This window comes from Trachypithecus francoisi, unplaced genomic scaffold (assembly GCF_009764315.1).
Source record: "Trachypithecus francoisi isolate TF-2019V2 unplaced genomic scaffold, Tfra_2.0 Lachesis_group4, whole genome shotgun sequence".
In the NCBI taxonomy this organism is placed as follows: Eukaryota; Metazoa; Chordata; class Mammalia; order Primates; family Cercopithecidae; genus Trachypithecus; species Trachypithecus francoisi.
Window position 1 is genome coordinate 98251636 of NW_022681469.1, and position 144179 is coordinate 98395814.

A 144179-nucleotide genomic window follows, 5' to 3' on the forward strand; every position below is an offset into this window, starting at 1 on the left:
TACAAAGGAAGTGCATGGAAACTCCCAAGAGAAAGCTGTTTAAAACCCCCTGCTGAGAGGAACCCGTCATCCCATTTTATTGTCTACCTGTCACCACAGCCCTTGCATGATTCTGACAGTCTGCTCTTTTCTCTTGTAGCCAGTGCTGCTTAATGTCATTTTCTTGGTTGAACATCTTTATTTCTGACTTGTTACGAACCATTAACTAGTTTCCAGGTTTCAATGTCCTGGCTACTTTTGACTAGTAAGTCATTTGGCATAACAAGGTTTCCCTTTATCTTCTTGCTAAAGAAAATCTCTACAAGAAATGATCAGTGTTCCAATTTTTATGAATCCTAGCAGATAGGAAGTGCCTGTCATCGGATGTGAGGTATCTTTTCTGAAAGCATATTCTAGTTCATATAATAGAACTTGACAGACACACTGGGTAACCATTATACTTTTTGTAGAAGGCTTGAAACAATTTAGGTGAAAAGAAGAGAATTTTACAAATATACTTGCCTGGGATAGTTTGAGATAAACATAACAGCATTGTTTATAATTAGATTTCTTACATGAAATGTTTTCACACATAAAATTTTTTGAATATATTTTGAAAAGCATTCAGTAGTTTAACAGTTGTCAAGCTCTATAAACACACTTTCCAAGTGCTAGTTATTTGTAGTATTGCTATAATGAAGACTGACTGCTTTGGACAATGATTTAAAAATAAATATATAGATGTGTGGCTTGATGACATATTGCTAAAGCCTTAAAAAAACTTAGACTTTAGTTTGCTTTGTATAAAGCTACTCACACATGAAATTAATATAACTAATTTTTTAAATCACTCAGTTTTATTAAAGTTTAAAAATGTACTTTTTTTTTTTTTTTATAAACAGATGGGGTCTCACTCTCTTCCCCAGACTGGAGTGTAATGGTGCTATCTTAGCTCACTGCAGCCTCAGACTCCTGAGCTTAAGCAGTCCTCCCACCTCAGCCTCCCAAGTAGCTGGAACCACAGGCGAATGTCACCACGCCTGGCTAATTTTTGTATTTTTAAGATAGAGACAGGTCTTGCTATGTTGTCCAGGTTGATCCTTGGCCCAAGTGATCCTTTCACCTCAACCTCCCAAAATGCTGGGATTATAGGCGTGAGCTGCCGAGCCCAGCCAACTTTTTTAAAGGAATGAACTTAAATATTATGAGCATATATGTTAGTGTAATGTTACATTATTTAAATCCTAAGTAAGAATATTTATCTTTCCCTAATTAGTGGATTAAGGATATTTAACAATCAGTTACTGACCTAGCAACTCTGCTTCTAGGACCCTATCTTAGAGAAATAGTTGAGCAAGAGTATAAGTATGTATGTTCAGTATATGGGCATTGTAAATCATGAAACATTTGAGACAGCTTACCAATCTATTAATAAGGGAATGGATAAATGAGTCAAAGGACATCTTTAAAATGGAACACTACATTGTTGTTTAAAAGTTGCGCTACAAATGTATGTGCTGATGTGGGCGGTGTCTTTGATATGTTGTTGAGTGGAAAAAGCAGCCTGCAGCACTGTGTGTAGAGTGTGAGACCATTTCTGAGAATAGTGGGAACTCTCTTTCCCCACCTCCTCTGTCTTTGTAGGAACACAGAAAACAGTCTGGAAGGATACACACTGGACAACCTTTCAGTGTGAAGGCAGGGGGGAAATAAGACGAAAGACCTGATCTTTTGCTTTATATACCTCCATATTATTTGAATTTAGCTTCTCCAGTGTTTATGGACACTATGAGTTAACTTGACAACCTGATTAAATAATTTAAAAAGGAAATTTCATGTCACAGAAAGGATTGGATGAAAAGAGATAAATGTAGCTACTTGAAATTTCTAACAAAGAAGCGTGGCTTCCTTCCATTCGGTTAACTCTAGCACTCAAAGAATTTGTGTCTCTCTATGAATTTTAACAAATAGAACCTCAATATCTGGGCACACATGCTGTCAACCCAGAGTCTATGTCATCCTGGGAGCGGCTGTGGTCCTCAGTTGATTTCTTGGTGCCGTATTTCAAATCAGCTCATAAATTATTAATAGTACATGTGTAGGTCAGAGACACACTAACCCTGACAATCATTTCATAATATTCTGTCTTTAGCATTAGAAGAGAAGAGAAGGGAGTAATCAATATGCAACATCAGAGGTACATTTCACATAGATATGGTATATGCACTTAGAAAAAAAAGAGTCAGATCTTTACAAAAACCTGTCAGCCTGGCATTAATCTTGCATTATGAATAATGTGGCTATCTATGAATCTTTAATATTTTTTAAATGATGAAATTGTATTGTATCCTCTACCAAAGCAAATTTGATAAAATGTGAGAATAGTTTGATCAATGAAGATGTTGATATACGTGAATAAAAAAATTTAAAGCTAGCTCATTAAAGTGCAAGAAGCAACAGCTATACTTTGACCTCAGTGTAAATTTTCAGCCCAAATTGAGTTTTACCATTGTCCATAATGTCGTGGAATTATTCTTTAAACAAGTTATAAAATAATTGTCTGGTTAAAACCATTATCCCACAAGACATCTCTGGTAATATACCACTAGCAACCAATTTGATACTGGCTTCTGGTTTATAATAAGACCATCTTCGAGAATTCCTAACAAACACTTAGATTAATGTTTCATGTATAAGATACAGCAGTGCTCATGGAAGATTACAAATCCAATGGCTTGCTAGAAATACTGTTACATTTATTTTTTTCCATGAAGTAATCCCGGAATAATTTGTTCCAGGTTTAATTTTCAGTGAAAGTAAGAAAAGTAGATCAAGAACTTTGCTTATGAAATTTGCCTAATGAAGAAATTTTAATCAGTGCTTGTTGAACTGAAGATAAAAATATAGTTTGTTTCTACAGATTTGAGGAGAATTAACATGTATCTGATTGTTAATATTTGATTCTTGTTTAATTATTTATTATATCAAGGAATGAATCTGTCAAGTAAATAATGAAATGCGTACATGCAGCATATGTAATTAGGTTAGGTGCATAAATCCAAAGTGTTCACTTTATAGTTGTCAGCGCAGAATTTATTAATAACGAGAAATGTTAAGTGAAGAAAATTCTTAACACAGTCTACCTCATTAGTGCGGATTATAGCAATTGTTGGGTGAAGAAAAAGAAGGGTACAAATAGTCGTGGTTAGGTTTCATTTTCTTGGTTGTCTTTTAATCGTTTAAAAGTATTAGTGAATTGGAGCACATTGGTTTCTCTTTTTAGAAATGTATGATTTGAAACATGAGTTGTGGATTTGAATGCATGCTGCCAATGGAATAATTCCACACTGAAAAAATACAGGCCTCAGGGTTTCTAAATCCAAACAATTGTTTAAGGGGGAAAATTCAATTAACATTTGAGAAGCAAAAACCTTTTATGATTAAGCTGTCAGATGTGAATCTGAAGATTCAGCCTTAAATTCACTGTGAAGGTGCATAGACAGGAGGCAATGCATCACCAGCTGTCCCCTCTGTTTCCCCTGACTGCCCCAGCTCAATGGGGATGGTAAGAAGCACCTTGTCAAGTACCTTCCTGGAACCCCAGGTTTGCCTGGGCTGCTGGCACAGGTGATGAAACAGGGATTTGAGGAGACCTCAGGTACCTGGGAATAAGACTTGATGGGATCTCTGGGTATGCTGGGGTGGAGATTTCAGGGACCTGGTTGAGTGAGTGCCACCAACTCCATATTATAGAATCTGACTCATAACCTGGTTAGAGTTAGGTCTGTACTTCATGTTAATCATTAATACCAATGTATGGTCTAAGAGGCAACCAACCAGAAAACAAGATAATGAGATCCCACTGTGTCACTATCTAGTCTGGTAACTTCCAGAAAATTCTCTAAATTCTAGGGCCTTAGTTTCTTTGCCTGTCAAATTAGAGGACTGTCATTCTGGCTTTAAAGGTCTATGATTCACAGAGATGGTATTGGAATACATCAGATTTTGTGCAAGCAGTTCCATGAGTGTCTTGAAAAGAAAGGGAGAGTATGATGGTATGAACATTCATCATCCGACCAGGTATTGTCCTAGAGACACTTATACATTTATTAGAAGATGGAAGATATGATGACAAAAGGAAGCCCATGTGGTATTTTAGTAAATGACAGGACTAAAAATGTCTTGCTAAGGGAGTGTGGGCTGCCTTACCTCAGCAGTGGGGACCAGAGACATTCTGATTAGTTACCGTATATTGACTCCAGACAAATGACATGACTTAGCCACTACTTAAGAACTTTCTTACCTTATATATAGATAGAAATTAAAAGAGAACTAGAAGGCCTATTTAGGATAACGAAGTGACATTACAAAATAAAGACTACATGTTACAATTTTCCTATCTGCCTTTGAGAGGGGACTGACTAATAGTTTTATCTTCAAACATTTCTGTGATTTACATGTTTTCAAAGAGAAATATTCTGATGGTGAATAATCCAGTTATCAAATTATTTGCTAAATCAAAATAATTATTTGCTATTCTCCTGACTTAATTCTCAGATGTCTACAAACTAAAGAACTTAGGGCAAAAATGGCTTAATTCAGTCAAGCATTTATATTGTTAAAGGCAAAATCCTATGTGGGGTCCATAACATGGCTATTTAGTGGGGAGAAAGCAAAGCAAAAGACCAAATATTTTACGGCACCTTAAGAAAATTAATAATTGGATTCAGCCAATCAGTTTGCTATCGACTAATTCAATATACACCATTTTTTCAAACACTTTTTTTTGGTAGAAAGAACCAACATAAGAATAATCAAAGGGTGATTGGTTTTGATCTTCAAATAAAAAGCCATCATAAGTCGCTGATACTGGCCAGGCGCAGTGGCTCAGGCCTGTAATCCCAGCACTTTGGGAGGCCAATGTGGGAGGATCACCTGAGGTTGGGTGTTTGAGACAGCCTGGCCAACATGGTGAAACCCCGTCTCTACTAAAAATACAAAAATTAGCCAGGTGTAGTGGTGTGTGCCTTTAATCCCAGCTATTGGAGAGGCTGAGGCAGGAGAATTCCTTGAACCAGGCAAGCGGAGGTTGCAGTGAGCTGAGATCGCGCCACTGCACTCCAGCTTGGCTTGGCCAACAGAATAAGACTCCATCTCAAAAAAAAAAAAAAAAGTTCCTGATACTTTTAGTGCCTGCTCAATAGCCAGCCTCCCTTATTCCTTATCCTTAGGAGCCCTGTCCAGATTCTAGAGAAAAAATAAAAAATTTTCTAAGCCACTAAGCTTTGGGATGGTTTGGTTGCAGAAATTGATGACTGGGAAACTGGCTAAAATTCAGCTTTTGTTTTGGCATTGCCTGTCCTGTCAATTCCCTGCTCTCCTGCATGGCTCCCCTTACCCTCAATGTAATTCAAGGCTAAATCCTGATTAGTCATCAATTCTGATACTCTTGCCTCCCTTGCCAGTGGTCGTTTAGAGATAGTCGCGTGCCCTGGTTCTGGCCAATGAGAAAAGATCTGAGGGATCTTTGGTATAATTTCTCCACTCTTAAAAAATTTAAGAGAACAGTCAACTTTTTTGTCTGGCTTTTCCATGTCTTAAAGTGATGCCTGGAACTATGGCAGCCATTTTGAGACCTTGAGGAGAACTAGCTAAGAACAAGGTCAGCAAGCTGAGGATGGCAGTTTCGGAAAGACGAGAAAAACTTGGCAACATTAAACATTTTTGACCCACTAAATTAACCAAACTTAGCATCTGCTACCTTGGGACTTCCTACATGAGATACCACATTTTTTTCATTTTTAAAGCTACTACAGACAGGTTTTCTATTACTGAAATCAATGTTATTCTAAGAAAAACAAGCAGCATATGAAGCTTTATTTTATCACATCTGAGAGAACAGCTCAGCCTTAAGTTGGGAGTTTAATTCTGCTGATAATATTTACTACTCATTTTAATTGTTTGCATGGTTATATTTAAGCCCCCCAACTGTTAGGAAATGTGCATTATTTTAACAATACTGGGTATCAGTAAATATGCTAAATATTGCTGAAAATAAACACTAAGTAACTCAATTTGTGTCATTATATGTGAGGAATGGGAAAAGCTTCTTGGAAGAGGTGATATTTAATCTGGACTTGGAAGGATCAGTGGTATTTGAACACTTGGACATGAAGTTCAAGGGCATTCTAGAGAATGTCATGGGAGAGGAAATGCAATAGCATGATTTGGGGGTGTACTGCAATAGACAAATAAGGCTGGAGCTGGGTTAGGTGCAGATTGTGGAGCGTCTTAAATGTCTTGCTAAGGGAGTGTGGGGTGCCTTTCCTCAGCAGTGGGGAACAGAGATATTTGAGTTAGTTACTGTGTATTGATTCCAGATAAATAAATAAAACATATAGTACATATATATTTTTATAGTTTTTTCTGTATATTTTCATGAAAAGTGTGTATGATTTCAGTGAAACTATAAAAATCCATTTTCATTCCAATTCAGATTCCGTTTTAAAGCAGTTGCCAAGGAAACTAGTAAGTGACTGGTTATGCCTGATTTTCCCTAAGTTCAAAATTAGATGCAAATTCTTCAGAGACTACTTGAAGGCCAGTAAACGTTTCAAAGGCAGTCAAGCTCAGACGCCTGGGTGTGTGGGTGCAGGATGGTTAGAAGGGGGGTTCTGATGTTCCTGGAGGGAACAGATGCCTTGGCTGTGTAGGCAAAGAGCTATTTTGAGGGAAAAGGGAGTTGGGGGAAAAAGCTGAATGAGTTAAGAGGTGAGTGCCCAGGAAGAGAAGCTGGAAGTGACAGGTTCCACTGAAGTGCCTAGAAACACACTCTTTAATGGAGACAAGACGAAATTTCTGGAGTTTTCCTTTGTTTACATCTTCATATCTTGTCTTGTTTCAAAAAGGAGATAAGTTTAAATATGTCCCTGAATAAACACGATGACTACATCGCAGGTAGAGATAGGACTAAAACATGATTCTTCTAAACTTTAACACCGGAGTTAGCTCACTTAACCCTGTAAATCTCTGCAAAGACTAACTTTGTTCCCTGGCTCCTCCGTGGTTGCCAGGTGGTGGAGATACACATTATACAACAGAAGAAACTAGAATCGCTTCTACGGGTGTCTTTTCTTTGAAGAAGGATGCATTTCCCAGAAAACCCCAGCAGATGTCCCCGGCTTGGCCTTGGCCAGGACTGGTCACATACTCTTTTCTAAGCCAATGCCTGGGCAAGGGAAGGGGTTGGTCATAACCGATTTAGACTACTTAGGATTTACTTCTGGGCCAAGGAGAGGGAGGGGGTGGGGGGATGGGGGTGGTGGGGGGTGGGCTTGCCTGGCCTAAAATGGCTGGGGGTGATGCGGTCGCGGGAGGAAGGAGTGCTGGACAGTTGTGTGAGCTGTAAAAAGGACCAGGAAAATACTGCAGAGTGATGGAGAGTGCAGAGGAGCCTGGGTTCTCATCTGTGCTCCCTCCCACCCTAGCTGGCTTATCCTGGGCACCTTGCAAGGCTTTGCTAAGCCTGGTTTCCAGGAGGGCAGTAAGATCGCTGTGATAAACATAATGTAGGTAAAGCAGTTGGCATAGTGCCTTGCATAGAATAGTCCTCAGTAGATGTTTACTACTGCCGTTGTTGCTATTATTAATAAAAGTGACCTAGCTTCTCCCCTTGAGAAGTTCACAAGGGGCCCAAATGTGACAGGGGGAGCTATCAGAAGGCAGGAGATGACTTCTTGCCAGGGAGCAAGCCAGGGCAAGAAGAGAAGCACCGTGAAGCCTGCGTTCCCTCCCGCACGCCGTTGGCCTCGGTGGCCACCCGGGGAGCCCAGCAAGGGAGGCCCAGGGTTCGGGAGGCGGGTCCTGCACTGCGACGCAGCCTCCTCCAGGTGGCCGCGGGGGCCGCAGACCTGGGGAGCAGGGTGCAGCACACCCGCCGCCGGCTTGCAGTAGAGGCGAGAGCGGGGCACTGGGATGCTGGCGTCCAATTTAACCACGAGGGCGCACGGGACGGAGGCCGGGGGTCCTGCTTTTCCGTCAGAGTTCGCGGTCACGAGTGGAACCCACCGAGCACTCTATTTTCCTGGCATTTTCACGGCATTAATTGGATGACAGAGTGAAGAGGCAGGACATTTGCCGACACAGACTAGCAACGCGCGGCCTCTGAGCCGCCCCCGGCCGCCTACCCCTTCCTCCTCCCGCACCCGGCCGGCTCCCTCTCCCGGCCCGGCTCGGCGGCGCGGGCGCGGGCGGGGGCGTGGGCGGAGCCGCGGCCGGGCAGTTCATTATGTTGGACAGGGCGCGTCTGTGCCTCGGGCCGCCGTGGCTCCCGGGGCCTCCGCCTGCAGCAGGCGGCGGAACGGGGGCAGGCGGCTGAGACTGGCGAGCTATTTGCATTCCCCGGCAGTCATTTTTATATGCGGAGGTAATGAAGTTGTCAGCGGCGCCCCAAGTGTGGCTGAGCCTGATAGTCAAATCGCCCTGCCCGCTCCGCCAGCTCCCGCCCGCCAGTCCCGGGAGCCCGGGGCTGCGCGTGCCCGCCCCGCATCCCGCTTCGCCCCGCGACCACGCGCGCCTCCTCGTCCTCCCCCGCGCCTTTGTCTCGGTTTCTTCCTTTCCCTCCTCTTTTGTGTCCGGCCAGACTCAGCCCCAGAAACCAGCCACCCTGCAGCGTCCGACTGCCAGAGACCCCGCACGCCGCGAGGTGAGCTGGCGGCAGGTTTGGGGAAGTTCGCGGGTGCAGCTAGGCCGCCGCCCCCGCACTCGACGCAACGCCCGCCCCTTCTTTTCTTCCCCAGGGGCCCCTTGCCCTCCTTTCACCTCAGTCTCCAAGAAAGATGACCTAGTACTGCCATTACAATTTGGGCCTAGAGAAGTTTTTGTCCCTCTTTCCGAATGCATATTTGTGGTCATTTTTATGATTACAGAAACCCAACACACAGCTATTCTGTCAGGCTGCCGAGAAAAGGCTGCTGTTCCGCAGTTGCAGCCCTGCTGAGGAAATGAGGCGGAAAGGTGGACACACCTGCCTGGAGTGGTTGAAGGAAAGCAGTGAACATCCACGCTCCTGGGGTTGGTTTTCCTGGGCCTCTGCCCCTGTGCTGCTCACTGGGGCAGCCACTGACCACAAGAGGCTGCTGAGTGCTTGCAGTGTGGCCAGGCCAGACCAGGATGTTCTTCAAGTGGGAAATACATACTCCATTATAAAGAAGACTGTATGAAAAAAAGAATGGGAACTGGCTCATTCATCCTTTAAAAACATTGGTTGCATATTGAAATGATAATATTTTGAGTATATGGGGTGAAATAAAGTATCATGAATTAAATGTTTTTGTTTCTAATGTGGCTACAAAGAACATTTAAATTTACACACGTGGTTCACACTATATTTCTGTGGGACTGCATTTAAGACCCAACCCCACCTATCCTGTAACTCTGCCCTCTCACCTTGCTCTCCGGGTACTTTGGAACAAGGCAGGGATGGAGGGAAGGTCCTTGTATCTTAGGGATCAAATGCCCAGGAAAAAATTAGGAGGTGTTTGGGATTATGCTGAAAACCCTGACAACACTGCATAGGAGATGTCTCTTCCTTTTCCCTTTTTTACTGTAAAGAAAAACTTACACTCCCCCACAGCCATGCCACAATTCCATTGACTAACCGTTCATGTGTGAAGGTGGGCCTCTAGGAGTGTTTTGTGCCTTTTAGGAGTTATTTGTGGCACACTGAACTTGCTGACATGCCATTTAGAAAAGTGAATACTGTGTACGCACTGTAACAACTATTTCATAAGTATTTTTGGTGTACACTGTTCCTCAGCACTCACAGGCTTCAGAGTAAGGGCTCCCGGAGTATGCGTTGACACGATGCGCTGCAAATGATCCGAGCATGGGGGAGTCCCCGAGTGTGCATTGATTCCGCACACAGTCACGGCTCCTACAGGGCTTTTATGGCACAGCTTGCCAATGATCCGTGTGTTAAAGACTCCCCAAATACCCATTGACACGATAGACTGGAGTTGTTTGGGTCTATCGTGGCAATGATCCGGGGATAACGGCAGTGTCTTATACAATTTCATTGAGATTGGAGTGCTCATGGTCCTAATGGCAGAACCGGAACTGCCCCAGTTAAGTCCCACCATGGCGCCCAGTGAAGGGTGTATAAGTCTTTGACCTTCCGCTTCATGACACTGTGTCATCGCTAATGTTTACTGATATTTTAACTAACACAACTGAGTTAGCATTTTTCCCCCTGAAAATTCATTTTTGTAATTCAACACCTGAATTAGGGGGTCTGTCTATGATGGTGTCATTTATTTAATCATAAGCTAAAGACCTAGGAAAAGTCATTCTTAAACCTAAAGTGGTTTGGGAAGAATAATCTTGGGAGATGCATATGAGCTTGAGACAGAGTTAATATGGAATAAATAACCTCAGTCCTGAGAAAAACTAGTTGGCTAGGCTGAAGTAGACAAGACAAGAAGGTGGGAAGAAGACGTTTTTAAAAATAATGAAAGTAATATATTCAATAAAAATAATTCAAACACTGAAGAAGTGTATGAAATAAAAAATAGAATCCTCCTACTCCTTCCTTCTTCCTATACCATTCACTGTTACAAGCACTATTCATATTTTGTATATTCTTCCAGTAACTTAAAAACACATACAAATATATACAGTCATGCATCTCTTAATGATGGGAATATGTTCTGAGAAATGCATCGTTTGGCGATTTCATCATTGCACAAATATCATAGAGTGTAGTTATACAAACCTAGATGGTGTACCCTACTATTGCTCCTAGGCTACAAATCTGTACACTATGGTACTGTAACAGAACACTGAAAGCAATTGGCCAGGCATGGTGGCTCACACCTGTAAATCCCCGCACTTTGGGAGGCTGAGACCGGCCTTCAAGACCAGCCTGGCCAACATGGTGAAAACCCATTTTTACTAAAAACCCCAAAATTAGCTGGGCTTGATGGCACACACCTGTAGTTCCAGCTACTCGGGGGGCTGAGGTAGGGGAATCACTTGAATCTGGGAGATGAGGTTTGCAATGAGCAGAGATTGTGCCACTGCACTCCAGCCTGGGTGACACAGCAAGACTCCATCTCAAAAAAAAAAAAAAAAGAACACTGTAGGCAATTGTAACACAGTGGTGAGTATTTGTGTATCTAAACATAGAAAAGGTACAGTAAAAATACAGTATAAATGATAAAAAAAAATACACCTGTATAGGGCACTTACCATGCATGGAGTTTGCAGGTCTAGAAGTTGCTCGGGTGAGTGGAGTGAATGGTGAGTAATGTGAGGGTCTAGGACGTTCTGTATACTACTGTAGGCTTTATAAACACTGTACACTTAGGCTACACTAAATTTATTTTTAAAAAGGTAATTGCTCTACAACATTATGATGGCTATGTTGCCACTAGGCTATAGGAATTTTTCAGCTCCAGGTTAATCTTATGGGTCCACTGTTGTATATTCCGTCCATTGTTGACCGAAATGTCATGATGTGGTGCATGACTGTATATCTACTCTTTGTTTACATGAATGGGTTAATGCTGAACGTTACTCTTCAGCGTCTTTTATTTTCAATTAATAATACAGTCATGTGCCCCACAATGATGTTTTCATCAGCAATGGACTGCATATACGACAGCGGCCCTGTAAGATTACCATGGAGCTGAAAAATTGTAACATCTTAATGCAACACATTAGTTGCGTGCTTGTGGTGATGTCAGTGTAAAGAAACCTACTGAATTGCCAGTCATTTAAAAGTGTACCACATAACACAGTATGCCACATTATCAAGTACATAATACTTGATAACAATAAACAACTGTTACTAGTTTGTGCATTTACTATACTATTTATTATTTTAGACTGTACTTTCTACACATGCATACACACATATTTATACACACACACACATATATATACACACACACATATATATACACACACACACACATATATATGTATAAAAGTTAACTATAAAACAGCCACAGGCAGGTTCTTCAGAAGGATTCTAGAAGAAGGAATTTTAATAGAGGAGACGAGGCTGGGCGCAGTGGCTCATGCCTGTAATCCCAGCACTTTGGGATGCTGAGGCAGGTGAATCACCTAAGGTCAGGAGTTTGAGACCAGCCTGGCCAACATGGTGAAACTCTATCTCTACTAAAAATACAAAAATTAGCTGGGCGTGGTGGCAGGCACCCGTAATCCCAGCTGCTCAGGTGGCTGAGGCAGGAAAATCACTTGAACCCAGAAGGCAGAGGTTGCAGTGAGAGATCATGCCATTGCACTCCAGCCTGGGTGACAAGAGTGAAACTCCGTCTCAAAAAAAAAAAAAAAAAAATGTATGTGTGTGTGTGTGTGTGTGTATATATATATATATATATATATATATGAATGAGATGGCAGTTCCATGCACTGACGACCTTACAATGGGACAAAATGTGGGGGCGGAAGTCAGTGATATTGATGATCCCGATCCTGTGTAGGCCTAGGCTAATGTACCTGTTTGTGTCTTAGTTTTTAACAAAAAACTTAAAAAGTAAAAACAATAAAAATAAAAATTTTAAACAGAAAACAGCTACTATAAATAGGGATATAAAGAAATTAAATAATTTTGTACAGCTATACAATCTGTGTTTTAAGGTAAGTATTATTACAAAATAATCAGAAGGTTAAAAAAATTAAAAAGTTTTTAAAGTAAAAAGTTATAGTAAGCTAAGTTTAATTCATTATTGAAGAAAGAAAAAAATTAATAAATTTAGTGTGGCCTAAGTATACAGAGTTTATTTATTATTTTCACTTTTTATTTTTTTGAGATGGGATCTTGCTATGTTACGCAGGCTGGATTAGAACTCCTGGGCTCAAGTGATCCTCCTGCCTCAGCCTCTTGAGTAGCTGGGATTATAGATGTGCATCACCATGCCTAGCTAGAATATAGGGCTTATAAAATCTGTAGTAATGTACAGTAATGTCCTAGGTCTTCACATTCACTCTCTACTCATCCACTGACTCACTCAGAGCAACTTTCAGTCATGCAAGTTCCATTCATGGTAAGTGCCCTACACAGACGTATCTTTTTTTTTTTTTTTTTTTTTTTGAGACAGAGTCTTGCTCTGTCACCCAGGCTGGAGTACAGTGGCGCGATCTCAGCTCAGTGCAACCTCTGCCTCCCAAGGTCAAACAATTCTCCTGCCTCAGACTCCCGAGTAGCTGGGACTACAGGCGCGTGCAATCACGCCCAGCTGATTTTTTGGATTTTTAGTAGAAATGGGGTTTTACCATGTTAGCCAGGATGGTCTCTATCTCCTGACTTCGTGATCCGCCGGCCTCGGCCTCCCAAAGTACATTTTTTATCTTTTACACTGTATTTTTACTGTACGTTTCCTATGCTTAGATATACAAATACTCACCATTGTATTACAATTGCTACAGTATTCAGTATAGTACCATGCTGTACAGGTCTGTAGCCTAGGAGCAATAGGCTACACCATCTAGCCTAGGTGTGTAGTAAGCTCTATGATCTAGGTTTGTGTAAGTACACTCTATGATGTTTGCACAATGATGAAATCACCTAACAACACCTCTCTCAGAAGGTATCCCCATCATTAAGTGATGTGTGACTATTGAACTTCACTCCTTCTTAGCACATTTATATCTGTGGCATCCTTTTAAATACCTGCATGGAATTCCAGGGTATGGATATAACAATGTTTAGATGTATGCTATTTCAACTATTACTTCAATGAATACCCTTATAATTCGCATTTGAAAATTTGTGCAAGTATGTTCATAAAATAAATTTTTACCAGTGGAAATGCAGCTAAAAAGACATACATTAAAAATGTTGATATATATTGCCAAGCTGATCATCTTACACACCGACTAACAGTATGTGTGCTTAGTTTCCCACTCCAGGCTAACATGACGTTTTATCATGGAGGACACTTCTAATGTGTGACAGTGAATTTCCCGCCAATTTCTCTGCATAGCTTTATGGTGAGAGTCCAGTACTGGGGGCAGTGATAAATGCAGTGTAGTGCAGAAGCCAGACTACAGAGTAGTAAGTCCTATTAGCCAAGATAAAAAAAAAGTGGTTGAGCCACAAATCACACTGAGAGCAGATGGGTTTTGGTAATAACCTATCAACCTGGGAGAATCAGAATTAGAGCACATTAATTCATGATTCGGCAAATATTTATTGTGAGGTAATAAGCAACTCCTCCACTGAATAAGCCCCTTGAAAGCAGGAGCTTTGGCCTTCACAGAATTGTAGATTGAGAGTTGTTTTTATTGTTGGTGTTGTTTGTTTGCTTAATTGGTCACTTCCTGTGTACCATGTGCTTGGCTCTGTGCAAAGCCAGGGAATCAAGATGGCTGACATGTTATTCTTGGTCTCAGGAGCTCCAGGCAGGAGAGACAGTGGGATGTAAACCAGTCTGAAAAGTCACATAGTACAGGCAAAGTAAACATTGAGCAAGTGACTTGCATGGGGTACATAAATTTCCCCAAAGTTCAATATTTGAGCTGGGTCTTGGAAGATGAGTAGGAAATGATTTCCAGATTAAGGAAGGCCTTTTAGACAGAGGAAACCACGATGAAAGGGGTGGAGCTTTGTGAGAATGCCCATATGAATGGCACAGGGTTTGTGTGTCAGGGAGAAAGGAGAGCAGAAGGGCACGCGCTTCCTACTTACAAGGTGCCAGGAGTGTAAGGGAGAGATATAGGGAAGGGGTGGGTGTTCCCATTCAGGCTCTATATCTGAATTGTAGTGGGGCACTGGTAAGCCATGAACATCCCATAACTTTAATGTGCCTCATTTGTAAAATGGCTAGATCATTTCCAATGTTTTTATCAGCTCAAAAATCTTATGGCTTTTGAGCCACAGGACTTGAACTTGCCTAAAGGATTTTATCTTCCAGTCTGCATACTGGGGAGCATTGTGTGATACCTAAGAGTGTTCCTTTACTATGGTAGTAAGGGGCTGCTTATAATTTGCTGGAACTAACAACCAGGGGCACTTACTGTGACCTCAAATACTTTATACACCTTTTGGCAAAACAGAAAAAGAAAGAAATAAAAGAAAATAAAGGAAAAGAAGAGGATACTAGTAAAAATGAAGAAAAGTGAAAAGCAGGACATAGGAATCTTCCAGCAACTACTCTTTATATGCAGCTGAATCCTATCTCCACTCTGGAAGTTGAACAGATGTTGCTTAAATGGTTTCTCTGAAGTACATTGCAGAGTTGGATGTCAAGTGTCCTCTTTCTTGGGATTCACACACTGAATGAATTTTACTGGACTTGATAAGCTTGCCATCATGTCCTCCTCTGTGGCAAAGAGAAACATTCTGACTGAGGCAGTGTCTGGAGAGAGAGAGAACCCTGGGACCTATTGATTACAGACCTCCCTTCAAGCTGACACCAGTACTCTTTGAGAATTATTACCAAGCCCACCTTGCCCAAAAGAATGAAGGACTTGTGTAAAGTTTGTGCTGACTTTCAGATGAACTATACATAGTTCCCCCAATTTTTAGACTCAGCCTTTTCCAAGTGGTATTTGAGGCTATCTAGAAGCAAACAAAATAAACACAAGCAGATAGCCCATAAGACCAAACATATGCCATCATAACATCTTTTGTGACCAGTGACTCACCTAAGATGAGGGATTTTGCTGAGTTTATTGAATTATTGAAGAAGGATGCCTTGCCAACCCTGTCAGTCACTAGAGTCTTGGATTTTACAAAGGAAAGCGAGAGGTCTAAGAGGCTCTGCTAAAACCTCACAGAGTCAAGCCATCTGTCCCACATTGATATTGGGGATTTCCAAAATAGCTTCATATGAGATCACCTCGCACATGGAAGCCATGGCAGACATCTCCAGGGGGACTCCTGATGGAACCAAATTTGATATTTTCATTGGCATGGAGCAAGGACTGGCTGGTGAAAACAAATTTCTGATTTCCTCAGAAATTCAAGGGCAGCACAGGGTTACTGATAGTATGACAAGAGAGGGCTCTTACTGTGTGGGTGAGCAGGTGCCAGTCACAAATTACTGTCAAGATTTTAGGGACCTGCAGTCTTTGTTCAGACAGCAGAATTCTTCATCCATGATTCACTCCCAGATTACTCCTAGAGTAAAGATTGTTTTGGAAGAATGGTCATTGTGAAAGAGCATGTCCCTCTACCAGTATCAAGAGAGCTACTGGCAGAGTATGTCATACATGTCATTGGGTGTCAGGAAACTTAAGTATTTCTATGTCAGTAAAGACCAGGAGACCCAAAAGTACCCATGTGGAGCCATGAGCACCAGATTAAAGTAATGATGGTTGATAGTCCCCAGTTGGTGAGACATTTTCCTGGCCATTTACGAAGATTATTGAAACTAATATCACAGTAATTGTTCAGTTGATATTTCTGGAGCTATGCTGCAGTTGTGGAGTTTGGTTCCTTCTTGGAAAAACTTAGGAAAATATTGAATCAATCAGAATTAGAGTTCCAAAAGTGTTTCTAGGCTTACGATCTTGCAAAGTAACTGGACCATATCCAGATGCTCAATGAGGACTGATCAAATGAATGAGTGAAGAAGGAAGAAAGGAATGACCTAATATTATATAAACAATAAAATGGCTCCAGAATTATTTTTATCTAGTTTGATGGTACCTGTAAACAAGGAGAGAAATGATTGTAAGCCTAAACATGTAGGTGATAGGATTTAACTACTTGTCACCAGAAGTTGTAAAAAGAGAGAAAACAAAGAAAAAAATGATTAATTTCTAATTCTTTCATGTCCTTTGAAAAACACAGTCATAGGAAGATGTCTCAAAGTAAACTGCATTTAATTCTGGAGATGTCATCAATTAACTTGAAATCATAGGTTTTGAATCTAATGAGATAGCTTTGAATAAGTCACATATATACATAATGAACTATAGTAGTGTCTCAATATTTAAAACCTGTAAAGCTCGTAACATGGAGGTGGACATAGAGGGAGAAGAAGAGCCCAATAGACACTTGCAAAGGTCATTCCAAGTTTATGAAAAAATCAGACTGTTGAAGTGAAGCAGGAAGTTTCCAAGAAAGAATCAGATTTTCTTTCTACCTTAGAAAACACAGCATCTTCAGCAAATGAAATTAAAACTGCACACAGAAGATTGAGTTCCTGTAAAAGTCACTTAACCAGGGAAGACACAACCACATATTTTATATCGTGGAACTGCAGAGAGTTCAGGGTCATATCAAATAATTGTTTTCCCAACACAAAATGTAAGACATCTTGAGGACGAAATTTCAAGACAATGAGTTTCATTTGGCATCAACATTTTAGCATCGGATCTTAAGGGACCCCCAAAACTATAAGACAGAGAAAGCAATTCTTCAATGGCCAATGTAGCTGCTTTAAGAAGCACGGGGCATTTCTTTCTTTCTTATTTTTAAAATTTAGATTCAGGGAATACATGTGTAGGTTTGCTACATGGGTATATTGCAGAAGCACTGGGTATTTCTGTATCTGGTAAATTCAGAGATAGTCTCCCAGTGTACTTTTTTTTTTGCAGGTTTAAATGTCCCATGATTGAATATACTAACTACAATAATTTTCAAAGTGAGGTTAGCAGACTTGATACATCAAGATGCTTGTTCAATTTTAAAGGCAAAGTTTTCTACCCTTGAAATCAGCAGTAAAACCTCCCTGGGCGATTTTTTTTTTTTTTTTTTGAGACAAAGTCTCGCTCTGTCGCCCAGGCGGGAGTGCAGTGGTATCAGCAGTAAAACCTCCCTGGGCGATTTTTTTTTTTTTTTTTTTTTTTTGAGACGGAGTCTCGCTCTGTCGCCCAGGCTGGAGTGCAATGGGGCTGTCTCACCTCACTGCAAACTCTGCCTTCCCGATTCACGCCATTCTCCTGCCTCAGTCTCGCAAGTAGCTGGGACTACAGGCGCCTGCCACCACGCCGGGCTAATTTTTTGTATTTTTAGTAGAGACGGGGTTTCACCATGTTAGCCAGGATGGTCTCTATCTCCAGACCTCGTGATTAGCCCGCCTTGGCCTCCCAAAGTGCTGGGATTACAGGCATGAGCCACTGCTCCTGGCACCCTGGGCGATTCTTAAGCACATCCAACTTCAAGAACTTTTAGAACTTTGATTAGGGGTTGTGATTGTATGATCTAAAGTTGTTGGTTAGTTCCTTTAAATATTGGGAGTTATATGCTGGAGGAAGTAGGCATGGTTAAACAAATATTCCTTTTTAAAAATGAAAACAGCCTTTTTATTTTTCTCTATAGAAAAATGGTACATGCTCATTGTAAAAAAATAAAAAATGTTAGCATATAGAGAAGAGGCCGGGTGCGGTGGCTCATGCCTGTAATTCCAGTACTTTGGGAGGCTGAGGTGGTAGATCACGAGGTCAGGAGTTTGAGACCAGCCTGGCCAACATAGTGAAATCCCATCTCTACTAGAAATACAAAAATTAGCTGGGCATGGTGATGCATGCCTGTAAGTCCAGCTGCTTGGGAGGCTGAGACAGAAGAATTGCTTGAACCCGGGAGGCGAAGGTTGCAGTGGGCTGAGATCATGCCATTGCACTCCAGCCTCAGTGACAGAGCAAGACTCCATCTTGAAAAAAAAGAAAAAAAAATATATATACGAGAATGTATTTTATATACTGTCTTTTTAAGATTAGTGATATTAATCCTTTAAAATTATATTTGTTGCTAATATTTTTCTCAGATTGTCATTTGCTTATTTTTTTAACTATAGGAGTTTTTTTTTTTGAGACGGAGTCTCGCTGTGTCTCCCAGACTGGAGTGCAGTGGCACGATCTCCGCTTACTGCAAGCTCCGCCTCCCAGCTTCACGCCATTCTCCTGCCTCAGCCTCCTGAGTAGCTGGGACTACAGGAGCCCGCCACCATGCCTGGCTAATTTTTTGTATTTTTAGTAGAGATGGGGTTTCACCGTGTTAGCCAGGATGGTCTCGATCTCCTGACCTCGTGATCCACCCGCCTCGGCCTCCCAAAGTGCTGGGATTAAAAGCGTGAGCCACCATGCCCAGCCAGGAGTTTTTTATGAAATAAATTTTTTTGTGAAATAAAATTTTATGAAATTAAATTTATCAATTTACATTTTTATGAAATAAAATTTCTATTTCTCTTTTCATTTCTGGCCTTTGACTTAAGATAAAAAGGACTGTCACTTCCCTGGATAATAAAAATCTTCTTGTGTTTTTCTCCTATACTTTTCCATTTTTCCAATTTTTACATTTAAAGTGTTGATCCCACTGGAATTTAACGCAGTATAAAGAATAAAGCTGGGATCCAGCTCTGTTTATTTTGTCCAAATGGTTAGCTAGTTTTTTCCAGATCTTTTCTTTTTGTTGTGTATGAAGACCATTTCCCATTTCTTGAATAATTTATCTTAGTCCCACTGATGTAAAATGCTGCTTTGATTATGTACTAAATGTCTACACATACTTTCTGGCCCTACCATAGTGATTTGGTCAGTCTGTGTATTTCTGTGCCAGCACCACGCATTTTAATATCTCATTACTCTTATGTTTAGAATTTTCTTGGCTATTCTTGAATGTTTATCCTTCCAGATAAGCTTTAGAATTATTTTTCAAAGTTTCAAGAAAGATCTTGTTGGTACTTTCATTAGAATTATGTAACTTATACAATATATGTTTACATAAATTTATACATTAACTTGGGGAAGAATTGGTTTCTTTACAATTCTGAGTTTCCTTATGTGATAATATAAGAAGAGACATGATTTCTCAAATTGCTCACAACTTTGTTGAAACCTTCTTCTGTGTGTGTGTGTGTGCGTGTGTGTGTTCACAAATAGATTTTGCCTGTTTCTTGTAAAGTTTATTTCTGGGAATTGCTCAGTGTTTTGTTAGCTTATGATTAACCGTGTGGTTCTAAGGTATGTGCGTAGACCTATGTGTGGCCTAACATGTAAGCTAGATTGCTGTGGTTTTAGGGAATTGGTATGTGATAGAAGCCTGTGTTTTAGAGATAAACCCAAATGGATCTTTAACATAGTTTACAAGTTGCCATCAGGCTTTGGATAGATTCTTCTTTCTGCTTTTTTTTTTTTTATTATTTTTTATTTTTTTGAGACGGAGTCTCGCTCTGTCGCCCAGGCTGGAGTGCAGTGGCTGGATCTCAGCTCACTGCAAGCTCCGCTTCCCGGGTTTACGCCATTCTCCTGCCTCAGCCTCCCGAGTAGCTGGGACTACAGGCACCCGCCACCTCGCCCGGCTAATTTTTTGTATTTTTTAGTAGAGACGGGGTTTCACCATGTTAGCCAGGATGGTCTCGATCTCCTGACCTCGTGATCTGCCCGTCTCGGCCTCCCAAAGTGCTGGGATTACAGGCTTGAGCCACCGCGCCCGGCCTAGATTCTTCTTTCTAAGCTTCTTTTCCCACGTGTACAGTAAGAAATCTTGAAGGGATTTGTAAGCGTTGAATTGTCTAACATAGCGCTTAGCACATAGTGGGTCATCAGATATGGGAGCAGTTTGAAGGCCAAGTCAGTCTCAAAATTCCTTGCAATGTTGAGATTCCTTGAAGCTTTTGAAAAAGTATTTATACTTGGCAGAGTTTAAAAAAAATGCTTGTAATAAAAGCACTGTTCTAATAGTCCCCTCTCCCCTCCTTTGATGGCATATTTGATGTGAGGAAGAGAGCTCATCCAATGACTGCCTGATTCTGAGCACCATCACTGCTGAAACGTTTCATCTCAGCCACATCGCAATGGGGGGCCTGATTCTTTCTTCTTACACTGTTAATTAATGGTCGACTGGGGAATTAAGGGAGGAACTTCAATGTGTTAATGGCTTAGTAAAGTACATCTGAGGCACACAGACCATTTGGAGTACCCAGTTAAGAATGATTTGCCACGTACAGGATAGCTGAAAGAAGACTTTCACGAACATGGGCATTCAGCTAAACCAATAGTTAGCCCCACACTCTTAACGGCATAATCACCAACATAACCATTTCAGCATAATGGCCTTTTAATCCAGAAACAATTACTTTGGATAATAAAATAACACTTCAATTCGCTTGACACAAAATTTGACCTATGTGGATCATATAATGGTGAGGTGAGGGGAAGGGGAGTCTGTCGAGTTCTAAATATATTGTAAAGTGACAACACATAATATACTTCAGGCCTGGGGTACTGTAAATGGCTTAGCAGAAAAATAAAATGATGAGGATCAGCTATTGCTTTGGAATTTATAAAATACTTCATTATTTGGGTATTGGTTTCCTTAGGAAGAGACAGCTAAACCTTGAAGTTGATGCATGTTGATTAAATTTGTTCATTTTGAACACCTACCGTGGGAAGTACTATGGGAGATACGATCAGTCAGCCCACTTTACTGAGTAAAAGATAATGCTCTCCCTCAGAGGGAGATATAAATTACATGTATTGCTTCACTATAGCAATACATATGTACATTTTGAGGCAGGGTCTTACTCTGTCACCCAGGCTAGAGTATAGTAGTGCTATCTTGGCTCACTGCAACCTCTGATTCCCAGGCTTAAACGATCCTCCTACCTCAGCCTTCTGAATAGTTGGGACCACAGCTGCACGCCACCATGCCTGGTTAATTTTTGTATTTTTTGTAGAGAGGAGGTTTCACCTTGTTGTCCAGGGTGGCCTCGAACTCCTGATCTCAAGTGATCCTCCTGCCCTGGCCTCCCAAAGTGCTGGGATTAGAGGTATGAGCCACTGTGCCTGGCTGCATATCTTTGTATCTACCTTTTGGCCATTGTTAGCTGCTTCTGTTCTGTTTTTAATTGAATTGTTTTAATTTTCTTAAACGTTTTCAAATTATTTTGGAAAGTAGGTGAGTTTTAAATCCTAAATAATTAAAAGCTTCCACATATACACTTACTAAGTAGGGGAGTGAAATGGCTAATCTATATTCTTGGTGTAGGCAAGGACTCTAGTTTTTTCATTTGGAAGAAGAGCTGGGACAAGGCTTGAGAGACTTGTGCTATATAATATCAGGGATTCCAAACAGTCTCATCTTATGCCTGATTCAATGTACTGTTCCTACTGTATAGCAGATAGTTAATTCCTATCAGCTAACTACGTCTCCCATTACATTGCAACTGTTTCCTGGGAAGTAGTAAAGGTTACTGGCCATTTATACCTTAGTAAGAATGAATTTATAACAGCTTTCTTAAAATAAGTAAAGGAGATATTATTAAGTGTACCAAAAAAAAAATGCAGGCTGCTAGCTAAAATGATCCACCAATTTATGATTAAGGATAAGATGGTTTATAAAGTCTTTGATACTATCCCTCTGCTAGGGACTGAATTGCGTTCCCTCCAAAATCCGTATGTTGAAGCTCTAAGCCCAAATATGACTGTATTTGGAGACAGTGCCTTTATGGAAGTGATTAAGGTTAAAGGAGGTGATACAGATGGGGCCCTGATTTGATAGGATTTGTATCTTTCTAGGAAGAGACACTAGAGAGACACTCAGCCTGGGTGAGGAAACACAGTCATCTTCAAGGTAGGAAGAGATTCTTCACCAGAAACTTCTCCTGCGGGGCTCAGATCTGGGACTTCCAGAATCGTCAGAAAGTACATTTCTGTTTACAAATACCAGTCTATGGTACCTTGTTATGGTAGCCTGAGCCGACCAATATACCCTCCAGTGGCTGCATACTATTCTAATGAATGACCTGACCGGAATTATTTTTCTGTTCTCCCACTGTTGGACAGTTATTGGTTTATAACATGGAAGATACTGTTAGGTCTGTTAACTACCCTTTTATAGATGGCTCTGCTTCCTTTTTTCCTTTGGATTTTCAAATGTTGGGCTTTCCTTCTCTGAGATATGCCTGTATATAAAAGCAGTCATCATTATTAAGGGGGCTTCTTGCCTTTTCAGGATGAGGGGTCTGTAGGTTTAAGTGTCCTAGATCAGGGCTGTGCAGACTGTGGTCTATGATCTGTGAGCCAGTGCCCGTCTGTGAACGACTTGCTACTGGTCCACAATGAGACAAATACAGAAACCATGAAGAAATACTTAGAAACCTTCATAGCAATTTGACATTGCTATAGCATCCAAGAAGTGGTCAGGGGATGGTCTTGTAGCGTATAGAACAGATCAGGTCATGAGTTTTACATAGTGGGACTCTGTGGGCATTTTAGGATTCTGATTCAGCCCATGTAAATTGTAGAAAACAAACAAACAACTGGTTCTACACCTGAGATATACTGAGAAGAGTGAAGGATGCACGAAACCCCTAAAACCTTCAGAGCAAAGAGTGCAGATAGTAGTTAAGGGACAGACATGGTGAAACTCCAGTGTTGCCTCTTATTTGCTTTGAGACCTTTGCCAGATTACTAAAGCTCTCTGTGTATTGCTTTCCTCAACTGTAAAAACAAGAATAACAATAGAATTAACTTCATAATATGATCCTACAGAGAAAGGACTTGGCAAATTGCCTGGTATGTATCAAGTGCTCAGTAAATAGAAGCTACCATTACTATGTCACTAAACATCACGCAAACAGCAGTTTGTGGAAAGGTTCCTTTACTTGTTATTATTGCAAAACCCAAAGCTCTTGAGTGAAGCAGCATTCCCCTCTTTTTATCAGCCTATTTGTGATCCAGGAGCCTGTGTTTATCTTCTGCAGAGGTTGGGACCACATCCCTTGCAAGGCAGCCTGGATTAGAGGTGACAGGCCAGGAAATCACAGACCCTTTAGAGTACCAACTTCACTCTTTCCTGCACTATCACCAGCTCATCGAAAGCTCTGTTTATCTCACAGTTGCCAGATGTCTATCTTTTTGAGGTTGTCCTGAATTTTATTGCCCTGTCCTGTTTACAGTCCTCATGGGCACACAATGGCCTGAGCCCAGGGAGAAGCTGGATATCCATGACGTGTCCTGTCCACATCCTGGCACACTGGGACCCCCATTCTGCTACTCCTGTTGACCCACTCCCTACCTTGCAGGCTTGTTGGAGGGGGAGAGCAGAAAGAGGGTCAGAGCTGGTATTTGAACATCTGAATTCTTATCCTCTGCTGCTTATGGTCCCTGAGCCCCAGTGTCCTCATCTGTAAAATGGGGACCATAACATCAACCTCGCTGTGAGTATGGTGACTAAATGAGAGCCGCTGAAAAGTGTTCCAGTGCATAACACACGTGGCTTTCTTCCCATCCTGCCAGCACTGATCTTCTCTCTGCCTCTTAGTGCTGTACTAAGTGTACAGTAGTCCCCCTTATCAGAGCTTTCCATGGTTTCAGTTACCCATGGTCAACCTTGGTCCAAATTCCAGAAATAAATAATTCATAAGTTTTAAATCATGCTTTATTCTGAGTAGCATGATGAAACCTCAAGTTGTCACACTCTGTCCCACCCACGATGGGAATCATCCTTTTGTCCAGCAGAGATGACTGGGGGACCGTAAAATAAGGGCTCCTTGAACCTCATTTTGCCTTATTTCAAGGAACTCTTATTTTACTTACTAATGTCCCCAGAGTGCAGAGCAGTGATGCTGGCATATTGTTGTAGTTGTTCTATTTTATTTTACTTGTTGTTGTTAATTTACTACCTTTAATTTGTAAATTACTGTGCCTAATTTATAAATTAAACTTTATCATATATATGTATAGAGAGAGAGAGAGAAAAAAAAAACATAGTATATATAGGGTTGGCTACAATCCCAGGTTTCAGGCATCCACTGGAGGGTCTTGGAACATTTCACCTGAGAATAAGGGGGATTACTCTACAAGCCATTGTACAAAGTGAATTCCCCACTAGAATATATGTTCCATAAAGGCAGGGATTTGTCCATTTTATTTATTGCTCTAACCCAAGTTCTAGAACAATGCCTGGTGACAGTAGATACTTAATTAATATATGTTGAGCAAATTAATTAAAACGAGTTATACACTCACATTTCTTGGTGTCTCCTTTAGGATATTTTTAGCTCTAAGCAACCGAAAACCCTGACTCCAAAGAGGACATCAATTATTTCATAAGCCAGAGAAGTCTGGAAGTAGAGAGGTTCTGTGGGTGGTTAGTTTGATGGCCCACAAGCATCATCTCTGGCCCAGGTCCTTCCCACCTTTCCATTCTGTCCTTCTCAGGCTGGCTGCCCTCAGAGTCATAAACAGCTGATGCAGTTCCAGAAATCACATATAGATAGTGACATCAAGTTGAAGCAGAGAGAGACTCTCTCTTCCTTCTGTATCTTTTCAAGAATGTAGAAATCTGTTCCCCAAATCCTCTACTTGACTTTTCTTCGCTTGCCTATGCTTGGTTTAGGCAATCACAAGCTTGGCCTAGCAAGGATTAACCCTGAGTTACGTGTGGGAAGGGTTAATACCTAAAAAGATTCTGGCCTTTGTCGAAAAGGAAGAGGAGAGGGCAACCAAGAATGTCAGATCCACTTATTCTTTGGAGTCTTAGAAAAAAAAACAGCCAGGAACGGTGGCTCACGCCTGTAATCCCAGCATTTTGGGAGGCCAAGGTGGAAGGATTCCTTGAGTCCGGAAGTTTTAGACCAGCCTGGGCAACATAGCAATACCTCATCTCTACAAAAAAATAAAAAAATTAGCCATGTGTGGTGGTATGAACCTGTGGTCCCAGCTACTTGGGAGACTGAGATGGGAGGACTGCTTGAGCCCAGAAGGTCAAGGCTGCAATGTGCCATGGTCTTGCCACTGCACTGCAGCCTGGGCAAGAGAGCAAGACTCTGTTTCAAAAAAAAAAAAAAAAAGATTAAGCAAAAATTAAACTTGTTTAATTAAGCATGTGTGTGGATAAGTAAATGTTTACGTTATATGCAAATAAAGAACTGGGAATAATAAGTGTAGACAGAATTGCATTTCGGGAGTTGGGGAAGAAAATACACCCTTCCCAGCTGCCTGATTCAAGCCCAAATGTATTTAGGGTTGACAACTGGCTATGTAAAAGGGGGTGCTTAAATGCAAGATGATGTAGCATAAGTTATATTTTGCAGTGCTATAATAGCTTATGGATTAAGTTAGGGACTCAGACCCACCATTACAGTTGCAGAATAATCTCATTAATGCATCTCCTAATTCATTGCATGTACTAGTTCACTTGACCAGGCTAGTCGTTTACTCTGGTATTTTCCAGGGAGAAATGGTTTGCAAAGGAAACACATAGTCCAAGTAGGAGTACAGGGAATGAGTTAAATGATTTTTAATACTCTGGTTTATCAAACTTCATGTGCAAAGCATATCTATTTATTTAAGCTAGCCCCTGGAACCTATCCATGGCACACTTAATGGCCTGTGGTTGAAGGCACTACATGCATTTGGAATTAACCACACCAGTATAGTCTAAAATACTTTGAAATGCAAATTTCCTTAATTTGGCCATTACCCTTCCTGCAGTTAGTTTGAATTTCTGAGGTTTTCTTGAATCCCCAACCTCAGGATACTTAGTAATCAGACCGCAGAAAGCCTGTCCTTGTTTCTGGTGCTGCTACTATGACACTTTGAGGTTCAGCTGAGGGCCCACATTTAGTGGAAACAGCATATGATACATCAGATGCCAAGCGTGAAGCCTGGGTAGCCAGACTGCCTGTGTTCACACCCCAGCTTGGCCAGTGGTTATTTGTGTGACCTTTGAGTGAGATACTCTCTCTCCATGCCTCAGTTTCCCATCTGTAAGTGGGAATAATAGTAGTACCTACCTTATAGTGTTTTGTGATAAGTACTTAAATTAGTATACATTAAGTCCCTGAAACAGTGGACAGTACAGTAATATAACATGGTTGGTATTTATTATATTATAAAAATGTTTACTATTTTGATAACAAATATATAAATTTGATATAAATAAATTGAATCATACATATTATGATTCAAAGGACATTGTTCAGTCAGTTATGATTAAGTGTGTGGCAAGTCGGCCAGGCGCAGTGGCTCACGTCTGTAATCCCAGCACTTTGGAGGCCAAGGTGGGCGGATCACAAGGTCAGGAGATGGAGACCATCCTGGCTAACATGGTGAAACCCGTCTCTACTAAAAATACAAAAAAATTAGCCAGGTGTGGTAGCGGGCGCCTGTAGTCCCAGCTACTCAGGAGGCTGAGGCAGGAGAATGACCTGAACCCAGGAGGCAGAGCTTGCAGTGAGCTGAGATCACGCCACTGCACTCCAAAAAAACTCACAAAAAAGTCTGTGGCGAGTCACTTTCTTTCCAGGTCCCTAGAAATGCAACATTTTCTTCAATGCCCAGGGAAGTTTTGCCCAGCTTGCCTCTAATACAACAGCCGTATTGTAGGAGAAGAATTGTTTTATGGGTTGCAACATATAAATAAAAGCTATTATTAATTAACTACTCAACTCCTTCTGAAGCAGTTTGCAATGGTTTTATTTCAATGTATACTGAAGGACATTCTCACTTCTGCCTCCCACTGTGTTAAACATAACAGATATTAAATATACACTTACAGCATTGAACTAAGATAAAAATATTTGTTTAGGCTTGAACCTAGTTGACCTAACTTATATCATTTGTTTAGAAATTGTCATTTCTTTGCTTTAAGAGCCATAAAAAATTGCACTAAATAGCAACCTATTTAGACATTTTAAAATAAAATTCTTCTGCATGAATTATCCCCATAGAGGTTCAGATATGTCTGAATTTGCCAATGAATCGAGTCACACTCTATTTGTGTTGATGGATCCCGGGCTTTAACACTCTAAGGCTGTTCCTCTAATGTAAATGTGTGTCACATGTTGTGTTATTATCCATATAGTTCTGAGCAGGGTGAATCGTATGGATATTGGAGAGGTGATTTTTATCTCCTATATTCAAGCTGGGAGTGAAGGGAAAGAAACTTACTTCCTGTAAGTTCCTGGAATTTTTTCTACCCATGCATGCAGCAGGACATTGTCTCATCTTAGGTTCTGGCTCAGTCTGCGATGGGAAATCATTCAGTTGCACATAGACACTATCGATGGAGCTCCCACACTGAACTTTCTGGGAAAAGCCAGGAGCTTACTCCTAGTAAGACATCAGTATGAAGGCTCATGACCAGCTTAACATGGCTTTCTGGCATTTCTATGAATCAATCCTTTTATTGACCCCAACCAGGGCGAATTTGAAAGCAGGATCCTCTCAAAGCCCTGACCCCAAGTTACACTGCACCCAATTTCTGACTTTATATTCCTATCTGTTGTAGACTTTCCATGCTTTCCTATGGTGCTTATCACAAAATTAGTTGTCCTTTGTGTTTCTTTTCCTGAGTATTTGCAGGAATGAGGCAGATCTTGCTTGTAATATATGGGGAGCCTGGAGGAAAATGGTGTTACTTTACGAGCCAGCCAACAATTCCTTTCAGGGAGGAGACTGCCTGCCACCTTAACGGAAGCATTTGGCTATGAAGATAAGGCCCTCAGGAGATAGCCTGGACAGTCTGGAGCTAGCCTGAGAGATAGAACACTACTCTGTGAAAGATGTTTACAGGAATTTGTGGGTGGGTGGAGAGCAGAGGAGAAATAAGAGAGGAGAGGGTTGAAGTGAGTAAGAAGGCAAGATGGCGGCAGGCCAAAGGACCTAAGGAGAGCCTTAAGCAGATGGAAAGACTGCGCTTCACAAAAACTGAGGGGTTTTCTGGGGGTGGAGGGAGAAATCAAGTAAAAGGGGTTCCATTCAAAATCTAGGTTGGCATGGGGCAGCCATGGGAGATGACAGACAAGTGAGGTCAAGAATCCAGCCAAAAGAAGCCACTGGAGATAGGGAAGTGACCATGAGAATATAAGCTGTCAGGAATTCTCAGACATCTAGGGGAAGACACTGGCCTTTCACAGGATGTGGGAAGGAGGCTTCTGCCAGTTTTTGTTTAAACCTCAAAGCAGAGAGTGATCTCAGCTGATAGCTGTATTATACATCTGTAGCAGGAAAAAAAGTGTTTTTGAATTAACACATTTTTGGAATACTGTTATAGAGATGAATGAAACCTTAAAGTAAATTTTATGACTTACGTGTCTCATAAAAAGAAAAGCATATCAGCAGCGTTTAAAAAAGTTATTTTATAGGTTTTTTTATTCTAATGGATAGAGATTGTCTTTGGAGAATATAAATATTCTAAAGATTTAATGAAGTTATCTGAAGCCACATAGACATTAATTAGAGTCCTGTAATTAGAATTATAGTTATGGAAGCTTCTTGCTGCAAAATAGAGGGTAATATTTCAATATTTCAGGTTTACTGTGCTGTTGGAGCACAGTACCTGATGCATTTTCATATACCATGGCTTCAATAATTCTTTCTAAATAAGCATTTTGATAGATATTTAATAGTTTTAAAATTAATGTTGGGGTAAAACCCATTTTTATTTGTGCTCATCCCAGCCCTCCTTCTCTCACAAGCAGCCCGTCTGCTTTCTGTGCACAGAGCCACCCAAACCGATGATGACACCGAATCCAATCAGAAAAGCAGCATAAAGATGAAAGGTCTTACCAATGAGAAGTGAACTTGCTAAAGTACACCTTTCAATGAATTTGGACAAAACTGAAAAATGTTGTTGATATCAGATCCTTAGGCTGATTACTGAAGCGTTCGATTTTTCAGTATGTCAATTCATCACTGTCTACCTGGTTATATTTAACACTTTCTCCTGTTTCCAGCATGTCTGCTGAGACAGGCAATTGCTGTCACATGATACCTGCCTCTCAAGAAGGTCAGCAGACCATTGGGAGGCCGTGGTTTCTGTTCTCCTGCTGCCTGGATTCTTTCTCAGGTATTACTGACAGCCAATGGAGCCTCAATGTCTTGCAGGATCTAAAATATTAATAAGATTAGGGCTTTTATCCTTCAAACAGTTTAGCCTTTCCTTTTAGAGGCTCTGCACAATGTCTCATCTGTTAATTTATAATACTGGCTCTCCAGGAAGACCTGACACCACTTACGGATACCAAAATACCACTTTGCCCAGAGTCCCTCTTTTTCATGTCGCCAGTGTGCTGGTTCATGTTTTAAATCACGCTCATCTTTCAGAGACATTTGGAGGAGTTTAATTCCAGTTTGAGATGAGAGGTCTTGGGGTGCGTTTTAATAAATATTTGATGGGAATGCTAGCCTTGGGGGGTCATTCTTATTTACAAAATTAGACATGGCATCTCTGAGGAAAGCTTAACTTTGTGGAAGAGGAGGTGTTTATAAATGCGCACAGCACTCTCATGCATGGGGTGGCCGCCACTTTTCAGAACACAGTAGTTATCCACGGTTCCATTTTTAGAAGCAGTGATTAAATTGCAGAGCACTGCTGTGTGATACCAATTACAATAACCATTGTCGATTCAATTGTCTTTTTTTTTAATGGAAAGCAAAATTCACTTTTCTGCATATATCCTACAAAAATACATATATCATATGGTATGCAATTTAGATCATTTTAAAGGGCTGTAATGGCATTAGTTTAGATATCCCATTCCAGTCGGGCAATGAGCATCAATTTTGTTAATTAAGAATTTTAGGTTCTGTAAATTTATAGTACAATTACAATTTACTTCATATTGAAGAGGGTCTTTACCCCATGCCACCATTAGAAAAATGTCCACTTATATTATTTGCTGACAATTTCACAGGCAGATAAATTTCACAGGAAGCATTACCATTTCTTTTTTCGCATTGAAATTTCTTATTGAATGCCAATTGTCAGCAGAATGCAGCCATGAAGACTTTTGACTTAAATTTCTCTCTTTTCTTTTCTTTCTTTCTTTCTTTCTTTTTTTTGCTAAAGAAAAAGCCAATTCATCAGGTAGGAAAGGACCTGCCTTTCGCAGTCCCAGGTCCTGCCAGAGACAAATGACTGTAAAAATTTAAAATCAATCATTAACAGATTAGCTGTTGGTCCAAAGTAAATAGCAATCAGCTTATTAAGCATCAGGCAGAGTGAGATAAAGGGGAAGAGTTATTGAAAATGAGGATGTTGTCTGGGGCTCAGCTTGTGGGGTAGCACAGGAGGAGGCTATTGCTTTGTGACTCTAATTACAAATGGAAAACAAGGTAGCTGGAAAAGTTGAATCCCTGGTTGTGTTAAACAGAGTCCTGTGGTTTTCTATTCTACGTCATGGCTTTATTCACCTTGATTAGCATGGGAGTTGGTTGTGCTCCCTGGCTGTTCTCCTCTTTGCCTTCTAAGCAAAATCTGTCGACTGCTGTTCACTCAACCCTGCAAAGCAGCCCAGAAACTGTGGCTAAGACTCCTTAGTTTCAGGAACTGGACCTTTCTTACCCCTTTGCACTAGTTCACATCTCATTATTGGTTAGGTTGAGGTTGTGAAGCAAAGGGATGGTTCATTAGTTGCTTCCCTCTAGGTTCAGATGTGTGGACTACTCATAGACAGATACCACAGTAATAATTATTGCAGGCAAATTCCACCAATGGATGCTAAAATCAGTGGTGAAGGTTTGAGGAGAAATAGGATATTTGCATAGCTTCAAAGTATCTTTCCCAAGATATGTATTAATTACAAAAGAAAAACACTAACATTACAATGGTGAAACCCACCAGATAGCCCCTTAACTGAGTGATCAAGGTTAACTTCACTAGTAACAAGATGGCATCCCCCAGACCCCCAGCCCCTTCCCCAGACTCGATGCACTGAGAAGGACATCATTTTTGTGGTGTTCTTACTAAAAATGTATAATCTCTCTCTAGTCATGAAAAACCAGCAGACCAACCTGTTCTACACACTAACTGGCCAGTACTCTTCCAAAGTGTCAAGGTCACAAATGTCAAGGAAGGCTAAAGACCTGGTACAGCCTGGAAGAGACTGAAGAGACAAAATAGTGTGGGATTCTGGATTGAATCCTACAACAGATAAAGGAAGTTAGTAGGAAGCTGGATGAAAGAAGTTACAAGAAAAACTGGTGAAATGCAAATGAAGTCTGAAACTTAGTCAGTAGTACTGTACCAATTAAAGTCCTGGCTTTGGTAATGATACTCATATGGTCAGGATGCTTTGGCCCCTCCAAATCTCATGTTGAAGTGTGATTCCCAGTGTTGGAGGTGGGTGGGAGGCAATTGACTCACGGGAGTGGATCCCTCATGAATGGTTTAGCACCATCCCCTGGATGAAGAGTGGGTTTTTGTTCAGTTAATTCATGAGGGATCTGGTTGTTTAAAAGACTCTAGGACCTTCCTCTTCTTTTTTTCATGCCCCCACTCTCGCCATGTGACACGCTGGCTCCCTGCCGCACTCTGCCATGATTTTAAACTTCCTGAGGCCTCACCAGAAGCAGATGCCAGCACCATGCTTCCAGCAAAACCTGCAGAACTGTGAACCAATTAAACCTCTTTTCTTTATAAATTACCCAGTCTCAAGTTTTTTTTTTTGAGATGGAGTTTCACTTTTGTTGCCCAGGCTGGAGTGCAATGGCCCAATCTCAGCTCACTGCAACTTCTGCCTCCCGGGTTCAAGTGATTCTCCTGCCTCAGCCTCCCGAGTAATTGGGACTACAGGCATGTGCCACCATGCCTGGCTAATTTTTGTATTTTTAGTAGAGATGTGGTTTCACCATGTTGACCAGGCCGGTCTTGAATTCCTGACCTCAGGTGATTCACCTGCCTCAGCCTCCCAAAGTGGTGGGATTACAGGTGTGAGCCACCACTTCCACCCTTGAGTATTTTTTAATAGCAATGCAAAAATGGCCTAATATAGAAACTATGATTATGTAAGATATGAGCTTTGGGAGAAGCTGGACAAAGGAATACAGAATTGTCTGTACTATTTTTGCAACTTTCCTAAAGTTATGTCAAGATAAAATGTTAAAAAAAAAAAAAAAAGGGAAAGATGCACTGAAAGAAAAAATATTGCCTAAGCTCCAGAAGCTTCTACTCCTGAACCAAGCCTACAGTCTGGGTTAATTTGAGCTTTTTATCTTACACAGTTATGCTTGATTTTGGCCAAAGCTTGAGTAAACCATAGCTTTTGATGGAAAAAAAAAACAAGACAACTTTTCTTTGTATGGGGTCCTTCTTCACAGTTTCTTATTGTGAACAACTTCTTTATTGATAAGTGCATTCTCTAAGGCAGGCGGAGACAATCCCAGTTTGTGGAATGTAGGATTCCACAGTTTGTGTGACTTGGATTCCCAGTTCGTGTGAATTATACTATGTTAGTTATTCTCACGCATCTGCAGGCTGGGCGGGGTTGGCTCTGCTTCATCCTGCAGGGCTGGGACTGCTCTTTCTCAGACCAAGGAGCTAACTGGGACACAGTCTTCTCAAGGTGAGAACAGAAACTCAAGAGGGCAGGCACCACCACACAAGCACATTGTAGCCTAAGCTTGCGTCCTGCCTGCTAATATCCTGTTAGTCCAAGCGATTCACTTGACCAAGCCCAAAAGTCAGGGCGGTGGGGATGCAGTACATCTGTCTGATGATATATCTAATCTAGCATAATACTTCTGGCCTGTGTTGCCTCTGTCTGGTCTGCTTTCTAGGCCCTCTTTCCTTGCTTAAGTGCAGATATTGAAAGATTGGCTTGCCTTCACTGATCTGATTCATTTGCATGAGGGCTATGACTGCTTGGTGGTCTCCCAAAGTGAGAATCCTCCTTCCACAGTAAGAGTGGGGTCTCAGAACATTATTTTGTGCACTGAGGTGTTGTCAAATTGTTTTGAGATCCCCCTCTCAGTTCCTACACAGGTATGTAGACACCATCAGCTTAGCTGAGGCAGGTGCTCCAGGCACCAGGCCTGCCAGTTTTCCAAGATCACCACTCGTGTCTGGCTCTCAGGCCCTCTGCAAAGAGTGGCTTGTCCTGCCAGACCTTATGCCACATGGCAAACACTCTCCTGCCATCTCTCATCTTTCTCACAACCTGGCTTCTGGCGCCTTGAGACATGTATGCAATTGTCTGACCAACAGTTATGAAAACAAAGTTCAAGTTGGTTGACTTGTTTGTTTGGTTTTCCCCAGGAAGTTCCTCCGCTCAATTCCTATTTACACTGGTGGCTGTAAATAGTTAATTCTCAGGAGACTTAGTCCTCTGTCCCAGACAACTAGTGTCTTGAAGTAGAGACAGTATCTTACTTATGGTCTATTCATTACAGGGAGTGGCCCCAAATAGTATAAATTGTCAAAAGGCATTTATTGAACGAGATAAATTTCTGAGTCCTTCATAATCTGACCCAGTCTAATTTCCCTGGACTCTCCAACATTTCTCTCCACTAGACATTGTCACTTTTCTCATTGTCCCTCAAGTCACGTACCATTTCTAATCATTGCCACAACTTCTCAGTGCCCTGGTTGCCCTCCACTCAACCCTGGTCAGCTGTCAGGGCTCACCTGGAGCTCACCTGCTGCAGGAATATGTGCACCGTGTGCAGGTTTCTTACATATGTATACATGTACCATGTTGGTGTGCTGCCCCCTGTAACTCACCATTTACATTAGGTATATCTTGTAATGCTATGCCTTCCCCCTCCCCCCATCCCACAACAGGCCCCGGTGTGTGATGTTCCCCTTCCTGTGTCCAAGTGTTCTCATTGTTCAGTTTCCACCTATGAATGAGAACATGTGGTGTTTGGTTTTCTGCCCTGCGATAGTTTGCTCAGAATGATGGTTTCCAGCTTCACCCATGTCCCTACAAAGGACATGAACTCATCCTTTTTTATGGTTGCATAGTATTACATGGTGTATATGTGCCACATTTTTTTAACCCAGTCTATCATTGATGGACTTTTGGGTTGGTTCCAAGTCTTTGCTATTGTGAATAGTGCCACAATAAACATATGTGTGCATGTGTCTTTATAGCAGCATGATTTATAATCCTTTGGAGATATACCCAGTAATGGGATGGCTGGGTCAAATGGTGTTTCTAGTTCTAGATCCTTGAGGAATTGCCACACTGTCTTCCACAATGGTTGAACTAGTTTACAGTCCCACCAACAGTGTAAAAGCGTTCCTATTTCTCCACATTCTCTCCAGCACCTGTTGTTTCCTGACTTTTTAATGATAGCCATTCTAACTGGTGTGAGATGGTATCTCATTGTGGTTTTGATTTGCATTTCTCTGATGGCAAGTGATGATGAGCATTTTTTCATGTGTCTATTGGCTGCATAAATGTCTTCTTTTGAGAAGTGTCTGTTCATATCCCTCGCCCACTTTTTGATGGGGTTGTTTGATTTTTCTTATAAATTTGTTTAAGTTCTTTGTAGATTCTGGATATTAGCCCTTTGTCAGATGGGTGGATTGTAAAAATTTTCTCCCATTCTGTAGGGTGCCTGGATGAACTCTCTCTTTTCCTATACTCCCAAGCATACATAGTCTCAACTACTATTGGACTTATAGTTATTCTTTTGTTTTGGTTTTCTAACTCCATACATAATGCAACAACATAAATTACCTTAAGGAATTTATTAGATTATAATGTCTTTGTGGTTAGGGCCCATGTCCAACATTGCTTCTGTATACTGCCTGGCCAGGGATAAGATTTTAAACACACAGTAAGTAGGTACTCAAGAAATTCATAATCAGTTTCAAAATTTAAATCACAAAATAAATCCTTTGCTACTTCCCAAATTAAATAATAAGTAAACTAGGAAGGAAAGAATCAGAAAAAAGCAGAAGATATAATATCTATGTGCATATAAACTATTCTTAAATATATAGTAGTTTTAAAATATGTGCAACTATTACGTATTCATAATTATTTTTTTAAAGCTAACCAAAAAAATAGTAGCTTTATATATGAAAGAATATTGGGACTTTGAAGAAGAAGAGTACATTATTCACAAAGAAAAAGTAATCCTAGATTTATTTTAGTCAGATGATGAATCAATGCTAACTATTCTCAACTCTTATCTAAGCATGATAATAGTTTCTATTTTCCCAGTGTTTTGTAGTGTAGTGAGGGCAGACATCATTATCTCCCTCCATTTTATAGAAAGATAAGAAGCTGCTGTTCAGAGCACGCATATACTTTGCCCAGCGTCCCCAGCTGCTAAATGACAGAGCCAGGCCCAAGTTGTCTTCCGGCTTCAAATCCATGATTCTTTCCACCACTCATGCTCCAAGTCTCTGCTCATTGAGGATGAATCCTTTGTTTCACTTTCCTGGGGTAATTGTGTGGCTTTTGTAAAAGATCCATCACTCTGAAGATGAATTGAACCATCAGGTAAACATTTAAGGAAAGTAGGGGAGCTAAGTTGGAATGTAAGTAGATGCCTGGCATTATAACTGATGGCATAATTACTTCCCATAACGTGGAGCACCAATCACAGAGTAGGTTTAATAGACAGAGGCTCTTAAGTATTTATAAGTATGGATAAAGTGACTGCCCTTCATCAGTACAAGCAGGCGCTGGAGTCCACCTTCCACTGTTAACTGGGACAGTATCAGTGTGAGTATTTCTGGCCCCACCTGGCATTCAGATCCTCTGCCACCCCTATGCCCGCCTTTATAGCCTTTTCCCCTACCACTTCCCTTTCCTCAGCTTGACATCCACTAAATGGGGGTACTCAGTTTGTGTTCCCCAAACATAGCACCCATTTTCCTGTCTCTCTGACTTGGCACACCTCCAGTGACATTCCTTTCCAGGGTCTAGCTCAAATGCCACCCCTGCCGTGAGGCTGTCCTGTTTTCCCAGCTGGACCTGGCTCCCCTGCTTCTTAATCCAAAAGCACTTTCTCTCTCTGTGCTTCTCTTATGGCCCTCACCATGCACTGCCTTTACGATAATAATCATGCTTTTTTTCTGTTTCCTTTGAGACTGCAGAACCTTAAAAGAAAGTTTATCAGACCCTAGCCTAGTGCTGGCACATGGCAATCCTCAGTGTCAGCACTGGCTGGGAAAGTGACTGATGAACGCAGGAAGGAGCATCTCACCTACTCGGCTAGCGGGGGTGATTTCAGATGGATCTTTGTGTCCACCACAGCATGACCCTTAGTGCCCTACGTATAGCTGGTGCTCACTGTGGCTTTGCTGAAAAGAAAAAAAAGCTTGTGTGGATGAACAAAGGAATAAAGAGTGGACAAACAGAAATGATTGAACAAATATCTGGGATACTGAGGTGGAAAATCAAGGTAAACACAAGTCATGCCAGATACCAGAGTCTCTTTAAAAACGGACTCTGGTTTGGGCGTGGTGGCTCATGCCTGTAATCCTAGCACCTTGGGAGGCTGAGGTGGGTGGATCACCTGAGGTCAGGAGTTCGAGACCAGCCTGACCAACATGGTGAAACTCCGTCTCTACTAAAAATATAAAAGTTAGCTGGGCATGGTGGCACATGCCTGTAATCCCAACTACTCAGGAAGTTGAGGCAGGAGAATTGCTTTAACCCAGGAGGCGGAGATTGCAGTGAGTCAAGATCAGAGTTGCAGTGGTGCAGTCTCAGCTTACTGCAACCTCCACTTCCTGGGTTCAAGTGATTCTCCTGCCTCAGCCTCCCCAGTAGTTGGGATTACAGGAACCCACCACCACACCTGGGTATTTTTTTATTATTATTATTTTTAGTAGAGATGGGGTTTCACCATATTGGCCTAGTTGATCTCAAGCTCCTGACCTCAGGTGATCCACCCACCTTGGCCTCCCAAAGTGCTGGGATTACAGGTGTGAGCCACCATGCCTGGCCCAGGAATTGTTTATATCTCGAAACATATCCAGTGAGTTACACATGGCATTAAGAGTTCACCTGGGCTCGCACCCTCCCTGCTGAAAGCCCTTCCAGTGCCTCCAGTGGTTTTCTTCCCACTTGTGGGGTTAATTGTGAGACTGGCATTTTCTGTCTGGGTCATTTGTACCCCTAGATTCTGGCCCCTGATGGGGTCACCTTAGAATCAGAGGTGAAGGTGGGGAACAGAAAACCTCAGGCCTGGCCCTGATCCTCTTGCTGGTGGAACAATCATAGAAACCGTATCTTGGCTTTTCATAAAATGTTGATATTTTGGAATTTATTCCACATACTCTATTTTGCAATATTTTAACATAATTTTAAGAATATTTTCATTGCAATTACTACTCTGTGTTTAGAATATTAAAAAATTTCACCCAGAATATGGTCTTTTTTCTCTCTCCAAAAACTTCCTTATGTTAGCAATTAAAAACAATAAATAGAAGGGGAAAATTAACCAAACTGAGAGACATATTTACTAAACACTTGAAAATGTCCTGCTGTTACATCTTAAGGCTTATTAAGGGGTAGAGGCAGGATTTTTTAAACCCTGGATGTTGCACCCATTTCCCATGTGTATTTACTTATTTTAGCAGTCAAATGAATTCCACTTCCAAATGTGGAGGTGACTTAGGGTTGGGTTTCTTTCCTGTCCTTCTGATATAGTTAGGTATTGTGCCTCACCCAAATCTCATCTTGAATTGTAATCCCCATAATCCCCACATGTCAAGGAAGAGACCAAGTGGAGGTAATTGGATCATGAGGGCATCCTCCATTCTGTTCTCATGGTAGTGAGTGAGTTCCCACGAGATCTGACGGTTTTATAAGGGGCTCTTCCCACTTTGCTCGGCACTTCTCCTTCCTGCTGCCTTGTGAAGAAGAGACCTTGCTTCCCCTTCACCTTCTGCCATGATTGTAAGCTTCCTGAGGCCTCCCCTGCCATCCTGAACTGTGAGTAAACTAAAACTCTTTCCTTTATAAATTACCCAGTCTGAAGCAGTTCTTTACAGCAGTATAAAAATAGACGAATATGCCTTCTCTTCAGAAAGACTTTCCCTATGTGCTCAGCACACCTGCTAAACTTCTCCAGTGTGTTGACATTAGAGCAGCCTTGTCCAATAGAGCTTTCTAAGGTGATGGAATGTTCTATGTCTGCACCATTCAGTATGGCAACTACTAGCCACGTGTGGCTATTGTGCACTTGAAATGTGGCCAGTGTGACTGAGGAACTGAATTTCTTTTAGCTTTAATTAAGTGTAAATAGCCATACAAAGCTACTGGCCAGCATACTGGACGGGTCAAATTTAGAACCTCTTCTTTCTGCCACTGTTGACTATGACAAAAGAATGAGTCATAGAGAGGAATGGACTTCTCCCATTCTACTGGAGCAACCTAGAGAACACTTGGGCTTCGAAGGCCACTTCCCAGGGCCTACCCCACTGGCTTCAGACGAGTAACTGAGGGCAAGAAGGAAGAGCCAGGATTCTGTCTACATGTGTGTGAGTTCAGTCTCTTTATTTCCAGCATCTTATTTAAAGACCACATGCCAAGTATCAATAACAAGTTGGGATCATAACGGCCCTATCCATGCTGTTTTCTAAATTATTGTTTATAGCTTCTTTAATTCTCCATGAAGATGATGAGTCTGTGGAGAATCTTTTTGCAAAGAACACAAAGCAGAGATCTCTGTGTAAATTACCAGTACTCAAATGAGATGCCTTCTACCACATGGCCCATTGTGTTCACATGTGTGATTTTGTTGGGGGAGCCTCTTCTTCCCTGCTCTTTTGGTGAGTTGTCACCATTTTGTTTAACAGGATTGAGAATGTTGATTCTCATATTGTACATTGTGCCATCTCCTCCTGAGCTTTATGGATGTTTTGAAGCAAAACAACCATTTACCCCTTTCCTAAAGATTCCTGTTAATGAGGCACACACAGGTGAGCAAGGTGTTTATATGAAGAAATAAAGCCATTAAATAATTATATGAAGAGGTGAGCTGGGAGAAAAGGCATACTTGTGTGTTTGTGTGTGTGTGCCTGTGTGTGTCTTAGAGCTGCCTATCAAAGCTTTCCTCTCATGCACAAAGATAGAAATATGGAAATCAGAATGAAAAATAAGGGGAATTGGGTTTAGAGCAGCCTCTTAAAATTTGTGCTGTTTCCAGGCCCCTTAGCAGAGCACCAGCCATTTCCAGGGAGGCACAGCGCTGGCATTTCAGCGCCCTTCTGCTCAGGAAAGACGACCACACAGCCCTCCTGCCCTCACCTTCGCACACCACACATCTCAGCTTCAACTCACCATCACTGTGGCGGCATTTCAGCAAGCGTTTGTTTTTGGGGAGGGGGTAGTGGTAATTACCAGCACATTATTATTTTATTTTGTCTGAATTATTTACAATGGAAGGAAGCAGTTTAGAGGGAAGGGGATATTAGGGAGTGAGTTCAATCCCACTTGCATTGATTCTAACCAGAGTAAGAAGAGCAAGCCTATTAAGAAGAAAAATCACTTCCTTTTCTTCCTCTCTTTCCTCTCCCACCCCCAAGTCTTAGAAATAAATAAATAATACAAAGAAAAGCCCTGGGTGGCTGCATGGGAGGGGCCAGTGGCTGGGTGTCCGTGGCCTTCATTGAGGACTCACTTCGATTATTACATCGGGTCCTGGGCTGGAGCGTTCAGTGGTTCAATTCTCACTCCCCAGTGCTCATCTTGTACATTGGTACATAATGAACACCATGTATGGATTGAAATCCCATTTACAGGATGTTCAGTTATGGAACCTGTAATCAGGAGAGGTGGATTTTAATCCCAGAGGTGTCGTTCCCTTATTGTTTTTTAAATTTAAGATTTATAGCTCTCCAACTTCCAAAAGAACTTGCTGATGGTTTATAGCAGCAAAGGTGGTGAATGAGGGATCCTTGAGGAGAAAACAGAAGCGAAGCCACCTGAAGGAAGCGGGAGGTGTTGATGCTTCCGGGCACCAGGTTGGCCGTAACAGTTGGGTAATAGGCTCATGGTTGTGCTTACATTTCTTCTTTGTGCTTCCATTTCTTCTTTGTCAAATAGGGAAAGCAAACCCACCTCCTGCCGTGTGAAGTAATAGGTAGAGTAATATTTGTGAGAAAAGGCATCCATATCATTTTGGCATGATATTGCATTCCTACATTTAGGAAAAAAAATGTCAATAGAGGCAGAGCATCTCATGACCTAACCCCACTGCATATCCCTGAAGATATATACTCAAAGAATAGTGCCCTGGCACACTGAAGATGAGAAACTGGGGCTGCAAGTGCCACCTGAGAGAAATGGGGGTGCTTTTATTTATTTTTTTCTTCAATGAAGAACTTTTGAATAAAATGTTAACATACTTACCAACTCATAATATATGTGAATTTCAAGACTTTGCAATAAAATGGATGTCTAAGTATCTACCCACCTAAACTAAGAAATACGTAATTATTGGCCAGGCACAGTGGCTCACGCCTATAATTCCAGCACCCTTGGGAGGCCAAGGAGGGCGAGACTAGCCTGACCAACATGGTGAAACCCCGTCTCTACTAAAAATACAAAAAGTAACTGGGCGTGGTGGCAGGTGCCTGTAGTCCCAGCTACTCAGGAGGCTGAGGCAGGAGAATTGCTTGAACCCTGGAGGTGGAGGTTGCAGTGAGCTGATTGTGCCATTGCACGCCAACCTAGGCAACAAAGCGAGACTCTGTCTAAAAAAAAAGAAATATGTGATTCCTGTCATTGAGACTCCAATAATATCCCTCTTAATCCCAAGGTAACCACTATCATGATTTTGTGCATATTGTTCTTCCACTTTTTAAAAACAAATTTTGCATGTGTTTGAACCATATGTAATTGGAATTATACAGATATATTCTATGAATTCCTTTTTTTCACCTAATATTATGTTTGTGAGATTTGTTCAAGTTCATATTCATAACCTATTTTATTATCACTACGGTTTGTTATTTTTTTGTATGATTACTCTAAGACTTATTCATTCTCTTATTGATGATCATCTAGATGTCTCCATTTTTAAAATTACAAACCACATTGCCATGAATATTCTAATATAAATGTCTTTTGGTACACAGATCTAGGAGTTTCTCCATTGTATTTGCCTTAGAGTAGTATTGCTAGCTCATAAGAAAGGAGTGTCTTCAACTTCGTTAGATCTTGCCAAGATCTTAGTCCAATCTGTACACCCAACAGCAATGTTCATGAAGGAACTCAAGAATTTTTTATCAGCTATGAGCTGATTCAACTCCTTGCAACTAAGAGGAAAAGTTAATAGGAAGAGAGACTGCATGGCTAACAGAAATCCACAGACAATGCTGATGGTGGTGATGATTACTGTAATCACAATGACATGATGATGATTACCATCACAACAATGACAAGGACAAGAAAAACAAACCCGTAGTGCTTTATGTGTGCCAGGCACTGTTCTGAACAGTTCACACATCTGGCACAGTGCCTGGCACATAGTAAAAGACTCATTCAATCTTTACGATTACTTTAAGAGATTTGTACTGTAGTCTCACTTAGCAAGTAAAGAAACTGAAACACAGAGAGGTTAAGAAACTTGCCTAAGTTATGGCTGATAAATGTAGAAGCACGAATTTGAGTGGTTGCTCTGAACCACACCCTTCATTAAAAATTTTAATTTAATTTTTCTTGGCATTACCATTCATGGACTTTATTTTTTAACTTTATTTTCTTTTTAATTAACAAATGGCAATTGCATACATTTATGGTGTACAATGTGGTATTTTGATACCGCTATACATTGTCTTGCTTCATTTTAGCCAATTGCTTATGAGTTCACTCTAAATGAACCAGTAATAAGGGCAGCTACATGATTGATGGATGACTGGTCACTCTGCCATTTGAAGGGTGGGACTTACCTTTCTAATCATACTCCTTATTCCACACTCTATTTTACAGCTGTCTTCACTGAGAGTTTTGATTGTATTTAGATTTCATCAGAATTTGGTTCTTAAGAAGCAAGGGAAAAGCATTCTTTCTTGGATAGCATGGAATTTGGATGACCACTTTGGCTCATGTAAAAAAAATGTGAGGTGTTCTTAAACCAAAGCTTCTCAAATCCTAACTTAACATAACCTACCTGAAATCAATGTTATGCTTACTGGCACTTGACAAGACTGGAAGAAAAATAACTGTTCGTAACAGCTCATCTTCACATAGCTAACGACAGGTACCATTGTTTTTTAGGCAAAATGATGGGGGAGGATATTGACTATTTCAAAGGTTGTTCAAAATCACTAAAATATAACATAATAATATTGTCATAGGCACATAGGCCTAGCTATTTTTGTCATGGAAACATCAGCAGAAATGAAGAACCATACATATATTTATACCTTAGGATCAATAAAACTATATTTTTTGGTCCAAATTTTTCAGATTAGTCATTTACGTGTATCTCTAATTCACAATTTTCCTCTTCCCTTTTTGTCTGTGTAGACGTACATTTGAACAGGGTAGAAAAGTGATGTTACTAAAACTTAATACTTGGAATCTTTATGATCCATCTTTAAAAGTAAACACATTATTATGATTAATAGCAATGTTCTCAGGATAATAATTTGTTTGTTTGTTTAAAAAAGAAATATTTACATGAAAACTCAATACAAAGGCCAAATCATTAAGCACTTCTTAAGCCAGAGTAGGCATATTTCATGCTGAAATATGCCATTTTAATGTTGAAAGAAAAAAAGAAAGTCTTTAAAGATTTGGCCTAAAGAATAAATTCCAAAATGGGAAAGAACACGTGCCCTGTAATGAGATGTAGATCATAACTCTGACATTTGTCTTCTCCTGGTGAATTCAATTCCTCATAGAAGTACAGAGAGGGAAAGAAAATATTGGAAGTGACAGTAATAAAGTCAATACAGTAGGCTTCACATGTATAAATGACACTTTCTTCACAACATGAGAGTTGCAGACTTGCCTAAGACATATTCCCCTTTTCTAAAAATATTCCTGACTTTAAGGATTTCATCAATGTATTTACTATCTCACATCTCACCAGTGGGAGGATGACTGGGCTGTGGGACAGCCCCCTTTAAAAAGGCAGCTGTTTTAGAGACTGTTAAGCAATGGGCCATTTACATGTGAGTGTAAGTTGATTTAATCAGATGGTTTTCCTTCTGGCAGCCTACATTGGGTCTACACTGAGGGATCCAGAGTTTTGAATTTAGGGGCTGAAACAATTGAGGGGAGGGAAGTGAGGGATGAGTGACACAGAGGTGAGGGGTTAGAGCAACCACGAAGATGCTGAGCTCATGGAGAGAGATATGAGCATTGTTGAAAGGGGGTGAAGAAAGAGAGCTGGGAAGACAAATTTGGCTTACTTAAAAATGTGCCAGCATCACCTGATTCTAGGCTGTTATTGCTATTTCCCTTAACATTAAATTGGTTTTGGTGAGCTAATATGGTACTCAACTATGACTTGAAATTTGTTTTTATGGAAAAATGCATTCAGAAGGTAGTAGATTGAATAATTGGCTCTAATTCTTTGCTTTAGCCTCAACTGAGCAAAGTATATTTTCCTAACCCTTGTCTTTGGCTCATCTATGAAACTTGTTTTGACCAACCACATATGGGCGAAAGTGTGCCAGTCCTGATCTCAGGCCTTAAGAGGCCTTGTCTTTCTCTGCTTGCCTTCTTATCCTCTTTTGTGTTTCTGCCATCTCCACGAGCTAAGCTTTCCACAGGTAGCTGTTACCCCTTTAGCTGACCTGCAACTCGAAGCAGAGCTGTGAAGTCCAGCACCAGCTTAAATAAGCTGATCTCCAGCCTATGTGCAGATACGTGAGAATAAATGATAGTTGTTTTAAGGCACTCTTTTTGAGATCATTTGTTACACAGCATCTTTTTGGTCATAACTAACTGATACACAGAGTTCTAAAGAACCCTCTTACAAGTGAACTCTTGGAACATAACCTGTTGGTAAGTTGGGATTTTCCTGCTTTTCAACAAGATCACTACTCTCTTTTTAATGAGAATTTTTGTCTATTTTTTATTTGGTTTCAGCTCACAGTTAAGATAAAAGCATAATTTGTTACCTGATAAGATAAAGGTTAGCAGAGAGTATGGCTTGTACCTATAGATAAGCACTCATTGCTATTGCATCTAGCAATGGTTTTTAGCTGACTCTGTGAAGTTCTAGGGCCTGCAGTGAATTCTTATAAAGGCCACCTTGGGGTGGGAGTTCCCGCCTCTTCTCCTTCATGTAGCTTCAGCCATAGCAGAGCTATTTTTATTTGTTTTGTAACTGGGTTTCCTTGTAACATTTTGCCTAATTAAAAGGCTGAAATAAGTTGAAAACCTATAGTGAACCCCTCACTTTTCTTGGGACCCATGGTCGTCCACACATGGGTATGCTATCCTTTTTGCCTAGCTAGCTAGCTCTCTCTTTCCACTTCTCTGCAAAGCTCCTATCCATTCTTCCATACTTCTTCCTTCAATAGATGGGACCAAATTGCCATCTCTTTAAGTGTGGGCCAGACTTAGTAACTTTTAATGAGTTGAATGTACAGGAAGTGATGGTGTCTGATGTCCAAGATTTGGAGGACATTAGAAAAGGGGTTGTGGCATCTCTCTCTCTCTCTCTGTGTCTCTCTCTTATTCATTAAGCATTATGGGTTTACTCATTCTGGGGAAAGCCAGTTAACATTTCATGAGGATACTCAAGCAGCTCCATGGAAAAGTCTACATGGGAGGAACTGAGCCCTCCCGCTAACACCATGTCGGTGATTTTGATTGCAACCTCATGAAAAACCGTGAGCCAGCTCTTGAATTCTTGACCCACAGAAACTGTGAGGGAAAAAAAAAAGTTTGTTGTTTTAAGTTATGTTTTGTAGTAATTTCTTACGCAGAAATATATAACCAATATGATACTCACTAAAGAGATTCTTTTCTATGATAGTCTTCTGAAATGCCTGAGTATTAATAATTTTCTTCTTTATTATTGCCCTTAATATGTACCTTGTTTGCAGGATTTAGTCCACTGCATTACCTATTTACATATCTTTTTCCTCCATTAGACTATGAGATATTTGTATTCTCAGATATCTGGCACAGTCTTTGGCATCTTACATACTGGATAAAGAATGAAAAAAATAGCTACTGCACAAGTTGTAAAAATCACTCAGAGAAGAATAAGACAGACAAAGGATAAAAAATAGCCATCTCTATCTTTGCCAAAGTAATTCTCAGTTTTGACCAGAGATTATAAATGAGCAGAAAATCCTCAAATAGAGTCAATGCTGTATTTTTCTACCACATATTGACATATAAGCCAGTTCTTTGCACTCTTGTTTCAGCAAATGACAAGCATTCCTGCTCAGATGGTGTGTCTGGAATAACAGGGTCTATAACTGAGTAGGGGGGTGTTTTGACTAGGTTTACAGATGAACAAGTTGGAAATCTATCGCTATCCAAAACAAGCTTTGTATTTATGGTTTTGACCAAGTGTAAACAGAAGATATATAATTTATCAAGCTGTAGAGAGCGTTTGGTGGTTTTCAGAAGCCAGAGCTATGCAGTCAAATCAAAATGGTGGAAGTAGCATCTGATTAATTCCATGTGAGCCCAGCAATTTGGAATGAGAGCCTTCTGGATATGCCAGGCTACACAGGTCTGAACAATTAGGTGTTTAAAATTGAGTTTTAATGATGATGATGATGATGAATTGTGTTTTTATTTTGATGATCATCTAAATAATTAGTAGAGGAATATTATGGGTCATCTGGAGGTCAGACAAAAAACTTAGAAGTGCCATGTGATTTCAGGTCTCAAGTTTATGACTCGGCATGGCTCACATGGCCCCTTAAGTGACAGAGTTTAACTTGTAATGCACTATTTCTCAGATTGGGGTGCATAGGCTTGTAATTTTAAGGATCTACAAGTTCTTACATTTGGGAAACAGTGATAGAAACAAGAAATGCTTCCTCGGAGGACGGATTAGTGATATTTCATCTGGGGAGCCAAGGGAAGGCTTTCTGAGGGAGCTGGCATCCTAGATGGCCATCAAGGACAGACCCTGTGTGCCTTCTCTTATCAAGTGGCCACTTAAAGTATCTGCTTGAAAAAAAATCCTCCGCTTCCAGAGGCCATTCATGACTCCCTGGTTATTCTTTGAGAGCCTCTGTGTTAGTTCTGTTTAATTACAGTGTGGTGCAGACTGAAGAAGGAATGGAAACATTGTGTGGAGGGAGGCACGAGAAAAGAAAGTGTGGGGCTTCAAGAGGGAACAGGAAATAGTTCAGTTTAACTACAGGTCAGGGTATGCAGGGTATAGTGGGGCATGGGATGCAAGGCTGGCAATGGCCTATTGTGAAGGCCAAGGCATTTTTTTTTTTTTTTTGTCTCTGTGTTTTATCCCCTGTAATTAGGAAGGGATTGTTTGTGCATTTTGTTGTTGTTGTTGTTGTTGTTGCTGGGGTAGTCATTTCATACTGATGGAGATGATTCTGACAAGACTGCAGCTAACACAAAGTCATGATAATATTGTTGAATAACTATCTCAGCATCATTTTGTTGAAGAGCTCTTGCTTACCTGTAAAGTTTCTGGGCACATGGGACATTTTTAATTCATGTATCATCTTTGATTTTTGTAGAAGACATATTTTTAGTGTGTGCCTTGCCTTTGCTGAAGGCTGCAGCTGGGAAGTCACGTGTAAACTGCATGACCCTGGTCAGAGCCCCTTACCCACTCTTATCCCCACCCTGGATGATTAAATTCAACTGGCACCGGACCTTGGGAGAGTCAAACCATTGTCTGGGCTGAGCTAATCAGACTCTCTCTTGTGGGAATTTGGACACTGAGAAACTGAGAAAGATGAGGATGGCTTTAGAACTGAAAGGTCATGCCAAATTAACCCACGTTGAATGCAAAGAAAGCTAGTTGAAAGACAGAGGTGAAGAGAGAAGAAAAGTATGGCAGCGGTGAAATACACGTAGAGAGAATCACCCTGGTTTCTGGTTTTCCAATTCCAATTTTAGTTCCAATTTGGTTTGCATATAATTTGTTTCCCATCCGTTTCTAATCCTCTGCAGGATTTCCTGCTGTATTTTTACAGTAAAATCTTCCACACTTAAGCTTATTTGAGTGACTGACTTTTTCTTGCATCCACACATGACCTTTCTAAGGTAATGCTGAGTTTGCAAATGAAGCCATTGGTTCTCAAGAGACTGTTGGGCTGAAGAGAGTAATGTCAGCTCATTAGTTTGGGTGCTAAACCAACTTCCACCCATGAAGCAAGAGGGAGGTATGGATAGCTTCAGTTTATTAATGGGAACTCTGGGAAACAAGGTAGCAAGTACAACTTGACCAATGTTGGAAGAGATTCTACCTCTCAATATGACCAATGATGGGCTATAAACCTCAGCAATCACTATGGTCTATTCTGACCACAGCTGAGAACGTTTTGGCAAACAGCTGAGGTGAGTAACCACAGTGACTACATATTTTTCTACTCACAAAGAAGAATAAGAAATTAAGAGTTACGGCTGGGTGCGGTGGCTCACGCCTGTAATCCCAGCACTTTGGGAGGCCAAGGCGTGTGGATCACGAGGTCAGGAGATCGAGACCATCCTGGCTGACATGGTAAAACCCCCGTCTCTACTAAAAATATAAAAAAAAATTATCCAGGTGTGGTGGCGGGCGCCTCTAGTCCCAGCTACTCGGGAGGCTGAGGCAGGAGAATGGCGTGAACCCTGGAGGTGGAGCTTGCAGTGAGCCGAGATCGTGCCACTGCACTCCAGCCTGGGCGACAGAGTGAGACTCCATCTCAAAAAAATATAAAAAACAAAAATAAAGAGTTACATATACATATTATTGAGTTGAGTTACATATATATAAAATGCCCATATTATACATTATAAATTTTTTATATAAATGTAACTCTTAATTTTTTATTCCTCTTTGTGGGTAACAAAATCCCACAGTTGAAGAAAAGTCATTGCCTTTTTTTTTTTTTTTTTTTTTTTGAGACGGAGTCTCGCTCTGCCGCCCAGGCTGGAGTGCAGTGGCCAGATCTCAGCTCACTGCAAGCTCCACCTCCCGGGTTCATGCCATTCTCCTGCCTCAGCCTCCCGAGTAGCTGGGACTACAGGCGCCCGCCACCTCACCCGGCTAGTTTTTTGTATTTTTCAATAGAGACGGGGTCACACCGTGTTAGCCAGGATGGTCTCGATCTCCTGACCTCGTGATCCGCCCGTCTCGGCCTCCCAAAGTGCTGGGATTACAGGCTTGAGCCACCGCGCCCGGCCGTCATTGCCATTCTTTCAGGCGTCTAATGAAACCTAAAGCTCTCTTTGTACTAACTGCAAGGTTTAATCAGGAGTGGATAATATGAATGTATCTACCACAATGAATTTCAAGTTTTACTACCTGCAGACATCGTCAGTAACTGAATTTCCAGGGTATGCAACTTATAATTGAAAATCTTTATGTTTTAGTTCCACCTGTCATTTTTAAAATTCTTTTCAAAGAATGTCTGTTATAAAAATACATTTTCTGTCAAAAGGTATGCTTTAGAGGAAACGTGTATCATTAGAAATTAGCAATTTCAACATGTTGGTGATTTGGAATTTTTTGGAATAATTTGCTGTTTTTCAGAGTTGTTGAAATTATACGAAGGACCTTCATTCTGATAAGTAATGAATTCAGTAAGGATGAGGTGGCAATGAGACATATTATTTTAAAGTCAATTTCCTTTGAAATCCTAAGAATCTTCTTTAGACAGACATGCAGCTGGAAATAGCAGGGACTAAACCAACAGGGGATGGAGACCCTGGGGATTTTCTTTGCACTTTTTCTGGGAAGAAGCGCTGCTCTTCTGCTGTTCATCTACTCATCTGTGGGAATTCTATTCTTCAAGTACAGAGGCTAATGGCTGCAAAATGAAGTTTTGCTTATCCTCTCTCTTGCTAGATTTCGTTGAGCATGAAAATTTTACAAGGCACAACCAAACTGAACCACAAAAAGGCATTGATATTATGGGATTGCATCAATAGCATTGGCTGTTTCATTTCCATTCACTTATCAGACATATTTACTTCTCAGATATTTCCTTAACCGGAATTGACTGTACTATAATTGCCTATTTCTTTGGTCCATTGGCTGTTAACCTTGAAGTGACTGGGGTAGGGCTGGCGAGGCCTTCCCTGTCAGGCCTGACCTCTCACTATGCTGGAGAGAGCGCTGCCATGACAACGGCGACAGATGTCAGCTAAGCAATGTGCACCCTAGAAAGACTCCTGTATTGAGAAAATCGATCTTGTAATGGTGCCACGGAGCACATTCGCTGAACTGCCAAGTGTTCTAGGCTTAATCATTTATTTCATCTAGCAGAGAGAAGAAAACATAAAAGAAATGAAATGAATTTGACCTCTGTCTTTTGAGTGACTTTAGTGCTACACTGAATTCTAGCAAGTGCCTCTTATGAATTTTAAAAAATTACATTAGGAATAACATTTTGAAGTGAAATGACTCTTGTAATGCCAACCCTCCAGAAACATGTTATTTCAAATGTCAGATACCTAATAGTCATTTGCTAGTTTCTGTGTATGTCTGGGGGTTAGCTCCATCTTGAGTATGTTTCAGGCAAATTATTATGAAGAAACCGGGAATGAAGCGGACCAGAGCCTGCTGCTTTGGTTTTCTCCCTTCTTAGCATAAGGCAACTTGTTTTGTGCCGATCATCACGGATTAGCGAGTAGCATAAGCAACGTTTCATATTGACAGCTTTTGAATCCCTCTCAATTTTAGAGTCTTCCAATAGAAAGCTTGTTCTTGTCTCTGTCTCCAGAGTGAAGTTTGTCTCCCTGACAGTTAATCCTGAGACAGCCTTCCATCGCCTTGATAGGCTTGTCATTCATACCTTGACACCTCTCGTTCATCTGAGTCTGGCCTGCTGGATATGCAAATGATAGGAGGACTGAAAATCATAATCCTTCAGCCGTGATGGCTAGTATGTCAACGTCACTATTCTTGGAACAAGCCATTTTGTGAGTAGCTGGGGAGTGGTGGGAGACTCTGAGCGAGGGGAGGCAGCACGTACTTCTGACCTTTTCATGGCCTAGGTCAGAATTAGATTTTTAAAAAAGCAAATGCCCAAACTGAGAGAAACCCTTAAAGCCTAAAGACTGTAGACAAATCTCTCTGATAACCTTGCCTGTATAAATAAATATCATTTAGAGTGATTATAGTGAAAAGGATCTCTTAAGATTTTCAATGTGATATGTCTGTCTCTTGTGCTGTGGGATATTTTATTGCATTTTTGCCCTCAAGTGGAGCTGACAGGAGCCAAGCTTGTAATTTAAATCAATAAGAACCCTTTACCATGGCCATAAAATACTTGGCTAAACCTTTGAAGTGGCCACAGTTGAATGCACAGTGAACACAGTATAAATGTTCCTTAAGATGTATTGTATGAGACCACTGCTAGAACAGCATTCAAAGGAATCGGCCTTAAGCATCTTTTGTGACTGATGGGAGAGGGTCCCAAATGCTTTTGATCATTTACATGCCTCTCCAAACAGCCCACTTAATTGGCATGTGACCCAGCTGCAGCCTTCTGTTTTCTCCTCAGACATTTCCACTGCCTCTTTGGTGGGGTTTCTGGAATCTGGGTCTCCTTCTAAACCAATAATCCACATCTGACATGCTGTTGTGTCAGTTGCTCCTGCTCATTTCCACTGTAGCCAGGGAAAATAGAACAAAGGCTGGTTGTTCAAACCCATCCTGGGAGCGCCGCACAGGCAGTTCAGCAGCACTGGCTAGGAAGTGTTCTTTGTGTAACAGCGAAGGCTGAGGTTGAGGCTTACCTGTTAGTTTCTTTTGGAGCGGCTTGTTTTTGGAGGGATAGTGTTCAGAGAGATGTCAGAATTGAAAAGGCGGTGTTTGCCTCCACTCTGCTTCGCTCTGCTGTCTCCCGCATCCTCACTGTGTGCCTGGCCCTTCCTCCGGCTCCTTCCTGCCGCCTTTGCCTTTTTCCTGTGAGGAGGGGCGGGTGGGTGGATGGATGTTTCCTGACTCTTGTCCTCTGGTCTCTGTCTCTGTTTGTCCCTCACTCTTTGTCTCTCTCTTGCTCTCAGATTCCAAAGTCTTCCCCAATTCTTCAAAAACAGTAAATAGTGATCGTCTGAATTTGGAATCTGGCCGTGAACTGTCTTGTGTGAGGGACTTGCTGCCCCGGGTGGGAGCGTTGCAGTTGTGATACCAAACGCACAGGCTCAAGGGCAGTCACTCCTTTCCAGATTCATGGGCCAAATACCTTTCCTGGCTGCTGCTTCACAGAAGGCCTGTCTTCCTGGTGAGACGTCAAAGATAGGCATCAGAGTCACAGGCCAGTCTCTACTTTATCTGATGGATCACAACCTTTGCTGTAGTTCCCTCTTGAGATGGCACCTACAGGTATCCCAGTGGCTAAGCAGATGGACACATGTCCTGTGTGACCTCTCCTTTTGGGGAAGGCACTTTCTGAAAGGCCCATCTGGGCTCAGGTCTGACTCCCCTAGGGGGCCACATGTCATGTCTGTTTGCCACATGCAGTCTGACAATACATTTTATTACCTGGCCTCTGCAAACCCAATACGATTTTGTGACTCTTGGTATTTCAGCTGATGTTTACAAGATTTCTTTTGCCCTTTTGTGAGAACAGAGTAGACAGGGCCTTAAAAACACATTACTTTGTGTTTATAAAGTTAATGTGTGTAAATGGCATTTAAAAACGTGTGTATGGGTAAACTATTATAGCCAAAATCAGATTTTAAGGACATATCAACAAGATTCAATGTTCAGAACTTGTTTAGGTCCTAATTTGAAAAAATGAACTGAAAAGATATGCAATGTATATTTAAATAACTGGGGACATTTGCCTACAACTGGTTATTATATAACTGACAAAATATTACGGAAAAGGAAGGCATGGAGTAAATAAAAACCACACTGGCAAGCAATGATAATTGTGAAAGCTGGGTCATCAGTGGAATAAGCTTTCAGTATGTTATTCTATTTTTCTTTATATTTCTAAATACTCTGTTGCAAAGTTAGAAGAAGTTAGCATGCCTATTCAGGATTGCCTTATCACTACACTTATACCTGTTGTTCAATAAAATTGTATTTCTGCAGGTCTTACCTGTTTGCCTGTCATCCTGTGGTTTTACCTCCCATGTAAACTTTCCTTTGCCCTGGGGGCTAGTTCTGTTTCAAAGCTGTCTATGCCTGTGGCCTGAACTTTAGCATTTAGCATGGAATTTCTGCCTACCTCATCTCCCCATTCAGACTGTAAACTTCTTGAAAGCAGGACTGTTTCTTACCTTTCAGTGCTTCCTACCTACAATTGTGCAGCGTGAGGCTCAGAGTATGAATGAATCGGGCTAGGCTAGACTGTGCTGTGGTAACACATAAGTCTTGAAATCTCAGCAGCATTATGCAGTAAAAGTTCATTTCTTGTTCCTGTAAAGTCGGATGTGTGTTGGGCATCTCTGTCCCATCTTGCAGCTATGCTCTCAGGAGTGGGTGGCTTTCAGAGAGATCACAGTGGGGGAAAAGAGAGAGATGAGATCCATCAACAGGTTGTATTTTGACTGCCTCTGCCTGGAAATAACCTACAGAACTTCTCCCACAGCCCATAGGCTGGAATGAGTCACCTGACTCCCAACAGCAAGGTAGGCTGGGAAATGAAGAGAGCATTTGGTGAGCACGAATTGTTTCTACACTGCTTCTTACCCCATGTGCATGTTGTCTCATGAATTTCAACATGAGAGAATCCCCGGGGAGAAGGCCTTTGGTCATTTGTGCTGAATAAGAAAATGACAACCAGACCATTTCATTTCCTTTTTTTTTTTTTGTCCATGCCAGTGGGTTATTTCCTACATAGCTGGAACCCTGTCTGGTTTATGGTAAGATCCCAGAGGGCTTCATGACCACTGTTCAGGCTCTGTGCCTATGACAGTCAAAGGCACAGGGATTATCGCCTGTCTCCATCTGAAAATGTTATAGCTTGACCCTGTCAGGGTGTTGCCAAGCTGGAGGTGCTCCCAGAATAGAGGGGTACACTGTGACTGGGGCTCATGTGGTTAAAATAGTAATAACCAGAAAAACAGAGCATCTGGTCATTGCAAGAAAAGAAGGGCACAACTGCATTACGGTGAGAAGTTCCTTCCTCAGGCAAAGTTGAAAATGTTTTATTTAAGGAAAGGACACCACTAACCAAATAGAGGAAAATGTAGACTCTCAAGCCAGGTGCATATCCCATGTGTGATATGCTGATGATCATCAGCCAAATTTAGTGACTGAGCAAGTGCTAAGGGGTATTTGCCTGTAGATAAATGGTCTGTATGAACAGGTGTTCCCCAGTCTGCCTGTTTCCCTCCCGTTCCACCTGTGGGTGGGGCAGGTTTCCTTAGAAGAGCCTAAGGCACTGCAGCCTTCCTGGGGCTGGCAGTGAAGGTACTCTTTCGTGCAGAGCCACATGAGGGACGCTGGTCTGAGAGTCTCCTAGAAATAACAGGCAGCCCTTGAAGGGCATTAAGTGGAGCGTGACCTGACCCTGATTGCTTCTTTATTTATTTGTTTATTTATTTTTTTGAGACAGACTCACTCCATCACCCAGGCTGGAGTGCAGTGGCATGATCTTGGCTCACTCTAACCTCTGCCTCCTGGGTTCAAGGGATTCTCATGCCTCAGCCTTCCGGGTAGCTGGGATTACAGGTGTGCGCCACCATGCCAGGCCAATTTTTGTATTTTTGGTAGAGACTGGGTTTTACCATGTTGGCCAGGCTGGTCTCGAACTCCTGGTTTCAAGTGATCTGCCCATCTTGGCCTCCCAAAGTGCTGGGATTACAGGCATGAGCCACCATGCTTGGCCCCTGGATTGCCCCTGGATGTGGCTGTGTCCTGAGAATGAGCTGCAGGGGCACACTGAAGTAAGCAGGAGGACCAGTTGGGAGGTCACTGAGAGACAGAAGGTTGGTTGCAGGGATGAGGAAAGCAAGGTGGGCTACTCTGTTTGGCAATGAGTGATAACCGTCTCCTCCCCCTCTCCCCTTGGATGTCTAGGCCCAGGCACACTGGTCCCCTGTTAGTTCGTTTCTCCCTCAGGGCCTTTGTACCCATTGTGCCCTTTGCTGGAACAACCCCCCGCCCCCCAAGCCTACACCTACTTACCCTTCAATCTCAACTCTGACGTCACTTCCTCAAAAAGCCTCTGGACAATCCCCCGCCAGATACGTCAGGCCCCTCATTCACAATTAGTTATGTAATGATGTAATGTCTATTTCTTCCATTGAAATGGAAGTTTCTTGAATTCAGGGGTTGTATTTGTCATAATCACATTAAAAAACTACTTTAAAAGAAAAACAGCATGCTGCCTTGTACATAGTAGGTCCTTAATGAATATTTTTTGAATGAAGTATGTTAGGCATTTTCTTACAGTGTGCTGTCAAACCCTCCTTACAAGCTTGCAACCCCATTTTGTGGATGAGTAAACTGTGGCTCCAAGAACACAAAGCAGGGGAGTGGCAGACCCAGGATTTGCAGCTTGGTCTGTGTAGCGTCAAAGCTCTCATTCTTTCTGTCACAGCAGAAATAAATGCGGTTACTTTATTCAAACAATGTAATTCAGATTATGCCAAAGCCAGAGCACGATGAATTCTTTTTATTTCACTGGCTCCAACCTACTGAGATCAATTTAATTCATGTAGCATTTATGGGATGCCTTGAACTCATTCACTATGTTAAATAGGAGGGCAAGAAAGGGACAGAGCTGGGCTTCAGGGAAATGCCTGTGGTGAGCTGGATACAGAGAGTCCCAGAAGGAGAAGAAGCTGTGTGCTTCCCAGAGGAGTAGGCTGGCCCAGAGCCCGGTCACTGAGTTATTAGGAATGACCTGCGGGGTGGCAAGGGCCTGCTGTCTCTTGACTCTTGCTGAGGTGGGTAAAACATTTAGACTGGCTGCTTAATGGAAAGAGCTTGGCTTTGGAGTCACCCTTTGCTCCTTTCCAGCTGAGTAACATTGGGCAAGCTACTTGCACTCTCCAAATCCCAGTTTCTTCATCTGTAAAATGAAGATAATGGGTCGGACATGGTGGCTCACGCTGTAAACCCAGCACTTTGGGAGGCTGAGGCGGGTGGATCACCTGAGGTCAGGAGTTCAAGACCAGCCTGGCCAACATGGTGAAACCCCATCTCTATAAAAATACAAAAATTAGCCGGGCAGCTACTCAGGAGGCTGAGGCAGGAGAATCACTTGAACCCAGGAGGTGGAGGTTGTGGTGAGCCAAGATCATGCCTGAAGTAAGCACTCCAGCCTGGGCAATAGAGCGAGACTCCCTTTCAAAAAAACAAAAAAAAAATGAAGATAATGATATTTCGCGGGGTTGTGGTGAAGAATTCATGGGAAAATGCATAAAAAGCCTGAGGCTCATTGCCTGGCATATGCTTTTAGCAGATGTCTATAACCATCCTGGGGGCCCTCTGTAGACAGACTGAACTGGAAGAGGATCACGAAGTGGGGTATTCAGAAAGTCAGCAACCAAGAATACTGGGAACAGTGACATGAACACACCTCTGCTTTTATTTTTTCCTTTTTTCTTCTTGGTTGAGGTGAAATTTACTCAATACAAATTATCCATTTTAAACTATAATTCAGTGGCATTTAGTACATTCACAATGTGTGCAACCATTACTTGTATCTAGTTTCAAAACATTTTCATCATTCCCAAAGGAAACATCCACCCACTAAGTAATCCCTCCTCATTTCCCTGACTCCTCAGCTCCTGGCAACTATCAGTCTGCATTCTGACTCTGGATTTACTTGCTCTGAATATTTCATGTAAATGAAATTGGTTTTGGGGGTTCTTCCATTTTGTAGCATGTATCAGAATTTCATTCATTTTTATGGCTGAGTAATATTCTATTGTAGGTACATATCACATTTTGCTTATCCATTCATCCCTTGACAGATATTTGGATTGTTTCTACCTTATGGCGATTGTGAATAATGTTGCTATGAACATTTGTGTACAGGTATTTGCTGAAGTACCTGCTTTTGATTCTTTTGGGTATATACCCAGGAATGGAATTGTTGGGTCCTATGGTAATTTTATATTTAACTTTTTGAGAAACCACCTAGTTGATTTTCATAGTAGCTGCTCCATTGTACGTTCTCACCAGCAATACGAAAGATTCCAATGTCTCCATGCTCACCAACACTTATTTTTTGTTTATTTTTGATTCTAGCCATCCTTGTGGGTGTGAAGTGGTATCTCATTGCATGTTTTTCCCCCTTTTTTCACTGTGGTTTTCATTTGCATTTCCCGCCACCCCACCTTTATTTTTTAAATTCAGAAGAGTTGTTTGTTCTTCATGACTTCTTTGAATCCTTAGATTATCCCTGATGGTTTATGTACAAAAGAGGTTTCTGTGGGGAAAAAAGACCCTCTTGTACAACTCTGGTAGAATTTTAAATTAGTACAAAGTCTGTGGAAGGTCATTTGGAACACTCCCCATTGAAATTACAAATGCACACACTCTTTGATCCAGCAGTTGCAAGTCTATGAATCTGGCTTATGGATATACTCCCATGTGAACAAAATGATGTATCTGTAAGGTTATTCATTGCAACATTATTTATAATAGCAACAGATGGGAAACAAAATAAATGCCCCTCAACCGGGAACTGGTTAAACAAATTTTGGCACAGCCATACAATGGGATCCAGTACAGCTGTAAAAATGATGGAGACACCTCTTTGTGTGCTGGTATGGAGGGAATCCCAAGACATATTGTTAAGCAGAAAAGGAAATCAAGATGTAGAACAGTGTATAAATAGTCTGCCCTTCATATAAAAATGAGAGAAAAAGAATATGTGTGTGTATATATATGTATGCATATATAAATGCATGTATTTCATTGAATATTCATGAAATACCTTTGTAGAAAGGAAACTGGTGGTGAGAGACAAAAGTGGGAAGGACAATTTTTACTGTATATCCTCTTGTGCCTTTGGAATTTCAAACTCTAAATATATTTCCTGCTTGAAAAATAAATTAAATTAAAATGAAGATAACTCATAAACACCTAGAAATCTCATTAATTTGGGCTCTGATAGATCTGATTTTATAGTGATTTCAGTAGGACAAGGACTCTAATGTAAGCTTTGCTACACAAGTGATGCCAGGGACAGGGCTGCAAAAGAAAGAATTCAAGATCTCATCCTTCCCACTTCCACTGCAGTCCCGACTGCAGCCTTAGCTCACTGACTTGATCACAGTTTCAACTTGAGTCAGGCTTCCCGAGGCCACCCTGAATGATTTCCCACAGTTCCCCTTTGCGCTGGTTCTGAGAGTCCTGCCCTTGGGCTTGCCCCAGCAAATGGTGCTCAAACAGAAACCAATGGGACTGAGGTATGCAGAGGAGCAGGTACAGCCCTAGGCAGTGGAAAGAAATTATGTCCAAAGTAAGTCTTTGAACTTGAGGTTGGGCACTCTGTGGCACCATGTTATCCAAGACCTCTGAGTAGATCAGATGGCAGAGGAAGAGAAGTCTTAGCTCTGTCACTTTCTTGGTCAGTGTCTTTGGGCAAATCACCACATGCCTCTGAATTCCTGTTTTCTCATCTCTAAATGGGGCCAATACATGCAGGACTGTTGCATGTAGATGATGAGATGTTAAGAGGACTTTTCTTTCCTTTTTTTTTTTAACCCCCAGAGATGGGGCCTTGCTCTGTTGCCCAGGCTGGAGTACAGCGAATGGTACAATCATGGATCACTATAGACTCTAATCCTTGCGGCTCAACCAATTTTCCTGCCTTAGCCTCCCGAGTAGCTGGGACTATAGGCATGTGCCACCATACCTGGCTAATTTTAAAATTATTTGTAGAGATAAAGTCTCACTATGTTGCCCAGGCTGAAGAGGGCTTTCTCAATATAAGCTTTATAAAATGCTGTAAAAACATGAAGGTTATCTTGAAAGTCACTACGAAAAGTCCACATTGGTTAAACATCACCGATGTGCTTACTATGTTTGAGAGCTGGAGAGATGACAAAGAAGAATAACAGATTCTCCACCCTTCAAGAATTTTGAGGACTCATAGGCTAGTGAGAGAGGTGATTGTAAAGACAATTAATTACAGCAGAGTGCTAAGTATAGAACAGAACAGAACACCAGGTGTAGGGGTGCAGGGAGGAGGAAGGCACAACTACACCTGGGGTCTCAGCAAAGGCTTATGAGACCAGAAGATGTTAGGGTTGAATCGTGAAAGGGAAGTAGGAGGTTGTCAGGCATGTAGGGGGCATTCTGGGTGGAGGAAACAGTCTGTGAAAAGGCAAGATGGGCAAAAGGATAGAGTTATGGGCAATTTCAAGCAACTGGTTGCTGCAGAGTTTGGGGTATGTAGGTGGGAGCTGAGGTTGAAAAGGGATGACCAGGTCACATCTTGGAGACCTCTTTTATGGAGGACACAGCTAAATAATGCAGTAAGAAATAAAACAAGAATAGGTAAATATGGCAAGAAATCCTTTTACAGATCCCTCTCTCAGACATAAGATACTAAAAGACACTGAGCTTCCAGATTTTTGACTCCCTGTGAGATGCACTGGGCATGAGTTTTGAGCCATCCCACGCCAGATTGCAGATGATTCCAGCTCCTAGTCATGGAGTCACTCCAGTCAAATACCAAAATCCTTTGGGTATTTCCTACTGAGGTCCTGGATGTGTCATCCTCACTGTGCCCATTAAATGATTCCCAGAATCTGTGAGTACAGGCAGTTGTTGTATCCCAGGATGAAGTCACTGATGTAGAACAGGGAAAGGCCCTCACGTTGAGGATAGCTGCCCGTGGGAAGAGGATCATCTGCCCAGGGCCTGTCCTAAGGTCGTACGATTCATGCTGCTGCCACTGGCCTTTCCAAAACCCAGACGCCATGATGCCACTCCTCTGATTTAAAAGTTGCTGCGGGTCCTCTCTGGCTGCAGAATGTAGCCTAACTGCTCAGTCTGTTGCTCAGGTTATTCGCAGCCCAGCGCTCACCTTCGCCCAGAGCTTCCTCTCCTGTGACCCTCCCCAGCAGCTCCACGTCCTCGCCTCTTTGCTGCTTGGGGAAAGCATACTCCTCATTCAGGGTCGGCCAATTCCAGCCTGTCCTCACAGGCAAAGGAACAGCCTCCTCTTCCCAGCTCGCTCAGCACTCAACACTTTCTTCTTAGAGCTCTTTTCAGACCTTCATCTTTGTGTCTGTACTTTGGAAAGACTGATTTCCTGGAGGGTAGGGACCATGTCTGACTCATGCTTGTAGTCTCAGGGCCCAGCTCTGTGTCCAGTTCAGGAAATGTTTTAGATGATTGAATGGATGCCTGGGTGGAAGGGAGGTGTGATCCCCAGCAAACACCTGAGTGAACGTTTTCCAGGGGTGAGTCAGGAGTGGTCTGTAAGTGCTGTTCTCTACTGCTTTGTCTTCGGCTGTTTTTGTTTCATTCTCTCCCTCCTGCATTGCTCCTCTTACACTCATTTTTAAAATACGTCTTTCTAAAATTAAAAAAAAATTAATAATTAAAAAATAGAGATGGGATCTTGCTAATTTGCCCAGGCTTGAAACATTGGGCTCAAGCAGTCCTCCTGGCTCGGCTTCCCAAAGTTCTGAGATTACAGGCATGAGTTACTGCACCCAGCCCATTTTTTTGTGCACCAATTTTTAGAAATAACTGCCATGTTGGGGTTTGTATATTTGGGGCATAGATACCCAGGTAATACCCCCATCCCAGAACAGTTACTTCGGTTGTTCTGTGGATGATAAAATCAGAGACTTAAACTGCAGATTTCTCTTTTATGTGTCTTAATTGACTATATTAGGAATTATTAGTTACAATGAAAAGGAGAGGTAGAGAAAACATAATTCAGTGTTCTGACACAAGGCTGTTTCCTGTGGTCCACAGGCTAATTTTTTTTTCTATTTAAAATTAGAAACTGATGATACTTTCACTTTTTCCCTTAGGAAAATATTTATGGATTTAGCGATCTTACTTTGAGGGTAATTCTCCAATGATGCTGCCTAAATGTTTCTCCTTTAATTTCATCCCAAGGCCAAGCTTTAATGCTTGAAGTGATTAGTTCACACTGCAACTAATTTAGAATTTGAGTTAACACAAACACAGTTTGCATGTATATTCTCGTAAGAAAGGTTTGAAATAACCCTTTATCTGCAAGGTTTCAGTATTGCCAACATGCAGCATTTCATCCAAATTTGTCACCATTTTACAAATGAAGGGCTCAAGAAATCAAGGCCTTTTGAATCATCAGGGCCTACTAATTTTTGTTTAAAGACTAAGTGCTTGTGATGCATGAATAGGTGATGGAGACATTTACAAATTTCAGTTTCTAGTCCATTGATCTCATTTACTTATTAAGAGTCATTTATAGAAAATTCAATCCAACCAAGTACCTGTATAAGGTAATGTAAGCAATGACTTCGTAAACTAGTAAAAACTATGCCAGGTATCATTGACATCTGCATGTACTTGTAAATCCAAGACTGCATTTTAAAAGATGTAGACAATCTAGATGTATTTGCCTACCATTGTGTTACAAATAAATCTATATATTTTTTCTTTTTATATTTTTTAATTAATTAATGTATTTTTTATTATACTTCAAGTTCTAGGGTACATGTGCACAACGTGCAGGTTTGTTACATAGGTTTACATGTGCTGTGTTGGTGTGCTGCACCCATTAACTCATCATTTACATTAGGTATTTCTCCTAATGCTGTCCCTCCCCCAGCCCCCCACCCCACGACAGGCCCCGGTGTGTGATGCGTGATGTATATTATTTTTATTGTGATGTATATCACAATTATTTTTCATATTAAGATAAACAAAACCAGAAAATGTGTTTCTACTTTTTGTATTTCTGCTTTTTGTATCCTATATCCTGGAGAGAAACCGACTTTCGCAACCCAGCTACCTGCATTTTCAAGTCAAGTAAACAAACTTGCAATCCAAAAGTGTAAGCAGCACCTCTGCTGGAGATAAGAAGTGGCTTAGACATAAACCCATCACTACCCCACCCACAACCTGCTTCTCACCTCATCTTTCTTCCAGCAAAGCTGGTTTGAAGGCTCTGGCCTTTGGATCATGGCCTCAGGCCGCTGTCCTCGATGGCTGGTCTCAGAAGACCCTCTGAAAACCCAAAGCAGCCTCGGCTACCAGGGATTCACTTCTCATCTTAAAAATATTCTTTAGAGGCGAGATTTAAACCTTCACTTTCTAGGCCCTAGAGTTTCCTTCTCAGAATAACAGGTGGATTACACAGATGGCTGCATTCTCCTTACAGCGGCCACAGGATCTTTAAAAATGTAAATCATGTCCTGTAACCTGCCTTCCCATTGCATTTCGGATATCCAGTTTCCTCACCCAGGCCTTCGAGGACCTTTGGGATCCTGCCCTGCTCTTCTTGCATGCCTGGCTTGAAGCTCTTCCCCTCCCAGCCTTGCTTTTCCCCTCCCAGCCTTGCTCTTCTCCTCCCAGCCTCGCTCTGCTCTAGCCCCGCTCTCTGGTCTGGCCTCAGACATGCCGAAATTTCTGCCTCCAGGGACTTTGTGCGTCAGGTATTTCTGTCTAGTACATTCTTTTCTTTTCTGTTTGTTTGTTTGTTTGTTTTGGCATGCAACCATGAATTCCTCCCCTTTAGGTCTCAGCTTAACCCTTACCTGACCACCTGGTCTACACTGGCTTCCTACAAACCCTTCTGTCTCACTCCATAGCAGTCTTTATTACAGCAGCATTGTCGTTCTCTCCTGGGCCTTTATATTTGGTCATGACTTCTTTACCTATCTCTGTGCTTCCCCACCTGACTAGAAACTCCATGGGAGCAGGTACTTCAGTCATCTGGGCCTTGCAGGAGACCCTGCTCTAAGCTGGTATTGCTGGCATTGCTAGATGCCCAGCTAGACCACACGTCCCAGCTTCCCTTGTGGCTGTGCTGCTGGGTGGCTAAGTCATCACCTGAAGAGCGGGAGAGCAAATGATGTGTTTAGCTTCTGCCTCATTTGCTCAGAAGGCATTCCCCAGCCCTAGACATGTACCCGCTTTTCCCTCCTGAGGACAGGAGCATGGCAGTGCCCATGATCAGCCTGGCTGTGCAGACAAGGACACACTCTGGAGGGTGGCAGAGCAACTGTATGGACAGACATGTGCCTAAATGACCACATGTGGCAGAGCTTCCCCCAGCCTGGACCATTTGCCTTGAAATGTTCCATGAGTGCAGAATAAACCTGTGTGTCTTTAAGCCACTATACTTGGTCTCTTTGTCATGTGGCTTAGCTTTCGGCCAGAGAGTCGAATCAATAGTTATTGAATGAATGACTGAATCATCAGAGGCTTGCCAATTTTACCTGGTGCCTTCACTACCATAGGGGTAAGGGGGGAGGTGGTCATCACCGGGAATCATTCACTGAGCACCTGCCGTGTACTGGAAAACACTCACCAGGAACTTTTCTGTACTGCTTGGGTATCTTCATCTTTTCCCATCTGAAAGCTCCCTGTGGCCTGAAGTGATGTCTCACTGCACTGTTGATGGATTTTTCTCTACCGTCCCAAGGAAACCAAACTTGAAAGAATGTCACGAAGCATGCAGCATGTAAGTCATGCTCTTCATGTGAAGATTCTAAGTTGTTCTATTGTGAAAGATCTCGTGTGAAACAGAAATGTGATCTTATAGACTGTGGCAGTTTGTGACCCACATTATGGCAGAGAGTTCTGCCCACTTAATAGTGCTATACTTACTTCCAAAGTTAATGTCTGCGACATTTCATACTTGAACTTCTAATGTTAGGTAAATTTTTCAGAAACTCTTGATCCACAATGATGGGTGGTTTTGTTTGTTTATTAAACTTTTGGGGAGCATATTAGCTGGGAGTAATGATTTTTCTAAGAACTGCCAGTTATGGCTTTAATTTTGGGGAAAAATATTTCCTCCTTTGCTATGAACTTCTGTTTATTGGGTGCTGGTGTATTTTTCAGCTCTACTATATTTGACAAAAGACATTTAGTAAAGCTGTTCAGTTAATTTCTTACCTCCTCCCAGAGGTAGCATTTTAACAGAAGATATCAGGGATGGGCACAGTGGCTCATACCTGTAATCCATAAGCCATTAGGTGGCTGAGGTGGGAAGATTGCTTGAGGCCAGGAGTTCGAGACCAGCATGGGCAACATATTGAGTCTCCATCATTAAAAATATAAAAAAATAAAAAAATACAAAAGTAGCCAGGCATGGTGGCATGCGCCTGTAGCCCCAGTTACTCAGGAGGCTGAGGTAGGAGGATCACTTGAGCTCAGGAGCTTGAGATTGCAGTGTGCTAAGATAGAACCACTGTGCTCTAGCTGGGTAATAGAGTGGAACCTTGTTTCTAAAAACAAACAAACAAACAAAAAAAGAATCCGAACAAAACTAGACTGGACTCAGGGGGCCAGTGCCATTTCCAGCTTACTTTCTGCTGTGTATCCTGCAGTTAGACCCAGATTTGCCAATAAACGAAAGAGAGAACATGCAGGATTATGCAAGAAATGTACAACATCGGATACTTTCAGTGACTTTTGTCAAAATTGAAACACCTCCCTTGACTTTAAATGTCATAAGTTCCTAAGTAAAGACTAAAATCTTTACAGATGTACTGAAACAATATGCATATCATAAGCATTACCATTTCCCGAGTTTGGCCAGATTGTGGGAAAATATTTTGAGTCTACTTGAGTCATCAGGAAAGTGGCAGATGAGCTTCCTGTGGGCAAGAATAAGTCAATGCACTCAGGGAAAAATACTCTTAAACTCAAAATCAGGACACATGACTGATGAGGTTGATAACAGAAGGAACTATTTAAGATTGAGGCCTTGTTGGAAAATCCAGGAGGCATCCTTGCTAGACTTGCAGGCTGAGGGTTCTGAGTTATTGGTTATGACTGAATTTGTAAGAGTGGGAATGAGTTGTGGAGGCTGATTCCTGACCTGCCTGCGGGCTGCTGCCTTGGCAAGGGTCATCTTTGTGCTATTTCTTGCCATCATTGTTAGCAGGTGCAGCAGCTTTGGAGTCCACATGTGGACGAAACTTTACAGTCTACAAAACATAGTAACATTCACAATCTCATTTGATTCTCAGATACAGGAATGGAGAAAAGATACTTTTCTTATAGCATCGTATCAATAAGTGACACAAAAGTTATTAACAAAATATAGCAAATTGAGTCCAGCAATAGATGGGATTTATCTCAAGAATATAAGATTCTTTAAACACTTGAAAATTAATTACTATAATTTAATAAGTTACAGTATATGGGGAACATATGTAATCATCTCAATATAGATAGAAAATGCATTAGGCAAAACTCAACACTCTCAGTAAACCAGGACCAGAAGGGGATTTCTTCAATCTGATATGAGGACAGCTATGAAAAATCTACAGGTAACATATTTAGTGGTAAAATGTTAAACCCTTTTCCTGTAAGAGTGGGAATGAGGCAAGGGTGTTCACTCTCACCACTTCTATTTAACATTGTACTGGAAGACCCAGCTAGTACAATAAGGCAAGAAAAAAAGGGCATACAGATTGGAAAGGAAGAAGTAAAGCTGTCATTATTTGTAGATTGCATGACTATCTACATATTATTGCCATTACGAAGATGAGGAAAGTGAGGCTCAGAGAGATGAAGTGATTTGTATGAGCTCAGGCAGGTGTGAAGGATGGCACTGGCACTCAAACTTAGATCCCCTGACTCCAAACCCTGGAATAAAAGGAGTGACTATTTCATTCACTTAAACCTAAAGTAAAGTTTCAGTTATGCTTCTTAAAGAAGATCCAGTGGCATTGGATGTTTTCCAGAGCAAATCAACTAAAATGAAAGTGGGAATGCAGAAGGCTTATCAGTACAGGACAGACTAACTGGCTAGGCTCTTTAGCCTGAGCACAATAAAGTGTGGACAATATGGGACTAGGGTGACCATGGACTCATTTGCCAGCTCCTGAGAGCTATTGATCTCAGTAAAGTCAGGACTGGTAAAAATACTTTCTCACAGTAACTTCAATATACTCATGAAACTCATTGTCAAGAGATGGTGCAGGATAGAAAAGGTTTAGAAAAAAAGATGTTGAGAGATTCATAACTAGGCTGACCATATCATTTATCATCATAACTGTGACTCATTTGAGAGAAAGAGGGTGCTATTAGTAATTGCCCTAGGTCAACAGGCATAAAGACTGTCCTGGGCGAATTAGGACATTTGGTCCACCAGCCTATAATAGATATAAAGGAGACTGGCATGTTTGGGTGCTGGGGAGTGGAGAGGCACATCAATAACATCAGTTTTGTAGCATCTGTTCAGGCACTGGCCAGGCGACTCATGGTGCATGTGTTAGGGCCTGGAACCCCTACTAGGAGAGTCAGATCTTTGCTGCCCCTTCAGGTGTTCCTGGCCCTTGCTGCTAATTGTAATAAATAAGAACAATAGCGATCATGTGTTGAGCACTTACTACACACCAGGCACTGAGAAGTGCTTTATGTGAACAACTTCATTCAACAATCCTAGAAGGAAGGCACTATTCCTATCTCCATTTTACAAGTGAGGAAACAGCGTGTCAGAGAGGTTGAGTAACTTTCCCAAGGTCACTCATCTGGGAAGTATTGTAGCTGAGATTTGAACCCAGACTCTCAGCCATGATGTTAACCAGTCTTTACCTTTTCTCTTTTGGGTTGCAGGCCAATTCAAGGACCCAGGTGTCTGGCATAGGATGAGTGTATGGTTAGACAGCGCCAGAGTGGAAATAGGGGAACCTCAGTGACATCCCAGCCTCCATATCAGCCTTGAGCCCACACCAAGAGTCACACAGAAGCACAGAGTGACTGCTGGTAACTGCTTAGAGTAGACACGACCCTGGTTTTTGGCCCAGAGCAGCACCAGCTTCCAGAGCAAATCATGGAGTGAATTATCCAACAGCTTTGTTGTGTTTATTATTGCATCGTTTTGCTGTGTGGACAGACAGGAATCTTGTCCCTCCAGATTCCTGGGTAATGTTCCTATAACCACCCAGGTCATTTTTGGGCCAGGCAACCCACGTTCAATTCTTTTCATCTTTTTCCATCAGTCAATCCTTAATTATTTTTATTGCTTTTCTCTGAACTCTGTTCAATTTGCTGGCATATCGCTTTTCGGGTAGTGAGATACCAGAAATGTTCTTCAGAGAAATTATAATCTCCTGTGCATGATGTAATGCTTTGGCTTAGGAAGTTGAAAATCACAGCAGCAATTTCAGCTGCTATTGGTATCATAACCCGCGATCAATTTGGTCATCTCCAATTAACTTGACTTTTTTTTTTTTTTTTCAGTGAAAGTAAGTACCTGGCTCAAAGTCAATATGATTTGTATCTGGACTATTCCAAGGATATGCATATATGTATGTGTGTGTGTATTAAAAGCAAAAAAAAAAAAAAAGAAGAAGAAGCAAGCTCAGGAAGCAAAAAAGAATGTCTGGTCTTTGCTCATTACTGATCACCCACAATGTGCCAGACCCCAGCTGCTAACTAAGCTCAAGAAGAATCTTATCTTGAAATGTTTAGGACATTTAAAATATTTTCTTCATTAAAAATTACTCTTGTTTTCCTTGAAACCCTTTAATGATTACGTTTTTACTCTCCTTTTCCTATTTGTAGATTGAGAGCTTTCTTTTCTAGTAACAGTGACCCACTGTGACTCAGGTTACAACTATCTGTGGCTTGATTATTTCAACGTTAATTATGCTTTGGCATGAATAATTACATTAAGCAGGTTATATTAGAATACTCACCATGTAATATTCTTTTCTCATAAGTAAAAATGGAAGACTGAGTTAACTTGGAGTTGAAAGAAATTAATTTGAATGATTTGCCCTCCCTCAGATTTAAGCCACTTTGGTTACTTCTTTTTTCCAAGATGACTTGTTTTTTTCAAGTCTATTTGTCTTTAGAGCAGCTTTCTTTTCTTTTTCTTTTACCTTGTATTATTTGCACAAAGTTGGCTGTGTATTAGTTCCAAAATGATGGCATTGTCTCATGACAATCACAGAGGCAGTTTTAAAGTTCTGTTATTTAGCACATAATAAAAAAACACCAGGAACACAAAGCTTCTCCATGAGGGATGGCTCACTAGTGTATAGAGTTGAATCATGCAGAGCTGGATCTGGCCACCCATCATCTCTTGTCCAGATGGTGGCTTTGAAATGGCCTCTCAGAAAGTCAGAGCTGACCTCAGGCCTGTCCACAGCCCCAGCAGCTGTTTCCTGCCTCCCAGTCATCTCATGATGGAATGCAGATCTAGTTGATGTTTTCAGCCCTACGGATCACTTCCTTTTGTAATTTAGACCCATGAAGGCCTTCTCAAATGGTTTTGTTCATGGTGTAAAAAGTCATTTTCTTCCAAGAGTCTACCTATGTTTCAGAGTTGGCCTCATTTTCTGCAAGGTCAGCTTTACCTGGGGTTGGCAGAGAGATGATTTGGGACATGGATTTCATTAGTGCATTTTCTTTAAAAACGAATACAGATCACGTTCTTTGGTGTGTGTCTTTAGTTGAAAACACCACCACCACCACCATCACCAAATGCTACCCTAAAAACTTCTCTGCAAAGTCATGACAATATCCTCTTCTTGCAACTCCCCTGACTTTGTGTCTTTCTGTAATGCACAGTATAATTTATAAAAGTGTGAGCAACTGTGGAATTGTTCTCCTAATAGATTCTGAAGATTCCAATTTCCATTCTGCCACACAAGACTGAAAATCCACTTGTGCTCACTTATCTGTATCTGTACCTCATCCCCACGCTGCATCAAAAATCAGGTTCAGGTGCAGGTTAAGAGCACGCATTTACCTCCGGAATATGGGACTTATTAAATATCTCTCCACAATTAACATCACCATATCAATAAGAATTATCATTAGGTCCTGTCAATCAGGTGCTAAATTTTGCTTCAGGGAAACAAAACAATTTAAATTATAGCAAGTGCTCCCCTTCTTTTTTACTTGCTTCTCTTTAAATTGGATAATTATGTGGCTTTTCATTAGATTCCTCTAAGCATAATAGATCACGATATTCACCCTTTGACCTTGGTGATGAATGTCTCTGGTGAAAACATGTGACAAGCAGTGTTCTAATGAGAACAAAATACTGGATAACTGGAAATCTTGTACAATGAAAGGAGGAAGCAGGAGGGAAACATAACCTTTAAGGTTGATGCACAAAATATATTTGTAATGAGGCAATAATATGGGCTGGAGAGAAAAGGGGCTAGTTTTGTTTCTAATAGTGTGGATGGAAACGATGATTTTTCTCCTTTGGAATGTGAAAAACAGTGGAGAAACAGACATTTTAGGAAAACTGTGCATCAGAAAATTCTGGTCTCGACTGAATTGTAAGCACAGATGGAGTGAATCTGCTGGCCTAAGGGGGGATTCAAATGACTCGCTGAGCCTTGGAACACCTGCACATGGCAATCTGAGGGTACCTCTCATTGTATTGCTTTCTTTATGGGAGTTCCAAGTATAAGGACAGCTGAAAAAGGAAACAGTTTGGTCTCAGGGGATCTATAATTGTATTGGGGCTGTCAAGAAAGGACAAGAGATGAATGGGACACCCCCAAAACTTTCCAACCTCCCTCTCTTGGTCAGTCTCTGAACAACCTGCCCTGATGGAGCTGGGACACCACCTACGTCTTCAAAGTCCTCTTTCTCTGGTGTGAAGAGAAGTTGGGGCATCCTAAAGGTGGCCCTGGAATGTCGCCAGAGGTCAGGGACAGGCCAACGACCTCTAGCTTCTTCTTCTTGGTTCCTCCCCCAAACCCCTGCACACCTGGATTTCCTGGATGGCTACTTATTGGGCTGGCCCAGGGACAGCTTTGCTCCTTGTGGTGATGGGTGGGGGACTTCCCATCAAATCAGCCCTTGGTACTGTGATTTGCTCTGGAGTCATGGAGACAGGTACTTTGCTTCTTTTAGATTTCCTAGATGCTTCTCTGTCCATTTAGGTTATACAGCACAAGGGTAGCCCATTGCAAAGCCATTCATCAAGGGTATGGATTTGCTGTATCATCTAAGGACATGGGTTTGTGGCAGGAGCTACTTGTTAAATGCACAAGCTAGGCTGTGCTTGTTTTAGAGTGGAAGAAAGAGAGCTGGAAACTACCACCTACTAAGCATCCATTTTGTGCCAAGCACTCTCCCAGGCTCTTGATACATGCTCTGTGATTGAATTCTCCCATCAAACCTTATCCTACTTTATGATTTGGAAAATGGCCCAACCTGACCAAGAATGACCTGAGAGCAAAGCTGGGATTTGACTGCAGCTTGGCCTGACTCCTAAGAACATGTTCTGGAGGTTAAAGGTAGCACAGAATGTAACACTTTTACCCTCTCCCAAGAACCATGCCTTTACTGTAACATTATCCCCAGCTTACCTTTCCAGGTCTTGATGGAATCAATTTGGATTATTCGGACTTAATATTATTACCATCAATCTTGCTAGTTGTACAGTTTATTTTGTTTAACAGAAGACATGTAAGAGAAGAAACAGCTGCCTCTATAAATTGATTTCTTCCGGTGAATTCCAGTTTGGGAGAAGAATTTGCGGTGAATGATGTATGTGCTTACAGTGGATTAAGAAACCGACCAGGCTCAAAACCATGGTTCCTTTTGTTTATCTGCAGATCTGTCCTGTTTAAGGCAAAGTTCACCCTGGGCCTTCACCCCTGACCTCTACCAGGTGACTTTTCATGGAGACATTCTCACGGCCAGCAATCCTTCAACTCTTTCCACAGAAGGCTGCCAGGAAGAGAAATGTCCAAAGTCCATTTTGAGCTCTCAGCCTGGGATTTAGCTGCGATTTTTCATGGACACTGGGCAATTACTGGCATATGAAGCCAAGGAGAAGCAAGAGAGGGAAGGCTCTGCTTCTCTAGTGAGATCATCATCTTTCCATCAGTCACTGTTAGAGACATCTCTGGTTTCTGTGCCCAGCCTAACTGCACAGAAAAGAGATCTTCTGGCTTCTCCCTAGTTACCCATATGCGGAGAAACGGAAAACGATGGGTAATCATGGTTGTTGTAAGTACTTGGGGGTTCCAGAAGGTGTCCCTAAGAACTCTAAAAAGAGGGGCTGTCGTTTCTCTGAGATTTAAACCTTTAGCACAAAACGGATCAGAGTGGAGGTGCTGGAAGTCATCCGAAGGAGCCGAAATAGTTTCCAAGCCCACACTCTCAATTGCAACTTGTTTGAACATTTTATTAGCAAATCTGAAGAAATAATGCTTTGATCAGAAAGGAGAGGGTTTACTCAGCATGGAAGCAGGACAAAAAAAGGGACTGAAAGGCAAATGTTAGCAGGGCCTGCCCAAACCTTGTCCAAAAGAGAAGGAGCTGAAGTCAATTGACTTGGGTAATTTCTAGGCCTCTTGAAAGATGCATCTCCAATATGGTGACAGAAACCATAGATATCACATGTCTGTAATCAACAGATTTCAAGGATTCAGGTCCTGTTGGGAAGAACATCCCATCCTGTCATGGTGCCACTTAAACACTTAGTTTTCCTGTCTAAATTCAATGTTCACCACACCTTGTCTTCTGGTTGCCTTGTTGCTGCTGAACATTTGTCAACAGAAAGCAGACAGGATGATGACACTGTTGTAGACCATCTCTGATAGTGATTGCTTATTAAAAATGTCAGTGCTGTGTTTTGATCTTATACATACATGCCTGTGCTTTTGAGGTATAGCCATGAAAAGTTGGGCCAGTTCTCATGAGTTGTCACCCTGCTGACAAATGCAGGGTGCTGAGCCTTTGACTTAGAGCTGAATACCAGCCCTGGACAGTGGGAGCACAGCAAGCTGGTGCCTGCTAAGGAGGCTCCCCATGGAAAAGCTGCTGCTGCTTCACCTCAGCATCTATCTTGACACAGTTGCTATCCTGTAAGTGGTTTTTTCTTACTGTTTTAACTAGTTTTAAGTAAACAGTTTAGTGGCATTAAGCACATTCACATTATTGTGCAACAGTCACCACCAGCCATGTCCAGAACTTCCTCCATCTCCAGAACATTCTCCCAAACGGAAACTCTGCACCCATTCAATAACTCCTTGTTGTCCCCTCCCCACAGTTTCTGGTGGCCACCATTCTACGTCATCTATGAACTTGACTATTCCAGGTACTTTATGTAAGTGAAACCATACAATGTTTGTCGGTTCGCGTGGGGTGTATTTCACGTTGCATAATGTCTTATGGTTCATCATGTCATGACATGTGTCAGAATTGCCTTCTGTTTTAAGGTTGAGTAATACTTTGTTGTATGTATAAACCACATTTTGTTCATCTATTTACTGATGGACATTTAGATTATTTCCACCTTTTGGTTCTTGTGAATAATGCTGCTGTGATATGGGTATACAAATACCTGTTCAAGTCCCTGCTTTCCATTCTTTTGAGTATGAGAGAAAGCATTTTAAATCTCTACAGTAGTAATACTTGATCTTCTCATAGTGTGCTATGGTTTATGGTGCCTGTAACATATTTATCTGGTCCTGTGAAGTAGATTGGTAGGTGGGTAGACAGGGCTATTGCCTTCATTTTGCTGAAGGAAAATTGAGATGTAAAGAGGTCAAGCAGGGAGCCTAGATCCAAAGCTGGCTTTCTAACCACCAGCCAAGGGCTCTCTTCACACCAAGTCAACTCTCAGGGCAGCAGCAATGTGTACGTTATTAACCGCTGCACCCCAGGTCCTAGCACAGGGCTGGTCCATAACAGGCGCCCAATAAACACCTGTTGTGTGAACACCGCCCCCGGTGCCCCAGTAGCCAATAGCATGGGTGTTGCATGGATCACGGTGGAACACATTTGTTAATTTGGGTGAAGACCACTGTAAAGTTTCTGAGGGAGATCAGCTAGTTTCATGACTGGCTGATGGAGATCCACCGGATAGAGGTGATGATTTCACCCACTCCTTTCATCCCAGTGAGCTCCACATTCCCTATTTCTGTGGCAAGTTCATTTGTGATTATGCTGAGGAGACAAATACTCCTAGACCAACTGATTGACTGCAGAAAGAAACCTGAATGTACTGAGGAATGAGAGCTTTAACAGGCTATCTCTTGCCCTGTAGTTACCCCGAAGAGAACCACAGGTTCATCCTACTTTGGTTATCTGGCTAGGTATGAATCATGGCCCCTAAGGAAAAACAAACCTTAGTATTGTCATAATCTGACTTGGAAGAAAATGCAATGAATATCTTTCATTTTCATGGTACAAAGGAAAGTACCTCATGCCTATTTAAAATATTATAGCAAAGTGTGACATGTGCATTCTGTATTCTCTCTATCCTATACCTATCATTTAAAGTTGCTCCCGAAGTAAGTCATTTGGCTTTCCAACAAGGACATTCTTTCATTTTATGGAAACTGGGAGAGATGCTTTGTCTTCCGAAGCATCTGGAGATTTCTTCCTCATTCCCAGACTCTTTCATCATCAAAACTACACAGCTTCTCACGGTCACTTACTTCGTTAAGTTTGAACATAAGGAAAACCAATTCTCCAACAAAGGATACAGAGTTCATGTTGTGCTCAACTCTGCCGGATCATGGGCTTATCAACCATAGGTTTGGAGGAGCCTGGGAACAACCACATCCAATATACCTTTGGGAGAATTCCATCCACTATGTATCTTTCTCACCCTTGTGATGGTTTGAGAGGCAGAGGTACCTACCCAGACCAAGTTGAGCTCTGGAGGTAGAGCCTGGCGTTTCTGAACTCTTCAAGAGGTCCGTGACCTGAATCAGCGTCCTGATTTAAAAGCAGTAACCGGTAACACAAAGGATAAATGCTTGACGGGATGGAGACCCCATTTTCTATGATGTGATTATTACACACTGTGTGCCTGTGTCAACACATCTCATGCACCCCATAAATATATACACCTACTACATACCCACAAAAATTAAAGATAATAAATGCAGTGATAATAAATGCAGTAACCAGAGAACTTGAACTGTCTAGTGGAGCTCGTGACTTACCCAAGGTCACATAGTCTGTTAGGGCTGCCTTCAAAGTCTTTTTAGTAGTTTTTAACCTTAGAAGAAGAAGTGGGTGATGGCAGACAGAAATCAAAAGTCATGTAAATTGTATGTGTTTATAAGAATGTATTAGTGTGAGGAGATAGAGATGGACAAGTACTAGGACAGTGGTAACTGGACAAAGACCCCCCCCCCCCGCACTGGACACCCTACTCTCTTCCCTGACCTCCTCCCAGAAAGGTGTCATGGAATGTTCACAGGTATTTTGCTGAATTAAACATTCCAGGAAACACTGGTATAGACAATTGGTAATTCATTGCATAATTACTGGAATTCATTGGATAACAACCAATTCTCCATCGTGTTGTTCTCAGTGGAGACCTGGCCTGAGTATCCTCCAAGTCTGAACTTTCAGAGATGCATCCAAATCAATAGAGTCATAGACAGTTACTGTCAGAGAGCATCCAGTTAAAGGGTGAATGCCAGCGCCCATGTATATCAATCAATAGAGTGCCACATGCCTATTTGAAGTATTATACCAAAGTGTGACGTGCATTCTGCATTTGCGCTCTCCTATGCCTATCATTTAAAGTTGCTCCCAAAGTAAGTCATTTGGCTTTCCAACAAGGACATTCTTTCATTTTACAACGTGCAATATATTTGTAACAACCTGTCATTTTTCTGAATTCAGTTCACTACCCTTGCAGGACGGAGAAGGACTGCCGTAAAGGCAAGAGGGGTACCAAGGGCAGCCTGTCCCTCTGTGGGCTTGTGTGAAGGAGGAGGAAGGGAAGATGGGGGATGGCTTACAAAGGTCCAGACAGCCTATGCTGGTCTCCATTACTGCTGAGCCCTGGCCAGGCATCTCTGGGGGCCCATGGTCAAGTGTCAGGTTAAAAGTTGTGATTTCAGGCCAGGCTCAGTGATTCACACCTGTAATCCCAGTACTTTGGGAGGCCGAGGTGGGTGGATCACTTGAGGTCAGGAGTTTGAGACTAGCCTGGCCAATATGGTGAAATCCCATCTCTATAAAAAATATAAAAATTAGAAATTAGTCGGGTGAGGTGGTGGGCACCTGTAATCCCAGCTACTGTGTAGGCTGAGGCAGGAGAATCGCCTGAGCCCGGGAGGCAGAGTTTGCAGTGAGCCAAGATCGCGCCACTGCGCTCCAGCCTGGGTGACAGAGTGAGACTCTGTCTAAAAAAAAAAAAAATGTTGTGATTTCAGAGTGATTCTAGGGTTACCTTCTTGTGGGAAAAGAAAGGAAGCTCACATTTAGTGAGCAAGTACTATGTTCCAAGCACCGTCCATCCTTCATTTCATTTAATCCTCACAATAACTCTAGAAGTTAATTTTACTTTTCCATTCTATTCCTAAGAAAACTGAGATTCAAGAGATTTAAAAACGTGGCCAAGATCACACAGTAACTAAACGGAAGGGCTGAGACTTGACATCTGAGTTGCTGCTTTCTCAGGTTGATGGAAGTTAACTGTGGGCTTTGGTCAATTACTTTTGTTTTGGAGAGAGGTAACCAGGCAGTGGCTGGCATGAGAAGATTCTTTTCCTAGGCAAGGGAATAGAGGGCAGAAATAAACTCGTCTTGGTCATTCCGAGGGTGGGGGGATGGACGAAAGGGGAATGCAGCGACACCATGTGTTCAAAGTCGTTTTTTTGTTATCCATGGGCATTATCAAGGTCTTAAATGTTGAGCTGGCAATGAACGGCTAGAGCAGACATAGGTTTTGTTTTTCTTGTTCATGCAGGTGCTTTAAAAAGTGGGTTCAAATAAATATTATTCACTCAGCAAGCATTTGTTGAGCTCGTACTACCTATTAGGCACTGACACAGGAACAAACAAAACAAAGTCCCTCCCCCAAAATGGGCTTATACTCTAGTGGGGAGACAATGAACAAATCAACAAGTAAAACCTGGTTTAACAGATAGCGATAAGCTGAATGGAGAAAAGTAAAGTACAATAAGCAAGCTCGAGGGCTGATGTGGATGTGTTTTGTACAGAGTTGTCAGGGAAGACTTCACTAATATGGCGACACCAAGCAGGATCTAAAGGAACAGAAGGAGCAAGACATGTGACTATTGGGAAATTGTATTTCAGTAGAAGGAACAGTAAGTGCAAAGATCACAAGGCAGGGCAAGGGGCCTGTGTGGCTGAGCAAAAGGAAAGAGGGAGAGGACTCAGAGCGGTAGCTGGGGCTGGAGAACATAGGACTTTAGGCCCTGTGAGAATGATGGCTTTTATGCTGAGGTTGTCAGGGAAGTCATTAGAAGCAGAGCATTTGAATGGAGAAACGACGTGATCTGACTTTTATTTTAAAAGAGTCGTTCTGCTGCTGTGTTAAGAATAGCCTGTACTGGGACAAGGAGAGAGGCCAGTTAAGAGGCTGTTGCAGCCATCCTGGTGAGGGATGGTGGTTTGGAGCAGGGAGATGGCAGTGGAGGTGGTGAGGAGTGGTCAGAGTCTGGATAATGTGAAAATAGAGTCAGCTGGGTTTGCTGGTGGATTGCAATGTGGAGTGTGGCAGGGGTCAAGAACGAGTAAGCGTGCATTTCTGAGCAGAGAGTAGGAGGAGCTGACATTAGTTGAGAGGGCTGCTGGAGGCGCAGGCCTGGGTGCGTGGGTGTTTATGTTGGGATGGGAAGCGGATCTGGAATCAGGAGGTCAGGTTTGGAACTACTAAGTTTGGGATGCCTATTGACATCCAAGTAGTCATCTCTCTGGAATCTGGGGCAGTGGTCTAGGCTGGAGATATAAATTTGGGACTCGTTAGCAAATAGATGGTGTTTATAGCCATGAGACTGGGTGAGATCAACTGGGGATATAATTTGGAGGGAAAAGAGGACCAAGGACCCAGCCCTGGGCACTGTAATTTTTAGAGGCTGAAAAAACAAGAAGGAACCAGTTGGAGACAGAGAAGGAGCAGTGTCTGGGGAACCCAGTGAAGAAACGACTGAGAGTTCAATCCATACGAGGATGGAGGCTTGGCCACTGCATTTACAATACAGCAGCCACTGGTGGCCTCAACTACAGCGGTTCTGGGGAAGGATGGGGCTAATCCTGAATGGAGCAGGTTCAAGAGAAGATGGGAGAAGGGGCAATGAGGTCTTCCAGTGTAGACACCATTGAAGAAGGGTGCTGCAAAGAGGAGAGGGAAATGGGGCAGGAGTTGAAAAATGCGATTAAGCAAGGAATTTTTTGTGTGTGTTTTTAAGATGAGAGAAATTGCTGCAGGTTTGTATGCTGATGGGATTGATATGACAGAGGAGCACACAATGAAGAATGTATGCTTCACAGGTCAGAGGGAGGGGACGAAGTTCTGAAACAGCATCCTGGGGGCCGTGAGGGGAAAGCCCTGGTGCACAGGAGGGGCTCGGCCTGGATAGCAGCGGGAGATCTGCTGGCAGAGTCGGTGGGAGGCAAGGCAGACAGGCACAGGTAGGCAGGGCAGAAGCGCCAGGAGTGTGCACTTGAGTCCAGGCCAGCAGTGCAGAGCAGGACAGAAGCAGAGGTGCTGCAAGGTTGAGAAGAAAGGAAAAGGTACAAAACAGTCACCCACAACTGAGGAATTGAATAGGCCAGAGGAAGACAGTTGGGTTTCTGGGAAGCAACAAGTGCCCATGTGAAGGAAGAGACAGTCTGTGTAAAATGAAGGAAAGTTATAAAGTTTAAAGTGAATTAAAATGTAAACTTCATATTTTGAAATGTAAAGTGAATTCACTGTAAAATGATTTAAATTCTTTAATGGCATGATTCCTCTTTTCTGAAACTTCCACTGATTCCTTTTAAACCCATGATGAAACCCAAACACCAAAGCAGCTGGCGTTCCCATTGCTCTTCTCCCTACCCACTCCTGCTTCCTGCCCACCAGCTGCCAGCTCAGCCCTGGGTGGTCTCCTCTGGGTCCTCCAGCGCCTCTGAAGTCTGTAGTTTCCATTCACTCAGTTTCCTTTGTTTTTCCTTTACCTAAGCTCCATCTTCCCCTGACTGCCCTGCTCTTCTGTCTCTGCATTTTCATTATGCTTTAGGTGGAGCACACACTGAACAGCGGATTGTTTTCTGATTATTTTACTGGGAGAACTTCTTTTCCTCCATAGATTGGATGAGCCTGAGGTCAAGGGCGGCTCTCCTCCTAGCACTGGGCATCTACAAATATTAGACAAATTAACTAAGGTGAGAAAAAGAAGACAAGGCTAGCTGCTGAGGCCCGGGCAGGGCTTACTTCTCATGGCCCTAGTAATGTTCAAGGCCAGAACTGCACAACTGCACCTTTGCAAATTCCATTCAACAGCTATTAAAAAAAGGCACCCAGGTCAGAGCGACATATAATTCTCTCTAGCCTTCCCCTTTCACAGCTCTTCAAACACTGGATGGATTTAAGTGGAACTGCAAGATCTGCAAGGGAGGCCGGGGGTGTTTTTATTTTCTCTGTGATAGTTATCGGTGAACCAGAGAATCTTCAGCTTCCTGAAGCTGACAGAGACGTGACCTGTATTGAGGTCTCTCTACCCCCTAGGTGGCATCAAATTGAGCCCTGCACAGTTATTAGAGGGATAATGGGATTCATTTCAGCAAGGACTGCCTGGCTGGGGCCGAGCTTATTTTAATTTTCAATGTTAATAAACTTGTGGCTATTGCTTTTTTCACACCGATGTGCCTCACACCTCATTTCACCGGCACATTAGGCAATTACCAGCAGTGCCTCTGTTCCCAGCACCTCTTAAACACGGAGCAATTATGCTTATGTGGTGAATGATGATGAAACTTGGAGGAGGCAAATGCACTGGCATAGAACTTTCCTTCCAACTTCAACAGGTGTGCACTGATGAAGCACCCGGCTCAGTGAAAAACTGGACTGTGACTCCAGTCTTCATGATAGCAGAGATATGGGGACTGTTGCCTCGTGGTCCCCAGTGTAAGCCCACCAGCGTGCCACCTGAGCCAGCCCTGCTGACCCAGACTCAGTCTCCCCAGTGCTGGGCTGTGAAAACAGACCATTCAGCTTGGGAAATGAGCTGATAATGCTCTTCATCTATCTTGAAATGAGAAGTTTCCAATAGGTCTTAAGTGTGTATTAATGCACGAGAGTAATGATCCCTTTATTTACAAAGTTGTTTAATTCCTCACTTCTGTGGTCCTTGTGGGCCTGAGTGGATTTTTCATTTACCAAATTTCTCCATAATTTTCACAGCTGCTTAAACAACCCTTGTCTTCCCCCTTCCCAATCCTTTGACTGATAGAAGAGCAAAGCAATTGCCAGGCTGACTTCCAACTCCATTTGCAGAACTTTCCTGGTTTGAAGAATGGGTTCATGTGGGGGGCCAGTGGGCCAGTGTGTGGACTGGAGTCAAGACCCGGATATGGCTCTGCATCCAGAGAGCAGTGCCCTCGCCCTTGGCTGATGACACTGCTCCCCTCCGCTCTGTGGTGGCCTCACTCCACTCCACAGCCCTCCTCTGCCTGACCCAGTTATCGCCCAAGGCTAGCCTGCTTGCTCCCAGTGTCCCCAAATCCCTGCTTCCTACTCAACAAGTTTCAGTCATTTGCAGTGAGGGATGGGCTGTGCATATAACTCCTTTCAGAATGGCGTGTTTCTGGGTTCCTGGTTCCAGGGCTTTTCAAGCTGAAGTTTGCTACATGTTAGTGGTACTGACACAACTTTAGTGGGTTGCAACTCTAGACTTTTTTTTTTTTTTTTAGAAATGAAAAAGAGACTGAGCATAGTGGCTTCCACCTGTAATCCTAGCACTTTGGCAGCCTGAGGCAGGTGGACCCATTAGCCCAGGAATTTGAGACCAGCCTGGGCAATATAGGAGACTGTCTCTATAAAAAATTATAAAATTAACTGGGCATAGTGGCACGTACCTGTTATCCCAGCTACTCAGGAGCCTAAGGCAGGAGGATTGCTGGAGCCCGGGAGGTCGAGGCTGCAGTGCACCATGATTGTATCACTGCACTCCAACCTGGGCAACACAGGGAGACCAGGAGAGAGAGAGAGAGAGAGAAAGAGAGAGAGGAAGGAAGGAAGGGAGGGAGGAAGGAAGGAAGGGAGGGAGGAAGGAAGGAAGGAAGGAAGGAAGGAAGGAAGGAAGGAAGGAGAAGAAAGAAAGAAAGAAAGAAAGAAAGAAAGAAAGAAGAAAGAAAGAAAGAAAGAAAGGAAGGAAGGAGGAAGGAGGAAGGGAAGCAAGGAAGGAGAGAGAGAAAGAAAGGAAGAAAGAGAAAAGAAGGGAAAATATCAGAGTGCATGGTGAAGGGAAGTATTGTTTTGCTAAGGTCTTGTTGTGTTTTGTTCATGGAACAACTACTTATTGAATAGCTATTCTGTAGCCGACTGAGTTCAATGAACTGATTTCAGTTATATGTTTTTCTGTCCACTTGTAGGTACATGTCTACTGGATCACAGTATAAAGTCTATCTCTGAAGTAGATGGAGGTAAAATACCTTGGAGAATCTGAGGTGTCGTTCCCAGCACTCTCTAGGACCTGAGACTGACTCTGCCTCCAAGGCTCTCAGCTCTGGTCTTTCAGTGCTCTTGGTTGCCCCATGCTTGCTGGGCAGGATTCTGCATATGTGATTTTAAAGATATTTTTATGCCCTTCTTCCTGGAGGGCAGAGGCTGGGGCCAGGCATCAGGAAGCACATGGCTCAAAGAGAAGGCAGTCACGGACTTAGGTGGCAGGGACCCCAGGTAGCACATGAACATCAGGACCTCCAAACCAAATGATGATGGGCTTGAACCCCTCCACTCCGACGAGTCTCTGTTTAGGGAAGACATTTTTGTGCCCAGAATCAGTGAGATCCTCTGTGGGGTGGGCTGGCCAGAATTTCTAAAAGCAGTACTTACGAAGACTGTTTTTAGCCCTTGGATAGTTTCAGATGGTCTCTGTGACATTTACTACAATCACAAATGGGAAAGCCAGCAACATGAAGAAGCTTCTGTTTTCTGACTTCAGAAATTCTGGATTGGTGATGACTGTTTCGGGAGACCTTGCAGGAGAGTTTCCCCACGTTTCTTGGCTGGATTTTTAGCAACATCTCCCAAGTTTCCTTTGGGATTCTTGCCATTCCAAGTGCTGGGCTTGTCATAGGGATGGAGTCTGGATGAGAGCTAGAGTTTGAATCTGAGATAACACTGGGGGGTGCAGTTAAGTGTGAAGGGATATGGGAGCCAGCCTTCCATTCAAAGAGGGCCTCAAATTTAGACTTTTGGTGTTATCTTCAAAGTGAGGTTATAAGATAATAGGATGGAAGGAAGACGGTTTGCACATAACTTTGTTTCCTATTATAGGACAAAGCTACTGTTAAGTCTTTATAAATTAATACCTTAAAAATTATGCAGTTATATTTTAAATAGCTCTGTTATAATGCATTTTATTTTTTGGTGTTAAAAGCTTTAGATAGTCAAATGTCTATAATTTTTTGTAGCTTTAGTTTTGTAACAGACTGAGGCCAATGAGGCTTTGGTTTGATCAGTTTGAGAAGATGGATCCAGGGTATGCCTGAATGTCAATCCCATGAGAACGTTAAGTGGAGGCTGTTCTAGAAAAATCATTTCACGCCACTCTCTTCATCAACTAAGGAAAAGATAAAAGCAAAATCTAATCCTGTTTACCGAGGGCTTTCGACATTTTCAGTGTAGCACTGTAACAGATGATGGGCAACATGTCCCCAGATGGCATCTTCCCAAAGTATATAACCCAAAATAAATGACACAAAGTATATGACATTATTTTACAAAGTATATGAAGTAACGAGGCGGGGAGGAGAAGCCTCAAATCAAATACTCCCCACCACAGCAGCACTGGAAAGTTCAGACATTCTTTCTCCTTCTGATTTACTTTATCTGTTTTTAAAAAAAATCTTTTCCTACTCTAAGTCACATATTCAGAAAACTTGGAAAATCTAAAAATAATTCAAAGCCAAAGAAAAAGAAAAAAATAATCACCCGCAACCCTTCCTTTCTCTCTCAGTCCCAGTACCCAGCCAGGCAGGGCGGCCATCACTGGTGGCATGGCACACGCCCTTGCGATCTATTTCTCTTTACAGAGACACGTTGATTGCAAGGGGCATCATTCTTTTCTTCTCCCGGTGTTTCCAGCTGGGGCAATTAAGTGCAGAGTGCAGGACAGTTCTCCAGCTGTCCTTGGACCGACTCAGCTCTCCCCTTTTTTTTTTTTAGACGGAGTCTTGCTCTGTCACCCAGGCTGGAGTGCAGTGGTGTGATCTCAGTTCATTGCAATCTCTGTCTCTCGGTTCAAGTGCTTCTCCTGCCTCAGCCTCCTGAGTAGCTGGGATTACAAATGTGTGCCACCGCACTCAGCTAATTTTTGTATTTTTAGTAGAGATTGGGTTTCACCATGTTGGCCAGGCTGGGCTCGAACTCCTGTTATCAGGTGATTTGCCTGCCTCGGCCTCCCAAAGTGCTGGGATTACAGGCGTGAGCCACTGCGCCTGTCCTCTCCTCCCTTTCTTGCTTACAGTTCGCAAGCATAAACTGCTGAATGTGCTGGGAATGGAACATCCTGAGATAGGGAGGGACTGACTTGAACAGCCCAGCTCTGTTCCAGCACCCCCTAGAAACAAGATGTTTCTTTGCCTTAGCTCCAAATTACGATTTTCCTGTCAAATCTCTTGGTAACAAAGCTAGTATGTTGCTCTTCATCTGACCACCTCCTTAGTCTGTCTCAATTGGTTTCTAACTCTGAGATGAAGAAAGAAGTGTGATTAATTATCAACCTCCAACATAGACTTTAAAGAATTGCACTGTTCTACCACATGTTGTTTTGTACTTTGCTTTTTTCACACAGAAATAAATCACAAACAGTTTTTTCATGACAATAACTATTTTGTCTACAGCATGACTTAATGGCTGCATTAACCCAACATATAGATGTGCTATACTTTACCTAACCAGTTCTCTTCTTCAATTTAGGCTGTTTCCAGTTTTTAAAAAAGTTACAAATAGTGTTACAATCAATGCTCTTATACTTTAGACCTTAATATACATCTCTGATTATTTGTGATAAAATCTTAGAGTTGGAATTAAGGTGTATGCATAATATTTAGACTTTTTTAAAAAATGGCTTTATTGAGGTGTAATTGGCCTACAATAAATTGCACATATTTAAAGTGTACACTGTGATATGTTTTAACATATATTTGCATCCACAGAATCATCATCACAATCAAGATAGTGAGCATACTCATCACCCTTGTATCCCTTTGTAATCCCTCCTTCCTCCTGGCCCACCCACTGTATCCTGAAGCAACTACAGATCTGCTTTCTGCCACTATAGATGAGTTTGCATTTTCTGGAATTTCATATAGATGGAATTGCACAGTATGTACTATTGTTTGTCTGGTTTCTTTCATCCAGTATACTTATTCTGAAATTCATCTATGGTGTTGAGTTTATCAACAATGTATGAATAGAGCGCAATTTATCCGTTCACTTGTTGATGGCTATCTGGATTATTTCTGGATTTAGAGGATTAGAAATAGAGCTGCTATGAACGTTTGTGTCCAAGAGTTTGTGTAGACTTCAGTTTTCATTTTCCTTGGGTAAATACCTACAAGTGCAATGGCTAGGTCATATGGCAAGGTGTATGTTTAACTTCTTAAGAAACTGCCAACCTGATAAGGCATTGTACTATATTAAAAGTTGTGATATTGGTAGGGCACGGTGGCTAACACCTGTAATCCCAGCACTTTGGGAGGCCGAGGGGGGTGGATCACGAGGTCAGGAGATCAAGACCATCCTGGCTCACAAGGTGAAACACTGATTCTACTAAAAATACAAAAAAAAAAAAAAAAAAATTTAGCTGGGCGTAGTGGTCGCACATGCCTGTAGTCCCAGCTACTTGGGAGGCTGGGGCAGGAGAGTGGTGTGAACCCAGGAGGCAGAGCTTGCAGTGAGGGGAGATCACGCCACTGCATTCCAGCCTGGGTGACAGAGCAAGACTCTGTCTCAAAAAAAAATTTTTTTTAAATAGTCTTGATATTTAATTTAAAATAATGCAAGTGAATTTGCATTAGTCTAAAGTGCCCTTGGACTAAGAGCGTAGGATCATAGGACAGGGGATCTAGAATATATTTGATAGTGTAAATCCAGTTCTTTGCTTTACTAAAGAGGAAACAGTGATCCACAAAAGCAAAGGGAGTTTTCCAACGTCTTTCAGCTTACAGGCTAGTCTCTTTACTCTTCTATAAGACCTTGCGATCCGGGAGCAATGCTACCATCATGTTGCAATTTCCCAACATAACCTGTATTATGGCCACAATGGCACAGATTTCACCTTGCATGTTACATAACTTTGGGCATGCAACATGTTTTGAAATTGGATAATTTGTGAAGACCTGGAGTAAAGAGAATCAAAAGGGTAATAAGCATAATCTACAGGAAATCGTATTTGACCACTCACAGTATCAACACCAATGCAACAGCAAGTAAAATAAAAATGTGCTATCATCGTGGATCCTTGGAGCATGGAGGAGGCCCACCTAGTTTCTGAACAAACTAATGGACCCAAAGATTCAGACCACTGAGCAGCCCATTAAAAGTGAAGACAACAGCAGCACCATTTACCCAGCTGCCTTGGCTTACCTTCCTAGCACCCACTTCTTATTATCATATTCATAAGCGTGGCCTCTAATCAGTCTTCTTAAGTAAAGTTAACAAGTATATGTGTGCACTCTCTTGAAATTGTTTTGCTTAGCCTAAGAAGCTGTCATGAGGTTGAGAAGGCTGCCGCTTTAACCAGATTTCATCTCTGTGTGTCACTGCTCATGTCAAAGTAAAAATGCGCTCAGACAGAAGAGTTGTCCTGCTTTCATCAAGAGCACCAGCCTGCCTGAGCCTCGTTCCACTTGGTTAAGCTTGTTATTTAAATTGTTAAAATTGAGACATCGGCAGTAAATTTCAGAGAAGATATAACAATTATTAGATACAAGCTGGGCTCTTGTACTTGAGAATATCCCATGCCCTCCATCCACCAGCAGAATTAGCCACAAATAATTTACAATGGTTTCTCTAAGAAGTGCACCCTGTAGTACTTGGATGGCATTAAATCACAGTCTGTCCCCAACTGGATCATATTTCTAACTTTAAGATAGATTTGGTTCCAGTCAGCAGAGTGGCGGCACACTCCAGAGGCCACCTTTTAATGCCTATAACTCTTGAAGAGCTGAGTGAGGATCCTGAAGCTGTCTTCTGTCTACAAGCTTTGTGTTTGGGTAATTTTATACACCAGGCATTGGAGCCACAATCCGGAACAATCGTCTTGTAAGGATGAGGAGAAGTAAAAGCCAGGAGGCTCTCTGAGTGACCTTGTGCCACTATAAGAGCACCTGACCTTGTGGTTATTGTGTGCTGTGCCCTGTCTGACTGTGCCCAGGCAAAGGTGGGAGGGAAGGGATAAGAATGGATGAAACTTGGAGTCTACGGATAGATCATCAGAGGCCACCTGGTCTGACTTCTCTAGCCTCCTTCTCAGTGAAGGAGACCCAATAAGGACATGATTATTTAGGAGTTGATCCATTCTTTTGACTTTAAGAGCAACAGAAATCCCCAGAGTTGGCTGTTGTTTTTGTTGTTGTGTGACAGGAATGACTCTCAAGCCAAACGTCTCCCGAAATCGGTACTTGTGGAATGGATTGCTTGGACACAAATGTAGTACTTGACATTTAGTGATGCTAAATATCATCAGAGTGATGAAACTTCATCAAAGTGATTTTGGTCCATTATTTAGTGAAGCTAAATTTCATCAGAGTGATTTTGGTCCATTATTTCTATTAATGAAAATATTTTAAAAGTTTGAACCTGACATTTGATGTGTCAGATTGTATATTCTTTAAATTTCTATATATTTGTTCAAATCATAGAGAAAAATAGTAATTCCAGAGCTGGGAGAAAACTTGCACATTGCCAATCCAATCCTCTCTTCTTAAAAATCAATAAACTAAGAACTAGCCAGACCAAATCACTTTCCCAAAGTCATATATCTAGATAGTGGCATTAAACTACAAATGCTACATAAACTACATATGCTCTTCGAGTAAATGTTATCTTGTTATTTGAAAATTCATCTCACTATAAAATTTCTTCATTTTATTCATAAGACTATTCTATAAAATAAAAGGTATATATAAGTAAACATACCTTTCTAAGGTCAGCACCTGGTCTTGGCTTTTCCCGCTGCATTATCCACTCCCAAGGCATCACCTGAGATCTTCTTACCTGTACTGTCTAGTTTATTTTCAGGAATTGGCTTATGTGATTATGGAGGCTGGCAAGTCTAAAATCTGCAATGTGGACCAGCCTGAGACCCAAGAGAGCCGATGGTGCAGTTACAGTGTAAAGGCTGGCAGAGGGTAACTGATTCAAACATTAGTCTCATCCAAAAGCACCCTTTAAGTTGACACACAAAATTAACCATCACAAGGGGTTAACACCCTTTGAAACAAAATTTCCACTATTGAGGTATGGGAATCAGAGGATAAATTTTCCTTCTTGTTCTCCCCTGTTCTCCACCCCACCAATCACCTTTGCCCTACCAGATGGGCTGAAATGCAGTAATTCCTATGGCCACTCTGAGGACCACCTGCACAACTGAGCAAGAGGTTGTGCTTACATGTAAGTGGAGCCCAACTTGATATCTCACCTCCCTTTTTTCCCTTTTTCCCTGACTCACTCCTTCTTTCCCTCACTTTTGCATTCCTTGGATGCAATAAAGCTTCAGTACATAAACTTTGGCCTCAGGCTTTATTTTCCTGGGAACCTGGCCTACTATATCTTATTAACTAGCAACCCCCTCCCTTTTTTTTTTCTCTTTTGAGACAGGGTCTTGCTCTGTCCCTAGGCTGGAGTGGAGTGGCCTGATCATGGCTTACTGTAGCCTCAACCTCTGGGGCTCAAGTAATCCTCCCACCTCAGCCTCCCAAATAGCTAGGATTACAGGCGTACATTAGCATGCCCAGATAATTTTTATTACATTTTTTTCTTTTCTTTTTTTTTTGTAGAGATGGGGTCTTGTTTTGTTGCCTAGGCTGGTCTCAAACTCCTGGGATCAAGTGATTCTCCTGTCTCAGCCGCTCAAAGTTCTGGGATTACAGGTATAAGCCACTGCACACAGCCTGCAGACCCCTTTTCAAACCTGAGTAACTGCCAGAAGCCCATTGTACAAAATACACACCCCCAACATTGCACTCATATAATTTCAAGATCCTCTTACTGCAAACTTTCAGTTGCTTCCCTCTGAACCTTTTAAAAACCAGTTGTATATTATATCTTGAGCTTCAGTGTCAGGTACTATTATTATCACTTGTACATTGAATCTGAACTTTAACTTTGTCAGCTTGACTCACATAACCCAAATCAATCCTCTCTGTCTAGACAAAACAATTTAACTTTGTAACTGACCAATTACATAGCACTTATTTATTGGAAAATTTGTAAGTTCAGGGCATGGTGAGGGGTATGAAGAATAAAAGACATAATTTCTGCTCTCAAAATGCTCACAGTTTACCAAGTATTTTTGCTTTCAGTTCCCTCATCAAATTGAAAATATATTTACCAAATTAGACATTTGAAATAATTTTATAAGGTCTGTTGATCAACATTTTCCAAAATTTGAATGCTCTGGTTGGAGCCATTACAAATCTTGGTAGTGGTGAGCCAGCAGGTGCAAACCAAGCTTGGAGACTGCAGAGGAAGAAAGAGGCAGTAGCTGGAGGCAGTGAGAGACCTCAGCAGGCTTAAGGAAGCTGTCGTCTCTTGGGCTGGATGCTATTTTAAGGAGACTTGAAGGGGGCAGAGCCACACACAATACAAAAATGGCAAGCCATCCATAGACAACATTGGCTCTGAAATACACAGAATAATTTTTTTTTAGTGGTATACTTATAATCTTAAAACTGTTTAAGCCAATGTTACGATGAAATTATGGTCAGTTTCTGAAGCACAGCAGGACTTACAAGATGGAGGAGAAATCTGATGGCTAAAATTCGGTTGTAGAGTTTTCCAGCATTTTCCTGCTATCTGGCTACCAGAGAGGCACAGATAATCCAAGTTAGTAGTGTAATTGGTAGTTGGTGAGAAGTCTTCTGTTTTAGATACACATCTCAGCCGTTTCGTACTTTTTTTTTTTTTTTTTACCATATTTTTGAGTCTATAAAAAGAAAATGTAGAGCTGGGTGTGGTGGCCCATGGCTGTAATCCCTGCATTCTGGGAGCCCAAGGCAGCAGGATCCTTGAGCTCAGGAGTTCAAAACCAGACTGGGCAGCATGGCAAAACCCCATCTCTACCAAGAATACAAAAAATTAGCTGCACATGGTAGCATGTGCCTGTAGTCTCAACTACTCAGGAGGCTGAGGTGGGAGGATTGCTTGAGCCCAGGAGGTGGAGGTTGCAGTGAGCCGAGTTTGCGCCACTGAACTCCAGGTTGGGTGACAAAGAGAGACCCTATCTGAAAAAGAAAAGAAAAAAGATGCGGATAGACTCTTTTGAAATAAAGGACTAGATAGAAAACCTTTATGAACAACGTATTCCCTGAATTACAGAGGCACTGTCTCAACATATTCCTGAACTGTGAAAAATTATTATAAGATCTAATATCTTTAAAAACATCCTTTTGTTTTATTTTGCCTTTTGATAATTGGTCTTGACCCTTATTCAGGCAAAATTCCTACTGACTTTCAATTGATTGAGCTGATTTGACTTGAATAAGGTCAGCTACAAATGGTCCCCTTTCTACTCTACATTCTGATCACATGATGCAATGTGTCATAACGCCACAATGATATGTATTGGCAATCTCATACTGATGATTAATTGCTGGGAAAGTAATTTCCTTATAATTGCACTCGAATGCTTTTGGTGGCCTGACATCATAGGGAGCTCAGGTACACTGGCTCAGTAGGGCCCCAAGAAGCTGATTTAATACTCCTATCCCACCCCACATGAACCCATCTTTGAAAATAATGGGAGCAGTTAACATGTCTTGAATGCTGACACTGCCAGGCGCTGTGTAAAACAGTTTGCATGCACCAGCCTCAGCTCCTGTAATCTTCATGACAGCCCCATGGGGTAGGTACTATGAGGCATGTGTTACTGGCCTAGTTGGAGAACACTGGAGAGGTCACTTATATTGCCCAAGGCCACATAGGTGTTTGGGAGGCAGACACACTGGCTCCAAAGCCCAGCAGAGATCCTGCAACAGCTACCTCATTTTCCTCTCCCACCTGGCCTCCCTCTTCTTCTCCCTCTCCCCCATATCCCAGCCACACATCCTCTTGCTGATTCGTCAGCCTTCCAAGGGGCTTCCCCTGCTCAGTGCCCTTTCACTTGCTGTTTGTTCTGCCTGGCCCACTCCTCCTGCTCGTTGTCATATGGCTGGATTCTTTTCATGTGTTAGATGTCAGCTCACATGTCACCGTTCTGAGCAGGCTGTCCCTGATCACTCCCTGGAAAGTAGGCCTCCTCTCCTGGCTAGCTGGGTTAGTGCCACTTACTATGTCTACCCTCCTTCCTTTCTGGCGTTTCTCACAATCTATACCTATTTTGTTTGGAATAGCATTTTGTTTGTCTCCCACTGGAATGTAAGTCCTCGAGGACAGCTTTGACTTCAGTATCACTCTACCTCAAGCACCTAGGACAGTGACCAATGCTTCACAGGTGCTCCACCACTACTGCTGAATGATCAAGGAGCCAAGCTAGTCGGAGCAAAACTGCTGATGGGGTGCCTGGCAGGTGTGTAGCCTGGACGGGCTCTCCAGGTGGAAGGGAGCAAAGGTGCTGAAGAGGATAGGTGTGGGCTTCAGAAAGAAGACACCTTTCCAGTAGAGCTTGCTGTTTTTGTGCTTGCCTACTGCCTTGTTCTCTGATTTCTTCTCTGGGCTTACTCGAGATGCACCCCATACCTCTCAAGCATTTTCTTGCTCACTGTGGAAATACTTGCCCCTGTGCTAAGAGAGATGTTGAAACCGACTTTCACTGTCTCAGGACTGATGGGGACTGGCGTTTGCTTTGCAGGGTCACTGTGAACACCAGACAGTCCAGGAAATCCAAGAAGGCAGCTAACCAAAGGGACTTCAGCATCTGAAAGACTGGACTGAGGTGGGGGTGTACTTGACAGGGATGGACACTGACCACACACCTCCTTGAAACGTGTCATGGCTCATTACCAGCCGCTTTTCTTGGTGAGAAGTGACTCGATCCTAATGCTTTGGTGTGAGCCCACTGCCTCAGGAGGACTTGTTGGTCCTAACTAAGTATGAAACCAGTTATTAGATAAAATGTCTTTTTACCCCAAGGTCGGCAGGGAGATGGGAAGGGCCACTTGTATTTGCAGGGTCTGCCTGCTCCCGTTCTTGGCAGCACACAGCAGGGCTCCAGCATCACCAAGCATTGCACATTCACTTTCCAAGTTCAAAGCGCATCCTTGCAGCCTTTCAAGGCGCCTGACATCCTTTCAAGTTCGCCGTTACAAAGGCAAATGCAAATAGAGCGCGTTTCGGAGGCGTTGTGTCAGTCAGCCCTCAATCTGTATGTTCTTCCAGACACTGCTTCTCCTGCCTGATTTATTTCATATTAAAAGGGCTGTCAATCTGCATCAAGGGAACAGGTTGAGAAAGAGTGAGTTATGTTTGTCGAGTGGGCTCTTTGTTGTTGTTTGTTATTGTTAAAAATAACAGTCCCCCCATCTTTGTGGCCATATTCCTGACTCACCCCACACAGCTCTCCCCACCCCTGCTTACCTTGTCTGCAGGTATCTACACACCAGGGGTATGAATTCCACGTACTAGAAACATTTCCATTCAAGATGTATTTTGTGAGGCTCTGGCAGACCCTTTTTTATTATCCATCAAATATATCTCTTTTTACCATCTGATGGCTTTGGCAACAGGACCATTCTTCTTTCAAATAAAATAAATGTGCCCGCAGCGTGGCAGAATACTCAGCATTGAAGAGGCTTTGCCCTGGCTAATGCGAGCCGCATTCTGCGGGCTTCATTACGGCAGGACACTAATGATGCACTCTACAGCTCCCCACGGGATTGCTTTATTGTACCAGCTGCATTATTGTTTTATGTTAGTATATTGATTATTGCCTTCTCTGTCATTTAGGCCAGGTTTTCTTACTTTTATCTGCAATTTTGGCCTACAAATAGAATTGCCCCATCATTCTGTACTATTAATTTTCGAAAGTGCCTGATACCTTGTGAACCAACCAATCAAGCCTGTCTTCACTTGCCATGTGAAAACTCTCAAATTGCAAAGTCACCAGGAGTCAGATGGTCTCTGAGCATAGAGTCTTAAGCTAGTGGCTTTAACTTGAGTGTGCGTGGGAATTGCCTGCAGGAGCTTGTTGAAAGGCAAACTCCTAAGCCCCAACCCCAGAAATGTAGCAGGTATAGGGTTGGGGCCCAAGAAGCTGCCTTTTCAATAATCACTTCAGTGAGGCTCAGGAAAAGGCTTGGGATGGGAGTGAGGGTAGAGCCAGGTGGTTGGCGATGAGGGAACTGGCAGGAGACCACAGACTGTGTTCCTTGACTCAGGCTCCACTCTCCCTGCTCCAGGCTGTCTCCTGGCCTCTTCCTTGCCGAGTCTTCTCTCCCCTCGTAATCCCTCTTTTTAGCTCTGCTATCAAGAGGTATTTCAGATGAGAACATAACCACTTAGGAGAAAGGCCCAAATCAGAAATGATATTAATGCTGCTCTTTTCCTTCCAAAAGAATTAGCCGCATAATACAATTTTATGGTGAAGAGACAGGAGGGAGAGGGGAGGAAGAAGAAAAATAGTTTAGAACAGAACTATATGCAAACCATTGCTCAGTAACAAAGCCCTCCAGGACCTGAGGAAAATGCTGTTTTCAAGGAAGCAACAGACTCACCTCTGTGAGGCTGGGATGGGGTAGAAACCCGAGGCACCCAGGGAGGGCCAGATGCAAGAAGATGCTGCCGTGGGAGGCGCTTTCCCTCCGTTCACAGTTCCACAGACTCCCTTTGCTCTCGGGTGACACCCACTGAAAGGCGGGTCCTGAAGGGAATGAGGCAGATCCATGAGGACCCAATGGGAACTGGGAAGAAAACTCATGGAACACCTACAAATAAATAAATTATATTAAAAACAAAGGTAATAAATAACCCAAACTCATTGATTCCACTTATTGTACTGTATGTTACTTTTATCTGTGTCCAGAGGTTATTTACATCTATCATATTTGTACAGTGAAAATACACAATAGTGGGCTACTATGTGTCTTATTCCAATTTTGCATTCAGTGACATCACCTTGGCAACTTGAGATTGACCATGGTAGGAGTATTTACACTGTTGAAATCAGCATATGTTGCGAATCAGTGCTTGATTTATTGTTTTGTTGACTAGACTTAAAAAAGTGATGGAGAAAATGTTTAATGATGCAGATTAAGCTTAAAAGGGTGTCATGTCTGTAGCTGTCACATTATGACTAGCGCAAAAATTCGAGGGAATATTCTTCCAGTATATGGAAACTATTATCTGATTCAGCAAAGACGTCACTCATGTCGTTGATGAAATAATGTAGCTCTAACACATGTCTTCGTTTTTCACTTTTGTTCTACTCATTAATGTAAATGAAAATATCAGCCACTATTCATGTCAGAATTAGACTTGTTTATCACTCGCAGCCTAGGATTAGTGTGGACATAAGAGTTTGTCAAAAATCTGCAAAAGCCTTTTAAGAGATTCAGTTGGCTATATGGAATTACAATAGAGTCTGCTAATTTTATTTTTATTTGTAAATTATGTGTTATACATCCTTCAAATAAGTAAAATTCATAATAAACTTATGTGCACATAAATTTATAGCTTCTACATACAGACAGCTTCTTTCTTCCTGCTTCTTCCCCTCCCTGTGCCAATTATTAAACATTTGCTAGCCCATCACTGCCTTAATTACATTTACAAATGAATCCCAAGTAGGGAGCAAACTTATTCAGGGTCTTATCTCACCTACTGGATGAGGGGCTTCTTGAGTAAAGAGCCCATGTCTGATTCAATCCTTTGTCTGCTATTTTGCCTAGCACAGAGCCTGTGCTCAGTAAGTGCTAAAAATGCTGAACAGATAGTATATCTCAATAGGAGCATGTCAACTAATTGTTAATTCCGTAAAATACCCATGGCAAGAGTAAAACACGTAGGCTCCCTGGTCCGTTATAATTTGGGACTAGCAATCAGGATGCAATTGCTGAGACGCAATTGCTGCTTCATTTGCAGGAAGCTCTCTGCTTGTTTACATTTGGGATGGTATCTTAGCCTGGCTCTCCGTCCCTCAGCCATCTTTTCTATTTATGGTGCAGTCTTTGAAAGTCACCTTGTGTTCGGTATGCAGTGCCAGTGTGTTGGAGCATGGTGAAGACGGCAGCTGGAATGAAGAAGGAGAGACAAGAAAGAGGAGAAGGTGCAGGGGAGGTGGTACTAGTTACACAACTAGTTCATTTCCTTGCCAGGTGCCAGCGACTGTGCTGCATAGTACACACATAGTATTTTGTTTAAACCTCACAATCAACCGTGTGAAGCTGTTTTATCAACCTCATTTTATATTTAAGAAAATCAAGGTTTAGAGAGGTAAAATAAGCAGATGAGCCTGCAGGAGAGCCGGGATGCCCAGAGGAGGGCTGGTGCTGGCTGTGCCCGCTGGGCCACTTCTGTGACTGAATGAGCTTCGGCAACCATGTAGACCTCTCTTTTTCATGGCCCCTGGGATCCTGGCCATGGATAATGTTTGGGATTATATTTTGGTATACATGTACATGAGCCTACCCCAAGGGGATATTTGGGCTTTTTTTGTTTGTTTTGTTTTGAGGTTGTTTGTGTTAGCAGTACATTGGGGACTTTTCTGGAGCTGCTACAGGGTTCTGCTCTTCTGGAGACGGCTTAATGGTGCCTGTGCTGGGAATTTTCTTGGCTTCTTTCACGGAGGTCAAGTCCTCAGGCCTTGGAGAAAGAGGGGCTCAGAAGGAAGCCTGTCACGTGCCGAGGTTGTCCTTAAAGTACCCAACCAAGAGAAGGAGACTCTGAAATGCTCAAGTGGCTTGTTCCGCTGTTTAAAAATTTTTCCTTCTGGGAATTTCCAATTTATATCTGCTCTGATTTTCTCATCGTATTTGAGTGCATTTCCCAGATTAGAGAACTCACACAGCCTCAGCTCTTGGGGATTCTGTGAATCTTGGGTTATGAGATGTTCTCAAGTGTATTAGCAGAGAAATATTATGTTCCCAGAGGGCTCTGCAAGCCTCCCGGCACCCTGGCACCCAAGTGTTCACTCAAGCCAGGCTAGAAAGTGTTGGTGTATGAGTAGCCCACCACCTGGATGGGTGGCTGCTTCTCCCCATACAGGTCTAATTGCAGTGGTAGTTCCTAATCCCTCACTAATTCCTGTGATATTTGCTGCCATAATATGTCTCACAATGAACTCATTTGGTATTAATGTGAATGTAATATGCCATTCCATAGGAATTCTGCCATAATTTAGCATTCATTAATGTCCACTTATTGTAAAGTGGTACAGAAAACACTTTATCACCTGTAAACTGGCAAAGCAGTTTCTCTGTGTGTGTATGTGTGTTGTGTGTATCATTGAATGAGGTCCCTGTGAACTTGAGAACCCTAGTAAATATAAACTTCATATAAAGTCCCAGGTCATAAATCAAGCAACGATTGCAAATGACCTTACCGTATAAAGGTCAAATGTGCTTGGTCCCATCAAAGGACTTAGATCCTTTGCAGTGTCCAAGGACATCCCAATATTTTGTTCTGATGACCCCATATCAAAGGTTCCTTCAGCCATATGTATTTCCTGAGTTCTGCTAGGAGCCCCTAAATTCCCTCCATTGACCATTTGTTGCATTTCTAACCTGACAACCCCTCCCAGGAACAGCCACGTTTGCCTCCCTTGTTCATGGGATTTTTCCTCTCGACACTTCTGAACACTAAGTGAACCAGTGCTTTTTGAACCCATCCCACTTAGAAGCTAAACTCCTGTCTCAATAGTTTCAGCTAGATTTAAGATCAAAGGCAGAGGTAAAAGTCAGTGTAGCAATGCAAAGCATTAATCTCCTATGTCAGATGCTTTCACTGTTGCTTTTTCAAAAAAACATTTCAATAGCTTGACATATTATTCATTTATATGTAATAGGAAGAATTTACTTTGCTTCATACTGTATATTTACCACTGCATCGTTCCGGGATTTCTTTTCTTTTCTTTTCTTTTTAAACAAAGGTCATCTGTGTACTAAAAATAATCCCAACAAAATAAATGCAACACACCACACCCCCACTCTTCTTCATCCTTTTGATACCATTTTCTCTGTGATGTAACTGAGTGATTTTGCAGCAGAAAGCTCCAAAAATTAAACCTGAACTTTCCAAATAGCTTCCTAATAACTGTTGCCCAAATCAATGGGGCTCCATGAATATTTTGACACAGTTTAAATGGGTTTGTATCCTCACCACTGAGATCTGGTGATTTAGCCTGTCAGGCTGCAAATGTGGAAATATCACCTCTCACTGAGCAAAGTCCAATATCTCATTAGAAATGAAAATAGAAGAGAAGGGAAGCACAAATGCTGTCAGTGGCTGTGAGGAAAGAAATTAAACCTCCGGAGGCCTGTATATCTTATACAAAAGATTATGCACTGCCAGGCTATATAAATCATGCCAGGGCTCTGGGGCTGCAATGGGCTAGAAAATAAAAAACCATAAAAGTGTCATATTGAAATACAGTCACTGAGAATTCTTTTATGATGAGTCTAAATTCGCCTGACATTCTCGCAAATTCAGGGGCCTGCGTGGGTTGTTTATCCCCGGCCTTTCTCTGTCAGTCACGAAGTCCCAGTTTCCACAGCAAATTATTCTAAACAGGGCTTATTATCAAGGCATAAAAAAGTTAAAACACAGATGGCTGGAGAGTTCCTGTTTAATTTAAATGCCCTGTGGCCCACATCAATGTGAGTCTGTCTTGGCCTAGATTTACTATCAATAAATTGGCTGCACTTATTAGATGGCAGAGCCCTAAGATGTTGGTGGGGAGTATTTCAAATGGAATTAACATGAAGAGATGCAGAGCTGTATCCTACCATCTGTGAAATATGGAGAAGGACAAGCAATACGTAAACAGGTATGACCACTCGCACCTGGGTCTACATGGGCAAGCATGCCTCCACCAGGATGAAGAGCCTCGTCTGTCGTAGGAATTAATTATCATCTCAGGCTTAATTACCAGTGGCATTTTCTCCCTGAGTTCAAAAAAGTTTTGTTTTGTTTTAAATAAACAATTGGTGTAACACAACCAAATGGAGATCCAGATTTTCAGAGCAAGTATAGGAGTTTTGGGCCCAGAGAACGAACAGGGTACGTACAAGCATTTGGTTTGGAATGACACACTGCTGGTTTGAGAAGATACAGGCCGGCTCTCTTCTTGGCTGATTTATGTTTCAGCACCGCTTGTGTATTAGCTCGTCAGTCCGTGACACTGTCATGTTTCTTGGTGTGCTGAGGACACTGCCGTGGGTGACTGGGCAAGTTGAGGAGATGCGGAGAAGGCCCTTGAGGCAAACTGAGCCCAGAGGATCTGAGCTGGACGTGGAGATGTACAGAATTCTGGGTGCGCCAAAAGTTGTCATTAAAGGTCCTTTTTATGTGAAAGGACAACTGCAGTGTGGCACCATGGCCCTGGGAGGACGGGAACTTCTTTTCTTTTTTGAGACAGGGTCTCATTCTCTCACCCAGGCTCATTGCAACCTCCGCCTCCCGGGTTCAAGGGATTTTCCCACCTCAGCCTCCCCAGTAGCTGGGACTATAGGTGCACGCCACCACACCTGACTGATTTTTATATATTTTGGTAGAGACGGTGTCATCATGTTGGCCAGGATAGTCTCAAACTCCTGACCTCAGGTGATCATCTGTCTCCTAAAGTGCTGGGAGGGGCTTCTTAACCATCAACAGAAATGGGCTGGAGGCAGGAAGACCTGGGTTTCAGTCTCAACTTTGCCTTTCAGTAGGTGGTTGCCTGTGAGTTTGTGGCAAATTACTTGATTTCTCTGATGTTCGATTCATCCAGGGAAAAAAGAATAATCTGATCTACCTCTGCAGGTGCTGGTAAGGATTAAATGAGAAGATACATGCAGACCCAGCATGGTGCCGAGCACACTGTAATTGTAACTATGGAAGCCCCGTCACTCCCACCCCTGTCTTACTACATAATGATGGTGGTCTCCTCTCTACCTGAGTCAGACCCATTTAAGGAGATGTGGAAGAAGAAATGCTCCAGGCTCCTCCATGTTTCCCAAAAAGAACAAAATGAATGGAGACAAGCCATGACCTTGGCTTTATCACTCTCCTGCATGGTCTGGCTTTAGGGGAAGAAAGCAGACCAGGGAGGAAATCTGCAGGGTGAGCTACTCTTCTCCTCCAGGGTCACTTCTCAGGCTTTTGCACAGGCAATTCTACCTGTACGTAAAATTTCCATAGGCCCAGGAAACAAAGCAAGTCCAGCAAATGCTTGGCTAACTGCTGGCAACCAAGGACTTCTGAGATTTTTGCTTATAAGGTTCACCCCAGTTCATGCTTTCAAATGCCCTTGTCACTCTGCAAAGCCAGCTTCCTTCAAGATTTGTAACTTGGCTTTGGTCAAATAACTTTGAAATTGAATGCTGTATCTCAAGATTGATGGCCCAATAGGCATCAAGACCACATTTCTTTCCTGCCCAGCACTTTTTCAGAGGAAGAGGGATGAATGCAGAAAGCTAGAGCACAATATCAAGGTCCATGAGGGGTGTTCTGCTCCCTTGCCCTACTCCCACATACATGCCAACACTACCTGCCTCTCAGCTTCTCTTGCAGGCAGCAGGCCTACTGATCCATCGTTTATCACTGTGAGGTGCTGCCTAGAAATCAGGCCCTACGGTTTATCGATGTTGCCACCACTTGGAGGGTCCCGGGAGCCAGGTGCTAGTGGGTATACTCTTGCAGTGGATGCTATGGGGTTCTACCCAGATTCTCCTTCAGGACCAAGGCATCATTCCCTCGGCTACCAGGAGCACTGTCTGCTGGTGGCTTACAGTGGAATCTCTTGGCCTTTGGCCAAAGAGGGCTGCCTTGCTCAAGGCTATGATCCCTCCTTGGGGTATCTTGCATTCAGTGACTGGCCACTGTGGGGGATACAAAGGCTGGACCCCTTGCCTCAGTTGGACCACCCCTGCCTGGCTGGTTGAGGCCTCTGCTATGACTGTAGCCCAGCTCAACCTCTCCTGCAGCCCAATGCTGCTGCCCACATTCACTCACAGGTGTGGTTCCTATTGGACAACTCTCCAATAGGCCCCCTGGACACAATCTTGTCTCAGAGTCTGCTTCCTGGAAAATCTGACATGCCACAATGCTCCCAAAGTCCCTTGGGAGGAGGATTTCCTAATGAACAGCCAGGGAGGAAAGACTTTCAGAATGTAAGAGAGAACAATGCGTGACAACCACACCACTGATGTAAATTCAATCTCCAGTCTCCGTGATCAGCTTCCCCTCCTGCTCTCCTGGATGGGTTGGGGGAAGAAGGTAGCTACAGATGTGGTTACAATAAGGTGTAGGCTAATGAGATGGTTGAGCCATATTTTTTTTTTTTCTAGAATGTCATCACAATCTGAAAATACCATTATCTGTTTAACCCTAAAGCTTTTAATCCATTCTTGGGCAAATTTCTGTGTTTTGGGGGAAATCTAAACATGAGCCTGTGGAGAGGTATGAGGACTGGTTTATGAATAGGAGTGGTTAGTCAATCACCTGTTGTATGTGCTTTGAATTAAATAATATAATTCTCTTGCGTTATGTCCAAAATTCCAACAAAGATCTGATATTTGAGTTCTGAAAAAGTCGTCTCTTATCCATATGCAAAAATGATAAGGTGATAGTTTAATACCTTATCAATGACTAGTTGTGGGCTAGCTTAGAGCAAGGGAATGCTTGGAGAGGAGTGGGGATGTGGGTGTGCGGGAGCAGGGGGTTTGTAGGATTAGGTGGAGGGAACAAAGACAAACGACACCTACTTTTAATTTCTTAGCTGAATACTGTGATGGTATGAGTTCAAACAATGTTTCCCAAAATGCAGTGCCCATATCCCTGGTGAAACCAAAGGGGATAGTAAATGCTACACAGAAAAATTACTGTTTTCATCATTGTGAATTTGTTACAGTCACCTTCTATTATGGCAAATGTTTTTGGTCTTCTATTTATAGGTCATGATAAAAAGTTTTCTTTTAAAATAAATTTACTTAAATATAAAATAACTGTTTAAGTTAAATATATAGTAGTACAAGTGGCCTTCAGATATTGTAAAAAAAAATCACAATGATGGTGTGTGAATGATGAAAGTGTGGATATAAAATCTATTGCCTCAAGAATTAGAGCAAAGAGATTGCTATCCAGCACATTGTGGAAACTTAGCAAATAGTACATAAAATGCCAAATAACACCATCTAGGATGCATGTCAAATTGTTAAAATTGCTAGCATTTTTGTTGTTGTTTTTGATGTGTTCCTAATTAAGCTAGTTTTTCCCTCTGCTAAATATTGAGCAGAATTGTTTGAGGGTTTTGAGTGTCTAGCATGTTTGCATGGTTGATGAGATTTTGTTACTTATCACGTCCATGTCCACGTATTATTGCCCATTAATTACACACCCAGCATGTATCAGGTATCATTAAAGCCCATTAATGAAACATAAAAAGCTAGAGAATTTAAAGGGAATTGGGGCAGCAGGGGGCAGGAGATCTTCTAGTCTGGAAGATTTCAGACTAAATATAGGAGCACTTTAAGAACCTTGAGATGACTAGTGGTTTCAAACGTTTTCAGTCACAGAACATTTTGTTCAAATTGTAATAGATCTTACTAGGAAGCCCCCGAGTGCCATGGAGAAAATGACAAAGAACTGCTTGGTTGGAGAAGTCGGGAGAGGGCAGGGGCGGGGGGGGCTGCTGAGAACAGGAGAGTCCCTCAGGTGATACACAAATGAAGTGTCCCTTCCTCTTTCTGCCAGTGCCTGCATCCCACCCAGTTCCAGCCCACCCCTGAGGCTCTTGGGGTGTGGCACACTGTTTGAAAAGCTAACCTGAAACAGTTTTCCTTCTTATTCCCTCTGCAACTGTCATTTTGTGTCTGCAGTGTAGTCAATGGGCTTTTATTTTATAGTATGACACAGTGACTGCATACTGTGTCTCAGAGCATGACAGATATGTCTTGCCCAAGGGCATATGTATATGTATTTAGGGGAAAAACAAACAAATAACCTAGACTGTAAGCTCTGACAGGGCCTCGAGTTTCTGGTTTGTTCATCGTTGAGTAGCCCCAGCACCTAGCAAGTCTCCTGGTCAACACTGAATGAACAAACAAAAGAATGAGTAGAAAAGTTAGTCAACGATAAATTTTGAAAAATGGAATTAATGGGTCAAAGGGTGTGCACATTTTCAAATCTTTTAGTGAATGAGTTTCTTATGAAGACCAGCTGGGGCGGTGGGAGAGGCCATAGTAATCTAAATGTGGTGAGCCCTGCAGGGGATAGTGCCTGGAGTGAGGCAGTGGCGAATGACACACAAAAGAAAATACAAATTTGAGATGCTCAGAGAAGAAAGTAACAATACTAGTGATGGGTGGGTTTGGGAACCTGTGAGACTTGAGCCAAAAGCACTTTTGGTTTGGATCACAAAGATGCTGTGTGAAGGATTGGAAATACCATGGTAATCCTTCACAAAGCCAGTCAGAAGCTTAGCTCATGGCAGAAGCCAAGTGTTGGCTTAAAAGACATAACTCAGCAATCTGTGGAGGATCTCTGGGTGCGCCATGCCACGGAGGAGCAAGCAGGAATGGCTGCGTGTCCAACAGCTGCCCTGCTGAGTCTGTCGAATCTGAGCCTCAGTCACTGGCCTGGGATAAGTGTGCTCCTGTCATACATGTACAAAGTGTCCCCACCTCTCCTGGGGTTCCTCCCTTCTCCACCTCTCTGAGCCATCCTGCAGGGCACTGGGTGTTTTCCACCTCTTCCCTAAGCTTTTCCAGAAAGCCTAGCCCTTGGAGAGCCTCTCCAGCCCCTGAACACTCCTAGTCCTCATGGCCTGTGGTGTTTATTTGATGCCTATCCCTGCCTGGGTGGCTCGCTGGATATGCACAGGGCGTCTCCCTAACTGTATGACAGGACAGGGAGGGCAGGGTCTGCCGCAGTTTCATACTTTCCACACTTCTCATGGGATACTCCCTCAGGCCATCTGGCTGACTGAATGACACTGATAAACCAAGCAACTTCTGGGAATGTCCCATTTCCAGTTCCCTCCTGATCCATATGCTTTTTTGGGATTATCCAGAATGCCCACAGACTGGATCACAATCAGGTTTCCTGAGACTGAAGAGGGGTTTGATTTCTTAGAGCCTCGCAGTGGAAAAGTACCAGGAGGTGCAGCATCTTCTCCTTGTAGAACATTCCCACCTATAGATGTCACCTGCTGTATATGCTGAAGCAACTTGCTCCATAGAGAAATATGGTTAAAAGCTCTGCTGGCGTAATTCCAGGTGGATTCAGCTAAGCTACTCTGAAGGAACATGCACACACGCAGTGAGATTATTCGTAGTGAAGGACTCAGTGACCCAGCTTTAAGAGCAGCTGTACGCACCCATCTTGGACAAACAAAGAAACCTGTAAATGAAATGATGAGGTGTGATCTGTGACATTATCCTCACCTAAGAACTATAATTTGAAATTGTACTTCCATGCACCATTCCCCCGACCCCATTCTCCTGAAAGATGGGGCCAAGAGTCAGAGAGGACGGAGGGGAGCATCTTTATAGGTAGAATCTCAAGGCAATGGGCCACTTAGCTGGAGACTTGCAGGGGACTTGCCTCCTCCAGGCACCTGGCCCAGCTCCAAGAGCCCATTCCCAGGGCTGGGGGTGTGAAAATCCAGCTCACTTTCTGTCCCTCTTTCCTTTGCGTGTTCTGGTTCCTGTTTCTGGCCTCGAATAATGGGAGAGAAAGGCAGGAAAATGCTGTGTTTAGGAGCTCAGTTTTTGGAGACGGCAGTGAGGAGGGTGGGAGACAGGTTTAATTTCCTGTTACACCAGGCAGCGGGACCTTGAATAATTTGTTCAACATCTCTGAGCTTTGGTTTCCTCATCTGAAAACGAGTTGATATTTACCTCACAAGATTCTTGTGAAAAATAAATGGAATAATAATTGTAAAGCTTTCAGCATAGTGTCAGGCACATAGGAAGAGTTCAGTAGGTACATGTATTCAGCAACTACTTGCAACTACTTATTAAGCACCTACTATGTGCCAGGGATTGTTCTAGGCACTTGGGTCACATCAGTGAATGATGGCTAGTGTTACGGGACCCAGCCAGCTTGGATCCTGGTGGGGTGGGCTGCGTGTGAGGTTGGAGAGAAGCATGGCCGAGCTTGTGATAGGGTAATCTCTATATACTACTTCTACTGAACCCCAGAGTGAGCAGTGGGAAGGGGAGAATGAGGGGGCCACATGATTGCCCACACCCTCAGAGAGACCGGGGTCCCTTCCCCATTGATAGCTGGAATGCAAAACTCCCACAGATGAGTCTAGTGCATGGGCTCCTGTCCTCTTACAGGGTAGGGGGTACCCAGTGATGTGGTTGAGAGCCTCCCTCACCCCTGCCCCGAGCTCAGGTTAGCCCAAGCTGCCTCTCCCTGGAACCTGCTGTGGGCCTTCTCTTCTTTTTCTTGATTTCAGCAGCACTGACAGAAGAAGGGGTTTAGTTAGGCGTGGAACTATACTCAGGCTTCACTTGAAAGCAGTTTCCAGATCTCTTCCTAAATTCATTCCTTCCCTCCATTTACCTTGTCTGGTTTACCACGATGCTGGCCACTGCTCCCAGGGGTCAAGATTTGAGCACCTAAGAGACTCAAGGACAGAGGTGACTCTGTGGAAGTTAAGGTGGCACATTCATTTCCACGAACTGTTCCTTGGGACAACAGCAACAAAAAGGCATGGAGGAAGTAATTACAGCTGGAGCCACAGATCTTGCACATGGCAGCAGGAGTTGTTTTGCCTGTTGGAGATTAAGAGGTATAGTTTCCATGTCAATTACAGGTGGGAAACCAGCCAAACTCAGTGCTGTTCTCTCATCCTTTCTGCATTTTAGGACATCTGTGCAGCCTTACCATTCCTATGGACAGAAACGCAGGAATGTCACCTCCGAACACAAGAGAGCTTGTATTAGCCAAACTCTGGGAAAAAGGCATATTTGGGGTTTCCTGGCAGCCCCTATGCCAGGGCTTGGTTTTCAAGGTTGCCTGCAGTCTGGCCTCCTGCAGGCCCTGCAGCAATGGATATTTAGAGCAATCCACATGCACAGTACTGATGGCTGGTGCCCAGAGGAGCCTGTCGGTCTCTTATGCGTAGGAAGAGAGTTTGCTTCTTGAACCAATTGATTAGGAAGCATGGGCCAAGGTCCCCAAACAAGGGGATTTTCTTAAGCACATCTCAGCATTAGGCACAGCTCTGGGGCACTTTAAGTACAGGCCTTAGGCAATGACAGCAGGGAAAAAACTCTTTCAGCCAGGTTACCCCAGTGTGCTACCAATGGGTATTTCAGAGTTCCTCAGCAGGGACTGCGTCCCAGGCCCTGGGACACCTTGCAAACCCACCTGTTTCTATCGAAAGGGCCTGGGCCCACCCCACTGCTGGCCTGTGGTTCTCTTCTGCTCTTTCACCCTAGCTTGTTCTCCTAGGACACCATCACTAGGAAGAGGGGTGGCCAACCAAGATAGTCAGGTCGCCGGGGCCCCCACTCCCACTCTGGTTAATAGTGATCTCCCTTCCCCTCTGCTTCCCAGTACCAGAGATGTCTCCAAGAGCACCAGCAACCCCAGCGATCTGGATCTGAAGTGGATATGTTCAGAGGCGTCCTGGCCCACCCTACCCACCACCCCAGAGAAGATGCTGCTGCACTCAGAAGATGCCAGAGCTAGCCGCTACCCACACTGCAAGTCTGGAAGCTCCGCAAGGACCCAGCAAGGCAGCCTGCTCAGTGAAGTCTTTGTCTCCTGTGGCAGGTAGAGCAACGTTAAGAACAGGAACGCTGGGATGGACTACCCTTGAGATTTAATGACCAGAGCTGAGACCCCTAAGACCAGAATGACTATGGAGGGCTGTTGTCACCTTGCTTGACCCTCTAATGCCTCTCAGTTCGAGGAAGCCACTGAGGTGAAACTGAAGGCTGGTTTTCCTTGGAAGCCAGCGGCCCGTCCACCTGCTCCACTTCCCTGCCTCTTGCAGCCTCCGCTCAAACACTGTCGTGGCTTGGCAGCACTACAAGACAGAGTGAAAACAGATACCTCTGCCCACATTCCTATCTCCTCTTATTTACGCAGATTAAATGCTTTCTTTCCTTGTTTTGCACTGTTCGGATTTTCATCACCCTGTTTTTTCTTTCTCTACATCAGCTACAAGAAGAGAAAAAGGGAGTTACTGAGCAACTAAGATGTCACAACTGTTTTCACAGTTTTATTAATGAATTGTTACACTTATTTTACAGATAGAGAGTTACCATTATAACATTGCTCCATCACCCATTCATCCATTCACACGTCTGTCCGTCTGTCCATCCACCCATTTGTCCACTCCCAAAATGGTCATCAATTGTCTACTGTGAGCCAAGCAGAGTGCTCCTTACTTTGGACTCTGAGTCCAGTGCTCTTTCTACTTCACCATAGACACATGCCCCTTGAGTATGAGGGAGCTTGATTCATTCAACAAATATTTTTGTCCACCTCCAATGTATTGGCATGTTCTAAATGCATCCAACAAAACCAAAATGGAACAAAAGAAAAACCCATTCCTTCAAGGGAATTGCATTCGGATTGGGAGAGACAGACAAAATAAAAATAATAAAGTCAAATATATATGCTAGTGACACATGCCATGGAGAAGAATAATGCCCAATAGGTAAATGGGGCAATTAACAAATCTAATGTGAATAAATTATTTCCATAAAATCATTGACTCACCAACAGAGGGAACACAATTTGGTCCACAGTAAAATATTCCTTGGTATTAATAATTTCTTCTCCTAAAGTATTTCAGGGACTGCCAAGTTGCTCTCCTGTTTCCTCTTCCTTGGGGCTGATTGCATCCCATGGTGTGCCAAGGTTTTGAGATGCTCCTCATGAATGAAAATAGAACTGTCTGATTCCTCCATCCGTAGCAAGGGAGGCTGGACAGAAATAACTTCTGTGCATTTCTCCAGCTACATTTAGTTAAGTGATGCCTTTTCTTCGTTTTCTTTAAGATGTCCTATAAAACCCTATTGATTTAGCTCAGTTGTTTGAAATTTATGATGCTTTAGATAGGCTTTGGCCTGAGATTGCCTTGAGGAATGATGCAGGTAATCAAATTAAGAATAAAAATAAGATCGCAAAAAGTTGCACGACTTAAGGGAATAAGTTGCTTTTTTCATTATCTTGAATAATTTGTTCTTAAACGCATCAGAGGGACCAAATCATAGCTGACTGATCGGCTCATTATAAATAATTCTCACCTACTTGTAAAAGCAGGGGCCTGTTGTGCACCTCTACCTCTGTTTAGAGAATATTGTGCTTCAAGCCCATTGGATTTGAAAGTAATAAAAATGGCCTTTTTAAAACAAACATTCTAGAATGAGCACTTCATTAAATCGAGACCCATCTTTTACCCAAATTTAGCTAGACTTTAATGTGCATCACACATCTCTAATCTGGGCTTTTCCTATAGCCTATTTCAAAAGACATATTTGTTCAGCCTTATCAGTAAGGTATTCAATCATGCTTCCCTTGTATCAGGCACCTCAAGGGCAGGAGATAACACAAATGTGCTTGGTTTTTAATAGCTGAAAATATGTCTACGTGAGGTTAACTGTATTTACCCAAAGCCAGATACCTGAAAGAAGTGTGAAAAATTAAGGTAATTATTAATGCCTCCAAACAGCTGGATGATGGAGTCATATTTGCAACGCATAGATTATGCCATCATGTCAGATTTGGGACACTTTGGGAGGTTGGGAATGGGATGGAGATGGGTGGCAGTGAATAACATCAGACAGGGTGGATATGTAATTCCAAAGTTGGAATTAGTGTCGCTATTTTAACAGCCATTCCTTTATTTAACAGCAATTCTTTTCTATTTATCATTTTAGGGAAAACTAGAAAATACAGAAATATATCAAGAAGAAAAAAATTTAAAAATCACCGAAAATCCCCCCAACCAGAGACAGTTATTAATGATTGTGGTATATTTATTGTAAGCCTCTTTATTTCTGTGTTCATGCAAAGACATTTTTAAAGAATGGACACTAGTATTATATTGTTTATACAACCTTAAATGCTGCTTTTTCACTTATTACAATTAGGACTTTTTTTCATGTTAATAAATACTTCCTGAAAACATAACTATTTAATTGTTACATCATAATTTATTAACTTTCCCTTGTTGATGAATATTTAGGTTGCATTTATTTTTTCTTGCTTATATAAAATAAACATTCTTGAACATAAATACATGTTAACAGTTCTGAAAATTATTCCATGCCCTTATTCTTTTTTTTTTTTTTTGTCATTGTTGAGACAGGGTCTCACTCTGTCACCCAGGCTGGAGTACAATGGCATGATCTCTGCCTCCTGGGTTCAAGAGATTTTCGTGCCTCAGCCTCCCAAGTAGTGGGACCACAGGCGTGCACCACCATGCCTGTATTTTTTGGTAGAGATGGGGTTTCACCGTGTTGGCCAGGCTGGTGCTGAACTCCTGGCCTCAAGAGATCCACCTGTCTCAGCCTCCCAAAGTGCTGGGATTACAAGCGTGAGCCACTGTGCCCAGCCATGCCCTTATTCTTGATCACCTTCACTACTTGCAGGGGTTATGGAGACATAAAGTGTGCCTAAGATCTTGATAACAGACCGGATGGTTTATTTTTTGTGGCAAGGTTGTTTTGTGGCAAGGATATTTTGCATTGATCAGTTGTATTTAATAAATTAATTACTTTATTTATTCAACAGGAATTTACTAAAGTCATGCTATATGCTAGGCACTGTGGAGGGACTGCAAAAAGACTTCAAGGACTGCACCATCTTGTTGGAAAGATACCTAGACAACATTTGAGAAACCTGATCGGTTTGATGACACATAACTGCTAACAGTTACATGGAACTTTCTATATACTGTATACAGACATACAAATACATGTATGTATATTTACTTCAACCTTCTCAACAGCTACTACTATTATTATGAATCCTGTTTTATAGTGAGAAAACCGAAACATGGAGAGGTTAAGTAATTTGCCTAAGATCACACAGCTAATAAGTGGTGGAACTGTGATAAGAATCCAGGCATTTGGGCTCTAGAGTTCATACTCTTCACATACCACATCTATCTTGAATATAACAATGTAGAGAAAAAGAATTATAGAAAGTATATGTCTAGGTAAGCATTTTCCAGAAGTGACTGGTTTTTTTGCATTGGGTTTGTAAACTTTCAACAATAAAGCAGGTTGGACTTTATATCAGTCAAAGCAGAATATTCTGATGTCACCTTTCCCAATGTTTAGGATGTTAATGAGAATTGCTAATCCAAGAAAAGAAAATAATCTCATCTGATTTGGGTAAGTCAATTATTTGAAAGTAGAAGAACCACCCTTCCACCTCTCTTGTCCTAAGGAACCTCTGGGGGAAATACTGGAAAAGTAATGCTTTACAATAAGCCCAATAGGGCTTTTGATTTGTAATAACTATTTTAATAAGTATCAATTCAATTCCTATACTTTTTAAGAAGTTCATTGAATGAATTAAACAACAAATGAATAAGCAATGCTTTAGGCTATAGGCTTTCAGAGGACATAATTCTATGAAACAGGCTCAGTGGTATGCTGGCACCAGCTCCTATTTGCGTCTCTTTTCAACTTTGTGTTCAGTGACTTTGCCTTGGTAGCTTGACATCAGCCATGGTGGGAATATTTAAACTAAATAACTGAGAAAATGACTCATATTAGAGATCTCTCTTTTTTTTTTTTTTCCTGGAACTAAGTGTTAAACATTTACCAGCACACCACTGCCTAGACTTGTTAGGAAATTCACAAGTGAGAAGAAATTCTGTGACTTCGGGAGATGAAAGAGGAAAGTGCAATGAGAATATCAACTTGAATCTTTTTATCTATTACTTTCTTTAATTGGGTCATTTCAGAGAGTGGGTAGATTTTGTTAAGACAGTTGAGATATTTAGGTAGGTAGAGGGGTGAGTGCAGTTAAAGAGTAAAGGCTGTTTGGGGTAGACAAAAGAATGATAGCACTCTCTCAGGTGCTCTGCCACCAGCAGTAAAAGTTGGGAGAAGGACCTAGTACCAGGACATCTATCTGTCTGGTGTAAGCGAGTGCTGAGTCAAAGGCCTGCAACTCAGGCCAGCGCTCAGGGGCACGGTCAGTTTCAGCCAGGCCCAACTCTCTTTCCCAGGTCCATGGCATGGATGGCACCCAGAATCCAGGAGGGGAGTGCTGGTGGATACACCTGGGAGGTCCTGGTGGAGGAACATTTGCGTGCAGAGATAAGGAAATAGACATGTTTGAGCTGGAAGAAAATCTTACATGTCTGATCCAATTCCCTCATTTCATAGATAAGGAAAAGGGGCCCCAAAGAGTGAAGAGGGGATGTCCTGAGGTCATGAGGCTCATTTACAGCAAGGATCTGGACTTGACAGTAGGGTGTGACCCTCAGCTCTCCCCATACTTGCTGCTTGACATTGGATAGGTTATTCAGGCTCTATGTGTTTTCTCATAAGCACATAGAGATTAGGTAAAAATGGTGGTGTGAGAATGAAGTAATGCATGTAAAGAGCTTGTATGTAGTAAGCTTTCAATAAATATTAATAATACTGGGCACAGTGGCTCACGCCTGTAATCCCAGCACTTTGGGAGGCCAAGGCAAGTGGATCCCTGAGGTCAGGAGTTTGAGAACTGACCAACATAGTGAAACGCCATCTCTCCTAAAAATACAAAAAATTAACCAGGCGTGGTGGTGGGTGCCTGTAATCCCAGCTACTATGGAGGCTGAGGCAAGAGAATCACTTGAACCTGGGAGGTGGAGGTTGCAGTGAGCCCAGATCGTGCCACTGCACTCCAGCCTGGGTGACACAACCAGACTTCACCTAAAAAAAACAAAAAGGTGGGGGGGGAGCAAGATGGCCGAATAGGAACAGCTCCAGTCTCCAACTCCCAGCGTGAGCAACACAGAAGACTGGTGATTTATGCATTTTCAACTGAGGTACTGGGGTCATCTCACTAGGGAGTGCTGGACAATCGGTGCTGGTCAGCTGCTGCAGCCCGACCAGCGAGAGCTGAAGCAGGGTGAGGCATCGCCTCACCTGGGAAGCACAAGGGGGAAGGGAATCCCTTTTCCTAGCCAGGGGAACTGAGACACACAACACCTGGAAAATCAGGTAACTCCCACCCCAATACTGCGCTTTAAGCAAACGGGCACACCAGGAGATTATATCCCACACCTGGCCGGGAGGGTCCCACGCCCACGGAGCCTCCCTCATTGCTAGCACAGCAGTCTGCGATCTAACCGCAAGGCAGCAGCGAGGTTGGGGGAGGGGCGCCCGCCATTGCTCAGGCTTAAGTAGGTAAACAAAGCCGCTGGGAAGCTCGAACTGGGTGGAGCTCACAGCAGCTCAAGGAAATCTGCCTGTCTCTGTAGACTCCACCTCTGGGGACAGGGCACAGCTAAACAACAACAACAAAAAAAGCAGCAGAAACCTCTGCAGATGCAAACGACTCTGTCTGACAGCTTTGAAGAGAGCAGTGTATCTCCCCACACGGAGGCTGAGATCTGAGAAGGGACAGACTGCCTGCTCAAGTGGGTCCCTGACCCCTGAGTAGCCTAACTGGGAGACATCCCCCACTAGGGGCAGTCTGACAGCCCACACCTCACAGGGTGGAGTACACCCCTGAAAGGAAGCTTCCAAAGCAAAAATCAGACAGGTACACTCGCTGTTCAGCGATATTCTATCTTCTGCAACCTCTGCTGCTGATACCCAGGCAAACAGGGTCTGGAGTGGACCTCAAGCAATCTCCAACAGACCTGTAGCTGAGGATCCTGACTGTTAGAAGGAAAACGATCAAACAGGAAGGACACCTATACCAAAACCCCATCAGTATGTCACCACCATCAACGACCAGAGGCAGATAAAACCACAAAGATGGGGAAAAAGCAGGGCAGAAAAGCTGGAAATTCAAAAAATAAGAGCGCATCTCCCCCTGCAAAGGAGCGCAGCTCATCGCCAGCAACGGATCGAAGCTGGTCAGAGAATGACTTTGACGAGATGAGAGAAGAAGGCTTCAGTCCATCAAACTTCTCAGAGCTAAAGGAGGAATTATGTACCCAGTGCAAAGAAACTAAAAATCTTGAAAAAAGAGTGGAAGAATTGACAGCTAGAATAATTAATGCAGAGAAGGTCATAAACGAAATGACAGAGATGAAAACCATGACACGAGAAATATGTGACAGATGCACAAGCTTCAGTAACCAACTCGATCAACTGGAAGAAAGAGTATCAGTGATTGAGGATCAAATGAATGAAATGAAGTGAGAAGAGAAACCAAAAGAAAAAAGAAGAAAAAGAAATGAACAAAGCCTGCAAGAAGTATGGGATTATGTAAAAAGACCAAATCTACGTCTGATTGGGGTGCCTGAAAGTGAGGGGGAAAATGGAACCAACTTGGAAAACACTCTTCAGGATATCATCCAGGAGAACTTCCCCAACCTAGTAGGGCAGGCCAACATTCAAATTCAGGAAATACAGAGAACGCCACAAAGATACTCCTCCAGAAGAGCAACTCCAAGACACATAATTGTCAGATTCACCAAAGTTGAAATGAAGGAAAAAATCTTAAGGGCAGCCAGAGAGAAAGGTCGGGTTACCCAGAAAGAGAAGCCCATCAGACTAACAGCAGATCTCTCGGCAGAAACTCTACAAGCCAGAAGAAAGTGGGGGCCAATATTCAACATTCTTAAAGAAAAGAATTTTCAACCCAGAATTTCATATCCAGCCAAACTAAGTTTCATAAGTGAAGGAGAAATAAAATCCTTTACAGATAAGCAAATGCTTAGAGATTTTGTCACCACCAGGCCTGCCTTACAAGAGACCCTGAAGGAAGCCCTAAACATGGAAAGGAACAACAGGTACCAGCCATTGCAAAAACATGCCAAAATGTAAAGACCATTGAGGCTAGGAAGAAACTGCATCAAATAATGAGCAAAATAAGCAGCTAATATCATAATGGCAGCATCAAGTTCACACATAACAATATTAACTTTAAATGTAAATGGACTAAATGCTCCAATTAAAAGACACAGACTGGCAAACTGGATAAAGAGTCAAGACCCATCAGTTTGCTATATTCAGGAGACCCATCTCACATGCAGAGACACACATAGGCTCAAAATAAAGGGATGGAGGAAGATCTACCAAGCAAATGCAGAACAAAAAAAAGCAGGGCTTGCAATCCTAGTCTCTGATAAAACAGACTTTAAACCATCAAAGATCAAAAGAGACAAAGAAGGCCATTACATAATGGTAAAGGGATCAATTCATCAGGAAGAGCTAACTATCCTAAATATATATGCACCCAATACAGGAGCACCCAGATTCATAAAGCAAGTCCTTAGAGACTTACAAAGAGACTTAGACTCCCATACAATAATAATGGGAGACTTCAACACTCCACTGTCAACATTAGACAGATCAACGAGACAGAAAGTTAACAAGGATATCCAGGAAATGAACTCATCTCTGCACCAAGTGGACCTAATAGACATCTATAGAACTCTCCACCCCAAATCAACAGAATATATGTTCTTCTCAGCACCACATCACACTTATTCCAAAATTGACCACATAATTGGAAGTAAAGCACTCCTCAGCAAATGTCAAAGAACAGAAATTATAACAAACTGTCTCTCAGACCACAGTGCAATCAAACTAGAACTCAGGACTAAGAAACTCAATCAAAACCGCTCAACTACATGCAAACTGAACAACCTGCTCCTGAATGACTACTGGGTACATAACGAAATGAAGGCAGAAATAAAGATGTTTTTTGAAACCAATGAGAACAAAGATACAACATACCAGAATCTCTGGGACACATTTAAAGCAGTGTGTAGAGGGAAATTTATAGCACTAAATGCCCACAAGAGAAAGCTGGAAAGATCTAAAATTGACACTCTAACATCACAATTAAAAGAACTAGAGAGGCAAGAGCAAACACATTCAAAAGCTAGCCGAAGGCAAGAAATAACTAAGATCAGAGCAGAACTGAAGGAGATAGAGACACAAAAAACCCTCCAAAAAATCAATGAATCCAGGAGTTGGTTTTTTGAAAAGATCAACAACATTGACAGACCGCTAGCAAGACTAATAAAGAAGAAAAGAGAGAAGAATCAAATAGACGCAAATAAAAAATGATAAAGGGGATATCACCACCGACCCCACAGAAATATAAACTACCATCAGAGACTACTATAAACACCTCTACACAAATCAACTAGAAAATCTAGAAGAAATAGATAATTTCCTGGACACTTACACTCTTCCAAGACTAAACCAGGAAGACGTTGAATCCCTAAATAGACCAATAGCAGGCTCTGAAATTGAGGCAATAATTAATAGCCTACCAACCAAAAAAAGTCCAGGACCAGATGGATTCACAGCTGAATTCTACCAGAGGTACAAAGAGGAGCTGGTACCATTCCTTCTGAAACTATTCCAATCAATAGAAAAAGAGGGACTCCTCCCTAACTCATTTTATGAGGCCAACATCATCCTGATACCAAAGCCTGGCAGAGACACAACAGAAAAAGAGAATTTTAGACCAATATCCCTGATGAACATCGATGCAAAAATCCTTAATAAAATACTGGCAAACCAGATTCAGCAGCACATCAAAAAGCTTATCCACCATGATCAAGTGGGCTTCATCCCTGGGATGCAAGGCTGGTTCAACATTCGCAAATCATTAAACGTAATCCAGCATATAAACAGAACCAAAGACAAGAACCACATGATTATCTCAATAGATGCAGAAAAGGCTTTTGACAAAATTCAACAGCCCTTCATGCTAAAAACACTCCATAAATTCGGTATTGATGGAACGTACCTCAAAATAATAAGAGCTATTTATGACAAACCCACAGCCAATATCATACTGAATGGGCAAAAACTGGAAAAATTCCCTTTGAAAACTGGCATGAGACATGGATGCCCTCTCTCACTGCTTCTATTCAACATAGTGTTGGAAGTGCTGGCTAGGGCAATCAGGCAAGAGAAAGGAATCAAGGTATTCAGTTAGGAAAAGAAGAAGTCAAATTGTCCCTGTTTGCAGATGACATGATTGTATATTTAGAAAACCCCATTGTCTCAGCCCAAAATCTCCTTAAGCTGATAAGCAACTTCAGCAGTCTCATGATACAAAATTAATGTGCAAAAATCACAAGCATTCTTATACACCAGTAACAGACAAACAGAGAGCCAAATCATGAATGAACTTCCATTCACAATTGCTTCAAAGAGAATAAAATACCTAGGAATCCAACTTACAAGGGATGTAAAGGACCTCTTCAAGGAGAACTACAAACCACTGCTCAGTGAAATCAAAGAGGACACAAACAAATGGAAGAACATACCATGCTCATGGATAGGAAGAATCAATATCGTGAAAACGGCCATACTGCCCAAGATTATTTATAGATTCAATGCCGTCCCCATCAAGCTACCAATGAGTTTCTTCACAGAATTGGAAAAAACTGCTTTAAAGTTCATATGCAACCAAAAAAGAGCCCGCATGGCCAAGACAATCCTAAGTCAAAAGAACAAAGCTGGAGGCGTCACGCTACCTGACTTCAAACTATACTACAAGGCTACAGTAACCAAAACAGCATGGTACGGGTACCAAAACAGAGATATAGACCAATGGAACAGAACAGAGCCCTCAGAAATAACCACACATCTACAGCCATCTGATCTTTGACAAACCTGAGAGAAACAAGAAATGGGGAAAGGATTCCCTATTTAATAAATGGTGCTGAGAAAATTGGCTAGCCATAAGTAGAAAGCTGAAACTGGATCCTTTCCTTACTCCTTATACGAATTAATTCAAGATGGATTAGAGACTTAAATGTTAGACCTAATACCATAAAAACCCTAGAAGAAAATCTAGGTAGTACCATTCAGGACATAGGCATGGGCAAGGACTTCATGTCTAAAACACCAAAAGCAACGGCAGCAAAAGCCAAAATTGACAAAATGGGATCTAATTAAACTAAAGAGCTTCTGCACAGCAAAAGAAACTACCATCAGAGTGAACAGGCAACCTACAGAATGGGAGAAAATTTTTGCAATCTACTCGTCTGACAAAGGGCTGATATCCAGAACCTACAAAGAACTCAAACAAATTTACAAGAAAAAAACAAAGAACCCCATCAAAAAATGGGCAAAGGATATGAACAGACATTTCTCAAAAGAAGACATTCATACAGCCAACAGACACATGAAAAAATGCTCATCATCACTCGCCATCAGAGAAATGCAAATCAAAACCACAATGAGATACCATCTCACACCAGTTAGAATGGCAATCATTAAAAAGTCAGGAAACAACAGGTGCTGGAGAGGATGTGGAGAAATAGGAACACTTTTACACTGTTGGTGGGATTGTAAACTAGTTCAACCATTATGGAAAACAGTATGGCAATTCCTCAAGGATCTAGAACTAGATGTACCATATGACCCAGCCATCCCACTACTGGGTATATACCCAAAGGATTATAAATCATGCTGCTATAAAGACACATGCACACGTATATTTATTGTGGCACTATTCACAACAGCAAAGACTTGGAATCAACCCAAATGTCCATCAGTGACAGACTGGATTAAGAAAATGTGGCACATATACACCATGGAATACTATGCAGCCATAAAAAAGGATGAGTTTGCATCCTTTGTGGGGACATGGATGCAGCTGGAAACCATCATTCTTAGCAAACTATCACAAGAAGAGAAAACCAAACACCGCATGTTCTCACTCATAGGTGGGAACTGAACAATGAGATCACTTGGACTCGGGAAGGGGAACATCACACACCAGGGCCTATCATGGGGAGGAGGGAGGGGGGAGGGATTGCATTGGGAGTGATACCTGACATAAATGATGAATTGATGAATGCTGACGAGTTGATGGGTGCAGCACAACAACATGGCACAAGTATACATATGTAACAAACCTGCACGTTATGCACATGTATCCTAGAACTTAAAGTATAATAATAAAAAAAAGAAAAAAGAAAAAAAATTAATAATACAGAGCCCTTGTGTTGGCACTGTTTTCTTTTATAGCCAGAGAGAGAGAGATTATAGAAAAGAAAAATATATTAATATATTAAAGGCATAATGCTGTCAATTAATACTGATTAATTCAATATACTATTATATAAAAAAAGGATACTATTAATTAATAATATATGGAAAACCACCATACACATTAGTAAAATATTAACATTTTCAAATCTCCAATCCAAGCATTTCCCCCAAATCCAGATTGTACAGGTATTTTAGTGAATGATTCACCTCACAGAATTACTTACTACATTTTTCTTTAAACTTTAATGGATTTGTAGCTGAATGAGGGGTCAGGTATTTACCAGACATCTTGGAAGGGCACATGCTCCCTCAGGCCTTTTCTTGGAGAATGTTTAAAGAAACCTCTTCCCTCCCATTAGGGAGGCCAACCATGAGTCCCTTTATGTTGACAGCGAAGGTATCTGGGGCTACACCTCTTTCATGTGCTCTGCCGCCAGCAGTAAAAGTCAGAAGACCCTGGCACAGGGCACACCTGATCTGTTCGGCGTGAGTGCTGAGTAAAAAGCCTACAAATAAGGCCAGTGGCTGGGAGGAGGCCTGGCTCCTTGCTTTGCCTCACCCCACCCAAACACAGTGCATGTTCATCATCTGCTAGCCAGTAAGGAAGATGTGTGGGGTACAGGTTACAGGGACTGAGCCCAGAGCCTGACTCTCTAGGCTCTACCACTTGCTCTCTTCATTTCCAAAGGCAAAGCACTTGACCTTTCTGAGCCCCCATTTCTCATCTATAAAATGGGGATGATGATAAAAGTAACTGATTCATAGGATTGTTGAGAGAATCAACTCAAGTAATATGTGAAAAGTGGCGCATAATAAGTACTCTGTTTCGTGTTTCTAATTTATTTTATTTTATGGTTTTTTAGTTTTTTTACTGTGGTAAAATATATGTAGCATGAAATTTACTATTTTACTATTTTTAAGAGTAAGTGGCATTGAATACATCCACACTGTCATGCAACCATCAACACCATCCACCTCTAGACTTCTCCACCATCCCAAACTGAAACTCTACTCATTAAAAAATGACTTCTCATTCTCACTTCCCCTTAGCCTCTGGGAACCATTGTTCTTTGCCCGTTTTTAAATGGAGGTTGTTGCTGAGTTGTGGGAGTTCTTTATTCTGGATATTAATCCTTTACCAAATAGATAATTTGAATTTTTTTTCCTATTCTGTAGGTTGCCTTGACTATGTCCTTTGATGCACAAAATATTTTAATTTTGATGAAGTCTAGTTTACCTATTTTTTCTTGTATTGGCTGTGTTTTAGTGTTAATTCCAAGAAATCATTGCACAATTCAATGTCATGAAGTTTTGCCCCTGTTTTCTTCTAAGAGTTTTATAGTTTTAGCTCTTATGCTTAGGTCTTTGAACCACTTTGAGTTAATTTTTGTTTATGGTATAAGGTAACGGTACAACTTCATTGTTTTGCATGTGGATACCCAGTTTTCCCAGAACCATTTATTGAAAAAAAAAAGACTGTCTTTTCTCCATTGAGAGATCTTGGCATCCTTGTTGAAAATCATTTGACCCTATATATTAAGGTTTATTTCTGATTTCATTGGTCTATGTGTCAATCTTTATGCCAGGACCACTCTGTTTTGATTACTGTAGCTTTATAGCAAGTTTTGAAATCAGAAAGTGTGAGACCTTCAACTTTGTTCTTCATTTTTCTGGATTGTTTTGGCCATTCTGGGCCCCTTGAGATTCCATGTGAATTCTAGGATGGGTTTATCTATTTCTATAAAAAATGTGTTTGGGATTTTGATAGGGGTTGCATTGAATCTGTAGATCACTTTGGGTATTATTGACATCTTAACAATATTAAGTCTTCCAGTCCACAAATACAAGATGTCTTTTCATATATTTATGTCTTTACTTTTTTTAGCAGCATTTTGTGTTTTCAGTGTACAAGTTTTTTGCCTCCTTAGTTAAATTTATTCCTATTTAGTTTATTTTTAACACTAAAATAATGCTAAATTTGTGTGTGGTTTTATACCAAAACTTTACAAATGTTAATTTTTCAATCCTTAGAACATAACATTCTACAGATGGGAGTAACTGAGGCAAAAATATAAAAATAAAGGTGTAGCAGAAAAGTAAATAAAATACTGTGATGAATAATATGATAGGAGAAATAAGTTTGTCAACACATACATACAACACATACAAATATTTATGTATATATACAATCTATGTTGACAAGATAAAGCAAGGTAAACAGATGTGTGTGTGTGTGTGTGTGTGTGTGTAATTATTTTTTATGCCCTTGTTTTGGGAGTGGTTAAAGATGTGGCACATACTAGGATAATGTGAATTGATTTATGCCTTTTCCTATAATGTAGATGAATAACTCCCACACTTTGACATTTTCCTACCCTATTATTATTTCCTTTTTGCAACCTTCCCACTCCTATTTCATGCCTCCTAAAAGTGCCACCAAGCATATATTTAATTTTTAGTATAAAGTAAATTAAGACTATCCATTGTGACCTTTTAGAGAGTTTTGCAAAACCTTTGGAGGTACTTGGAAACACCCAAGTGTATGGGAAATCAGAGTTTGGGAATTATTAGACTAAATACCTACCTGGTTGATATTCAAGTTGATTATTTAAAGATATTTTCTTAATAAGACCTTCAGAGCAAGTCAGAGATGAATGTTTTGAGGGCATTTTCTTTTGGTTCCCATCTTTGTGCCACGATGTTAGGCTGTAAAAGCCAGCTTGGGGTGTGGGGCCCTGAGTTTCCCTATGTTTCTGAAGCAGGCAGGGTGACAGGCTAGAACTGTCTGTGTGGGGAGGTAACCATGGTTACCGAGGGCTGGCTTGGGTTGATGATAAGACTCAGCCTGAACAGCAGACCCCTAGAGAGCCAAGCTCTGTCTCTAAGACACCAAATCCAGGGTCTCCCAACCATGGCCTTTCTGGGATTCTTGTCATTAATCAACTAAAAGGTGAGTCTCATTTGCCAGCCTGCCTCCTAAGTAACTTCGAAGCAGTAGTAGAATTCATTCATTCCTGCATTTATGCTTGAGTAAAGACCCTCAACACATATCTATTGAGCTTTTAGCCAGGCAAAGTATGGCAATGATGCCTAAGTCCAGTCTCAAGGAATAAGTAGCAGTGTGTCAGGTAGACAAGGGAGGTTTATCAATCTGGGTCCAATCAGGAAAGCAAAACTACACCATAGTTTGAACAGGAGAAGTTTAATATGAAGAACTGTAGACTATATCAGGAATTGGAATAACAGGTTATTGGCTAGAAAAAAGTAAAGAGAATTTTAAATAATACAAGCATAGCAGACCCAAGGAGAAGCCACTGCCCCCAGGGTACATGGCCATGGCTCACTGATTGGCAGAGAAGATGTTATGTTGCTGTACTGGTAGAGCTTGCCGGAACCTGGAACTTGCCAGAAATCCTGCAGGGAATTGGGGAAAGCTGTTCATGAGAAGGTGTCTCACAGGAGGCACTCTGATACAAAACTGCCCCAAGCTGAGGGATGCTAGGGGAAGCTACTGGTCACAGGGATGCAGGAACTGGGCCCTTGCACTGGGAAGTACGGAAGCCTGCTGAGCAAGCTCATGGGAAGCAGGAAGCAAGCCCTTTTTCCTCCTGCAGTGTCTCTCCAGCACCCTCTACTGATGAAGTTTAACATCGTGAGCTGACAAAGAAAAAAAAAAATCATCAAAGGGCCCAGATCTATTTTCACAGAGAATGCAAAAAGGGTAAATTTGGAGCAGAGAGGCAAAGCAATGCATTGATAACCACCATAAGAGGGCAGGGAATTCCAAGTGGAGGGAATAACATGTGCAAAGGCGGGAAGGCATGAGAGGATGTGTCAGATTCTAGGAGTGGCAGGTTTTTATTTTGATAGTCAGAACAAGGTCACCCACATCTATCTGCCTCTGATCTCTTTAACCACAGTGTATGTTTAAAGAAGGGTCATGAATTGTGGTTTTATATGCCTGTATATAAAACCTTGACACAATCATGTTCAATAACTATTGATTGATTAATTGTTGCAACACTTTGGATTATTCTGTTTGACAAGTTTAAAATGAGCCATCAAGGCATGCTGCTTGCATTTTTAGAAGTGTAGGGTGCAGCTGTGGGAGCTGGTTCCTCTCTATTACATGTGGAATATTGTGTCCATTCAGAACTCCCTACCTAATAAAGGTTACTGAAAAACAATAAATAGCAACAACAAAAAACACAAAGGGTGACCTGCCCAGGATGGTCAAGTGTTTGGAAACTTTATTTGCTACAGTTGCATCCTGTTTGTTCTCATTCCTCCTGGCCACATCCTATTTTTCCTGTTTTGTGCCCATCCCAAAAATGTTATTTACCAGGGTTTGGTTCTCAGTCCCCTTCTCTTATCAGCATCTGCTGGCTAACTTCATCCACACCCATGTCTTTTTTTTCTTCTTCTTTTTCTTTTGAGATGGAGTCTTGCTCTGTCACCAGGCTGGAGTGCAGTGGTATGATCTTGGCTCACTGCAACCTCTGCCTCCTGGGTTCAAGCGATTCTCCTGCCTCAGCCTCCTGAGTAGCTGGGACTACAGGCGTGTGCCACCATGCCCAGCTAATTGTGTATTTTTAGTAGAAATGGGGTTTCACCATGTTGACCAGGAGGGTCTCGATCTCCTGACCTCATGATCTGCCCACCTTGGCCTCCCAAAGTGCTGGGATTACAGGCATGAGCCACTGTGCCCGGCCCACACCCATGTCTTTAATGGCACTCATAGGCCTGTGACTTACACACCCATGTCTCCTGCCCAGATCTCTCCTCTGAGCCCTGATACCATCCACTCAACATCACCTGTGTCCCACAGACACTGCAGACTTGACACACGCAAAGTGGCACTCCTCAGCTCCCTGTTCCACAACTGGTTTTCCTTGTCTGTTGTCTGTCTTAGTCAGGATGTCACCATCCACTTAAGCCAGAAAAATGGGGTTGAATTTCTCTCTCCTGCACGCCCACATTCAAGTTTTACTGATTTAATATTTTCAGCACATTTCCAATGCATCCACTTCTTTCCATTCCCCCCAGCTGCTACCTTAGCTGAGGCCAGGGCCGTCTCTCCCCCTGCTCTCAGGGTGACCTCCTCACAGACAATCCTGTCATTAACTTGTCCCTCTTGAGTTGCTTCTGTGCCCAGCAGTCAAGAAAATCTTTCTCAAGCTGAGATATTATTATGTAATTTCCCTGCTTAAAACTCTTTGGCATGACTTCCAAATGTCCTTCGCAATCTGGTTGTGGCTTTCCTCTCCAGCATTGTCTTTTATTACCCTACCAGCCTGTGCTCCCTGTCCCCCACCACCAAACCTCTCCAGCAGTGCCACTGGGCTTTTGCACATACTGTTCCCAGTGCTCAGAGTAGCCTCTCACTCTCTCCTTCCCCATACACTGCTGCTATCTCCTTTGAGTGTTCATCCCAGATCCATTAACTCTTCCCTTCCATCCTATAAGCTCTTTGAAGGCAGGAACCATGACTTTCATCTTTGCATCCCAAGCATCCAGGATGCTGCCTAGAACGGTGGGAACTGAATTGAATTGAATTGACTTTTTCCTGGCCAGGAGAATAATGTGAGAAGGAAAGAGAGGACCATGTGGTTGCTGACTCTGAACAATGAGAGTAGTTATGAAAAAGAGGAAATTCTGTGTTCCTCACAAAAACATAGAAACCAAAATAGCAGATGGGTTTCCAAGGAGATAAAATCGAAGTCCATATAAAGGAGATTTTAGCAATCCCATCTGCCTAATAGTGGCAGTGTTGAAAATTAGTGAGTGTCCTCTACTGGAAATGTTCGTAAGTAAGCACTCCATGTCCACTCAGCAATTTCTGCTGTGGCAGGGTGCTTTGAGCAGATGGGCTCTGAAACCCTTCTGGATCTAGAGTTCCATGATTCTAGATACAACATAGAAAGAATTAATTTACAGTGACCTAGAATTTGCCCCCTAAGAACTGAATAATGGTGTCTCACCAAGACGTTTTCTGGTGAGCAATGACTCGAAGAAATGCCTTTGAGAACCACAGTATAGTTGGTAATCAGTTGGCAATCCTGGAGATGGATCTGTCACTCATGAATCTGTGAAAGCTTCAGGAGTTGGTGACAGGACTCAGGATGTACAGGTAGCATGCTGGGGATGTGACAGAGCAGAGGTGGGCAAAGCCTGATTACAGGAGTTCCTGCAGGGAGGTGTCCTAGGTGTGGTCCTGTAGGTGGGCAGAGTTCCATATGATGGCAACCTGGTGGCAGATGAATGGAAGTCCAGGCAGGCTAGGGTAGTACAGGGCCTCCAGGTTAGAACAACTGGCAAAAACAAATCAGGACCCCACTCTCAGGCACCTGAGGCAGCAGCACCAGGACTATGGCAGAGATCCTGCTGCTGTGGCTGGACAATAGGAGGAGGCCATGTTTACAAGTGTCCTGAATAACGACCCGCCTCATCTATAAGATCACGGTGGAACCACAGTTGGAAGCTTGGATACTGAAGCTCTGACAAGTTGGTCTGAGATCTTTCTTCTTCCCATCGCTCAGAGGGAATAGGGTTGGTTTCTCAACTGGGATACTCTGAGCTCCTTGTACTTGGAGCTAAGTAGCTGCTTCTTTGGAGAGGGCACAGATGTGGAGGCATCAGAGTTCCATCTTTACAACTTCGAGGTTAACCTAGGAGGTCATCGAGATGATGGAGCCTCAATTTGAGAAAGAGTTCCCTCTACTGGCAGATCTAAGACAGTCTGTTGACTCAGGTACCTGCTAATTTTTGAAGATGCATTTAAGATAAAGAAGTTAAGCTATTGAGAATAAGAAAATCTTAGCTCGGCTTTATTTTGTTTTTCTGATTGGTTAGAATCTTTTTTCTCAGTCAACTTCACTGAGGTATAATTTAAAAAACTAAAACATACTGATATGGCTTGGCTGTGTCCCCATCCAAAATCTCATCTTGAATTATAATCCCCATAATCATCAAACCCCCACATGTCAAGAGAGAGACCAGGAGGAAGTAATTGAATCATGGGGGCAGTTTCCCTGACACTGTTCTTGTGATAGTGAGTGAGTTCTCATGAGATCTGATGGCTTATGGGTTTGGTAGTTGCTCCTGCGTTCATTGTCCTTCCTGCCGCCGTGTGAAGAAGGGGTCTTGCTTCCCCTTCACCTTCCTATACGATTGAAAGTTTCCTGAGGCCTCCCCAGTCCTGCGGAACTGTGAGTCAATTAAACCTTTTTCCTTTACAAATTACCCAGTGTCAGACAGTTCTTTATAGCAGTATGAAAACAGACTAATACACATACAGACACATACACCTGAGTAACCATCACTATCCCAATCAGGATATCAAATATTTCTATCGACCTAAAAAGTTCCTTTGTGATTTTTTTAGTCAGTCCCCACTCTTGCCCCAGGCAACCACAGATCTGCTTCCCATCATATAGATGAGTATTGCCTGTGTTCAAATTTCAAATACATGGAATTGCACCATGTATGCTCCTATGTCTAAATTCTTTTCACTTAGCATAATGTTTTTGAAATTCATTCATGTTGCATTTATCAGTAGTTTTTAGCATTGTATTGCACTGCGGTATTTCATTGTATATATCATCATTTGTTTATCCACTGACCAGTTGAACATTTGGGCTATTTCCAGTTTGGGGCTATCTTGAATAAAGGTGCTAAGTTCAAGTCTTCTTTGCAGACATATGTTTTCATTCCTCCTGAGTAAATACCTGCAAGTGGAATTTCTGGATCACATTGTAAGTGTATGTATAATTTTATAAGAAATTGCCAAGTTGTTTTCCACAGTGGTTGTATATCTCACCAGCAGCACATGGGAGTTCCACTTCCTTCATATCCTTGCCAACATTTGGTGTGGTCAGTCTTTTAAATTGTAGCCATTTTAGTGGCTGTGTTGAGTATATGAAAAATCATTGTCAGGTTTAGTTGTTCTCCTCATAGCAAGAACTTGAAGCCTTAAAAAGATATTTTTAAAACTTTTAACTGTAATAAAAAAATACATAGCATAAAATTGATCATCTCAGCCGCTTTTGAGTGTAGTTCAGCAGTGTTAAGTATATTCACATTATTGTACCACAGCTCTCCAGAATGTTTTCGTCTTGTCAAATAGAAGTTCTATATCCATTGAGAACAACAACGCTTCATTTCACCTTCGCCAGGAGCCTTTTAAAATTACGCCTTTTATTTTGAGATACTTGTAAATGTATATGCAGTTGTAAGAAATAATACAGAGATATCCTGTATACTTTTTACCCACTTTCCCCCAGTGGTAACATCTCACAAATCTAAAGTACAATATCACAACTTATTGGAGCCTTTTAAAAATACACACCTCTCAAAGTTGAGTAAAAAGTCACAGAAAACAGGCACCATTAGATCATGTCCTGTGCTCCACTGTCAATGAGACAGGCAGAATCCGAAGCATCAGAGGCTTTCCTAACCATAATGCCAATGAATACTCTGAGAATCACATTTCAGGGACCGCAAGAACCACTGATCCGTTAATATTGGCAACACCAACGCTTAGTGCTTCCAACCTGAAAATGCTGCATCTGGAATTTCAAATAAGGCATCTCTGATGAGAAAGCGAGATGTAGAGTGAAGGGCAAGGAGATGGTCAAAAGCAAGAGGTATTCATTTAGACCTCTGCCAGTGGGACTGGCACTCGGCATGTCTTCTTTTCTCACCTAGACATTTCTATCTTTCTGACTTTAGGAGTAATCATGGGTGGTGGTTCCGTTCAGGGAGAATGAAATAACTGTGACCCCTAATCTCATTTGAGCTAATAGCTTCAAAATACTTGGCAGATGCCCAAATAAGTAATGAAATGGACTAGTTTTAGTTTTAGCTTTTTGTGCTTCCACTGCCCATCTCTGGTGGAGGGAAGGCTGAGCAGTGGAACGACTAAGGTACAGGGAGTCGGGGTAGGAAGAGAAAGACCCAGGTGATCTTCAGACTGGATAACCAGCCCCTGTGGGCTCTGGAGCTGATGGTAATGATAGGAAGCAAATCCTAAAGGTAAAGGTTATAAGACAGTCCTAAGGGCAGGGAAAGGTGAGGAATGAAATCAACTGCAACGACAAGTGTAATTTTTAAGATAACCAATGAGAAAGAACAAGATGAAAATTAGCTTGATGAAAAATGGATGTAGTGAATCTCTCCCCATTTCCTTTAGCATCTTCCAGAAGATGATCATTTTAGGGCAGTCCCCACATGATGGTGACAGGACAATCACTCTTTTGGAGATCATTTTTGATATTATGGCAAAGTCAAGGGCACCCACTGTAAGTTCCTTCGCATCCTCTTCTCTGTCTCCGGCTCTTTGCCTGTTCTGAGCTCCTGTCTCTGAAGAATCTCTCCACTTCCATTGTGAGTTCATCCCCCTGTGCCCTTGGTCCCTCCTGCTGCCCTAAAGTCTTGCTCTATCAGGAACACATGCTCCCCTTGGATCTTCCAGCTCTTCTTTCCGGGACCTGCAGGCATGCTCTGATCACCCTTTCCTTCAAAATGCATCCCTTAGGCCTGCTCCCCAGTCACCTTACTGACCTCAACCCCTCCTTCCTTTCATGAGTAAATGTTTTAAAAGAATACTGTCACCACCTACCTGTCTCCTTGACCTTGGGCCAACTGCTGGTCACCTTTTCCCAACACTGTTGCCTGACGGCTGTCAGCGCCCTCCTAATCTCTGCATCCCCGGCCTTTTCTTCTGGATCATCGTCTCTATTGCGCTGGACACTATGGACTTGTCTCTCTCCTGTGTCACCCTGTACTTCCTGGGATTTTATGCTGTCACCCTTTTCCCTTTCTCCTTTTCTAGGACATCTTTGCCACTTCCTCTGCCCCACAGATTTAGGCCTCTGCAGAAGTTCACTTCTGGGTGTTTTTTCCTGTTTTGCATAGTCTTTCTTCCAATAGTCTCATCTGCTTCCTCCGTTTCAACTAAAGCCTCTAAGCAGATGTCTTTGAGCTTCACTGGTTGGACCTTTCTAAGGTGCCTAACTTGTGGGGTCGTGTCAGGCTGAGATTGTGCTTTTGATTGACCTTTGTACCCTCTAGCATAATGTCTGTCCTAAATATAGTAGAAGCTCAGATGATATTTGCTGAATAGCATTTGTATCCCCAACCTATTGGATGGTGGGATGTTGGGATCCCTCATTTTTTTTTTTTTTTTTTGGTAGAGATAGTGATATAGAAGTTAAAAAGAAATTATTTAGGCAGATAGTAAGGGTAAGGAAGTCCTCAGTAAAGTTTTCCTTTGAATGAATAGCAGCCCCCAAATCATTTCTTTTCTAACAAAGAGCAGCCTGTAACCTCAAGCTGCAGACATAGATAAGCAAGCTGGAAGCTTGCACCGGTAAATGCTGGCAGCTGTGCCAATAGGAAAAGGCTACCTGGGGGCCAGGAATGTTCAACATGGCAGCTCTAGCTTCCCATTTTCTTTGTCAACCAAGTGTGCAGTAAGAAGCAGGCAACATGGCACCAGTCAGGTAGAGACCCCATCTGTATAATAAAAGATTAGGGTGGGATGGCTGGCCTCTTCGTGCACTATGCAAACATCACACCTGGTCTGACCAATGTCTTGAGCCCTGTGTAAATCAGACACTGCCTCCTCAAGCTCATCTATAAAACCCCATGCATTTTACCACAAAACTGGAAGACCCACTCAAGTGCCCCGTCTCTGCAGGAGAGACAGCTTTTCTCTTTTCTCTTTTTTTCACCTATTAAACCTCCACTCTTAAACTCACTTCTTGTGTGTCTGCATCCTCAATTCCCTTGGTGTGAGACAATGAACCTTGGGTATTTAACCTAGACAATGACACTGCTTCAATAGGATCTTGCTATGTTGCTCAGGTTGGTCTTGAACTTCTGACCTCAAGTGATCCTCCTGCCTAGGCCTCCCAAAGTGTTGAGATTATAGTTGTGAACTACTGTGCCTAGTCGGGATCCCTTGTTTTGCTGGACTCTTGACATTGTGGTGAAGGGAAGCCAAGTAAATCTATAACCCCTCCCCTCCAAGATGCTGTCCCAAGAAACAGCCCTGGTTCAGGACAGTCGGTAGTCTGCCGTGTGCCAGTTCTCATAAATGACAGAAAAGCCTTCAGAATAGAAATCCTGGGAGTAACTGAGTCATGATTGGCATGCCCTGCACTGTTCCAAACTGACAAGTGGGCATGGCAGCATATGCCTCTTCCAAGTGACATCTAATTTCTCGAAGGTGACTTTACGTTGCTTTACAGAGGCTGGCACACTGATTCAGGAGAGCCTACAGGGAGTCGCACCTGAGCCTGGTGCCTGACTGCAGCAGACAGCTGCCTAGTTAAGGCAAATTTTACAGTTAAATTGTGTTCTGCTTGGGCATTGGAAACTACTGCAGAAGGACAAATGCAAATGCAATTCTAGTGCAGGGCAGGGGCTTGTTAAGACACAGCCGTGCCGCAAAACCTGAAATCTCCCTGGCTTCTGTTCAACTATTGCTTTGGGGAAACTCATGGGCTATTTTCTGAGGGGCTTTAGGGGAGAGAGGTCAGAAGTAACTTCAGTGCAATATGAATAACATGGGCTTTGGAGTGTGACCATGTCTGTGTTTTTACAAGTACAAGCATCAAGCTGCCTGGTTTTAAATGCTGGCTCTACCACTTACAGGCTGGATAACCTTGGGCAAGTTACTTTAAATCTCTGAGCTTCAGTTTCCTCATCTGTAAGCATTAAATAATAATACTTACCTTGTTAGGAGTTAAAAGTACATACATATAAAAACCTTAGCCCAGTGCTTGACATATAATAATATTTCAATCAATGCTAGCAATTTCACCATTATTATTACTGAATAATTGTGAGACCTTGAGCAAGTCACTTAACCTCATGGTGTTCTTTTTCCATCTCTTGGGGGTGGTTTTGTGAGCATAAAAAAAAAAAAGATCTATGAAGCGTTTGGCACAGGATGGGGCCTTCACAGGTGCTAGCTGTTACTGTTATTATTATAAATAGCTGGATATAAACAAACTTGCTTCATGTACCTTAGGACAGTGGGTACCTGCTGGTTAGGGCTCCCTGGAGAGCCAGGTATGCCCAAAAGAGTGAGAAAAGATAAAGTCAGCATAAAGTTTAACAGAAAAGGTCAAGTCAGATGGACCTGATTTTCCAGTAAATGACCTGACCTCCCTCCAATGCGGCTTCCTTCTCTGTGAAATGGGGATAGCAATGACAACAGACCTTCTGCAGAGTTGTGGTGAGGACCACTGTGCTTGTCAAGCACCCAGACAGGGACTCTGACACACTGTCAGTGCCCATAAAATGTAGCTGTTGGTATTGAGAATGGTGAGCGGGGCACAGGGTTAGTGCAGGATTCTTGGGAGAGGGCTGAAGAGAGTGGGGAGGAGGGAAGGGGTGGGAAGAACAGGAGGGGGAGAGAGTTTTGCTCAACACCAACTAATGGAGATCCTAACTTGGAGGAGACAACCCTGGGTTTTGGTTGAGACTGCTTTTACCCTTCATATGTCCTCTGAATGTATTATGCCAAGCATAATGTCTTTTACAGAGGAGGTCATTAACAGATATTGATGGAATTAGAGGTTACCTCAGACAGAGTATATGTGCTTGATCACTTCTTCAAGGTTCTGGAACTCAAGACCATGGTGTTCCAAAAAATGTTCATGTCTGGGATGGGGGTATGGGGTGGGGGGAGTCTCTGCAATGCCAGCCATTCTTTCCCACCCATTACTGTGAACCGGAAGGATCTGATACATCTCCATGGGTAATGGTTTGATTCTTGACCAAAGAGGGTGGCACAAACCCAGAAGTGAGTCTTGTGAGAGCAACAGTCGAGCTCATTCAAAGTTCATTTGCAGCATATGCGGGGTGTCCCCACGACCTGGCAAATCACAATTTACAAGGAGACAGCAATACAGAAAGAAAGGAGTGAGTCTTAATCAGTGTGGTGCTGGGTGGGCCTGCACACTCATAGGCCCGCTGCAAGAAGAGCTCTGTGAGTCTGGGATAGAGCTGAGTTCTACATCATCTGCTCATTGGCCAAATTGCAATGGGGAGGAAGGGCTGTTTATTTTCCTCCTAGAACAGGAATTCTCAGAAAATCGATTCTCCCTCATTGACAATGCATACTAAGTGATTGAAAGGCCATTAAACCCATTAATGGGGTGCTCTTTAAATAAAATAAGTCCCTAAAAGGGATCTTAGACTTGGCAAAGCCAGTAGAGCTGACAGTGTGCTGGGTCTGCCCAGGGACCGTAAATATACCAGAACAAATATAGGAGAGCAGGAGGGGGCCATGCAGACAGAGGATAAGGGAGGCAGTGACGATGAATAGCGTGGTGCATAAAGGACAAATGTTGCCAGACAAGCTTAATGGCTTTTATTTTATTTTTGACAGGATTTACAAAATGAGTAGATGAAGGGAAGTTTGCATCTTGATTTCAGTTAAACATTTGGCATTGCATCCCACCAAATTTCATGCACAAAATTAATTCAAATTGTTTTGGATGGAAGTGTGGTCACATGGGTGAAACTTGGCTGGCACTCTCTCCCAGAGCAGCAGGGGGAAGGAGGAGGCCCCTGCTGCAGTCAGCATGGTGGCAGAGCCTTGTTCTAATTCTCATCACAAACTGGGCTCCTCATTCTCTGGCTCTCCCTCTAATAATAATAATGATAATAATAATAATAACTTACATTGATCACATAGAAGTTCACGACATTTTATCTTATTAAGATAATCTTTCTCCTTTGTTCTTTTAGCTCCAGACATTTCTCTTTACTCTGTCTTCCTTTTTAAGCAGCTGTGTCGATCGCCTCTGGGGCAAATGGGATAGAATGCAGAGGATGTGGAGTCATGGGCAAATGTTTGGGAGAAACCAGAAGTTTCGCTCCTCAGATGAGAAAGAATTTTCGTGACAGGCGACGTGAGCGGACAGGATGGAGGGCAAGGGTGGGGCCGTGCACCTCTTTCCTAGGCAGAGGGACTGCCTGCACGTCCCACAGCCCAGACAGGGAGTGGCCTGGGGAATCCCTACAGAGACTCCTGCCACCTGCATGGCTCAGAGCCAGAGCAGCCAGGTCCAGACGGACCATTTGGGCAAGAATGTAGACCCTCGGGCAGCGACATTGCAGACTGAGTGGGGTGAGCTGGCTGCCTGCTGTGCCGTCTTTTCACAGAAAGTGAGTTATGAGAATTTTTTTCTAGCACTCCTAAGATTGTGAAGGCATTATTAGCTCAGTAAGTCTGCACCGAAATGCTGTAACGAACAGTTTGGAAAACGGAGGCAAAGGCAGGTAAAGTAGTAGAGCCAGACAGGAACTAACGCAGGAATGCAGAAGCCCCTCTGCTGAGATTCTGCCCTCCCCCAAGGGCAGTGAGAGCTTCCTGGTTCTATCCAAGTTGCTCTTTCATCGAAGGGAAGGACCACTTAGTAACCATGGTGAATGCAAATACATTTTTGGAAATAAATAGCCCCTCTGAAGAAGGCACTGATATTCCTGAAGGTCTGTTCCTTTTTCTGGTGCTGCTCCATAAAAAACTTATCTCATTCCTTCATTCATTCAAAAATTCTTTTGTTTATTCAGTGACCTGTATTGAGAACCTATTATACGTCAGGCGCTGGACAGACAAGCCTAAGTCAGGCACAGCCTCAGCTCTCAGAGAGCTTGGGTCCTGGTGAGGGTGTACACACACACACACAGGCAGTTTTTTTCAGGGTTATTTTTACCTCTTTAAATGTTCTGAAAATATTCCCCTCTTTGATCCATCTCAAATAGCATTTAACTTAAATTTTTTTTTTTTTTTTTTTTGAGACGGAATCTTACCCTGTTGCCCAGACTGGAGTGCAGTGGCACGATCTGGGCTCACTGCAAGCTCTGCCTCCTGGGTTCCCGCCATTCTTCTGCCTCAGCCTCAGGAATAGCTGGGACTACAGGCGCCTGCCACCATGCCCAGCTAATTTTTTGTATTTTTAGTAGAGACAGGGTTTCACTGTGGTAGCCAGGATGGTCTGGATCTGACTTCGTGATGTGCCCGCGTTGGCTTCCCAAAGTGCTGGTGAGAGGTGACAGCGTGCTGGCAGCCCTCGCTGGCTCTCGGCACCTCCTCGTACTCCGCGCCCACTCTGGCCGTGCTTGAGGAGCCCTTCAGTCTGCCGCTGCACTGTGGGAGCCCCTCTCTGTGCTGGCCTAGGCTGGAGTCGGCTCCCTCTGCTTGCCGAGAGGTGTGGAGGGACAGGTGCGGGCATGAACCGAGGCTGCACAAGGCGCTTGCGGGCCAGTACGAGTTCAGGGTGGGCGCGGGCTCGGCAGGCACCGCACTGTGAGCGGCCGGCGGGGGCCAGCCCGGCCAGTGAGGGGCTTAACACCTGGACCGGCAGCTGCGGAGGGTGCGCCGGGTCCCCCAGCAGTGCCGGCCTGCCCGCTCCACGCTGGAATTCTCGCTGGGCCTCAACCACCTCCCCACGGGGCAGGGCTCGGGACCTGCAGCCCGCCATGCCCGAGGACCCCCCCACCCCTGCCCCCGTGGGCTCCCGTGCAGCTGGAGCCTCCCTGATGGACGCCGCCCCCTGCTCCACACACCCGGTCCCATCAACTGCCCAAGGGGTGAGGAGTGTGGGTGCGTGGCGCAGGACTGGAGGGCAGCTCCACAGGCGGCCCCTGCCAGGGATACACTAGGAGAAGCCAGCTGGGCTCCTGAATCGGGTGCGGACCTGGAGAACTTTTATGTCTAGCTAAAGGATTGTGAATGCACCAATCAGCACTCTGTGTCTAGCTCACGGTTTGTAAACACACCAATCAGTGCCCTGTGTCTAGCTAATCTAGTGGGGACTAGGATAACTTTTGTGTCTAGCTAAAGGATTGTAAATGCACCAATCAGCACTCTGTGAATGGCTCAGGGATTGTAAATGCACCAATCAGCCCTCTCTCAAAATGGACCAATCAGCTCTCTGTAAAATGGACCAATCGGCAGGATGTGGGTGGGGTCAGATAAGGGAATAAAAGCAGGCTGCTGGATCCAGCAGTGGCAACCTGTTTGGGTTCCTTTCCATGCTGTGGAAACTTTGTTCTTTTGCTCTTTGCGATAAATGTTGCTGCTGCTCGCTTTTTGGGTACCCACTATCTTGATGAGTTGTAATACTATGAAGTTCTGCAGCTTCACTCCTGAAGCCACCCAGACCACGAACCCACTGAGAGGAATGAACAACTCCAGACGTGCTGCCTTTAAGAGCTGTAATACTCACTGCGAAGGTCTGCAGCTTCACTCTTGAAGCCAGCGAGACCACAAAGCCACCAGAAAGAAGAAACTCTGAACACGTCCGAACATCAGAAGGAACAAACTCTGGACACACCATCTTTAAGATCTGTAACCCTCACCACAAGGGTCTGCGGCTTCATTCTTGAAGTCAGTGAAACAACCCAGCAATTCCAGACACACTGGGATTACAGGTGTGAGCCACTGCGCCCAGCCTAACTTAATTTTTAAAATGTGTCAGATTCAAAGTTTAATGTTTGATTTTTTAAAAGAAACAGTAAACTCAACGTATATTTGGTCAGTTGAGTTTTGACAGAGGTGTCAAGGCAAACCAATTGGAAAAGGGCAGTTTTATTCAATAAATGGTGCAGAAACAACTGGATATGTATTTTTTAAAAAAAGAATCTTGACTGTTACCCCACACCATCACCTAAACACAAAGGTTGGAATTATAAAGCTTACAAAAGATGGGAGAAAATCTCCATGATCTTGTCTCATGTGAAGTTTTCTTAGGACACAGAAAGCACTAATCATTTTTATAAAAAGACAAATTTAACCTGATAAAATTAAAAATGTTGATTACTTGAAAGACTATAAGAAAATGAATAGGCAAATAAGATATTCAGAAAACATATATATGACCAAAAACATGTATCCAGAATATATGAAGAACTCTTACAGTTCAATAATAAGAAAAGTAACTCAGTTTTAAAAATATACAAAAATATGAACAGTAATTGATATGGTTTGGATTTATGCCCCTGCCCAAATCTCATGTCGAATTATAATTGCCATGTTGGAGGAGGGCCTGGTGAGAGGTGATTGGATCATGGAGGCAGATTTCGCCTTTGATGTTCTTGTGATGGTGAGTGAGTTCTTGCCAGATCTGGTTATTTAAAAGTGTGTAGCACTCCCCCTTCTCTCTTTCTTTCTCCTCTGAAGTAGTAAAATGTATCTACTTCCCCTTTGGCTTCTGGCATTGTGGTAAGTTTCATGAGAACTCCCCAGCCATGCTTCCTGCACAGACTGTGGAACTGTGAGTCACTTAAACCTCTTTTCTTGGCCAGGCACGGTGGCTCACGCCTGTAATTCCAGCATTTTGGGTGGCCAAGACAGGCAGATCACCAGGTCAAGAGATTGAGACCATCCTGGCTAACATGGTGAAACCCCGTCTCTACAAAAAATGCAAAAACAAAACTAGCAGGGCATGGTGGCAGGAGCCTGTAGTTCCAGCTACTTGGGAGGCTGAGATGAGAACCCAGGAGGCGGAGCTTGCAGTGAGCTGAGATTGCCCCACTACACCAGCCTAGGTGACAGAGCGAGACTCTGTCTCAAAACAAAACGAAACAAAACCTGTTTTCTCTTAAATTACCCAGTCTCAGGTGGTTCTTTATAGCAATGCAAGAATGGACTAATGCAGTAACTTCACAAAAGAAAATATGTAAATGGCCAAAAAACACATGAAAAGATGTTTAACATTACTAGTCATCAAGGAAATAGAAATTGAAACCACAACAAGGTAATCACTACATACCTTGAGAATGGCTAAAATTTAAAAAGACTCACAATACAAAGTGTTGGTGAGGATGTGGAACAATGAGAATGCTCATACATTGTTGGTAGAGATGCAAAAATGGTCCAACTGCTTTGGAAAACAGTTTAGTAATTTCTTACAAAGTTGAATATACTGTTACTATATTACTCAACAATTCCACTACAGTTCTTGTTAGTTAACCAAAAGAAACCAAAACATATGTCCACACAAAAATTTATGCATGAATTTATTGATAATCATTACAAACTGGATGTTTCCAGTTTGCCCAAATGTGTGTCAACCATTGAGAGAGAAGCAAATTGTAGGATATCCACACAATGGATGTTCTTTTCCTACTCAGCAGTGAAAAGAAAAGGACTGCTGATGCCTGAAGCAACACAGATAAATCTCAAATACATGATGCAGAGTGAAAGAAGCCAGATACCAAAGACCACATAATATTAATGTATGAGTTCATTTATATTAACTCATAGAAAAGGTAAAACTAATCTGCAGTAGCAGAAAGCAGAGCAGTGGTCTCTTGGGTTTAGGGATGGGGGAGACTAACTACAAAAGTACACAGGAAAGCTTTTCGGTGATAGTAATAGTCTGTTTCTTGATTGGGATGATGGTTACATGATGAGTGTACACAGCTGTCAAGACTCATTGAACTCTCTACTTAAAGTGGAGGCATTTGTGTAGAGCTAGACCTCAAAAAATGGGTTTAAAAATAACAAACAAGTGAAAAGTAATAAACATTTGAATAAATAGTCACATTTTATTTTTATCAGGGGTTCAAAATATATACACTAATTCCTTAACCAAATTTTCTCATAAAACAGGAAAGTGTTACTTGTAAGAAAAGCTCCATATCTAGGCCATGTTCTCACTGCAATGTAAGGCTCTCAAAACAATGATACATTCACCGTCAAAATCAGAAACAGCAGGGGAGGAAGAGCTCCCTTAAAATCCTTGAGGGAATCATTCAATTCCTATTATTGCCTTTTTTTTTTTTTCTTCCCAAATGACCAGGAGAGGTAGGACACTGGCCATATATCTACATAGTACCATGAAACTCACAATTACTCAATCTGCTGTCTCCCCTCTCCTTCCAGATTTCCACAGTGGCATAGAGTGTGGGACTGACTGGCTTCCCGTTAGAGCCAGGAGAAGGGAAAAGGAATTTCTACACTGGCTTAAGAAAAGTACTGTCTGATGAAGAGTCAGCTTATTTTATTAACTGATGAAACGGCAAAAAGTTTATAAGTAAACATACTATGTTTTGCTTTGAACATTACATTTCATTGACAAATAGTGTGCATTTTATAACATGCTGCTGACACCTGTTGTAAACAAGGCTCTAGAATGGCATCTGGGTGCATTCCCTCTTCCAAAAAACAAGATTAAAGTGCCTTTGTGCTGTTGGAGGGATGCCTACGCACATTCCTCTAGGATGGAACACGCCTAGAAAACAGAAGCTCTCTGGTCACCAAGTGCTTCCTGGGAGGAGTCCTGAAGGTACTGAAGGAAGAAGGAATTAACTGCAAAACTGAACCCTGTCCCACTTTGGGAATTTGTTAAGTTGTCAAGGGTTGATATTTTGTTCTGGGTTTCAAAGCAAAAGGCCTCTTGCATGACCCATGTTTTAGAGAACGCAGAGGAAAATACCAAATTGTGTGTCATTGTGTTATCTTAGATCGTGAAACAATAGATTTGATTCCTTTGTAAGTTCCACAAACAAAGAATCCCCCTTCACCTGGGCTCCTGTCTGGACTCTGAGGGGTTCTCATTGGCAATTTGCATGTAGTTCTGGGTGAGGTCCCCTATGGATCAATATCTGCCTTCACCCCTGCCATGTTGGGAGGTAGGAAATAGGCCCAGATGGTGCACAGACAGTGTAAATGAAAACATTGCCCTGTCTAACTGTTATTAATGTCGGAGGAGGGGTTGTGTGTGGTGGGGGGCAGGGACCTGTGCAGTTGAAGATCTGTTCCTGACCAAGTATCCCTGTGACAACAGAGGAGCTATTTTTCTCTGATGGAACAAGGAGTAAGAGAAGCCCCAGAGATATTCAAGGTCACCCTCTATGTCCACTGCATAGGCAAGCAGGGCTTCTCCCTGGGATTGTTTTTCTTTGTAGTATCTTCAAAATATAGACAGTTTTCAAAGATCTATTCTTGGTCCTTATCTCTTCTCTTGACACCTGGCAATCTCATTTTCCTGCATCCAGTGTCTGCTCTGTCCTGATACTGAGTCTGTGAAGGTGACTGTAACCGAGGCAGGGCCCTCTGTGTGCTCACAGTCAACACTGGAGGCCACACATGGCCCCTGATGCAGTAGCGCGCGTACTACAGAGGTGAGCTCAGGGTACCCACTACAGGGATGGCACGATGGAGGGCAAGATGCAGGGGTCAGGGGAATGCTTGTGCAGACGTAATGATCTGAAGTTGGGGAGGGAAAGAGCACTCCAGCAGAAGAACCATTATGAGGAAAGGCATCATATTGCTTGGGTAATTACAAGTATATTGGCTTGAATTATAATATTACTAACAACTCCCATAGAATTTACTATATTTACTATGTACTATGTGCATGGTCCTGTCCAAGCTTTTTTTTTTTTTTTTTTTTGAGACGGAGTCTCGCTCTGTTACCAGGCTGGATTGCAGTGGCGCAGTCTCGGCTCACTGCAAGCTCTGCCTCCTGGGTTCAAGTGATTCTTCTGCCTCAGTCTCCCGAGTAGCTGGGACTACAGGCACCTGCCACCACGCCCAGCTAATTTTAGTATTTTTAGTAAAGATGGGGTTTCACTATTTTGGCCAGGATGGTCTCAATCTCTTGACCTCGTGACTACCCGCCTCGACCTCTCAAAGTGCTGGGATTACAGGTGAGCCACCATACCCAGCCCAAGCACTTAAAAATATTTCTACTAGCCATCAAAACCCAGTACCAATGATACTCCCCCCAGTAGTATCACTGGGGTCATTCCTGACCTCTCTTCATGGAAACAACCTCACCTTCCTCTGTACTTTCATAGCATATGGCCTAGGACATTGATTTTCTTTTTCTTTTTTTAAAAATTTTATTATTATACTCTAAGTTCTAGGGTACATGTGCACAACGTGCAGGTTTGTTACATATGTATACATGTGCCATGTTGGTGTGCTGCACCCATCAACTCGTCCTTTTCATTAGGTATCCCTCCTAATGCTATCCCTCCGCCCTCCCCCGATCCCACGACAGGCGCTGGTGTGTGATGTTCCTTTTCCTGTGTCCAGGTGTTCTCATTGTTCAATTCCCACCTGTGAGTGAGAACATGCGGTGTTTGGTTTTCTGTCCTTGCAATAGTTGGCTGAGAATGATGGTTTCCAGCTTCATCCATGTCCCTACAAAGGACATGAACTCATCCTTCTTTATGGCTGCATAGTATTCCATGGTGTATATGTGCCACATTTTCTTAATCCAGTCTGTCACTGACGGACATTTGGGTTGGTTCCAAGTCTTTGCTATTGTAAACAGTGCCACAATAAACATACATGTGCATGTGTCTTTATAGCAGCATGATATACAATCCTTTGGGTATATACCCAGTAATGGGATGACTGGGTCAAATGGTATTTCTAGTTCTAGATCCTTAAGGAATTGCCACACTGTCTTCCACAATGGTTGAACTAGTTTACAGTCCCACCAACAGTGTAAAAGTGCTCCTATTTCTCCACATCCTCTCCAGCACCTGTTGTTTCCTGACTTTGTAATGATCAGCATTCTAACTGGTGTGAGATGGTATCTCATTGTGGTTTTGATTTGCATTTCTCTGATGTCCAGTGATGATGAGCATTTTTTCATGTGTCTGTAGGCTGCATAAATGTCTTCTTTTGAGAAGTGTCTGTTCATATCCTTTGCCCACTTTTTGATGGGGTTGTTTGATTTTTTCTTGTAAATTTATTTAAGTTCTTTGTAGATTCTGGATATTAGCCCTTTGTCGGATGAGTAGATTATAAAAATTTTCTCCCATTCTGTAGGTTGCCTGTTCACTCTGATGGTCGTTTCTTTTGCTGTGCAGAAGCTCTTTAGTTTAATTAGATCCCATTTGTCAATTTTGGCTTTTGCTGCCATTGCTTTTGGTGTTTTAGACATGAAGTCCTTGCCCATGCCTATGTCATGAATGGTATTGCCTAGGTTTTCTTCTAGGGTTTTTATGGTTTTGGGTCTAACATTTAAGTCTTTAATCCATCTTGAATTAATTTCTGTATAAGGTTTAAGGAAGGGATCCAGTTTCACCTTTCTGCATATGGCTAGCCAGTTTTCCCAGAACCATTTATTAAATAGGGAATCCTTTCCCCATTACTTGTTTTTGTCAGGTTTGTCAAAGAGCAGATAGTTGTAGATGTGTGGTGTTATTTCTGAGGGCTCTGTTCTGTTCCATTGATCTATATCTCTGTTTTGGTACCAGTACCATGCTGTTTTGGTTGCTGTGGCCTTGTAGTGTAGTTTGAAGTCAGGTAGTGTGATGCCTCCAGCTTTGTTCTTTTGGCTTAGGACTGTCTTGGCAATGCAGGCTCTTTTTTGGTTCCATATGAACTTTAAAGTAGTTTTTTTCCAATTCTGTGAAGAAAGTCATTGGTAGCTTGATGGGGATGACATTGAATCTATAAATTACCTTGAGCAGTATGGCCATTTTCACGATATTGATTCTTCCTATCCATGAGCATGGAATATTCTTCCATTTGTTTGTGTCCTCTTTTATTTCGTTGAGCAGTGATTTGTAGTTCTCCTTGAAGAGGTCCTTCACATCCCTTGTAAGTTGGATTCCTAGGTATTTTATTCTTTTTGAAGCATTTGTGAATGGGAGTTCACTCATGATTTGGCTCTCTGTTTGTCTATTATTGGTGTATAGGAATGCTTGTGACTTTTGCACACTGATTGTGTATCCTGAGACTATGCTGAAGTTGCTTGTCAGCTTAAGGAGATTTTGGGCTGAGACGATGGGGTTTTCTAAATATACAATCATCTCATCTGCAAACAGGGATAGTTTGACTTCCTCTTTTCCTAATTGAATACCCTTTATTTCTTTCTCCTGCCTGATTGCCTTGGCCAGAACTTCCAACACTATGTTGAATAGGAGTGGTGAGAGAGGGCATCCCTGTCTTGTGCCAGTTTTCAGAGGGAATGCTTCCAGTTTTTGCCCATTCAGTATGATATTGGCTGTGGGTTTGTCATAAATAGCTCTTATTATTTTGAGATACATCCCATCAATACCGAATTTATTGAGAGTTTTTAATCATGAAGGGCTGTTGAATTTTTTCAAAGGCCTTTTCTACATCTATTGAGATAATCATGTGGTTTTTGTCTTTGGCTCTGTTTATATTCTGTTTATATGATGGATTATGTTTGTTGATTTGAGTATATTGAATCAGCCTTGCATCCCAGGGATGAAGCCCACTTGATCATGGTGGATAAGCTTTTTGATGTGCTGCTGGATTTGGTTTGCCAGTATTTTATTGAGGATTTTTGCATCAATGTTCATCAGGGATATTGGTTTAAAATTCTCTTTTTTTGTTGTGTCTCTGCCAGGTTTTGGTATCAGGATGATGCTGGCCTCATAAAATGAGTTAGGGAGGAGTCCCTCTTTTTCTATTGATTGGAATAGTTTCAGAAGGAATGGTACCAACTCCTCCTTGTACCTCTGGTAGAATTTGCGCTGTGAATCCGTCTGGTCCTGGACTTTTTTTGGTTAGTAGGCCATTAATTATTGCCTCAATTTCAGAGCCTGTTTTTGGTCTATTCAGGGATTCGACTTCTTCCTGGTGTAGTCTTGGGAGGATGAATGTGTCCAGAAATTTATCCATTTCTTCTAGATTTTCTAGTTTATTTGCATAGGGTGTTAGGACATTGATTTTCTTACCTTGTAGCCTAGTTAACAAAGCATTCTTGATAACCTGTGTTTAGCTATAAGGTCTGAGGGTCTGGATACCAGCAGAGTCATGTTTCAGCCCTGACAGCACTCAATATCTTATACATATTTGCTGCTAAAAAAAAGTTTGTTCCGTGAATGAATGAATGAATGAGTGAATGGTCTCTTCAGTGCTATTGTGGGAACTCACTATCACTTTTTCCTCCTCAAAGACACTAGTTGAGATTTAGAATTCAAACCACCTTTCTGCTGAGTGTAAGTTTTATAGAGGACAAGGCATCCCCACTGCTGTCCAGGGCCATTGCATATCTTCTAGCTTGGCCCAGGTCAACCCTGTGCAGCAGGCTGTTTTAATCTTCCTCACTTCCCTCACTTCCTCTGTTTTCTATAGCCTCATTCCTGGAAAAGTTCTTTCTCAGAGCTCCCTGTCCTTCTATCTAATGGCTTCTAGGTGCTGCCTTGATTCCAGGGTGACAATGCCTTTCTTGAAATCACCTCACCCCGGATAATGAACTCCCTGAGTTTTGCCCAGAGAATATTCTAGATATTCATACCTGGTACACAGTGTTTCTCTCCTCCCCCTTCATGTCTTGGAACTGAATTCCTTTAAATGCTTCAAGCTTTGCACACCTGCCCCTGCCTTCCCTCTTCCCTGGATCTTACCTCTCTCATGGCCCCTGAAAATCAACTTTTATAAAAACCTTACATTTTGAGTAATCTTGGTTTTTTTCTTTTTTTCCATTCCATATATCATGAAAAGTACTTAGCTAATGTCTCCCCTGATAAGAAAGAGTTACTTCTTGCTTCATTCAGCTCCACATTGCTCATATTCTCTCCTATTCCCTTATAGAAATGACTTTCCCCTTGAGCTCCTTCAGGTAAACTAAAGCCCAGACTTTCATTTCATGGGCACTGATATTAATGAGCACACATTACTTGCCAAACATTGTGATAGCTTGGTGGCAAAAGCAGACGTGTGGAGAAGAATTTGTGTGTTGAGTGACCAGGGAGCAGGGAAGAGTGTGTGCAGGGGAGGTCAGATTTCAGGGAGATTTCATCCAGCAACTGACTTGGAAGCTCAGTGTTGCTGGAGAAGATGGAAGTCACTAGGTAATGTGGATGGGATAGTGGTGGGAGGAGATGGAGAACATTTCAGGAAGAGTGGGATGATACAGGACTGGCCTTATTTATGAAGCCCTTTCTCTCTCTCTCAGGATTCCTGCTCTGCTGCCTTGGGAATTTCACTTAACAGACATCTGGTCTCCCCAACTCTAGTTTAAGTGTCTTAAGAATAAAGATGCTTGTCATTTCCTTGGGATTCCTTGGGAAATTACTGGAAAGTAGCAGGCACTATTAAGTATACATGTATTGAAAGATCACCTTATATCCTATAAATACGTACAATTATTATTTGTCAACTAAAATTAAAACTTTAAAGAAAGAGAAAAAGGAGAGCAGATGCTGGGTAGGTGTTTGATGAGGGAGTGACGAGGAAGTCTGTAAGGGAGGGTTGCTTTAAATGGAGTGTTTGTCTTCCTGTGTGAAGACAGCTCAACTCCTGCCTTGAAATGAAGAGTGAACAGATGATCAATAGCTTCTTGCATCTGGCCTGGGTGTGGTAACGTCTAGGCCATTAATATGCTGTTGGGCCCTTCCCACCGACATTTGTTTCCCGAAGCTGTGCTGCAGCATTTCTGAGTGTTGCTTGGCTTCGCTTCCTACCTTTGCACACCCTCCAGGAGGAAGGGCTCTCTCTCCCTCTCTCCCTCTGTTTATGAACAAGGTAATGTGTGTCAAATTGCCTTGGCTTAACCAGGCAATTGTGCACCTTTAAAAGGTACCAGGAAATGTTTCCCTGCGGTCAGATTGGCCCATAATGCACATCTGTTCTCTTGACCAAACTCCAGCCATCTGCCCTGGCTTAGCTGCAGGCTGCACAACCTGCTCCTGGCTGGAGTCCCAAGCCCAGCAGGGGAGTCTCTGCGAGGTCAGCCACCTGGGTTTCTGGCTGTCTCAAGGCACCAAGGGTGCTGGTCAAAGGACTCAAGATTTGTGGTTCCCACAGCTTCAGGGCGTCCCCAGGAAATCTACAGAAACTTTGTGGGGACAGGAGGAAAAAGAGGGGAGAAGTGAAGAGGATTTGCCTATAGAGAAAGGATGTTCACTGCTTTGGGAAAGTTTTGAGTGGAAACTGAAACCAGTATCTGTGTGGGTTTTACTTTTAGAAGATGACCTACAAGGGGGATAAATTCAATTTACGTGTGAAAGTCCAGACACACTTTTATATTTCCCCAAACTCTGGCTTCTGCACTGAAGTAAATCCCTGAGAATAAGGTGCAACGATGACCTGGATGGAACAGTGTGGAACTGAGCCCAGTTGTCTCCATTGAGAGTCTCATTTCCAAACACCTTCAAAGGATACCCAGCACCCCACAACCTCTCCCCAGCCCATACCACCAGCCTGTCTCTGTTCCTGGGATAGCCCCTGCTTGGTGTCCTTGCATCTGCCCTTCCCCCTCCACAGTCTGTTCTCAACACCAGCACCAGGCTGCCTGTTAAAGTAGGCCAAATCATGTCGTGCCTGTGCTCAAGACTCCCCAAGGGTTGCCCACCTAAGGCAGAACAAGTCAAGATCCCCCTATGGATATCAAAGCCCTCGACTCCTGCTCTTGTTACCTCTCCGACCTCGATACATCCCCTCCCATCGCTCGCTCTGCTCCAGCCACACTGACTTTCTTAGTGTTCCTCTGGTTGGAGCACTCTTCCCCCAGGTGTCCGGACTGCTTGGGTTCTCTGTGCAACTGCCACTTTAGGTGGCTCTGGCACTGTCTTCAGGTCTTTTCTCACACATTGCCTTGTGCACGAGGCCTTTGTGTCAGCCCCATGTGAGATGGCTCTGGAGGCCACCCAGCACTTCCAATTCCTCTCTCCGGTAGGAGCTTTTCCACAGGACTTACCACCCTCTGACATAGATTAACCTCTTTTTAAAAATTTTTATTTTTTGAGACAGGTCTCACTCTGTCGCCCAGGTTGTAGTGCATTAGTGCCATCTCAGCTCACTGCAGCCTCAACCTCCTGGGCTCAAGTGATCCTTCCACCTCAGCTTGTAACTGGAACTACAAGCATGAGCCACCAAGCCCAGCTAATTTTTTTATTTTTTTGGTAGAGTTGGGGTTTCGCCATGTTGCCCAGGCTGGTCTTGAACTCCTGGGCTTAAGTGATCCACCCGTCTTGGCCTCCCAAAGTGCTGGGATTACGAGTGTAAGCTATCATACGTGGACAGATTTTCCTTTTTTTTTTTCTTTTTTTTGAGACGGAGTCTTGCTTTGTCGCCCAGGCTAGAGTGCAGTGGCGCGATCTCGGCTCTCTGTAACCTCCGCCTCCTGGGTTCAAGTGATTTTCCTGCCTCAGCCTCCCGAGTAGCTGGGACTGCAGGCGTGTGCCACCACACCCAACTAATTTTTTTTATTTTAGTAGAGATGGGGTTTCACCATGTTAGCCAGGATGGTCTCAATCTCCTGATCTCGTGACCCACCCGCCTCGGCCTCCCAAAGTGCTGGGATTACAGGCAGGAGCCACTGTACCCAGCCCAGATTTTACTTTTTGTTCTTCTGTTTATCTCCCTGCAACTGGAGCTTATCTGTGGTTCCCTGTTGGATCCCCAATGCCAGGACCACAGCTGGCACTCAGTAAAAATGGGTGGAGCAAATGAAGAAGTGACAGAAAGCTGAATCTGCCTGAGAAGGAGATATAAGACAAAAATCCTAAAAAGCTGAAAAGATACAAATGGTGACATCACCTGAAAACAAGAGTACCCTGGACTTGATCTCAGGTTGTGAACCATGACTAGCGCAGGAAAGAACAGGAGAGAGGAGGGGATGGAGGCGTCCCAGCACAAACTCAACATTTTGGGGAAGAGGTAATCCACTGCCTTTTGCTTCATTTAGAAAGGGGAACTGCTATAAGATGCAGACATTAGTTAGGAAAAGTAGAAAGGCAGAGTTAAACATGAATATTCATCTACTTTTCATTTAATACATACCTATTGATTATCTACTTTGTGCAAGTCACTCAGAAGAGGCTATGGAAGACCCCATTGCATTTTACTTCATTATTTTCTTTCATAATGTAACTTACATTACATGCATTACGTGTGTTCTTATGACTGTACCGACGTGGCGTAATACTTTGAGTCTGGGTTTTGAAATAGGCACGGTGTGAATCCCATTCTCTGCACAACCTTGGGTGTGTTCCTTCACTTCTGAAACCTTCCGAAATGGTTGTGGCTATTATTTTTTGAGAGTTCACTGGGTGCTAGGCACTGTACTAAGTACTTTTCGTCTATTATCTCATTGAATCCTTGCTAGAGCTCACAGGTGTGGGTAGTGTCATCCCTGTTCTACAGGTGATGGAACTGAGGCAGAGTGGGCTCAGGCGGACTCATCTGGGGTCCCTCAGCTAGTGAGTGGTAGGGTCCAAGACAGTGAGTGGTAGGGTCCTGCCTCTAAATTCCTGCCTTTAGCCAATTCATCACCAGTCTTCCTCGTCTGTGCAATGGGATCATTTAACATGGCTCCGCAGGGCTGGGCTGTCCTGGGTGCCAGTGTCTCTGTGAAGCATGTTATAAACCTGAATGTCTGTAGGGCACCGGCTGCTGTCAGAAGCCTTCAGCCTGTGCCTCTTCCGCAGCAGGTGCTGCCTGTGAACCAGTGTGGGTGATGCTCTTGCAATGCCATCCCACTCCTTGTAGGCTCAGAGGGGCTGGAAGCGGGGCCGGAATGGGAGCTGAGGGAGGGTGCAGTGCTTGCGGCTGTTCCCCCGGACAGCTTCCCTGTTGGAGCTTTGGCTTCTGCAAGCCTCAGGCACAGAGGGGTAAGCAAAAGAGGAATCTTCACTCCAGGTTGGACCTGACTCCTCCCCACCCCACAAAGCTGGGAGCAGTGGCAGCGTTCTGGAGGATGTGCCAGTCTTTGCTCCTCCACACTTCGGAGAAAGCTGTGCTCTTCTCCTCTTTTTGCCACTGTGGCCTGGGTGGAATCAATGCCACGTGTGAAAGCAGCTGTGTGCATCTTGGGCGGGCACTATGTGGGCCAGTAAGAGAACATGCAAGTGGCTCAAGGACTGGCTACTACAGGCACTTCAACCACCTTTTTTTTTTTTTTTTTTTTTGAGACGGAGTCTTGCTCTGTGGCCCGGGCTGGAGTGCGGTGGCCGGATCTCAGCTCACTGCACGC

At 42.6% G+C, this 144179-nt stretch overlaps 1 protein-coding gene and 2 long non-coding RNA genes across 3 annotated transcripts; all 3 read left to right on the top strand.

The window, feature by feature from the left end:
• The first annotated feature begins 8237 nt into the window (after positions 1–8237).
• LOC117072384 lies at positions 8238–9312 on the top strand. Its single transcript, XM_033192492.1, has 2 exons — positions 8238–8683; positions 8907–9312. The coding sequence occupies exons 1-2, from the start codon at positions 8408–8410 to the stop codon at positions 9198–9200; spliced, it is 570 nt and encodes a 189-aa protein (XP_033048383.1). The 5' UTR covers positions 8238–8407; the 3' UTR covers positions 9201–9312.
• Positions 9313–39029: 29717 nt separating this feature from the next.
• On the top strand, positions 39030–86118 carry LOC117072386. Its single transcript, XR_004432774.1, has 3 exons — positions 39030–39130; positions 66421–66570; positions 86015–86118. It is a non-coding gene; the product is annotated as an uncharacterized LOC117072386 (long non-coding RNA).
• Positions 86119–86298: 180 nt separating this feature from the next.
• Positions 86299–90362, top strand: LOC117072387. Its single transcript, XR_004432775.1, has 3 exons — positions 86299–86386; positions 89326–89501; positions 89784–90362. It is a non-coding gene; the product is annotated as an uncharacterized LOC117072387 (long non-coding RNA).
• Positions 90363–144179: the final 53817 nt, after the last annotated feature.

What these genes read in the sequence shown, in the direction of transcription:
- LOC117072384 (XM_033192492.1), top strand. Translation starts at nt 8,408, where the DNA reads ATGAAGTTGTCAGCGGCGCCCCAAGTGTGGCTGAGCCTGATAGTCAAA. An exon ending in GAGACCCCGCACGCCGCGAG is followed by an intron (nt 8,684 to 8,906) that starts GTGAGCTGGCGG and finishes TTATGATTACAG; the next exon opens with AAACCCAACACACAGCTATT.